The 144179-nt window shown below is 48.3% G+C and overlaps 1 protein-coding gene across 1 annotated transcript; it reads right to left on the bottom strand.

The window, feature by feature from the left end:
• Nucleotides 1-26455: 26455 nt before the first annotated feature.
• LOC138521852 (sialidase-1-like) lies at nt 26456-121957 on the bottom strand. The gene is made up of 6 exons (XM_069634997.1): nt 121627-121957; nt 38057-38255; nt 36573-36838; nt 30706-30888; nt 29815-30034; nt 26456-27018 (listed from the first exon to the last, which is right to left on the bottom strand). The coding sequence occupies exons 1-6, from the start codon at nt 121822-121824 to the stop codon at nt 26801-26803; spliced, it is 1284 nt and encodes a 427-aa protein (XP_069491098.1). The 5' UTR covers nt 121825-121957; the 3' UTR covers nt 26456-26800.
• Between the last annotated feature and the right edge of the window lie 22222 nt (nt 121958-144179).

Here is a 144179-nt window from a genome sequence, read left to right as displayed (position 1 = left end):
CAGGGCAATTAAGCATGCCGATCCAACTTACCCTATGGCTCTACATTTTAAGCATCAACATGGGGGCCAATTGGAGGGCTTTACTTTTTTCGGCATACATACAATTACCAAATCACTTAGAGGAGGCAATCGCGAGTTAGCATTACGACAGCTGGAAACCAGGTGTATTTTGGACTTAGAGACTAAGAAACCCAGGGGTCACAATTTAGATGAGGAACTATATACCTTCCTGGGAACATGAAGTTCAAGTTTATAATGTCTCTAATTTGCTCTTACCATCCAGTACATGTCCCATAGGCTAGTTCATTTCCTCTTTTCCCTCCTCTGTTTCCTTTTTCCCTCCCTTTCCCCTCTCTCCCCCCTTCTCCCCCCCCTTTCCCCCCCCTTTTTTCTGTTTCTTTGTTCCCTTCCCTTTTTTTGGACTCCTGATGTTATTAGTAAAAATGGAGTTATCACATGTTTATTTATGAAATATTGGGTTGGTACTTTGCTTTCATAGCTGTGATGCAGTTTTTAAACATTGGTTTTTAATAAGTAACCATATAGGTTTTTACTTTTAGAGGTTGCTATAATACAGAGATTTTTTAACTTGACTTTACCTGTTTTGTGGCGTCATACCGATGATAATCCTATACGGACTCTATAATAGAAAGGTTTTATCTATATTGTATTGCTGATACACTCTTTCCCCTATAAAAACTTTGATGCATATATATAGGTTTATATGAAAGAGACACATTTTTTACCTTTTATACGATCATATGGTTCTCTTTTTAGTATTATGAATTTGGATGTTTTATGCACTATGCACTTTATGATCTAGCAATAGTTTGCACGCACTTTGCACTTTATAAAGAGGAAACTTTTGCGGAATAATGAACAGAGCAGACGTCCATGCACATACCTCAGAACGTGGATAAAATCTAAATTTACAGAGATTCACTTTATTTGACATATATCAGATACTGTACCCATTTATTAAAGCATAAAGTTGAGAGGCTTATATGAATAAGAGAGGTATGTGCATGGACGGAGAGCACTATGCACTTTATTTTATTGCTGCTATGCATGTAATTTTGCTGCTAGAATGCTATTTTGCACAGACATCCAAATGTTTTATACTTGGCAATTTTGCACATATCATATACCGTCTATATGCACCTAGTCCGAGGTTTATTTGAGTACGCTAGACGCTACTTTGCATAGGTCACCATTGTTAATTTATGATCATGCAGCTAGGAGTTACATCAGACTACTTCCTCCTTTTCTGATGCATTGGTAAACGCATTCTTAGACATATAAATTATGTCTAAAACCATGGTATATTGCTGAAATTTAAAAACACATGATTGCTTTGTGAAAATAATGCATTTTTTGTTACATCACACATTTTGTGTTTTTTATGCATTTACAAATTATGAAAGTAATTCATGTGGCACATATTAGAGGATAAAGTTAGAACTCCTCCATGAGTAATCATATACTGTTGAACCGTTTCAATATGGCTGCCTTACAAAACATGATGAACGAATGGTCCATAGCAGGTGGACACTCTCTATGTGAAATCAGAGAGTCAGTCTGGGGATAAATTGCAGTCTATTCTCTGTGTTGTTGGCAAACCCACGTGATCAAGCGGTCTGTGCACCGCGAAACGCGTTGTTTTTGTTTTCCTTCCTGATGTACTCACACCAATAAAGAAAACGTGTTGCCAGGAGTGCTGAGGAGTTTCTTTCCACTTTCTTTTGCTGCAAGGATATTGGTTCTTGATTGCAGCTGCTCTCTGGAGTGCATTCCACTTGCTGTCTTTTTCCAAAAGGCATTTTTTTCATATATATATATATATATATATATATATATATATATATAGAAAAAAAGGACTGGGAACCAATCCGGATTACATCGGCACTCCGGCTGTGATCGAAGTGAAAGGCTGGATGTCTTCAATAAATCCACACGCAGACTTGTATTCCGTGCAGTCAAAGTGTCCTTTATTGTTTAAGATACATGGACAAAGGAGGCAGCAACGGTCCTAGGTGCATATATATATATATGAGAACGTTTTCCACAAATGTAATGCATAGTTTGAAACCAAGCATCTCTCCTGCACATCCCCGTTTCCTTTCTTCTGTGTTCTATTCATCTTCAAGTTTAGCCATGTTCTGGTTGCCTGTCGTATACTTTTTTTGTATGCTCTTGTGGAGGCAAATGATTTTTACTCTTACAATTTAATGTACTCTCTAATTATAAAAACAGTGTGTAAAATACTCCGACCTCAACACCTTATCTGTGGCACAGATGAGTATGCCACGTCTAGTTTAAACACTTAGTCAACTAGAACTTGGAATCAATGTGGTAAACGGTACTAGAACAGTACCTATTCTTTGCACGCAGGGGAAGCTCAGTGTGCTAGTGCTCATCGGTTCTATTGGTGAAAGGGCGCTTGTGCTACCGCGCCCTGTGCTTGACCTGTTAATTGTGAGGGGAAACCTGCTTTTCTGTCAGAATGTGGACCTCTGCCACATGAGAATGATTTCCATACAGTTTTAACTTTTTGCACGCATCATCTGGCGGTCACATGCTTTTTGCTCTCTGGCAAAGGAGAACACTCCCTTGAAATCAAATTTACTCTCAAAGTTTAAAGATAGGTCGTAAAATACTCCAACCTCAAAATCTTATCTGGAGCACTGACTGTACATAAACTAAACTGACAACTTGCAAAGAAGCCGCAGAACTTGATTTTATTTTTTAACAGTGGATAAGTGTATAAACAGAGGTTTTCTTGAGAGATCTGGAAAAATGGGTTGAAGGGGTGCAGGTCTTGTCGAAATTCCAAACAGGGTTCAGGAGTTGTCTGTCAACGCCCCTTAATGGGCTGGCCCTCAACCTGATTAGTGAGAAAACCAGGGTTACGGTTGAACTTCAGCTGTATGCGGCCTGGGTGGGTTTCTCAAGGGTACTTGATCAGGTCATCATGGAACCTCTTTGGGCCAAACTCAGGAAACTGGGGGCCCCAGAAGGTTTGCTATCAATGCTAAGGGAGCTGCATAGGGACACCACACAGAGTTCGCTTGGACGAGGAAGGACATCTATTGGACTCTAAGAGTGGAGAAGGGAGTCAGACAGCGGTGTTCGGAGCACCATTCTTTTTCAACCTGTATGTGGCAGACTTGGATCCCTATTTGCAGCTGTCGGCAATGGCCAGCCCAACGATCAATGCGACCAAGGTCCACTGGCTGGCCTATGCCGAAGATTGTCCTGGTGGACAACACAGCTGTGGGGTTACAACGGCTCTTAAAGAAGCTGAGTGACTATGCCAAAGAGAATGGGCTCACCATAAATTAAAGGATATCTAAAGTAGTGGTATTTAGGCACTCGCGCAAACAGGTCCACCTTTCCCAATGGGTACTGGATGGCCAGGTTATCCCTAGAGAGGAGGAAGTGATGTATTTAGGATACAAAATCTACACTTCTCCCTCGATAATCAAGGTGGAACAGGATATACAGAATAAAATCGATCAGCTGGTACCACAAATGAAAAAGATTCAATTTAAATTCTGCAAATTTTCAATTCTACCACTAACAAAATTTTACACAGCAAATGTTACTCGAGTGATCCTGTATGGGCTTGAAGCAAAACCCCATGTGAGACACAACTTGCAAAAACTAGAGGGCTCAGTTTGGAAGAGAGTCCTTGGGCTTCCAATGAGCCTTTCGATGCCTAGCCTTAGATTCGAATTGGGTTTGAAATCGCTGACAACTTTGGCAGAATGGAGAATGTCTCCCTTTATAGACTTATTATTACAGCCCAGAAAGACACGTTATATGAAGACATCAAGGCCCACTTGGAGTACCGTAAATCCAAAATATTGTCCTTTTTAGCACAATAAATAAATGAAACGTTTGTAAAAGCGGATACGGACATTGAAACCCTAATTTCCAATCCAATGAAAGTAAAAAAAAAAAAGCCCTTGAAATGAGGGATTGGATAGTGATGATTGAGAACATGTGGATAGTAGCCCGTCCGAACAGGTTTCTGGTAGTCGAAATAAAACCGGCCAACCTGCCAAGATACCTGATGAAGTTCCTAGATTCTAAAATTAGGGTGAATTTTTTGAGAAATCGCCTTAATCTTGTCCATACTCGGGACATTCTTGTTAAAAGGGGGAAGGGGGGCGCAGCTATCAAATTATGAAGTACATGTACTATCCCGGGAAACCAAAGATTGAAACATTTTTGGAATGCGAGGGTACCTGGCAATTGAGAGTGACTCACTTTGCTAGATTCACGGCTACAGAAGATGGCATAGTGTCAGAAATGTTCTGGGACAGAATGATATCGGGCTATGACAGGGCATTAACTACAGCCGTGGTTCAGGTTTTGGAAAGAAGCAACCTAATGAGCTGAAAACATCTTCAGTATACACTAACTGCTGCCTTGGGACGTATGCACCCATCCTACTTATTTTTCCTTTTTTTTTCTCTCCCTCACCTCCTCCTCTTTCAGAAGGATCTGAAATTCTAGTAGCTCCTCTGTATTCTACGACTCTTGTTTACATCATTACTCGTGAAAAGACAAGAATGGTTGAAAGAAAAAGAGTGAAATGTTTTTTCTGGATTGCAAGACTATGGTTTTTAATTTTAATATTTAACTTTTCTTTTTCTCTTTCTTTGAAAGGCCCGGTGCAGTTATTCCTGTTAATCCCAGATGCTCAAAACCAGGGTGTCATGGGGAGCGAGACTGGGGAAAAGCAAAGGGTACAACACCAGACTACACTCTGCATAGATACAGGTTTTACAAGTCTAAAGCACACAGGGTTAACATTTATGGTTTGGTGAGAAAGGGTAAAGTGCCTGAGCCAGGATTAAAACCCATCGGTTCAGGCTCTAAAATCCGGTCACATTAACTTCTTACATGAAATAGGCAAAGAAAGCAAAATGCATGGATTGGATTGCCGGGCAGCACATTTCAAGACGCTGATCCATAAACCTAGAACAGTTAAAAATGTGTGGGCATTGACTGCATCAAAATGGCATCAGTGGGGTTGAAATGGTTGAAAGAAAAAGAGTGGAATGTTTTTTCTGGATTGCAAGACTATGGTTTTTAATTTGAATATTTAACTTTTCTTTTTCTCTTTCTTTTTTAATCTCGATTGTTCAGTAACTTGAGTCATCAGCAGTGGTTGTTCTTTTCTAAAAGGTTTAGTACATGTTCACGTAATACTGCAACATAGAAGATCCTTCAGTCTCTCAAGAACTTTTTTTTGTAGCATATGAAATAAAACAGATCTAACTGGAAGGGGGCAGCAACGCACTCTATAGAGAACGCTTCCCATCACAGCAGCACGTGGGACATACAGTGCTGTGGATTGAAAGGCCCGGTGCAGTGATTCCTGTTAATCCCAGATGCTCAAAACCAGGGTGTCATGGGGAGCGAGACTGGGGAAAAGCAAAGGGTACAACACCAGACTACACCCTGCACAGAAACAGGTTTTACAAGTCTAAAGTACACAGGGTTAACATTTATGGTTTGGTGAGAAAGTGTAAAGTGCCTGAGCCAGGATTAAAACCCATCGGTTCAGGCTCTAAAATCCGGTCACATTAACTTCTCACATGAAATAGGCAAAGAAAGCAAAATACATGGATTGGATTGCCGGGCAGCACATTTCAAGACACTGATCCATAAACCTAGAACAGTTAGAAATGTGTGGGCATTGACTACATCAAAATGGCATCAGTGGGGGCAACAATAATAGTATGAAATGTGTATGATTAAGCGTATGGGTGCGAAATTATGATAGTGCACTTAGGCCACCAATAATATGTCTCTTAGTAGGCTGCGTCACCTGTTCAACAAGGTCCACTCATAAGGCCCTTGGAAAATTGAAAGGTGAATTATTGGATTCAGGTGAATCGTGCTCTGCTTTTTTTGGAGATAGATGGGCAGTAAAATGCGTTAACTCTCTAAAATTGATCTCTGGGAATGTACCCATTATTATAGCAGCATCAGCAATTGACAGCAATTAATAAAGTCTTATCAACATGAAGACTCAACATATTGATTTCAAATATAGAAAACATACAAGCACAAGGAACAGATACTTCCCCCCATGTGCAATTCACGAATTGCTCAAAGACATATGATCAACAAGGCCTTGAGGACGACCAAGGTCGAAACACGTGTCGGCTGACAACAATAAGATTAAATCATTCTTTTGGTTGACCTATTTGGAGGATTTTGGACTCTTTTTCATATCATTTCACTGCTCATCTATCTCCAAAAAAAGCAGAGCACGATTCACTCAAATTCAATTAATTCACTGTAGTATGAAACGTTAGTCACGTCTTTTGTGTTAGTGTACTGAATAAACAAAATTGAAATGGTCAGGTCTTGCTGATTAACCAAATTAGTTTTAGTGCTAAAAGTTCTTGTGACGCACCCACCACAAAATGGTCAATCTTGCTTATTTACATAATTGATTTTTATTAATAAAAATGGAGCGTTGTAATTCAGTTGTCTAAATCCCAAATACGTGTTGAGCTGTGGTTCATGTCTGCCAGCTGCATGCAGCAATCTTCATCTGCTGACTTCCTTCTATTGACCCAACTCTACTTTTCCGACTACAGGTATCAATTGTTATCCTTCTGCATACACGTATTAGAGAGAAATTCCTCTGTGATTTTGTTTCCGTGCAAGTGTGTAATCCCTCCACAATCCATGCTAGCTATTAGTCACAGCAGTTACACGGTGTACCTTTGACCAACGTTGCCCAAATCTCTGGTTTCCCCATTTATTTCACAGATATGTTGGATTATAAATGTGGAGAACCACAACTCAGCAACAATAAATATTTAGGGTTTAGACCATCTCTGGCAACCGAACCACAACACTAATTTTTATTACCAACAATCAATTCTGTAAATCAGCAAGATGGACCATTTTGATGCAAGCGAATAACACAAACAGTTTAATTTGTATCACTAAATAAAAAATTTGACCCAACCATTTCAATTTTGTTTTCAGTTCACTAACACAAACACCCCTTTTTCTTTTTTTACAGCATCATGGATACCAAGTACCACTGTGTACGCTTAATCTTGATTTATCAGTCGGGTTGCCCAGGAATGCCACACAGTTTCCCGCTTAGATATTCTAACATCACCTAAAAATTGTAACATCACCTATCACTACGATTCCACCAAAACGATTGTGGCCACTGCAGACTAACATGGAGAAAACGATTACACAATTCCCCAAAAAGACTCCAATTACATATTGGAAGAGTTGGATCACGTGCCCTGTGAAAGAATTTGAGACCAGCAGATACAAAGCAGGTTTGCTTGTGCAGGAGGAGGAGGTACATATTGCATACTCCAAAGGACAAGAAAAGTCTATGGATAGGAGTAGTAAGATACCTTTCATCAGCAATTAAGCTTTAGAGGTGGGGAATGCCCCATTAACATGGAAGTCCCACCCTTGTAGAAGGCCTATCCAGGAAGTGAGGTAGTGGTGGTTAACCGGAACTTAGGCCCTAGCAGTTGTTTTACCCCTGGATGTGACATCATAGGTGCTACCTGTGAGGCCCCCACAAACCCCATAGTCCCGAGGGGGGCCCCCCTGTGGTCCCTCAGAAGTCCAAACACGATAGGTGACCTATTACAAAGTGCCCTAGTGTGCTTTACCTGACACACTCACCTCTTTTAGGTTATGGGTATATGGCTTGACCATTCTGACTCGGATGTCCCCCCAAAGATCCAGAAGTGTGTTGCAGTTTTTGATAGTGTGCTGTGGTGCCCTGGAAATGACTGTGCGGGGCCCGCTTTAGGGGTGTGGTGTAAAGGGTATATATATATATATATATATATATATATATATATATATATATATATATATATATATATAATGAAAAAACGTTGTTAAAGCGACGTTATGTTTACAAGCAAAACCGAAAAACCTCAGAGATTTGCGAGTTACGGTAAGCTAAGCAACCATAACTCACGCCACCACCGTGCACTGCTAAGACTAACACCCAGGACATCAAAGATGACATCACATGTGAAATTAATTTGGATGAAAAGTCCCTACAAGGGGTTGTGTTTATAATGTTGGTAACAAGATGTCATGGGTGATCGGGAGACCAATCGTGAACTACTTAATTGATTAAAGAATGTACTCATCTAAACAACATTGTATTTGAGTGTTGTTAATACAGGAACCTATTCATATATAAAAATAGGCAATGGCTGCAGCATGCATCATAGAAGTACAATATTTATAATCTTGTAATTTTAGAAAGTACAATAATGAATGCTACCTTATGCGAGTTTTGAGTAATGTTAAACATGTAATAACTAGCTAACAAATCAAGACTCACTACACTTTTGCTAGTACAAACAAACAATACATATGACGAACCACAATGCATACAAATCAAAGGCACATACAGGGAAACTAAAGTAAGGAAGAAAGAAACAGCATCATCAGAAAATGTTAACAACATTAAAATTTATCTTCATGTTTACAAATGAAATGTGTGTTTGAGGCCTGCTTATTTCCCCATGCATGTGCACCATCAGCCGAGACTAAACCATATTTTATTTTTAAATTTATTTATTGGCATTTATCATTTTCACATTTGTAATGACATAAAATATGTCCATAGTTAAAGGATAATAAGCGTTTCGTAATAAGACATTAACAATTCAACTTTAACTGTCTCCAAGTGCTCCTTCCATCATGACAGAGCAGTCTGTCGGTTCAGGGGGGGTTAGGCAAGCCGGGGAGAGGGGGGAGAGGTGACTTGAGCTTGTAAGGACCCAGTGAAGTTTTGGCTAGTTGCTCTCAGGGTTCTGTGATATTGGTCGTGAATCCGTTTTCCATAGGTTTGTTTTTGTTCATGGGGGCTTGTCATCCGAGGGGTGAAACAGGGATCCTGTGAGTTCTTTCCAGGCCGCTAGGGTCATGCTCGAGGCGTCCGTGGATCTGGCAACACTGTCTTCCCATCCCTTTGTTTCAGCTTGTACCCAACGTTCCAATTCTCTGTACCATACTTTTTGTTGGGGTCCTGCAGGTTTTTTCCAGGACATTGCGATTGTCCTTTTTGCCAGTATGCACATAATATCCATTAATTTGGCCAGGTGTTTGGCCAGCCTGGGGTACATTCTCAGAAGGCATTTGTACCTAGTCAACCCTGCTTTTTCGCTTGTCAGCTGTACGGTGGTCCACAGGGACTGTGTTTTGGTGCACGACCAGAACATGTGAATCAGGTCCACATTATTCTCTCCGCACCAGGTGCAGTTAGAGTGTGGTGATTTTATTGAATTTCGCCAGCCTGGATGGGGTTAAGTATGTTCGGTATAACAGGTTCAATTGTATTTGTCTAAATCTATGGTTTCTGGAGACTGTTTAAGGGTACGCTAGAGCCCTCTCCCATTCTCCATCAGCTATTTCCCGGCCCATGTCCATTTCCCATCTTCTTTTCAGATCAGCACTTCGTGGGTTAGGGGTGTCACTCAGGTGGTCGTAGATCTGGGACACTGGTTTCCATCCCTCTCCCAAGCTGTACAATAATGTAATCAGGGGGTTTGATTCTGGTTCCTCCGGCCATGTTGTCCACTTGTTTCGTGCTGTAGTTCGTATCCTTTGATACCACAGGAACTGGCCCGTGTGGATTCCAGCTTCCTCCTGTAGCATTTCAAATTCCTTAAAAGTGCCATCGGCATACAGGTCTCCCCATGTATATATCCCTTTCTTTTCCCAGTGTCTGAGGTGTTGTCGGTCCATGTCGGATCTGCATAGGTCCGAGATCATTGGTATGTCTGGGGAGTACTGATGCTTTGCGTGGGCGAGTGCCTCTGCTCTGTGCCATACTTTTCGTCCTAGGGCAGCCAAGAAGGGGGCATTTCGCATCAGGTGGCTGGGGGCCCAGATAAGTTCCTTCAAATGGATCGGGGAGGCCAAGGATTGTAGCAAGGGCGTCTCAGATGTGGTGTCGTCTGCCAACCACTTGATCACAAAACTGAGTTGTGCTGCCAAATAATATTTCTCAAAGTTTGGAAGTTGGATTCCCCCCTGGCTGTACGGTAGGACCAAGGTGGTGAGTGCTATCTTACGTCTTCCTTTCCCCCATAGGAAATCACGGAGTATCACTTCTAACAGGCGAAAAAAGGAAGCATTGATGTAGTAATGTACATTTTGGAACCTGTACAGGAATCTGGGGAGGACAATCATTTTAATTATTGAGGCTCTGCCCATCATAGACAGGGGAAGTTTTGCCCAGAAGTTCATGGATTTTCTTAAAACGGGGATTGCTGACTTCGTGTTGTGTTCGTGCATCAGTGCAGGGGTGTGCATTATGTGTATTCTCAGGTATTTAAACAAGGTGACCTCCTGTATCCCCACAGAAGGGAGTTCTACAATATCCTTGCTCTTGAGGCCAGCCAGAGGGAAGAGGCAGGACTTTGTTCTGCTAAATTGTATGCCTGAGACCTTCACAAAGTTGTCTAAGACATCTACCATTGTGGGCACGTTATTGTATGGGTCCCTAACATATAGCAGTACGTCGTCTGCATGAAGTGAGATGATGTGGTCCACTCACCCAGACGTATCCCAGCATCGAAGAATTGTTTCCGAAAATAGATGGCAATAAGTTCCAGTCCTAGTACATAAAGCATGGGGGATAGTGGGCATCCCTGCCTAGTGCCCCTGCATATGTCCCAGACCTCATATGTATTTCCAGTTTTTACCCTAGCCCTGGGTTTTGTATAAAGTATCTTGATCCACCTAATGAACCCCTGGCCAAAGCTGAAAACTTCTAGAACCGGTACAAGCCATTCCCAATATATAGAATCAAATGCCTTAATGCCTTGGCATCAAGGGATAGCAGCACACATGCCTCCATGCTAACCTCAGTTTGGTTTATAACCTGTTGTAATCTGCCTAAATTCATGGTCGTGTTCCGGCTCGGTATGAAGCCACACTGATCCATGTCTCCCCTATTATTCTAGCCAACCTCTTTGCTAGTCAATATTTTCACATCGTAGTTAAGCATGGCTATTGGGCGGTAAGAGCCACATTTGTTGACGGGTTTTTTTAGGTTTAATGATCGGGATCAAAAGGGTCTCTCTCATTCTGTCGGGCAATATCCCTCTCCCATATGCTTCTTGAAAAACCTCATGTAATAAGGGTTCTAGGGCGGTCTCGTATGCTTTATGAAACTCAGTGGGTAGCCCATCATTCCCAGGGGTCTTGCAGGTGGCCAGCTATTCAATCGCCTCTGTCATTTCTTCGGTTGTGATGTCTGCATTTAGGGCCTCGGTCTGTTCAGGGGTTAGTCTGGGGAGTCCTATTTCCTCAAAGGTATCTGTGATTTGTTCTCGGGGAACTTGGTCCTTGTGGGAGTATAGGTGTGCATAAAAGCACTTGAAGGCGTCATTTATGCCTTGTTGTGTTTGGAGTTTATTGCCCTCTGCATCCTGTATCATGGTGATTGTGTGCCTGGGGTGTTCTTTCTTGCACAGCCAGGCCAGCATTCTACTCGGCCTGTTGGCCTCCGTGTGCGCCCTGTTAGTCTTGGTGGTGTAGTCGAATTTAGCTAGTCTATCCCATGCCGATGTGCATTTAACTCTGTGCTTTGAGGGTGTCCTCTCTCTGGTGAGTGTTCACCGGGGTGGCCTCAAGTTGCTCAATCTCTTGCTCCCACTGGTCTAATTCACCCTGCAGCTGTTTTCTAATGCCCCTGCTTTTGTTATGATTTCCCCCCCTTGTCACTACTTTCAGGGCGTCCCACATCGTGCTCAGGTGGTCGACACTTCCGGTATTTAGCTCTATAAAGTTATCTATAAAATCATGTAGCTCCACCCTGAATGCCAGGTCTCCCAGGGCGTCTATCGGCATTCTCCACATAGGAATAGGGGGTCTAGGGCCAGCATGGTTCCATTCTACTAGAAGTGGCGAGTGGTCTGAGATGGTTCTTCCCTAGGTGTTGTGCACTGTCTATTTGTGACAGGTGTTCTTTGCTTATGAAAACATAATCTAATCTCGTATGAAGGTCATGTAGGGAGGAGAAGTACGAGTATCCCCGGGCGTCGGGGTGCTGCTCCCTCCATGTGTCGGCAAGATCTAGTCCGTCTATTAATAGGGACAGGGCTACCGTTCCTGCTGAGGGACCTTTCGGGTGGGGCTGGGACCTATCAAGTTTGGGATCTCGTACACAATTGAAGTCCCCTGCCCAAAAAAAGATGCCGTGCCTGTATGGGGCGATTTTGGGATACATTGAGTTCAGATGTGCCGGAATATTGGTGTTGGGAAAGTAGGAGTTCACTATACATACCTCTTCCTGTTCTAATCAGCCCCACATTATTGCAAACCTGCCCTCCCGGTCTATCTCGGACTTAATTAAATGAAATGGGAGTTGGGGTGAATCCAGGTGTATACTCCTCTGGAATATTTGGAGTAAGTGGTTCCAATTCCTTGTCCTCCCCAATGCTCACCTAATTTGGCCAGAGAGTCCGCCGTGCAATGCGTCTCCTGCAACAGTGCTATTTGCACTCCCTTTCTGTTCAAGTAGGACTTGATTCTGTTCCGGCGTAGGTAAGTTCCCAAGGCCCTCACATTCCAGTCATTATTTTTATTCTAGTGGCCATGGTGGATTAATAGGAATTCCGCTGCTTCAGTCCGGCAACCGGCAACTTCCGCTCGCTCACCCAGTTGTGGCTTCCTCCGTCCCTGCCCATCTTCCCCGGCACCATCTGTTACACCTGTTGGAGACTTTTTAACTTGAATAACTCCCATTGTATGAATGGGGAAAACAACAAAACAACAACAAAACAACTCGAAGTGCCCCTAGCAGTTGCTTTCAACTTGCAGTGCTCAGGGGGTCCCGAGCCTTCCAGGCCACTCCTGGCCTTCCGGATCAGGTAGTGTGTAGGCGGACTGCCTGCAGTTTCCGTTGGGGTGGGTCGCCTTTCTTTCTCTCGTGTGGTCCTCCGAGCTCCTCTCCGATCTGGCTTACATCACAGTAGGACTCAATTGTAGTAGAATTGTCTGCTGTTTATATTTGTGTGGGGAAATCCCTTTACTCTTCTTGCCATGGCGGGTGCGTAGTCAGCCCAAGTCTGACCGTGGTGGTTCCTCCTTGCCATCAGCCAGGTTATTATGTTCAAGCCACATGTTTGCTGCAGCTGGGGGTCTCCAGAAATATCGCTGTTCCTTTATACAGAATCTTGAGGAGCGACGGGTAGAGCAACATGTATTTTAGGTTGAGCTTTCGTAAGTGTGCTTTTATTGGGATAAAGGATTTCCTTGCTCGTTGCACTATCGGGGTATAATCTGGGCACATGACTACTGTCCAGTCTTTTCTCTTGATCTCTCCACCTTCTCTAGAGTACCGCAATATAGTTTCCCGGTCGCGGAAGTTTAGAATTTTGGCAATGATTGGGCGTGGGTGTGAGCCGGTTGGGGGGCGTTTCTGGAGAGATCTGTGGGCTCTTTCAACGGAGAACCCCTGGATGAGGTTTCCTGGTCCAATTTCCTGTTGTAGCAGTGTTTCGATAAATTCTGTCGGGTCTGGGCCTTCCAAGTCCTCAGGAACCCCCAGTATACGAATGTTATTTCGGCAGGCTCGACCCTCGGCATCCTCGGAGCACGCCTCCAGCCTTGCCACTTTTTGTTCCAGGTCTTGGACTTTTATCTTTAGATCTTGGGTGCTCTCAACGTTGTCTTGCAGGGTCGTTTCTATCGCAGTGACCCTTTCAGTTAGGTTTCGGGCATCCTGACGCATGAGCTGTATGTCCGATTTCACCTCCTCTATCTTTCCTTCGATTGATGTGCGGAGGGCCGCTATTACTTGCAGGACTTGCGTGTGCTTGAGGTCCTCTTCTTGTTGGGGCGGCTCTTCCGAGGTCTCCCGGTCTTGTTGTGATTGTCTTTGGGGTCTGACTGTTGTGAAGGAATCCATCGTAACCAATTTCGGTTTGCTTTTGGGGGGGGGGGGGGGGGAGAGACATCCCCTGTTTCAGGTCCCACATTCTCTTATGCCGGGTCCAGTTCCGCAAATTATGCAGGCCTTTCCTGCGGCCCCTGGTTTGTGTTATAGTTTTTGTGTCTTTGGGCGGAGGGTAGTGGGTCCGTGGGTCGAGTTGGCAGCCCCCACTTATTGGTTGGCCGTGTGGGGTGGGGTCCGCTGCATGCCCGTGCCCCAAATCTGGGTGGAGAGGGGGGTCCCCGGCTCTTTTCCGCCTCACTTACTGTGTTATATGCTGGCCCACTGCGCCCACAGTTTCTACCATCTTCCCATCAGCTCCGCTCGACTGGCTAACCACTACTGCACCACGGGTGCGTCTCCTCGGCCCTCGTTCCTCCCGTGGCAGCGGCTAGTTTCCTGGTGTCCAGTGACCATAAGGCAGCCCCGCCCCGGAGTGCTTTTAGTGCCGGTATCGCTGGGCTAGAATTTCAATCCCTGCGGTTTCTCCGCTCGTCCGTGAGAGCCAGGGTGCAGCTGGGGAACGAGTGGCCCGCTCCGTCGGCTTCAGTGTGGTAGAGAGTCCTTTGTTGCCACGCTCCGCAGGGTGACTTGGGCCTCCGTAGCTCCGTTCTTATTCCGTGGTGGGTGCCGCCATCTTGTGGGTCCCAGGGGCTCAGCATCAAGCTTTGCGTTTTCAGCCTTCCTTGCCCCAATTCGCCCCAGGAACAGGGTAGAGTGTCGGTAATCGGTTCCCCTTCTATGTTGTTCGTTTTTTTTATGGTTGCAGACCAGTTATAGCGATATTAGCTCACTTTGCAAGGATCTCGAAACGGAGCTCCGTGGGAGACTGTCCTTACAGCATGCGTGCTGCAGACTAAACCATATGGACCGTACTTAAGAACATATGACAAGGTTAACGTCTAGATACAAAACCACCTGGCCTAGATATGTCCGTGGACAAAAAAAAAAGAAGAAAAAGAGTGGCCCATATATGTGAGGTCGGTTTATAGTCAAAAAGTCAAATCCAATAATGTCGAAAGTCAAAAAGTCGAAAACCAAAAGTCGAAAACCAAAATGTTGAATTTTTTTTTGGGTTGCTTTTTTTTCATAATGGGGGGTTCCCCCATCTCCCCCCCCCCACCCCCCTTTAATTTTTTTTGTTTTACCCCTTTTTTTTACCCTCGGAGGCCAAAAAAATATATATAAATAATTCAACATTTTTGTTTTCGACTTTTTGGATTTCACATTTTTGTAATTCGACATTATTGGTTCGACATTATGACTGGACACCTGTGAGGTCATCGGTGACATTTGCGATGTCATCTTTGATGTCCTGAGTGTTAGTCTTAGCAGTGCACGGTGGTGGAGCGAGTTATGCTTGCTTAGCTTACCACAACTCGCGAATTTCTGAGGTTTTTCAGTTTTACTTGTAACCATAACGTCGCTTTAACAAAAATTTTTCACTGAATTTCATGGGTTTTTACCTGTGCATGCTATTTTCCTACAATTTACTAATATCATACTTAGCCCAATATAACAACACTTCTGTCCAATTTACAATGTTTCACCTTAAAGCAAAAATTATCATCAGTCAGAGTACAGGGAGAGATTTAGCATCAGAGCCCCAAAGCACACCCCCGCCATTCGGAATAGACAAGTATTTGTTTTTTTTACAGAATATGGGGACATACCAGAGAGATCTACCAACATTTTAAAAGTGTTGAATACTATGAAATTTTCTGCTTTGTAAATTTAGATCAATTAAGATCTACCGGACAAGGTTTATTAATGATCAGAGGCAGTTGAAAGGCTAGTCGATGTCTACGTGATTTCAACAACTTTTTTCATGCGTGTTAGCGGGCCCGCTAGCTGTGGTAAAAGATATTTTACCCCTTAACAATGCTGAAGGAACAAAATAGGAGCATATGTAAATAACAAAAAGCCTATTGATTGTATTGTCTGTTGTAGTACCACTGCTGATTCTTTAATATCAAATCAAAAGTGAAAGGAGACATCTATTTATGCATGAATGCGACCTATCAGTATATAATATGTTATGTAAATATGTTTTGTTTTGTAAATAATGTATGATAGCAGAAATGTTTATTTCTTATTTTATTATATAAATATTTGTAAAGTTGTAATTTTCAACTAAATCAAATAAAAAAAAAAAAGATATTTTATTAAACAACTTCTAGAAAATGCCCACACAGTTATGACCGCCATACCAAATAACCTCATGGTTTTACTCTTGCTGGCAACCCTTGTATAATGAGCTGACCGCTAAAGTGCCTCACCTAAAATTTGTGGAGGGCTTCCCAGATTCTCCGAATGACGACCGCTTGCTATCGACAACCCTTGTCAACATGATCATCGTAGATCTGATGGATGGTGGGCATAGCGCTGAACTGGAAAAAGCATTCACTCCGTATTTGCATCGTCATAACCTTAGTATCTGCTACATTGTTCAGAATTACAAGGGCAATCATTCAATAACATTAAACACCATCTATATAGTTCTGTTTAAGAACCCAAGAGATAAACAACAGCTCACAGTCCTAGCGAGACAGTTGTATCTGGGTAACAGTTTTTTTTTTTCATTGAGGCCTTTGAAGACGCTAGCCGGAAACCTTATGGTTACTTCTTGGTGGATTTAAAAACAAATACCTTAGAGGACTACAGACTGTGCACACATCTTTTCTATCCTGATCTACCTGGGGTTTACATACAAAAGGCCTCTAGAAAACCCTAATGAAGGGAAAAACTTTCCTCATTAGTACAGTCACCATGACGACGTGTATACGTAGGAACTTTGCTCTCCTTAGAATGTTAGTAACAGCACCACCACAACAACAACGCATGGCCATTCTATGCTCAGCTTCTGATGATTTAGTATTGGCTATAGCAGAGCTTCCCTTCAACACCATAAAGGGAAACGTTACACTATCCAGCCGCCAGATAGGAGTCTAAAAAAAGAAAAAGCACATCCCCAAGAAGCTGGGTAACAAGAGGACCTCCATAAAAGCTAAAAGAAAACTTTTAAAACAATCTGATGGTTTCATAGGATCACTACTAGGTTTTGCATTGCCTCCGACCACCCGGCTTCTAGGGGGCGGTTAATGGAGTACAGTTAGAAGATGTATCTGGTTGACAAACACCAGATGGACGGCCTGAGTACCCAGAACTGTGAAGTATCCGATATTCAAAAATCAGCCACCCTAAGGTTTGATTTGGAAATGCAAGAGATCCTAAGGCATCATGATTTATCAGACTACGACAAGGTTTCCCTCTATTCAACTATTCTCCAAAAAGAAATAAGAACTAACATTGTAAATGCCCCCTGAAGATCCCACAAGTCTCGACAGCACAGCCCCTGTTCCCCACATAACTATTTCAGATCCTCTGGTGGCGTAAGTTCTTGACACCATTAACCGCCGCTATCGTAAAAATGCTGAACTATTGATGAACAAGATGACGAATGACAAGGGGGTGGCACCTTGGAACGAGAAGGGAAAATTTGTATATAAAGGGGTGGTTGTCAAAGGTTCAAACATCCACGATTTAGTTCACAGCATTACCAATCCTCAGACCTTTGGAAGACACAAAAAAAAAACGAAAAGTTGGGATCTGTTCATGTAATCTGCTGCTGATGTAAACATCCCTGCAGAAATATGGGTTATTGTGAACTGCTCAAAACCTTAAAAGACTCTGATGTTAAAACACTGTCAGACGATGTTGATTCTCTAGATAATGCATTTAAGAAAAGAGATCCAAACGATCGGACTGGTTTAGTGTGTAACGGTGTGTTTTTAGTTTTAAGAACAATGTTTAATAATTGTAATATATGTATGTGTATATATGTGTTTCTGTAAATGTTGTTTATAAGGATAACCTTCCAGGCTGTATAAGAAAGTGCTCTGTTTGTAATACACTACACTGATTAAGTATACCTACCAAACGTTTTCCGTCTAATCCTTTCAAACATGTCAAGCATTGCATTTTCTTTTTAAATAGTACTATAAATTACATAAGTAAGAAAGAGAGGCTTTTGTTTAAAATCACAAGATGTTTTTATTTGGACATGTGCATATCTCTAGGGTTTAGTAACAAGAGTGCATTTCTGACAGAAGCTAGATACATGTAAACGGGGTCTGCGATATTTGCTCTTGTTCACAAAGGCCACCAACATCCGATCATTTTGTATGCATTCAAGAGAATAAGTTTGCATAATGGCCAGCAAAGAATGTTTCTCAGACGTTTTAGATATGGTTGTATACGAATGACAATTGTTCGAATAACAATTGACCTTCTGCACAATTGACCAAATTTAAACAGTCAATTAGGATATATATGCGGGGGAACCCCACCCCCCCCCACGCAGCCTCCCCACCCAATCCACCCCACCCATTCCCCTTATATTATTATTACCCCCAACCCAAAATATATATATATATATATATATATATATATATATATATCCATACGGTCAATTGTGCAGAAGGTCGATTCGGACCACTGTTATTCGAACAATTGTATCATTCCAACAATTGTAAGCGAACAATTTGGGTAATACTTTAGATATAGGTATAAGGATTGTTGCCCACACGGCTTCAGAATGCTGCACCTGTGCTCCATTATAATGTAATACAGGTGATATATGTTTAATATAGTCCAATAGAGTGCCGCCGTATATAGCATGGCTTGGGAAGTACCCCAGGCTATCAAAGGCAATTATTGCACCATTGTCTATAAACATCGCTATCCAGTGTGTGCCTTCTTGATCCTGGGGGTTGGTGTTCACAACTAGGCTGACGGGCCACTCACCAGGTATACCCCTCGTAATGTTATCACACGAATACACGCTCCGAAATGTTTTCATAGCACTTTTGTCTTTACGTAGGAAACGCATTATGAACTGGTAGGTATCCATTACATATCGTACAACACCGGACGCCAATTGTTGAGTTCTATGACAGAGTCAAATAGAGCCATAATAATATTAACGGTGTTTGGTAAATTTGCAGCAAACTGTACCTCGATGCGTAAATTACCATTCCCAATCAGATTATAATGGGCGGATGATGCATTATCGGGTGTCAAATCAAAAGCCAACAGAGTGTAACCCCCGTCGTAGTCGTCACGAGGTATCACAAAGCCTTTATCATGCCTGTGCTTGCCACTGATGGAGAATAGACTCAGATACTCCCTAATCATACTTTTGTGTTGAAAACTGGGACTGTAGGCTTTGGCCGGTCTGACGACCCCGTCTGTAAAAAGAGCAGCGTAGTTAATGTTGTAATGTTTAAAATTACAAGGATTGCTGGCATACAATCCTCCCATGAAAAAGCAGTGTTAGCCACAAAACTAATGATCATTTTAGGTAGCTGTCCCAAGAATAAGTTATCCTGACTGGCGACACAACTGCACGCTGGTACACTTAAGATTTTCAAGGATGTCTTCTCCACAGGGTATTTTAAGTTAGATACTTGTAGAGAGTCGGCATGAGCGAGTCTGACCGTAGGTGCCACATTGACCCTTAAATAAATAAACTTGCTGATACCATTACCAGCTTACAAGATTCTGCATCATCGCTGTTACGGCAGAAGGAATCTTTATTTCAAGAGACTTTCATTTTCAGATCAACACCATACATTTCTCCTGTAAAAAATAGAGCTGTCTGTAAACCGTCCCCTGGTAAATTAACATTTCTGCTACCCGTCGCATACGTTTCTCTCTTAATAAAGCCTGTGTTGGCTCCATCTAGAGTATAATCCTCCATATGCACTGCTGTGTCCTTATAAGAAATTCCTGCAGTGAGTTGAGTGTCCAAAGCATCAATGCTGTAGTGCAGAATGCTTTCTATGTACGCTCTATAGGTGTACATGTTGTCACTCTGCTTAATCAGACGCTCGCCTAGTGTATGTCCACCTCATTGAAATGGGTGGCAACGGGATAGGCAACAATGGCGACCTTCGCTGCGGCTGTAATATTGGTCCCGTCGGCTTTTGATATTTTACAGGATAGGTAAAGTGTCATTCAAATCCAGGTATGTTTCTGTTGAGCCTGATATGTAAAGCTCCATGAGCGCTAAAGGAGATAATGCAGCTATGGGGTGCAACTTCCATGAAAAAACTGTTTTCAATGCTCGTCTGCGTTGGGAGTACGACAAACTGGTCTACTTCCGATTTCACACATTTCCCCTACCCCTACCCACCCCCACCCCCGAGGCACAGTGAATAAATGCCATCTGTTAGAAAATATTGAAGGTGGGTCTGTTTTTTTTTATTTCTCTTGTTCCGTCTGTTCTTCGGTGTGCGTTTTCTCTTCTGTGCGCCTATCGTTGAACTTTGTTTTTTATGCGGCTTCAGGAGGCCACTGTCTGTTCGAAGCACTTTTTTGCTAGGGTTTTACTCATGTAAACCAAGCCAGAACCCTCTTGTGTTGGTTGGTTGAAATGATATGCGATGGACGCTGTTGCAGTAGACACCACATCCTTAACAATATTTGTAGCAGAGGTTTTCATATGCGGCTTGGCCAATTCAAACCCTTTGCGCAGGAAGGGCATGGCCCTACGAAAAAGGCTTCTTAAAATACTTCCTAGACCCTCACCATACATAACAGGTGCTCCTTGGAAGTAGGGTTTATCACCATCGCTGGCTGGCCTGCAATATTAATCCCTATAAACGTGCGGCTCGCCGTAATTCTTCATGATTACCATGTTCTAGCGGTCTTTCTCCCGTCTAGGGCGCACATGTAGTTTCACTAGGACCTTCCCGTATTTAAATGAGACCAGTTTCCCCTGACCGTCCCTTAGCTGTAAATCGATAGTGTCAAAATTACACTTCAAAATGGGGATATAATCCGGTTTAATGTACTGTATATTAACAAAACCGTTATTTTCATCTCTGACTTGGGCGGTTCTCATCAGGGGGCATATGAGTCACCAACCCTTTGATATTTATTTTATTGATTTATTTGCATTTTTAAAGCACTCATACAGCCTGCGGGCATCGATGCGCTGTTACAGGAATTGTTTTTTTGCTTTTTAGTTCCGTAATTTTTTTGTCTCAGTTGCGTATTTATAACGCGCTTAAATACCCAGAGGTTTCCAAGCACAGACCCGGGGGATCAAACCTGTGTTGCTTCGTGTCATCTTGCTTCCAAGGCGAACACGTTGCTGCAGAGCTATCCTATTCTACTAGATCACTGTAAATCAGGAGGCTGTAAAGTCCACCATTAATATCAACGCATGTTCTGTCCAAAGCTTTATTACTTTTCTCATGTTGTACGGTTCCCAACAAACTAGAGAGTTTCACAGTACATATAAACTGTGTTGTAAGATCAGGCAATTTTAGAAATACTTTCCTCAGAGTAGTATCCAGAAACAGCTGTATATCAGAATAGCTCTCGATCTTTGCGAGCAACCGGTTGATAGCATCTACCAACGCTTATATGCTGGGGTAAAAGCTGTGCGGAAAACCCGCATTTAACAATTCAATAGGTCCTTCACGCTTGATGGTAAACTTCGCCTCACTTTTATTTACGGTGTCCCAGGTATGGGGATATTGACTCTCCATCAGCCCTGCATCTCAAACGCCTGGTAAATCAATGGGTTGAGCCATCTTCACAGAATAATTGGATATTTCTTTGTTGGGGAATGTATCTAAAGAGGCGTTACTGGGCAAGGTGATATAAAATCCGATGTTTTCCATCTTCTCAGGGAGCTCCTCTGCTTTTTCGATACTCTAGGGATGCAGCGTTGACCCAACTGTTACATTTCTCAGGCCATCCATTTTACTAGGTGGTGTTTCTTATCCCCGTTACCCTTACTCTGAATAACTTTCTCAACCCTATGAAGACATTGGGGATCGTCAGCCACCTTTTGTAACTCTCGGTATAGAAATTACTGCTTACAACTTCCCCAGCATAATCAGTGAACTGGTATATGTATACCCCGCTTTCACAGAGGCTTTTGCCACTATACAAATTTCATCAGTAAAGGGTTGATGGTACCCTTTTGTAAAGACACTTTGAAACTTTGATACTCTGACGTGGCCTCCTTCAAGTAAGGTTGTTTTCTTGATCTTCTCCAATAACCTTTCAGCATACAGGTTTCTCCTCACTGCTAATGAGTTTTCAGATGTTACAGACTTTGGAGTCATTTTAATAGACCGGTGATAGCTGGCATTATACACATCTATAAAAGACTGTAAAATGTCCACATAGTGTTGTGTATTATAAGCTGTGAATTATCTCCAAAGTTTAGATTTCAAGGTTCTATTAAAAATGTTCAACGGCGGCTTTAACCTCATTGTGTGTAACAAAATGGTGCATGCGTGCTGCTTCAGAAGGTTTTGGAGGGGTCTATTTAAATACTCCTTACCGGCATCAGTTTGCAATTTTACAGGTTCTCACCCCTTGCTTAAAATAAGCTTGAAAGCAGCTGTTACTCTTGAACCAGTCTTGTACCCCCAAGACCTCAGCAAAAGCATATTTTGATAAAACATCTATCACCATCAAAATGTATCATGCACCATTGTTGTGCTTTTCAAAAGGACTTATATCCACTAAATCAGCCTACCACTGTTGGTCTCGGTTAGATACCATGGTCATTCTTCTTTTAAAGCGTTTTCTAGCATTTTTATGAAGGGTATATGTCCCCGGACCAGATAGCCTTGCCATAACACCTCCTTGTGTAACAGGGTGTTTATCACGTTGTAATTTTAGATAAAGAGCATCAACACCCCCATAACTCCCAATCCTGCTTTTATCATAATAGATTTTATGCATTCTTGAACACTTGTTATCCATTGAAGCACTACAAAAAAAATAACCAGAGACCAGGCTGGTGGAAGACATTTAATTTTTAAAACGGATATTATACAGCTAGGGTTTGACGCAGGGTTACCAGCTGTGATATTTTTTTGCAGCATTATAAATCACACTAAACACGCCCTCCTGGACACGTCTATAACTGTATGGACCAGACACTCATAGCATTTAAAAGTTCAGATAGTTCCGGGGCCTGTAAACATAACCTTTAATGCGACAGTAGCCTACATACCATTTATCCACGATCTGCTGCAATACAGCTCTAGGGTGCGGGTATAAAAGATCTTACATCATATTGGAATACATGCCCATATTCATCCACAATAGACAACCTGATGCTGGTAAAGGTGTCACCTATACATGTGTGTATTTCTAGGAATGTTTTTGATAGAAGCCCCTCCACACTAGCATGTACACGCATCCTCATGGCTTTATGAACACCTTTAAGCATCTGAAAAACTTTATATGAATTCAACATAAAACATATGACATATTGCGCTAGCAGGATAATGCAGGATTAAACAATCATGAGCATCCTGCTGCGGGTCTTCACATTTATGCCCATAGCACCAACAGTAATAGTCACGCTTCAAGCATAGTTTCACTACAAAAGTTGCAAAAGCCTGAACAGTTAAAGACTCCAAAAGGGTCATAGTTTCATCTTCTACTTCATCAGAACTTTCAAAGCATTTTAAACAGTCACATTTCTTACACTTATAACGACCTTCAGTGTACTTTCGATAATATTTTTAGCAGCACACACAGTAAAGGTTGACGGTATTGAATGAAGAGCTCTGACTCCAAGCGCTGTCAGATTTATCTGGCGTTTTCTGTTTATCTGGCGTTTTCTGCAATAAAAAAAAAAAGTTTTTACTCTTGAATATGTGTTAACAGGTTACACACACACACACTTTATTACATACCATATTGCACATTTCAGAATCAGCAGCTTCCATCTCACAGGCGCAAGTGACGTCCATAAACAGCTTGTCTTCATTGGAAGATGGTTCTAGCTCACGAGTCATGGCTCTCTGGAAACAGCTCATCTAAAACGATGTCCTGTCATTTTATCGAATGTAAAAGTTTTGAAAAGGCAAACTTTAGCATTTTTTTGTCGAAATGCCATTCTTTTGAAAAAAAAAATTGAAAGTGCCGTCGACATGGGTTAGGGTTGGGGCTTGGGTTAGGTTTGGGGGTGGGAGGGTGGAAACCCCCCCCCCCCCCCCCCCCCACTAAAACCTTGAAACGTTACATGGAGCTGCCCAGGCTGAAATTACAGCACCGGACAGCTGCATCTAACGTTTCAACACTAAAAAAAAAAAAAAAAAAGCATTGAAATGCTACTTTTAACATGTAAAAGTGCATTTCAATTGAAACCAGCCCATGACTATTGTCGACGGATTGGTTTCGAAAGAAATGCACTTTGCATGTTAAATATAGCATGTCACAGATTTTGTTTTTGAAACTTTTGTTTCGAAATGATCACTATGAACCATCTAAAACACCCAGGTCCTCATACAGGGGCTCTTTAAGAGTCTTCATAGACTCATTCCCATCTATGTGGTCTGCATCTGTGTAGTCGGCATCCGTTATAACTGCATCTACACCATCCACGCATTCATCAGAAGCCTTGATAGGGGAAATAGCCTTTGACATACCATCAAAGCGTTCAAAGCTTTTCCATAGCAGCAGTGTAATCGGGCTCCCCATCAGCGGCTGAAGTTGTTGCTGGCGGACTTTCAGGGCTGTAGTACTTTTGAATGGTGTTCAAATCATCAATCCTTGGGTTATTCGTAGAGTAGTAACTGTAGCGCTTCATGATTCCGGGTATTGCGCAAGCAGGTTTTCCCAGGGCTTCAGGAGCAGCGTGTACCTCCCCCCGAAACACACATATATATATATATATATATACATACATACACACACACACACACTTCACGCCACACCCCTAAAGCTGGCCCTGCACAGTCATCTCCAGAGCGACTGACACACTTCCAGGCCTTTGGCGGGGTGGGGGGACCATCCGGGTCAGAATGGTCAAGCCACATACCCATAAACTAAAAGAGGTGAGTCTTTCTGGTGACGGTGAAGCACACTAGGGCACTTCAAGAATGTTTGCACTACCGGGGGGACCAAAGGGGGACCCCCTCAGGACTACAGGCTTTGTGGGGGGCTCACAGGTAGAACCTATGATGTCACATCTGGGGTAACAACTGCTGGGGCCCAAGTTCTGTTTAACCACCACTACCTCACTTCCGGAATAGGCCTTCCACTAGGAGGGGACCTCCGAGTTAACGGGGCATTCCCCCGTCAAGCTTAATTGCTGATGAAAGGTATTATCTTATACTACTGTTGGACTCATTTTAAACTCATGTTCCTGTACCCCATTTAATAGATCTCAACTTTTTTTCTCATTGGTTTAAAAATGTATCTTGGGGAAACGTTTTATACTGTCTCATCACACCCTAGGCGATTATTTCTTTTAATTAATCTACTTTAAGTGGACTAACCAGGTGTATACCTATACATTGCCTTCATGACCGCTGAATTATTAAGGCATTACACACTTGTTGGCTCAGGAACACTAGCAAGTAAACATCCACTTACTACACTGACCAGCTGTTGGATCCTTTTATTTAATTGAACAAACTTGCTGCAAGTGCCCATTTCTTTTTCGCTGACACAAATAAACACATGCCTGATTGGTCTAGTGCCAAGCTTTGCATTACGTACCTATGTACATTAATGCAATGGCATCTATTAGGAGATCACAATTCCAGGCCAGGTTATTTATTGCAGACAGATCAGACAGACTCATCTACTCTATAGGTTCCCAAGGCAATGTACGGCGTGAAGGATACCATCTAAACAGGATTCCTTTCTTCCAGAGTGCACTTTGAACCTCTTGCTAGAGACATACCTGTTCATATTCTTGGACAACAGACTTTGGGATGAAAAGCGATATGCCACATTTATATGCCGTTCCATTGGACAGTGTCAAAAGTTGATGGCGAAATATAAATCAATCTCAAAGATTAGGAAATACACCTCCAGAAACCTCACGTTTCCTTTACTAAGGGCGCTCGCATCTACAGGTAGAACACTTGATCATTTATAGACAAGGAGTAGGTCTCCTTTTTCTCAGCATAGTGGTCTAGGAACCATCGCAATGAACCTCAGACTAGTGCAGCTACTTGGCACGGAAACCTCTGCGACGTGAAGGCTGGCAAAAGCTGTGGCTCTCCGTAGGTGCCTTCCCAGGAGCCTGGGTGATTAGGGGTCTCTCCTTCCCTCATATCCCTGCAGCAGCGGGGGGCTTTCACTAGGTCCCATAATTAGATTGGCAATCCCTGGGGCCAGTGGCTTCATGCCTACTTCATCTATGGGTGCTGGGCATACAAAGATTAGATAGACCTGGCACTCATCTCAATAGCCTTACATTTACGGGAGGTAAAAGGACGAATGTCGTTTCTGGACACTGAGATTCAAACGTGTGCATGCTGGGTGTACATAGGTTTCTGCATGCATCACGCTAATCATCCTTTCACCTTGTCAACTGTCCAATCCGATTACAAACGGATAGCTGCTCTCGACTAAAAATCCAAACCAAATTCGATTTGGTCGGCATCAAGCAGCCCTCAACTCACAAAAACAATATATAGGTTTTGTCCATTTTGTTAATTTATTAAAAAATGTGTATCATTGATTGTGTGTGGTTTTTTAATCTTATTTGTGTGACAAAGAGGCAATGAGGAGTCCAGTCTCTGGAGTGTACAGTGCATTGGCTGGGAATCCTGAGAGGCTGCTTCCCTCCGCTCACCGCCTTGGAAGGTCACCAGCAGCCCACATATTTTGACTGGGGCCATGCACGTAGACTCTCTGCTATTGACCAACGCCATAGACAGTGTTGCTTTATTGCTCTTTATTGATGGCAACAGCCCATCCTCTTCAGGGAACTCACACCCTGGTAGCTGATGTCCAAGAGGCCGCTGAAGCTCCTTTGGAAGGTCAAAGCAGCCCATATATGTTGACCTTCGCCAAGGATATGGATTCGGTAATGTCGACACGGCCCTTCTCATAGATAATGTAGATATACTGCTCGTCGTCAATGGCACGGTCCAGTGAAGTCATCGAGGAGTAGCCACTGGCACTAGCCCATATCTGGGCAGTCTGCTTCACCCATGAGGTGCCATTGCAGAAGCTCCAGCGTAACGTCAGATTCACGCCTGAGGAGGAAAAGACATTGAGTGATCAGAACAGCACATTCTTCCACCTGCACTTCCAACACTAATTCCACCCCACAGTCATGCATCAGTGTACCCAGAGTTTTGGAAGTGCTGATTCCCTCTTTTTGAAAAGTCTCCAATCCTAAAGAAGTAGTATCAATGTTCTAGAGAAATGTGTTAGTTAATTCTGGGCTTTAAAATGGCTCCTAGTCTCAATAGTTAAGTGCTGGTCCATGCCCTTTAAAGTGCCACTAATCATACAGTAAATGCTTGCATTGTCCCTGTATAGAGTGACAGCCCTAAAAGTAAACACTAGTAGCATCCTTTTAAAAGGCCAACCAGTTCTAGAAGTGCAGGAACGTAACTTTTAAACACTCTTGTATCCGGAGAAGAGTTAGAAATGCCACTTTTAAAAGGTTAAGAATTCTACAGACATGCTTGTGCTAACAATTTACAAAAAAAAGACCCAGTTCTTCAGAAATGTGTTGGTAATGGCCTTTAAAAGCCTTAAAGTTCCTCAATATTGGAACATTTCAGTATGAGTGTTAACCTGCAGGTTGGGCCCTCAAGAAACTCCTGCTGGCTTTTTCTTCCCCACAGAAGATCGGATGACACAGCAACATCAGTTCCACCTGAGCTCAAGCTATGTATAAACGCACCACTCCGGTGGACATCTGCCGCAGGCACGGCTATCCATCCACGCACTTAAGAATGCAGCTACGACTACAACAAATTTGGTCTAACTGGTCACATAACTGCTTCGCACTGAAACACCAGTCTTATTGCACCAACTCTGCTATTAGAATACAGCGTCAACCTACGACAAATTTCAGGCTAGCTGGGTACATAGCGAGTCTCCTGCACTAGCGCGCTGTCGTGACCTCCCCCTCAGCACCCATCCACATGCCTGGCCTCTTGAGTTGCTTATTGGAGCCTAGCCGGCCCTCCCTAGGTCCCAATCTTGGCCAAATGCACACACGCATCTTTTCTTAGAACTTTCCCATACCTGCACTTCAGTCCCAGAGGGCTTTCCAACCACAAAGCGCCCTGAGCCCATACGAAATGGGAAAAGGCACTATATAAAGACGACAACAATGATGACTACAATCCAGGTTGGTTGTGGCTTTTGGGGTGTAGGTCCTTCCGCACCATTTAATATGGCTATGGATAGGGGGATACACAGGAACCTCCAGGGCCAATGAACGGGCATTCAGACAATTGGTCTTGAGTCTCAGAGGTCCAGCTAGGAGAAGGACCTCTTCAGCACTCAACTTGCGTTGCCTGGATCAGCCGCGGTGGTGTGAAAAGGGCAGAACTTCTCTTTCTACTTCAGCTACATTTGCCACTTCCCCCATTTTTCTCTATTTCCTTTAGTTCAAGGCAGTTGGTGGTGAGTGAATTTATCTGTGAAAAGTCCACTCAAATTCAGTAACTCACTGGATATTGGGGAAAACTGAGACAATAGGCCTCAAAGCCTTGGCGATATCCCGGTAGTAACTGCGCCGGGATACCGTCAATGCAAATAGCGTTACCGCAACTCGGTCCAGCACTATTAGCGCTGGATCCCGAGTTGCGGTACGGCTGTAAGTGCCCATTTTTTACGAGTTTAGAGATTCAGGCTGCAATCAGGAATTCATGCATTTTAGCAATGGGAGTTCAGAGGGGTGAAGGAAAAATTAGACTTCTGAACTTTCACTTCCCTGGCGATTTGTTGGGTCCTTCTTCTCCTGACAGAAGGGGGCGCACCCGAGCCTGAAGGACGATTAGGTTCAGAAATGGGAACATAATTGGCATTTATAGTCACTGTTTGGCATGAGCAGCGAGAACAACAGAGTTGCAAACATTTTCTGATTTAAATACATTTTTTTAAAAGACCGACTGCAACTTATTTTTCTTCTTATACAGTTGAGAATTTTCAAGGAACCTACCAAATGAAAAAACAACACCTGGAAACTCAATTTATCGATTTGGAATCTCATCGGAAAAATGAAAGTTAGTGACACATTGGCTGGAAAGACCCTGAAACATGGGGTTGGGATGAGTTTTAAACCATTAGGTAGAGCTCCTTTCACTGAACAAGTCTGATGGAGAAGTGCCTATTGACAAGTGTCCCTCAGCGTGGGGTGCCGACATGAAAATGCTCAGATAGTTGAACCTTGACGACAATTCACCCACATACCTCTACTCGACAAAGACAGGCCCAGAAAGGTAAAAAAAAAAATAAATAAAAATAAAAACATTAGATTTAGATTTCCGCAGTGCTGCTGCATGGGTAGGGAGATCTCTTCTCCTGTATCCAATGAAGCAATAAAACCTGAGGCGGGGGGGGGGGCATTACAGGTAGGGTAATGCCTCCATCTAGTCCATTCTCCCTTTCCCTGGCAGCCATTATGAAATATAGAAAATGGCCATCATGGATCAGGACGAAGGGACTATGTGTAGTCCATGCTCCCTTTCCATGACGGCCAGACAGAGAAAGGAAAGAAACAGCGAGGTACATGCGCCGCGTCCCTCGCAGAGGTAAGTCTTAACCAGACAGGTAATACGTAGCGAGGGCCAACCAACCAATCAGGTTGTCCCTCGCTGGGTGCTAATATTTGATGGGATTTCCATCTTTGTTGAAAGGGGCTTTTCTATGTTTTTAACCAAATGATTGATAGTGTCCCTGGTGTAGCCAGATAGTTAAAAAGTAGCTTCTAAAATGCCCTCATGCTCCAGGGTGTCCTACCACTTCGCCTGATGGCTGAAGGTGCCCTCCCCTGCCACATCCCCGATAGTGAAGGCTGGCCTCCTTACGGCTGTTAGCGTGGGCTGGGTTGGTGAAGAAGACTATGTCATTTTTGTACAGGGCACCAGCTGCCACAGCAGGGTCCACCAGTGTCTCGTCAAAGGTGACGTGCTCCAGCAGGAGGCTCTCGCAGCCATCAAAGCTTTGCACCACAATTCGGCAGTGGCAGTGATAGAAGTTCTGGTTTCGGGCGTTGATCACCACAGACCCATCTGGCAACTCGTAGGGCTGTGGGAAAAGGAAAGAGATGAAAGATAAGAAGGGACCTGAAATAGCACACTGCATGAAACAGGAATAACCAATCAGCTTCCTCAGGTTCTTACGTAATGGCCCACACATGCCTTGAATTGTAAATGGAGAGAACGGGTGCGTGAGTGGTAAAGGTACGAGCGTCGACTGGATGGAGGCCTTTAGTGACTTATGTGTGGGAGCCAGTGAGTGCAGAAAGAGTAAACACGGAGAATGGGGGAGCTGTGAGAGTCCGTGTTTATGAATGACAGCACTTTTGAATGAGAGATCGAATGAGTACATGAGTCAGTAGTTGGATAGTGGAACGATGGGTGGGTTGCTAAGTGCAGGACTGAATATGTGGGAAAAGATTAACGAAACTGGACAAGCAAGCGGGTGGGTCAGTAGGTAAGTGAGCAAAGTGTGCAGTTTTTCATAGTGCCACAAGCCGGCACATTAATTCTACACGGTATGGACTACTTGCGCAGCCTTCAATTGATTTCATCCATCCATCCATCCATCCATCCATCCATCCATCCATCCATCCATCCATCCGCGGAAGAGACTGCCCAGTGTACATGTTCATGCAATTGCAGACCTTTTCCATATCACAGAGTTTGAGGGGGTACTTTATGGTGGAGTCCTACGACCAGGGAAACCCCATCACTAACCTGGCACTCATCGGGGTTAAAGTCTTGAGCCTTCTTGGGTTGGTTGTATGGGATGCTCTTCAAACTGCCCCCGTAGCGCCAGTTTGCACCATGGTCATCACTCAGCAAGCAGAAGACGCCGTCCCCACTGATGGTCCCGTGGCCGCACACGATCAACCGCCCTTTACTGGGTGCTACCTTCTTCTGTGGAGGGGCAACAATCGGGTTTCCAATTACACAAAATCCTGCGTTAGTCAGATTATCAAATTCATGTACTATTGGGACTCGGTACCAAAATCAGTAGGCTAGTTTGGGTTATTTTTTTCTGTTCTTGGTTGTAAATACTCCATCAGATATGTGGTCATGAAATCCTGCAGTTTCAGTAAAGTGCTTAATATAAATATGATCAATGTCCCTTATAAATCATGCCGTTATGTGGCACTCCAGACACGTTTGCGTTTGGCCATTTCCCAGCCAGCAGGCTCCACCCAGACATTGTTGGTAAAACCAGTAAGGCCAACGTGGCGCCAACTAGGGCCGGTGGTAACCACAAAGCTTTCAATATCAAGGGTGTCAACCACAAAATCACTTAACAATCCGGGTCAACCAGTGCCAGTCACTAAACCTCATGTACACTTCCTGTTTAGCATTCTTACTGGACGTCTACAGTTTTAAACCTCCCCCGGCCCCTCAAACAAGGAAAGAAAAAGAGGATCCGGTTAACGTTTATGTCCTCAAAGGGAAGGTGGTGGGTGTGGGGAGTAAGCCAACAGCAGATGAGGACCACGGGGGGGGGGGGATCTATCTTGTCCAGCCAAAAGGCATAAAACGTGATAATACAGGACTTGAGCATTTTGGAAACCCCAAGAACTTTCAGCAGTCAACATCTGAAAGCCAAATTACTTAGGATTCAGAAGCAAAATATTGAAGCCCATTTGTGCGCTGAACACCAACAGATTTTGTTAGTCTGAATTTTCATAAACATATTCAATTTAATAAATATGAACACGTATTAAGAATCTCGAACAAACCATCCTGACTGCCAAATCCCTGTTACTTTGGTCGGCCTTTGATCCTGCAACTGACTTATCCGAATAGGTTGTTGAGTGTCTGTCGAACAATAAACTCAAATATTCATATTTCAGACACTAGAGGTAGTGTCAATATCTGCATGGGTTTGGGGGTGGAGCAAGCCAAGCCCAAGATGGTAGCGTTTTCTTTGTGCTTTTGGCACAGCGTCGGTCTTTGGCCTCCTCGTCCACCTCAAAGCGGCTGAATAATAGGGGGTGGGGGGCAGAGTGGGAACCACTCCCCCACATTTGTGCTGTGCAGGGACATGTGTGCATTGGATAGTGTGCAGTGCTCAGGAGCAGCTTTGAATTGAGGAGACCTTCGGGGGAAGAGGGGGATAAGAGCGCCTCTTGTCAATCCAGTTGGAGTAGTTGGACATACACCAGTCTGGCATCAGCGGCGAGTGGTATAGGTGGTCTTGTCCTGAGTAGAATGGCTTGCTGGAAGGGGTGGGGGGTTAGAAGAGGCAGAGAAACCCAACAGACAATGGGAGGGGTGAATCTGCATGGAGCACGTGACATCTACTAGGTCAGCCGATCCATAAAGGATTGGACAGAGTGGACTTTTTTCCAACTGGAATAACCTAGAACCATATGTTTAGAGGCGTCCTGGCAAAGATGGAGGATACAAATAAGTGAGAGCATGATTACTCTCCGACTCGGAAAAGGGATCATTGGCGACAGAATGCAGCCCTCCGGATCACTTGGAACAGGATAGCAAGATCTTGGTGGTATGCTAAGGGTTCCCACAGAAAGTCAGGAACGTGTGGATTGCGGCTAGTGTGCATGGTTTGAGACCTTCTGCACTCAACTGGCTGGCACAGCGCATAGAGCATCAACACTCAAAAATAAAACGACGTCCCTGGAAATGAATAGGAGCGATACCTCCAATGCCAAGGCACTTTCCAATTGAAGCGTGCAACTGCATGTGTGCAAAAGCGGGAAAATAAAGGAGTAGCTGCCGGCGGATAATGCAGGAGCTGGAGACTTGAGGATTCTGGAAATTCCATCCAAAGTTAAAGAGGATCACTCAATTCACTACGTGTAGAAAAAAATCGAGCCTGTTGAGTTGGGACTGGAGACTCATTTGGCATGAGTGGACTGCGTCGCGAGAGCTCAGAGCTTGGGGTTAGCCGATAAAGTGACAAAGAGGATCATTTGCGGTAGCAGACTTTATTCGTTTCCAGATTAGAGCGATGACACACAAGAGGGGGTACCGCTTTGGACAGTACTTTCTCCACTTGTAAATTGAGGATTGTATCTTAAGAGCTTTCGCCGACTAAACTGTTAGTCACTCAAAACCTTCACATTTATGCAAGTGGGGGTGGCACAGACCTTCATGGATGGCACTTCTGGAGAGGGCTGAATGAGTCTAGTATGTCCAGTGGTTGGAATGGGTGGGCCCAGTTGGGAGTGGTGCTCCTCTACTTACTTAAATCAAGTTTCACTGTTCCTATACCTTTATTTAAAAAATAAACCGTTCAGGAACGGTCTAGTTTTAAAATAAAAGTGTAGGAAGCAGTTCAAACTTGCACTCTTAAACAGCAGGCACGTGTTTGGGGGGCAGGGGGTTTGTATTGTACTTGGAAGGGGACGTGGTGATGGGGTTTATGGTAAGCGGGGGCTGGCCAGTAGGGAACATAGTTCCACTACTTATTTTTGTACACTTCAACAAGGCCCTTGGCCTTGGGCTAAGGGCCCAAGGCCAAGGGCGGCTCCGACAGAGGCGGTTCCAAGATGTGTCTGCAGGTGTCCGCAGGGGAAGCCAATGAAGCCAGCAACTAACAGACACCACCAAAACCGTGAGTGTGGTATGGGTAGGGTAGTAGAGCAATCACTCCACTCCAGAAAGCCCATGCCACTCTATCTTACCTCCAAATAACAGACTGCCATAATGTTAGCATGTCCACTCCTAGACGGAATTGTGAAAGTTAGCATGTCCACTCCTAGACGGAATTGTGAAAGTTAGCATGAACACTCCTAGATAGAACTGTGAAAGTTAGCATGTCCACCACTAGACGGAATTGTGAAAGTTAGCATGTCCACTCTTAGATGGAATTGTGAAAGTTAGCATGTCCACTCTTAGATGGAATTGTGAAAGTTAGCATGTCCACTCCTAGACGGAATTGTGAAAGTTAGCATGTCCACTCCTAGACAGAACTGTGAAAGTTAGCATGTCCACCCCTAGAGGGAATTGTGAAAGTTAGCATGTCCACTCTTAGATGGAATTGTGAAAGTTAGCATGTCCACTCTTAGATGGAATTGTGAAAGTTAGCATGTCCACTCTTAGATGGAATTGTGAAAGTTAGCATGTCCACTTCTAGACAGAATTGTGAAAGTTAGCATGCCCACACTTAAATGGAATTGTGAAAGTTAGCATGTCCACACTTAAATGGAATTGTGAAAGTTAGCATGTCCACTCCTAGATAGAACTGTGAAAGTTAGCATGTGAAAGTTGCATTTAGAAAGTGTGCCCTACAGCCGCTCCGTGAATTTTAGAAATGTGCCCAATAACCTCTCTGGTAAATTGAATTTAGAAGTGTGCCCAATAGCCACTCTGTGAAAATTGCATTTAGAAGTGTGCCCAATAGACACTCTGGAAAGCTGCATTTAGAAGTGTGCCCAATAACCTCGCTGTGAATTTAGTATTGTTCCCAATAAACACTGTGAAATTTAGAGGTGTACCCATTAGCCTCTATGAGAGTTACATCTAGAAGTGTGCCCAATAACCTCTCTGGTAAATTGAATTTAGAAATGTTCCTAATAGCCTCACTGGAAAACTGAATTTAGAAGTATTCCCAATAGCCTCGCTGGAAAATGCATTTTAATAGTGCGCCCAGATGCCTCTCGGTGGAACATTGAATTTAGATATGGGCCCAATATCCTCTGTGAAAGCTGCATTTAGAAGTGTGCCCATTAGCCACGCTGTGAAAGCTGCATTTAGAAGTGCTACCAATAGCATCTGTGAAAGTTGATTATAGAAGTGTATCCAATAGACACTCTGGAAAGTTGCATTTAGAAGTTTGCCCAATAGCCTCTCTGGAAAATTGAATTTAGAAATGTTCCCAATAGCCTCTGTATGGAAAATTGTACTTAGAAGTTCGCCCGATAGCCTCTCTGTGGTAAATAGAACTTAGAAGTTCGCCCAGTACCCTTTCTGGCAAAGTTGCTTTTAGAAGTTTGCACACTGAAAGAGCATATAACCATTCTTACCACACCCCACGCTTACTCGCTCCTTTACATCACCACTCAACTAGAACACAGAGATACTATGACACCATTCGGTATAACTGTTCTCATACGAACATCTGCCGCTTACTCCACATCATTCTATGTAAACACTGCTGGTCTCACACCCCCAGCCAGGCGTTTTCCTCAGGCCTAACGCAGCCACATCTGTTCCGGATAAATCCTGCCAGAACGAACACATTCTCCTGATCTCTCAACCACCACACCTACCAATAAGAATCAGCTATTACACGTATTACCGCACGAGCTGCACACATATCCGGTGCACACACGCACCTTTTGACTCTCCCTACTCTCTCCACTGATCTGAACTTCGGTTCCCAAGGGCGTTCAACCTACCAGCGCCTTCAGACCATACCAATGGTATATAAGGCGCTATATAAGTGCAAAATAAGAATAACAATAACTTCAACCACTGAGTAGGCAATCATCTTTTGTAGCCTTTGCAGTGGTCGAAGTGAGCAGGAACGGTCGGTTCCACTACTTACTGGTAACAGTCCCACTACTTTTTGCAACCATTTTCACTATTCTGGAACTGTTCTTTATGAAGTTAAAGCACACTGCTCCACTTAACTAGCTAATGGCAGTTACAGCTACGCTGAAAGCTGTTTCAACTCAATTGGCTGTCAGTTAGCATGGCGGCAACCCTTGAAAAATATGTTGCACAGTGCTCCCTTCCTGCCTACTATGTCCCCCGGCGGGGTCACAGTTCCACTACTTTTTTGGTATACTTCCAACACTGAGCCTTTGCCTTGTGTTAGCTGGATTTGGAGTTTCTTTTGCAGATAATACCGCAAGGCCAACTCTCACGGAGGTGAGCTGATGGGTCGAACGGGAAGTGGATATACTTCACCAGATCCATTGCATGGGGTCCCCTAGGAGGGGTGAAGATAGGGTCGCCAGACATCACGGTTTTCCCGGGACAGTCACAGGAAATCGCCCTCCGTCCTGGGAGATTTTTTATTTTATAAACCCTGCCCTGGGATTGGAAGGGAGGGTGGCTATGCTCCCGTTTTTTTTCCACAACCCAATTTCGAAATCGGGCCCGGCGCGTCTCTTCCTGATTGTGAAAGCTCCCACCCCGTCCCCCTATTTCCTACCCTTTCCCTGCTGCTCTCCTCCAATGAGGGGAGTGTGCCTGTGAGCGCGCGCGCACACACACACCGATCCCACCCACCACAGGCCAGTGACATAGAAGTAAGACTACAGTGTTGTGTTTACTTTCGCTCTAGGTCTATGGCCTCTCCTTTTTTTTCCCCCCCTCTGGTCTCCTTAGGTGAAGATTATATTACTGGTGCACACCACAGGTACTGGATGTCTTTCTTCATCTCCCATCCCCCAAATGATCCCCGTTTCCAGATCATTGCAAGGGAGCAAGAGCTTAAGAAGTGCTAACTGCTCATGAAGGATAGAAACATTCGCCCTAAGCATTCCCAGTAATCGAGGGCTTGTCTGTATTATGTGTGGTATTCTGTTGCTGGATAATGTTTGTGCGGTTTGAACTTTACTTCCACTGTGAGAGGTCACCTGCCCTGCATGGAGCGGAGCCTCCAGTGCGCCAGCACTCACCTGGATTCCATAGCCTGGCCCGGGGCTGAACATCTTGGTGCAGTTGAGCTCTCGGGAGAGGTTGCGGGGCGGGCTCCAGGTGGCTCCGTCATCCACACTACCAATGATCATGGTGCTGGCCACGCTGCAGTGGATGTAGTGGGCGCAGAGCGTGTACACCACAAACATGTAACCGGTCTCATCGTCGACCACCACAGCGCCGAGGCTCAGCCCGTCCAGGGGTGTGCCGTCATCCTGGATGAAGGTGGTGGGTTCCCAAGTGGCCCCTGTGCGTGGAGATGAAGAATGGTTATGAGCGAGAACAGGGTTTAATAAGGGGAAGGCGTAAGTGGGGTGGTGGGGAGAAGCTTTCGGACAAAGGGGAAAAAAAAAAGACAGAATGACAGATAACAAATGAGTGGACAGGAATTCTGAGCAAAAAAGGCACGAACGAAAGGTGGATTAGGGAAGGATGAAGCGAAAGGGACAGTAGGAGACTACAATTAAAGGGTTTGCAGCAGACATTTGTACAGGGTGAATCACCTTGGGGACAAGCCAAGAGGTGCGGGGGAGAAGCAAAAGAGACAAAGAGAGGGCGCGCCGTTGACGAACAGAGTACAACCAAGAACATTGGTTTCTGCCAAAGCTATTAATTCATTATTTTGAAAAATACTAACAGATACAGCACAACCCTGTTTCCAACGTGTTGGGGCACTTTCCATATGTATCGGCGCTGTGCATAGAACAGCCTGATGTGCGAGAATCAGTCGACACCATATATGACAGAGCAGGTGGTTTTACGGGAAGTGGGTGGGGCATTAATGTATTTAGGACAGCACTGTATGATTCATAGTAAAGTTATTTAAAATACATTTACATTACACTATTACATTTTTGACGCACAGGGAGATAAAAATTACCAGAAACATGTCATTGGTTTTGGTCAAGCGACCACATCCCCATCATTATGGTTATTACTGGTGCAGAAACAGGAGAGCTAGGCAAGGGAAAAAACAGGAGATGGAGAGCAGACCCAGATAAAGAACGGCGCAAAAGGGGAGAGCGCTCGCAGGAGGTAGAGCAAGGGATCTGGGGAGAAAGGATAAGTAGGAGTGATAAGTGTAGGGGTGAGAGGAAAGAACAGAAGGAAATGGAGAAAGGTGTCAAGGGACATCTGGCCAAGCAGGCAACAGTCAAGGAAGCGCTGGCGCCAGGGTCAGTGCCAGTTCTTGAGCTTGCCAAAGATTGCATGACGGCACATGAACATGTAGTCTTGGTGGGGACTCACAAGTGCCCCTGGTGACAAATTTGGAGGAACTGTGCACCAGTGCCTGTGTTCAGTCCGCAAGCTCTTGAGCCCTTTTACCATGGCTAAAGCCACCAACCTTCAGTTCAGGAAAGGGTAGCCATGGACAAAACGTCTCCCGCTACTACTCACAGACCCTCACATCCAACTAACGTGCACCAGCACGGACTGAACGTTCATGCCTCACTCAACTGCTCACCTTTATCCATAGAGCGCCTCATGGCCAGGAACTTGGGGCCTTGGTCGTAGGCGCCATCTTTCCGGGCCTCTGAGAAGGCCAACAGGTGGCCACGTGGGGTGTAGGTAATAAGAGGGATCCGGTAAGTGTCAACATCAGCGATCTTCTTGCCAGAAATCCACAACAGCTGCTCACTAACAATCAGTGGGCTGACCTGGTCCTGTAGAGGGCATTAAGAAAAACCAGTTTCCAAAACTGCTGCATTCATGGGCAGGAAAAGTAAGCCTCTTAAGCATGGTTTATGGTAGCAACAAGCATGAAGATCAGGGTTTGAGTTCACAGTACGAGGGGCAGCAGGAAATGTAGCCAGGTGGCTACATCAACATGTGGTCTAGTAGCTCGTTGAGATGGTGTGGTGGGTATGTTAAAATGCAGTTCATTGTCATGGTCGACTGGGTACACTCTGCCGTAATCTAGAAGCAAATTGGGGAGGTGGACTGTTGGCCATGTCAATAAGTGATCCGGTAGTTCCATGAAGACAGTCCAACGGCTACCCTGAGACGCGATCTAGTTATGTGGAAACTAGATCAAAAGCCTACCTTGAGGTGTAAACTAGTGGCTACAGTGCAATCTGTGGACCCAGACTACAGCGCCGATTCCCCTTCCCCACATAAATAAAATCCAGAGATTCTGGGAAAATCCAGTCAACTCCTGCCCCTGGTAATCCCTAGATTTCAGGTTTTATATTCAAAATTGCAATTTCAATTGCTGCAATCACGACCTTATTAAGTCACGTGACGCTCAGTGGAGGAAGTGATCACATGACAAGTAGCATGTTCTTCAGCAATCTCAAAGCAGGAAGGTGGACTGAAAACCTAAAAGAGCAATACTAGCGCCCTACCCATGTTTAGAGCCTTGAAAAGGTTCTGAATGCCCAGTTGACGTGTATTCTACTTTAATCATTTCTGATTGGTCAAGGGGGACAGCCAAGGACCTGCGCTGCCATCTAAAGGGAAAATCAACCCTGAGTCCCCAATCAAACTTCTGAATAGAATAGGTACGCCACATTGCTTCTAAATCACATAATCAATTCCGTTAATGTAGGCGAGCCTCTGAAGGATTCATTTTCCCCACCACACTTTATAGCTCTAACCCCCCCCCCACCTCCATGTATTGTATAGGAGTCGGCTATTAGGCTGTATAGGGGGCATCATATCGTACATTAATGCGTGCCCATCAACATTCAACACCTCTCTAAACAGAAAACCCTGCTCCACAGCAAGATGCTCATCTGAGCAAGCTATATCATCATTTATATGTATGCGTGTGAGCGCTTTCCAGTGTATTAAAGCAGCTCATGCTTGAAGTCTTTAAGGACCAGCCGGCTAGCAAATGTCTCCGTGATGTGCAAAGAAATAAATGAAGCGCCCCCCCCATTACTAAATTCCTGGTACGTTTCATGCTGCACACATCACCTTACAGTGAAGTGCGGTCTCCCTCTTGTTTTTATTAACGTGGTGGTTACTTGCATGATGTGTCCAGGACGGGCTGGTGGCTGCAGATTTTCTACTGCATTTAAACTTTCTCAAGTGCACTTTTGCTTTTTACCACAGAACACCTCTTAAGTGTGCCATATACTCTCGATTTTGCCTTGTTCTTCGGCCATTTGTATTTTGGACTTCTTCCTGCCCTCTCAGGGCTGGATTTGCCAGACATGGTAGCTCCTTTCCTGGGCAAAGCTGCGGTGTGCGTTTGCGGCCAGATGTGGGGGCTGGGACCCTCTGGTCCTAATCCACATCCTACCCAGGGGGCATCTGTTGCTGGGCAGAGGTGGTAGCCGGAGCCAGCCCCTGCCAGTTTGACTGGTGCAGATCCTTACAGTGTGTGGGCTTCGAGGGTGTGGGGGGACTCCAGCTAGAATTTAGGATAAAAGAAGGACAACTGGAGGCATTCTCCAGATTGTCGGAGGCAAGACCAGTGTGAAGAAGCGCATACCGCTGAAGACTGGATCACTGCAGCCAGCCAGCAGTGTCTTCACCCATCCCAGCGAAGCACTGATCCTTTTTGGATCTCCAGAAGGTCTTCATGAATGCTTCAACCCCTGAACCCTATGGAACAACCAGTCTCAAACCCTGCTTGAAGATCCTGCCCTTGGAACCTTTCAGAAGGGTCTCAGGACCACCCTGTGGACTCACCAGCTCTCGCCTTGGCTACCTAACTGCATCAGATGCTGCCCAGAGTTCAGACTTGGGACGCCGCAGTCCCTAGACTAGTGAAACCACAGGCTTCTCCCTGGCAGAGAGCAGAAGAACTTTGCTTCCTTTGTTCTTTATTACTTTGAGACACTTACCGCTGCCTGTGTATCAAAGCACTAAAACTAAAATAGATCTTGGACAAGTTTATCCGACAGCTTAATGCAACAGTGATACAATGAAAACCACAACAGGGTCAGTGTCCCCTTATGGCCATACCCTTACCCTTACCCTTGTTCCATAGTTCATGTCATTATAACACTAAAGCCATGGACCCGTATTACACCAGGCTAAAGGCAACACCATGGCCATACGATTCTATTATACCACAGTCAATGCAACAGTGGGGTCAGGGAGAGGGAAGGGGGAAGTGCAGCCAAGGCAGCATGGCTCTGGGTAGGTGGAAGGAGGCAGGGGACTGTGGGGTTACAGAAACAGCCCTCAAGTGCACAGTAGGCTGGGAGGCACTGCAGGGGAAGACTGACCATGGAGGAGTATGGTACCCAGTAAGACACTGAGGGTAGTCAAGCAACCAGTTGGCGCAGCAGACAGGTAGGTCAGTAGGTGCGAGAGAAAGCAGAGGAGAAAACCACGGTCTTGAGCTGCTTCCAGAACTTCAGGTGATCCGGCTCAGGTTTCAGAGGGGCACCTGCAGAGGAGAAAGATCTACCCCCCCCCCACTCTCAGCCTAGAGAAGCATCTGACCCTCAGAGAGTTGGAGGTAGGTGAGCTAAGGTCTCGAGAAGGAAGGTATTTTGGAAGAGAGTTGGCTGTAGTGCGAGCTCCGGCCCCATGAAGCCTTGTGGATGATGCAGAGGGTCTTGAACTTGATCCTTGCAGCTGCCGGAAGGTAGTGGAGAGATTTCAGAGCTGGAGATACGGTCCCTGGGCTTGAAGCCGACAGGTCTTGCAGTCCTGTTCTGGATCAGTGGCGGAGGGTAGAGGTAGGCAGATTGAGAAAGAGGCTGTTGCAGTAGTCCAGCCTAGAGAGAACCCGGGCTCTGGAGACAGTGAGCCTCTGGGGAGAAAGTGAGGAAGGCAAGAATACCTCTGTGGAGGCGAAGCTGGTAGTGCGCCTGCTGGGCCTTTTTGGCAAGGTCTGTGATGTAAGGGGAGAAGGAGTGCATGGAGTCTAAGACGACAAGGTTTTTAGCCTCACAAGAAGGCGAAGCAAGAGGGCCCAAGGAGGGCAGATGGAGAGGGAAAGCAGGGGTCCCAATGAGAAGGATCTCAGTTTTACGGTTACTAAGCCAGAGATCTTTGGAGGCTCACCAATCCTGAATCGCAGATAGACCATCAGGAATGAGAGAGGAGAGGAGGCTGCAGGGTGCCTGAAAGAGAGCAGAGTGTCATCCGCATAATACTGAAAGTTAGAGGAAAAGGTAGAAATCAGGTGGGTCAAAGGGACCAAGTAGACCTTGAAGAGCCAGGGGGAGAGGATAGAACCCTGCAGAACACCACATGTGGAGAGAGAAGTAGTGGAGAGAAAGGACCCAAGCTGGACCTGGGAGAGTCGGTCCAGGAGGAAGGATGTCAACCACTCCAAGGTCTGATACGTGATGCCCAGGTTCACAGTAGTTTGATCAGGATGGCGTGATGGACTGTCAAAAGCAGAGGAAAGGTCAAGGAGGAGGAGGAGAAGGACAGAAGGAAGGCTAGAATCCAGATTATAGAGCAGATCTTTACAGGTATTCAAGAGAGCAGTTTCCTCTGAAGCCAGACCGATAGTCATGGAGACAACCAACAGATTCAGCGTGGAGAGTAAGCTGGGAAATGGCCAGGTTTTCCAGTAGTTTGCCCATTAAAGGAGTGACCGAGATCGGGCGATAGTTTGCCGGACAGGTAGGATCGGCAGAAGACTTTTTATGGAGGGAGTGCTTGAGGACAGAGGGGAAAAGCTATAGGCTATAGGACAGCATTAGGCCATAACAACCAAGGGCAGTTCTCAAACTGAAAGTCCTAAATTGACAGAAAGACCTGAAACGTCAGTGTAAGGCAACCTTCTTGTACTTTACAAACTCACCAAAGAGGGAAACTGTGCACATGGTAGCTACTGAAACTCAGATTTTGCACGGTTATACTCTAAATTCCTTCAGGTGCTAAGGATTAAAACCACAGGCTCAACAATATTATTACATGTATGCAATTCAAACACAACCACCAAAATGCAATATGCTAATTAGAGAACAAAACCAGGCCTTGTGCACTTTTAAAACCGAGGTGGTTGGAAATAAACTAAAATGTATGGATACGTCAGGAAAGCAGGCTCCTCCTGGGGTGCGTGTATTAATCCATTCTGCCATATTAGTGTTAGCAAAGAGAAAGAAGGCGATCAGCCAGAACTGCAAGCTACTAGCCAGGCATGAAAAGCCACTCGCTCCAACACAGCGCCATTTATTTCATGACAAGATTGAACAGTCACTTGCGAATAGCAACTGCAAATGATCAGGCATGTATAAAACATAGTAAAATGGGTGAACAGCCACTCACATTTGGGCAGTAGATGGAGAACTTTGTTTTACATGTTAAACCCGGGTCAGCTTTCCAGACTTCGATGTCCTAAAATTGCTAAAACGTAGACTGAGCTTATTGCATCAGGGTACAACTTGCACCAAGTTGGGGTGCAGCACTGTACTGGAGCCTTCATAACAGTTTGATTAACCCTAAAGCTTCCACCCCTGTACGCTATTCATCACACGGCACAGGCACCCCCCTCCACCCCCTTCCGCGTTGATCAATCCAGCAAAGTCTTGAAGCACCCCAGGGCGGTGGTCCTTCCAGAGAAGGAGCAGCAGAATGCCATCTGCAAGCTTGTGCTGTCCCAAGCTTTTCAGATTCTGAACTGGAACCCGAAGATGGTTTATGCGCAGGAAAGTGGGATCCCCTAAACACAGTTTCCACATATGCTCTGTTGCTAAACCATAATGTGCGTGCTTTCCCCTGAGCACACCTTGGGCTCTAGGAGTACATAATCACAGCCAATCAAAGTGGAAGCAGGAATCCTTCTGCTGTGCACACTCCAAATACACACCACCAGCTGCAAGGCACATGACCACTTTCCAGATACTAAAACACCACACAACTTCTGCATTGGAAATATTTTGAAGCGGTTTCTCATGGTAACTCCATTTAAAAACCCAACGACACTGGGGCTAGAGGCAGGTTCTCATACAAGGGTATATTGACAGCTATACCTCTTAATGCTAAACTATAGTGTGGGAGGAAGTATGCCAATACTAAACTTCAGTGTGGGAGAAAGTGTGCCAATGCTAAACTAGAGTGTGGGAGAAAGCAAGCCAATTTTCTTTTTTTTTTTTTTTTTTTTTATTTGTTATAGTTGTCTAACAACTTTTCAAATGTAAAAAAAAATATATATATATATATACACACACATATACACACACACACACACACACACACACACACACACACACACACACACACACACACACACATATATATATATATATATATACAAAGGGTAAAAGATAACACATTCTTACAATTTCCATACTTATCGCATAACCAATAATTCATAACGGACAAATAAATCACATCAATTCATTCTATTTACAATAGTATCACCTGGTTGGTCCAGCTTGACCAGGCCTTGCCTCTTACGGCTAGTCATTTACCGAATAACCTTTATGGAGTAATACATTACTCGTTGAGCGACTCTAGACCAGGGAGCACAATTTGAAAGAACTGCACTATGGGCATCTGAATTCTTGGGCGAGAACTGGAAAACAGTGAGTGCCACCTTTCGTCACTCTCCATTGCTTGGTGTGTTACCGAGATGTTTGTGAAACATCTAGTTCGTACATTACAGAGTGCTTCGCATTCCACTAGCAGATGTTGTAAGGTCTCCCTTTGTTCTGGCACAGTACAATATCTGCAATAGTTGTTCTTTTGACAGCTTTTTCCTTTTGTAAAGGACATCTCTTGTGTACCATAAATTTAATCTGAATCTTAGATACCCCATTCTCACTTTAGGAGATGGACTTTTCAACAGATATTCTGACATCAGGCCATACTTTTTGACACCACATAAAAAGATAGAGATCTTTATATTAGGAACATCTTGACATGTTCTCTGCCCAATCCGCCAAATATATTTTTACTTTCGCTCTAGCTGGATTTGATAGCAGTATCTGAACTGTAATGTCGGCATGGGCTAATTTGTTAAATACATGCTTTCTCCATTTAGTAGCGAAAGGATTTGAGGATTTGAGGGGATGAGCTATCACTTTCAATATGTTACTTTGCCGTTCCAAGAGGCACTAACGGAGGAATGCACACCGTTTCCAAGTTACCTGAGCATACATGGAGGTCAATCCGAATTCATATCGCAAAATTGCGATATGAACAGTATTGGGTAAATTTAGGATCTATTTTCAGTAACTTGATTCCATACGATCCCAATAACACTTTTCTTTTGGCAAAAAAAACCTTCAATGCCATATAGCACAATCGGGAGTACCTTCATTTTGTAAAATAAGACAATATGTTTCATAGAGAACTTCCCGTATTTCCTAATCAACAATCGAGATTGTGAAATAAGCTGTTTTAGTTTGTTCTTCCTTACTACTTCTTAAGATAATCTATTTTTTATATTGCTGATTAGCAACCCCAAGTATTTGTATTGGGATACATTCTGTACATTGTCTTTCTGAATTTTCCAGGAGAACATACTACTCTGTGTAGATTGCTGTTTTTAGCATCTTAGTATTTGGGTCTTTACTTGTACATAGAGGGCCAAATTTGTTAGCATGTTTTGAAGGCCTTGTGGCGTTTGAGACAATAGCACAGGATCATCCGCGTAGAGCAGATGGAGATTTTTTTGAACTCCCAACTTAGGCGGGTCCCCAATGCAGTTGTTAAATTCGAGCCCTAGATCCAAAATAAAGAAGTTGAATAAAAAGGCTGCCAGAGGGCACCCTTGTTTTATACCTCTCGGTTTTAATTAGAGGGGATAGCTTGCCATCAAGGGAAATCCTAACTCTCCCTGACGTATTTGAGTGAAGCAAAATTATCAATGAGAGAAGGGCGTTCGGGAAACCATGCTTCTTCAATTTCATGTATAGCAAATTTCTATCTATTGAATCGAATGCAGCTCGAAAGTCGATAAACCCTAGGTATAGAGGCTGATTCCACTCGGCTTGTTGGGCTTGAATCATATTTACCGAAATAATATTCGGGATAGTGCCCATACCGGACATAAATCCAGCTTGAAAAGGATCGATCAGCCCTTTAGTTTTCACCCAAGCCTGCAATTGTTTGAGAATAATTTTGGAAAATAGTTTCCCAGGAAGGTCTAAAAGGGAGATGGGTCTATAGCTGGAAGGTGACGCTCTATCTCCCTTTTTATACATTGGAAATATAATTGCTTGAGTCCAGGACTCATGTAAGGGACTGCGTGGTATTCACCATGGAAAAAATCTTGAACAGAATCGAGGCCCAAATTGCCGGATATTTTTTTTAGTTGGAAATTAGACAGCCCATCAGACTCGCTGGCTTTAGAATTACTTGCGGATCTAATAAGCTCTAAAATCTCTGACCAATCAAATTCCTTGAGGAAAGTGGGGAGGGACTTCAAATGATCTGATAGTATATCTCCCTTCACAGGTGCATAAAGCATGCTAGAATGTTCAACCCACAGATGTAACGGGGCAGTCGTTGATTGCATGACTAGCTGGGGGGGGGGGTGTGACAGATTGTTTTATCATAGCCCACATTCTAGCGATGTTCTTGCTAGCTAGCGTTTTTAGCAGGTAAGAACCGTCCTTCTGAACCATTATAACTTGGTGAGACTCCAACCAATTTCTGTAACGCGTTCTAAGGGTATTTGTTATTTGTTGACGTAGAGGGAAAGGTTCATTTCTTATTCTCCGAGGTCAGCTCTAAGTTGCGCTTTACAGACCTTTATTGCTGGGTCAAAATGATGTAAATGTACACGCTTGGGATTTGCTTTATACCTTTGTTGTTGAATAGCTTGGATAAAGTCAGTATACACATATTTCGATTTACCAGGCCAAGTATCACGCAACTCAGACATGCCGCTCAGCTTGCTATCTAATTTAACTCAGACTCTGACCACCAGAGACAGTCCCTCCCCACCCCCGTGTTCACCACACAAGTACTTTGCATGAGTTCTATTTTTTTGGGTTCTGAGGCGCTCATCCTCCATTCAGTTGTCAACATGTTATGGTCGCTTGCATTTGTTGTTAGTACAGAGAACTTTATCATTAAAGGCCAAAGTTCTCTGCTCACATATATATAGTCGATAATCTACTTACTATCGCCCTTATGCCATGTCTCAACTGGTGGTATGTCCGGGGATAGAGCCCTATTAAGCATAAACAGCCCTCTCGCTTTAATTAGCGAATCCCAGTACCTTGCACGGTTTTTAGTTTCAGGGGGCTCTAAACATCTCTAATTTAAATCACCCACTAGAATCAATGCATTAACCCTGGTATCAATCCAGACCAAATCTAGTAGGGAATTCAGATCAAGGAAGAATTTGTCTTCAGACATGTCAATCGTGTTCCAGTACATATTTAGAACAGCCACTTCATCATTCTCAAACATTACTTTTATCAAAAGCATCTATTTATTCGGGGCAGCCCAGAATTGCGAGGTTATCCCTCTACCCATTTTTACTGCTGTAACAGTCCAGAGTTTGGACGTCCGCTAGTTGGATTAATTGCAGCATTTGTGTGGATTTCATGATTCTCCCAAAGTGGGGATTCTGAGAGCCACGTCTCTTGTAAGAGTACTATGTCCCATTTATTCAGCTGACTTTGATCATTATTAATCAGATGCTTAAACCCTCGCGTGTTCCAACTCACAAGAGATATTCTCTCTTCTATTCTTTGTTAATTCTGCATACGGTGATTGCAGCGCACACACACAACATTGTTTGGATTACTTTTCATACCAATATTAGCGTAAGCAGAAGGCTGACCCTCAAATCTTACACCCCCATATTTCAAGGGGAGCACAGGTTTTCCCGTTGTTTCTAGACTTGGAGCAAACCCCAATCTGGAAAGTTCTTCTTTATTTTGCCAAATTAGGTTTTGGACAACTCTAGATTTAATCCAAAGCCTTACACTGAGTTTAGGGATCCCTTCATTGAGAAATCAACCAAAGCAAAATCGGAGGACACAATATCCTCCAGTTGCAGAATTTCAGAGAATATAGCCATCACAGCTCTCCTATTCAGATCATATTGTGTAGTCGGAGGAGGCTTACAAGCTAGCACCAAAGAATATGGTGCAGGGGGTTTTCTATTAACATTCCTTCAGCCCCATTAGGCAAACTAATATTGGGGGCTGGTTGGTTTGGTGGCAAGTTCTTTGCCATCACTTTACAACAGCATTTTCTGTGAGGGTGATAATGGAGCTTGTTATATTCTCCTGCGGCCCCTCACAGTCACCATGGCAATTATTGTCTCGTACTTTCAAGGCTTCCTGTACAGGATCTGAGGGAGGCCCTAACCACTGCTTTTCTCCTTCAGTGCAGGCAGGTTTGCTCAACACACCCCCCGCTTTCACAGCTTCTTTCGGGCACAGATTTTTCAACAAGCACTTTATTAGCCATGGAGTGTTTTAACTGTAAAGCGCCCGCCACCTTCTCAACTAAGTCAGGGTTATGGGCAGCAACAACAGTCGGATTGCGAGTCTCTAACATGTATGCATCAACTGAATTCCCAATTTCAGCCCTTTGGGCCATTAGTTGAGCATCACTTTAATCCTTTTTCTGTAAGGGGGGAGGGTCTGGGGCATTCTTGAGGACCCTGTGGCTCCTGGCCAAGCCCAATCACTTTCTCAGCGTTCTCAACATTCAATACTTCCATTAGCTCTTCCAATGGAAGGTATTCCGTTGCCTGTACTGGGACAGACTTAAGGGTAACCATCCTTTTAGACTGTGCCAGTTGATGACATTTTCCTTTAATTGCTTGCAAAGTTATTAAAGTATTTCGTTTGGGCAAGATAATGGTTTTAAAAAAATGTTTCACCGATGCCTTGCCAGTGCTCTTTAGAGCCGGTTGGTTTTTAGGAAGTTTTTTCAGTGTTTCTTTTAATTTCTTCTTATTCTTTGCCTCGGGGAGGTCTAACACCTGAGGTTTCATTTGTGCTTTTTTACTATTCAGTATAATTTTGTTTTGCCCAGCTAATTCAGAATTCCCTTCTAATGCTTCTGTTGGTTCCATAGACATATCATAAATGATCTTTGGAATCCAGGGTGGTAGGGGTAAGGTGACTTCTTTTGGTTTTTCAAAGTTACAATTATTACACAGTTGAGAGGACCCCCTAGTTGTTCCTGTTTGGGTAGCTGCCATAGATACACCAATCTGACTCTTACTGACCTTGGCTTTGTTGTTGTTAACAAACCCATCCCTCTCAATTAACCATTGCAGTGTTTTCTCCAATTCTTCATCCAATGTAGTTAGTTTACGCTCACATATTTTCAACATTTTAAATCGGGCATGCATGGTTACATTCATTGATTGCAAAGTTATGTTCAACATATTGTTATTCTCTTGATGGTAAGTGAAAGATATATTTGTTCTATGATTAAGCATTAGAACATTAATAGGGGATGAAGATATATTAATTGGAGAGTGAGGCACATTTCTAGAGAAAGATTCCTCACAGCTTTGTTCACTGTCTGAAAACATTACAGGGGAGCTTGAAAGATTTGACATCAGACTATTAGAGAACACCAAATCATGTGGGTCTAGGTCAATAATCACCATGTCCGTTTTCGCTTGTTGATTTATTTCAGATGACTTAGAAGTCGGGCAAGTGCTAGGTAAAGATTTCAGGATGGCAGTATCTGTTGAGGACTGATCTCTAGGAAGGGGCTTATCACCAGCAACACTAGTAGGATCAGTTCTCTCATCTTCAGCAGGCACTGAGGTACTACTTATGCGTGGATCCATAGAGGGCATATCAGGCTCTACGGTTTCTGGGGGTTCGACCTCCAGTGTAGCTGCCTTGGCTCTGAAGGCAGATAAAGAGCCATTGCAAAATTGCTGAATATCGGCGTTCCCAAATGTACCATTACTGGTTAGACCCCCGTCTAGGAGTGGAACAGGCAAGAGAGGACAACCTATTTTTCATTGCCATCAGGTCTTTCTTCCTGCGTACAGGGCTTTACAGGTAAGCCAACTATCTGGGCACGGAGAATCATGGGCCCTTCTTTTCTCGTGACAATAGTGGGGTTTAGAATGTACAGTTTGTCAACAATCGCTCCTTACTATAGCTAAACCAGAACTTACCGCTTACAACCACTCAAAGAACAAATCCCAACAGTGTTCCGCCAACATACAATATAGATCGTATATAGCCCTACACCCGCGCCCGCGCCGTGAACAGTAAACAGTACTTGATTGTACTTGTCGGTGCGCTGGGTTATGGGTATTTGAGGAGGCCTGGGAAGTGACATGGGTCCAGGGGGCGGAGCTACAATCCAAAGAACACCTATTTCTTAAAGGGACCCTGGCGAAACGGTGCTGCAGCATAAACCGTCCAAGCGAATTCGCGGGCACACAACACCAAGCGATCCAAGCGTAGAAACTGCTCCACAAGTACAACAGAGCAGCGCAACAGCACGGCAGTAAACAGTACTTGATTGTACTTGCCGGTGCGCGACAAGTATGTCAAAACTAAACTAGAAAGTGGGAGAAAGTGTGCCAATACTAAACTAGAGTGTAGGAAAAAGTATGCCAATACTAGTGTGGGAGAAAGTATGCTGATACTAGTGTGGGAGAAAGTATGCCAATACTAGTGTGGGAGAAAGTATGCTGATACTAGTGTGGGAGAAAGTATGCTGATACTAGTGTGGGAGAAAGTATGCCGATACTAGTATGGGAGAAAGTTTGGCAATGCTATAGTGTGGCAGAAAGTGTGTCAGTGCCAATACTATAGTGTGGCAGAAATTGTGCCAAAACTAGTGTGGGAGAAAGTGTGACAATACTAAACTATGGCAATACTAAACTATAGCGTGGGAGAAAATATGGCAATACTAGAGTGTGGGAGAAAGCAAGCCAATACTATACTACAGTGTGGGAGAAAATATGCCAATACTAAACTATAGTGTGGGAGAAAGTAAGGCCTAAACTCAGCTGGCAACCATGTACATGAATCCAGACCCATGTGAACCCCCATTGCCCTTCCCAATGAATTCTCACATCTAGTGGCAGAGGGATGGCACCCTAAACAATGAATGCTGGGCAGCAGAAAGACATTCTACAAAGGAATATAATAATATGGTGTGTAGAGAACTGGGGTTCACACTTCAAGCAACTAGCCAGAAGCAAACCGTGGCTCGCCCCTCATTTATCGACATACACAAATCACATAATTTCTTACTCACCAAGAGTCAATCATCACCAGCCGGCGGCTAGTGGTGGGTGCAAAGTGAGGACTGGGAGAGAAATAAGTTAGAGCCCATCCCAACGTTACTATTTAAGTTTCCCAAGCCTGGTTGTTTTTCACCAAGATGAACTACGCCGGGGAGCATTACCCTCTGCCAAGCCGACACACACATGGGTCAGTGCCACTCGGGGTACCTTTGATTTGCCGCAAGTGAGCTTGCAACACCGCCTCTACATGCGGATGGCTAGTTTGTAAAGGCGCAGCCGAACCACAAGCAGAACTAGGTTTCTTGAAACGGGCGTTCTTGTATTTCTCCCCTTTAGATGGTTCACCAGGTGCAATCACCCCCGTCATTTGCCATAATGGGGGCAGGTTCCCCCATGCCCACCATGATACTAACTCCCCCCCCCCCCCCGACCCCCACACCTAAACGTTTCCACTCATTCCTTCCGAACTGGATATGGCAATCCAATGTTGCTCTAAGAAATATGCCCCCTCCCCCAGCCCTTCCCCTGAAGCAGTTCATCCAAGCCTCCACCCCCACTCCCCACCAAAAAAAGCTCAGATTCAGTACTGGTTCACCCCAGTGCAGGTCGATGCCAAAGAAAACCAGCAGCCGGCAGGAGTTCAGCTGAAGGGGTGCAGATGCCAGCAGGAGTTCAGCTGAAGGGGTGCAGATGCCAGCAGCCGGTAAGAGTTCAGCCACAGGGGTGCAGGATGCCAGCAGCCGGTAAGAGTTCAGCTGCAGTGGTGCAGATGCCAGCAGCCGGTAAGAGTTCAGCTGCAGTGGTGCAGATGCCAGCAGCCGGTAACAGTTCAGCTGCAGTGGTGCAGATGCCAGCAGCCGGTAAGAGTTCAGCCGCGGGGGTGCAGATGTCAGCAGCCGGTAAGAGTTCAGCCGCAGTGGTACAGATGCCAGCAGCCGGTAAGAGTTCAGCCGCGGGGGTGCAGATGCCAGCAGCCGGTAAGAGTTCAGCCGCGGGGATGCATGCCAGCAGCCGGTAAGAGTTCAGCTGCAGTGGGGCAGATGCCAGCCCCCTTTCTCTGTATGTCAAGAAAGCAGCAGGAGGCCTCGACGAGTCACCAAAATGGTGGCTTTATCCAGAGCAACTGGCCAATAGGATGGAGAGAGTGCATGCAGGGTCATTTCTATATGCGATTAGTCTCAAAGAAGCACATTTGGGCATTTTTAATGCCATGCCTGTGGCCAGTCATTTAACTGCAATGTCATTAAAAAAAAAAAAAAAAACAAGACAGGGGGCGGCCCAAAACCTATCTTGGGTGGTATTTGTGGAAGAAGGGGGAGGTGGGAGAGGGAGAGGTAGAGAAGATTCGACATGGGGGAGGGGTCTTCTTGAAAATTGAAGAGATTTTAAACAAACAAAAAACCAATTAAGGGACAACCACACTATTTAACTTTCATGAGCAAGAATTGCAAACGGCCACTCGATGGCAGTATTGCTCAATGCAAATGCTTTGGTAGAAGCCAGAGCAGCGTACCCCATTTTGCGGCGAAAACAGTGGTGCGCGGAGATCTTTTGGCGCCAGCATGTTTGTGTGGGACAAACAATACCCATATTAAATAAGGAGTCGGTCTCGGAGTCGGTCTCGGACGAGACCACAGAGATGTTATCGTTTCATGTGCACAAATTACATATATGAACCAGAGCTCATGTGGATGCTTTGCTTGCCTTATTCTGAAACATGACGCTAGGTGAGATATAGTGCTTTTGACCACGATAACATATCTACGGCCTTGTGGTTATGTCATTGGTCTTGCAGTCCAGCTGGCCTGGGTTCAAGACGGCAGCAATGCTTTATTTTCATTTCTTTCGAGTAATTGCTCATTAAGCATAGATGCCTAGCGACCTTATATGCCACGGTTTTCCAATCAATATATTTTTATTAGATTTGTAAAGCGCGCTACACAGCCCACGGACATCGAGGCGCTATAGATGGTGGTATGTATGCATTTCTAACGTTGAATGTTTTTCGATTGCATCGTGTATTATTAACGTCGACAGGAAGATGTGTATCACCATAGTATATCAATGTGTGATATTATTAAGAGTGTATACCGTTTAATTTAACAAAATGACACTTAAAAAAATAAAGCCTTAATATAGAGACTGTCCCATTGAAAAGGCATTTAAAATAATTCACCCGTGCTTTTAATTCCTTTAATGCAACCAGGCCAATAGAAAGACATGGCCTGCAAATTCCGCCGGCACTATTGAATGCGATCTCAGAACCCCCCATCCCGCTCCCCGTGCCGGGTGCTCGACCTCAGACCCCGCCCCCCAATCCCACTTCCCGTGCTGGGTGCTCGACCTCAGAACCCCCATCCCGCTCCCTGTGGTGGGCGCACGACCTCAGACACCCCCCCAAATCCCACTTCCCGTGGCGAGCGCCCGACCTCAGACCCCCATCCCACTCCGCGTGCTCGACCCGAGACCTCCATCCTGCTCTCCGTGGTGGGTGCTCGACCTCAGACCCCCGCCAATCCCACTTCCCGTGCTGGGCGCTCGACCTCAGACCCCCCCCCATCCTGCTCCCCGTGGCGGGCGCTCGACCTCATACCCCCATCCCGCTCCCCGTGGCGGGTGCTCGACCTCAGACCCCGCCCCCATCCCACTCCCCGTGGCAGGCGCTCGACCTCAGACCCCCTCTCCATCCCACTCCCCGTGGCGGGCACTCGACCCCAGACCCCCCCATACCACTCCCCGTGGCGAGCGCTCGACCTCAGACCCCCATCCCGCTCCCAGTGGCGGGCGCTCAACCTCAGACCCCCATCCCGCTCCCCGCGGCGAGCGCTCGACCTCAGACCCCCCCATCCTGCTCCCCGTGGCGAGCGCTCGACCTCAGACCCCCCCATCCTGCTCCCCATGGCGGGCGCTCGACCTCAGACCCCCATCCCGCTCCCCGTGGCGGGCGCTCGACCTCAGACCCCCATCCCGCTCCCCGAGGCGGGCGTTCGACCTCAGACCCCCATCCCGCTCCCCGTGGTGGGCGCTCGACCTCAGACCCCCCCATCCTGCTCCCCGTGGCGGGCGCTCGACCTCAGACCCCCCCTCCATCCCACTCCCCGTGGCGAGCGCTCGACCTCAGACCCCCATCTCACTCCCCGTGGCGAGCGCTCAACCTCAGACCCCCATTCCGCTCCTCGTGCCGGGTGCTCGACCTCAGACCCCCCCACCCCACTCCCCGTGGAAGGCGCTCGACCTCAGACCCCCCCTCCATCCCAATCCCCGTGGCGAGCGCTCGACCTCAGACCCCCCATCCCGCTCCCCGTGGCGAGCGCTCGACCTCAGACCCCCCATCCTGCTCCCCGTGGCGGGCGCTCGACCTCAGACCCCCATCCCGCTCCCCGTGGCGGGCACTCGACCTCAGACCCCCATCCCGCTCCCCGTGGCGGGCGCTCGACCTCAAACCCCCCCCCAATCCTGCTCCCCATGGCAGGCGCTCGACCTCATACCCCCATCATGCTCCCCGTGGTGGGCGCTCGACCTCAGAACACCCCCCCATCCTGCTCCCCGTGGCGGGCACTCGACCCCATACCCCCCATCCCGCTCCCCGTGGCGGGCGCTCAACCTCAGACCCCCATTCCGCTCCTCGTGCCGGGTGCTCGACCTTAGACCCCCCCATCCCACTCCCCGTGGCAGGCGCTCGACCTCAGACCCCCTCTCAATCCCACTCCCCGTGGCGGGCACTCGACCCCAGAACCCCCCATACCACTCCCCGTGGCGAGCGCTCGACCTCAGACCCCCATCCCGCTCCCCGTGGCGAGCGCTCAACCTCAGACCCCCATCCCGCTCCCCGCGGCGAGCGCTCGACCTCAGACCCCCCATCCTGCTCCCCGTGGCGGGCGCTCGACCTCAGACCCCCATCCCGCTCCCCGTGCCGGGTGCTCGACCTCAGACCCCCCCATCCCACTCCCCGTGGCGGGCGCTCAACCTCAGACCCCCCCCATCCCACTCCCCGTGGCGAGCGCTCGACCTCAGACCCCCCCATCCCGCTCCCCGAGGCGGGCGTTCGACCTCAGACCCCCATCCCGCTCCCCGAGGCGGGCGTTCGACCTCAGACCCCCATCCCGCTCCCCGAGGCGGGCATTCGACCTCAGACCCCCCCCATCCTGCTCCCCGTGGCGGGCGCTCGACCTCATACCCCCATCCTGCTCCCCGTGGCGGGCGCTCGACCTCAGACCCCCCCATCCCACTCCCCGTGGCAAGCGCTCAACCTCAGAACCCCCCCCCCATCCTGCTCCCCGTGGCAGGCGCTCGACCTCAGAACCCCCCCATCCTGCTCCCCGTGGCGGGCGCTTGACCTCAGACCCCCATCCCGCTCCCCGTGGCGGGCGCTCCACCTCAGACCCCCCCCATCCCGCTCCCCGTGGCGAGCGCTCAACCTCAGACCCCCATCCCGCTCCCGGCGGCGAGCGCTCGAACTCAGACCCCCCCCATCCTGCTCCCCGTGGCGGGCGCTCGACCTCAGACCCCCATCCAGCTCCCCGTGGCGGGCGCTCGACCTCAGACCCCCATCCCGCTCCCCGTGCCGGGTGCTCGACCTCAGACCCCCCCATCCCACTCCCCGTGGCGGGCGCTCAACCTCAGACCCCCCCATCCCACTCCCCGTGGCGAGCGCTCGACCTCAGACCCCCCCATCCCACTCCCCGTGGTGGGCACTCGACCTCAGACCCCCATCCCGCTCCCCGAGGCGGGCGTTCGACCTCAGACCCCCCCCCCATCCTGCTCCCCGTGGCGGGCGCTCGACCTCATACCCCCATCCTGCTCCCCGTGGCGGGCGCTCGACCTCAGACCCCCCCCATCCCACTCCCCGTGGCAAGCGCTCAACCTCAGAACACCCCCCCATCCTGCTCCCCGTGGCAGGCGCTCGACCTCAGAACCCCCCCATCCTGCTCCCCGTGGCGGGCGCTTGACCTCAGACCCCCATCCCGCTCCCCGTGGCGGGCGCTCCACCTCAGACCCCCCCCATCCCGCTCCCCGTGGCGAGCGCTCAACCTCAGACCCCCATCCCGCTCCCGGCGGCGAGCGCTCGAACTCAGACCCCCCCATCCTGCTCCCCGTGGCGGGCACTCGACCTCAGACCCCCATCCCGCTCCCCGTGGCGGGCGCTCGACCTCAGACCCCCATCCCGCTCCCCGTGCCGGGTGCTCGCCCTCAGACCCCCCCATCCCACTCCCCGTGGCGGGAGCTCGACCTCAGACCCCCCATCCCACTCCCCGTGGCGAGCGCTCGACCTCAGACCCCCATCCCGCTCCCCGAGGCGGGCGTTCGACCTCAGACTCTCCCCCATCCTGCTCCCCGTGGCGGACGCTCGACCTCATACCCCCATCCTGCTCCCCGTGGCGGGCGCTCGACCTCAGACCCCCCCATCCCACTCCCCGTGGCAATCGCTCAACCTCAGACCCCCCTCCCGCTCCCCGTGGCAGGCCCTCAACCTCAGAACCCCCCCATCCTGCTCCCCGTGGCAGGCGCTCGACCTCAGAACCCCCCCCCATCCTGCTCCCCGTGGCGGGCGCTCGACCTCATACCCCCATCCCACTCCCCGTGGCGAGCGCTCAACCTCAGACCCCCATCCCGCTCCCCGCGGCGAGCGCTCGACCTCAGTCCCTCATCCCGCTCCCCGTGGCGCTCTCCGTGGCGGGCGCTCCACCTCAGACCCCCATTCCGCTCCCCGTGCTCGACCTCAGACCCCCATCCCGCTCCCCGTGCCCGGTGCTCGACCTCAGTCCCCCATCCCACTCCTTGTGTCAGGTGCATGACCTCAGACCCCCCCCCCTCCATCCCACTCCCCGTGGCGGGCGCTCGACCTCAGTCCCCCATCCCACTCCCCGTGGCGAGCACTCGACCTCAGTCCCTCATCCCGCTCCCCGTAGCGGGCGCTCGACCTCAGACCCCCATCCCCGCTCCCCGTGGCGGGCGCTCGACCTCAGACCCCCCCATCCCACTCCCCGTGGCGAGCGCTCGACCTCAGACCCCCCCCCATCCCACTCCCCGTGGTGGGCGCTCGACCTCAGACCCCCCCATCCCACTCCCCGTGGCGAGCGTTCAACCTCAGACCCCCATCCCGCTCCCCGCGGCGAGCGCTCAACCTCAGACCCCCCCATCCTGCTCCCCGTGGCAAGCGCTCTACCTCAGACCCCCCTCCCGCTCCCTGTGGCAGGCGCTCAACCTCAGAACCCCCCCATCCTGCTCCACGTGGCAGGCGCTCGACCTCAGAACCCCCCCATCCTGCTCCCCGTGGCGGGCGCTCGACCTCATACCCCCATCCTGCTCCCCGTGGCGGGCGCTCGACCTCAGACCCCCCATCCCACTCCCCGTGGCAAGCGCTCTACCTCAGACCCCCCTCCCGCTCCCCGTGGCAGGCGCTCAACCTCAGAACCCCCCCATCCTGCTCCACGTGGCAGGCGCTCGACCTCAGAACCCCCCCCATCCTGCTCCCCGTGGCGGGCGCTCGACCTCATACCCCATCCCGCTCCTTGTGGCGGGCGCTCGAGCTCAGACCCCCCCCTCCATCCCACTCCCCGTGGCGGGCGCTCGACCTCAGACCCCCCCCCTCCATCCCACTCCCCGTGGCGAGCGCTCAACCTCAGACCCCCATCCCGCTCCCCGTGGCGAGCGCTCAACCTCAGACCCCCATCCCGCTCCCCGCGGCGAGCGCTCAACCTCAGACCCCCCCCCATCCTGCTGCCCGTGGCGGGCGCTCGACCTCAGACCCCCCCCCATCCTGCTCCCCGTGGCGGGCGCTCGACCTCATACCCCCATCCTGCTCCCCGTGGCGGGCGCTCGACCTCAGACCCCCATCCCGTTCCCTGTGCCGGGTGCTCGACCTCGGACCCCCATCCCGCTCCCCGTGGCGGGCGCTCGACCTCAGACCCCCCCATCCTGCTCCCCATGGCAGGCGCTCGACCTCATACCCCCATCCTGCTCCCCGTGGTGGGCGCTCAACCTCAGACCCCCCCATCCCGCTCCCCGTGGCAAGCGCTCGACCTCAGAACCCCCCCCATCCTGCTCTCCGTGGCGGGCGCTCGACCTCAGAACCCCCCATCCTGCTCCCCGTGGCGGGCGCTCGACCTCATACCCCCATCCCGCTCCCCGTGGCGGGCGCTCGACCTCAGACCCCCCCTCCATCCCACTCCCCGTGGCGGGCGCTCGACCTCAGACCCCCCCTCCATCCCACTCCCCGTGGCGGGCGCTCGACCTCAGACCCCCATCCCACTCCCCGTGGCGAGCGCTCAACCTCAGTCCCCCATCCCGCTCCCCGTGGCGAGCGCTCGACCTCAGTCCCTCATCCCGCTCCCCGTGGCGGGCGCTCGACCTCAGTCCCCCATTCCGCTCCCCGTGGCGGGCGCTCGACCTCAGACCCCCATTCCGCTCCCCGTGCTCGACCTCAGACCCCCATCCCGCTCCCCATGCTGGGTGCTCGACCTCAGTCCCTCATCCCGCTCCCCGTGGCGAGCACTCGACCTCAGTTCCCCATCCCACTACCCTTGGCGAGCGCTTGACCTCAGACCCCTCCCCCAATTCCACTCCCCGTGGCGAGCGCTTGACCTCAGACCCCTCCCCCAATCCCACTCCCCGTGGCGGGCGCTCGACCTCAGACCCCCCCATCCCACTCCCCGTGGCGGGCGCTCGACCTCAGACCCCCATCCCACTCCCCGTGGCGAGCGCTCAACCTCAGTCCCCCATCCCGCTCCCCATGGCGAGCGCTCAACCTCAGTCCCCCATCCCGCTCCCCATGGCGAGCGCTCGACCTCAGTCCCTCATCCCGCTCCCCGTGGCGAGCGCTCGACCTCAGCCCCCCATCCCGCTCCCCGTGGCGAGCGCTCGACCTCAGTCCCCCATTCCGCTCTCCGTGGCGGGCGCTCGACCTCAGACCCCCATTCCGCTCCCCGTGCTCGACCTCAGACCCCCATCCCGCTCCCCGTGCTCGGTGCTCGACCTCAGTCCCCCATCCCACTCCGTGTGTCAGGTGCACGACCTCAGACCCCCCCCCCTCCATCCCACTCCCCGTGGCGGGCGCTCGACCTAAGACCCCCCACTCCATCCCACTCCCCGTGGCGAGCGCTCAACCTCAGTCCCCCATCCCACTCCCCGTGGCGAGCGCAACCTCAGTCCCCCATCCCACTCCCCGTGGCGAGCGCTCGACCTCAGTCCCTCATCCCGCTCCCCGTGGCGAGCACTCGACCTCAGTCCCTCATCCCGCTCCCCGTGGCGGGCGCTCGACCTCAGACCCCCATTCCGCTCCCCGTGGCGGGCGCTCGACCTCAGACCCCCATTCCGCTCCCTGTGCTCGACCTCAGACCCCCATCCCGCTCCCCATGCCGGGTGCTCGACCTCAGACCCCCCCATCCCACTCCCCGTGGCGAGCGCTTGACCTCAGACACCCCCCCAATCCCACTCCCCGTGGCGGGCGCTCGACCTCAGACCCCCCCTCCATCCCACTCCACGTGGCGAGCGCTCGACCTCAGACCCCCCATCCCACTCCCCGTGGCCAGCGCTCAACCTCAGACCCCCCCCCCCCATACCACTCCCCGTGGCGGGCGCTCGACCTCTGACCCCCATCCTGCTCCCCATGGCGGGCACTCGACCTCAGACCCCCATTCCGCTCCCCGTGGCGGGCACTCGACCTCAGACCCCCATCCCGCTCCCCGTGCCCGGTGCTCGACCTCAGTCCCCCATCCCGCTCCCTGTGTCAGGTGCACGACCTCAGACACCCCCCATACCGCCCCCCGTGCCGGGAGCCCAACCTCCGAGCCCCCCATCCCACTCCCCGTGGCGGTTGCTCAACCCCAGACCCACCCCCCCAACGCGCTCCGCGTGGCGGGCGCTCGACCTCAGACCCCCCCCCCCCCATCCTGCTCCCTGTGGCGGGAATCCGACCTCAGATACCCCCCCCCCCCCACCCCTCCACCCCCATCCTGCTCGTTTCAGAAACGCCGCCTGAAAGTCGCATTTCTGCCGGGACAGCAGCCAGGAGAACGAGGGCTGCAGGCAAACTGAGAAAATGCGGAGCCCGCACCTCAGACAGGCCCGGGAGGGGACCAGAGGTCGCAGACAGACCGGGGCCAAAAGGGGGACGCTGAAGCAAGACCGCAACCCCATGAGCAGCAAAGCAGGCGCCCAGCGCCTCCATGCCTCCCCGAACCCCAAGCTAGCGCCTTCTCGGACCTGCGATAGACGAGAGGCACTTGCGGAACTCCTGAGGATTCAAAGGTGTTCACATGGATGCACGCGGCGCAGGAAAATACAAAGGCACCAGGATTTTTAAAACGAGCAAAACTGCAGAGTAAACGTCACAGGAGGCAAGTGAGGAAATAAAACAGAACATCTATACAATTACAAACACTAAGAGGCTTGTGTCTAAACGTTGAAAGGGGGACAGTTCCCTGGAAAGAAGGTCACACCCTTCGAGTCCAACTGGGAAAAGTATCATCAGGGGCTTTAGGGTGAGCCGGGACTGCAACCGAGCAGTCCCCATAAAATACCAATAAGCTGAGGTCCCGCAGGACTCTGAATGGCTTCCTCGACCTGGATCTTCCTAAAGTAGAGCAGCGACAATGCTGCTCTCCGCCACTTGGGATCACTTCGAGCCATGTGTAGATTCACATTCTAGTCATGGACATTTGGAATTAGGTAATTTTCATAACATTAAAATAAGTTACATAAAGAGAATACATATTCCGATTTTTGAAACCCAATATATTAAAGTGAATGTATGCGTTAGAATCACGCATTTCCTTCAAAAGAGCCGAGGGAGTGGACACGATTTTGTTTTTTTTTTTTACCCTTTATCCTAGACATCGTTTTAAATGCATATTAACGATATTAAATAAACCTCGTAAAAACGACTGTAACCCCTTTCACTCCAGTGATGAAAAGTGGACCTGCTCTGTTAGGCCACCAATTACCGGGCCCCCACGTCTTTTAAAGGGTCCTTATAGAGTGGGGATTTTGAGGCTTCGAGGAGGGGCTCCCGTTGGTTTCACGCAGTAAATTACTTTGTGGTAATTTTCTGCGTGTAAATTACTTGAACATTTTTTATATATATAAGAGCTGTGATAAGACATACACATTTCCTTAGTAGTATTTGTCTTACTTCTCAGGGTATCATTGTGTTCTGAGTGAATCCATTCAGCATACAGCTGGGGCAGCAAACAGCTTTTTGCTGCCTCAGACATGGCAGACCAGGCGGAAGCAAAACGAATGGCAGCGGCACTGATTCTCTTTGACCAAGACAAAGCGGCTACTGACCTCACTGGTGATAGTAGCCTACCCGCAAGCCTTACAGTGCAGCAAAAACTTGATAAGTTGGAGAGAGTTAAGAAAAAGGAGATTTCCAAGTGGTGGGAAGCCATGACCCTACAAATGTACTTGGAAGCACAACGCATTCCAAGGGGACTAAGAATACTAACAATACCCACATTTGAAGATATGGACCCCCAGCTCATAGAAGAGTGGACTACACACACAAATACCTGTTCATCTCGAATGATGGAGAGCCTTATCAAATATGCCAAATTGGATAGGCTCAAATTGATCAAGGAGATAGAAAACATGGAAGAAACCTTATTTTCCTCAGAAGATGGGGATGAGTGTAAGAAATGGATGATAAGAGTTGAAGAGAACCTTGAGAGATTTGAAGGAGAATTACGGCTGAGGAAACAGCTAAAATTCAAAAGAGACAGGTTGGACTATGAGCAGGGAAGAATATACACCTTTGCGAGAAGGTTTGATGGCCCTATCAAAGCAAGATTGGAGCAAATAATTCCCCAACATACCACAAACTGAAATGCAAGCGGAAGATCCGAGTAGTTCTGAAGTGGAGCTATCAGACACTGAAGGAGCATATTCAAAAAATGGAATTTTTTTAGACGAGTTCAAACTACTCCACATGGACAGCAGAATGGACAAAAGAGGACGGGGCCAACAAGCCAGTCGAGGAAGAGGACAAAGAGGAAGAGCAGGAAAAGTACAACCAGGCGAGGTAGTCGTGCCAAATGGGGACGATCAAACTGGAAGGGCAACAAGATCTGGGACCAAACCACGGGGGAGACCAAGGGGCAAGAAAATGAACAGTTGAAAATTTATAACATTTCGACAAGGACCCTTACTCAAATTAAAGAGTCAGTCCTGCTACTAGGTCTGTCATACAGCCCCCACCCACGCTTATGACTATACATCTGCCAGGATAGATCTTTTCAAATTTACACGCAAACTGAAATTGAGCAAATTTTATGCCACACAAGTTGGGGATACCAGACATAAAAGGATCAAGAGAAAGAAACTGCATCAATTTTGTCAGAGAGAGATTTGGGTACCCTGCTATGTTTAGATGAACTACAAGGGAATACTGATATATGCACTGGATATACAGATACTGTAGACAATGATACATTGGCCGAACAGTTTGGAATCAACGCTAATGTGAGCGGTTTCAGCAACTTTAGACCCAAATCGGTCTTTTGTCCAATTGATATCTTTGAAAAACTGGTAATTAAGGATTTGAAAGAATTGACAACCCTCAATTCTGATGCTATGAAATTTAAGAATCTGAAAACATCACAAATCAGCGCCTTGGAAACTCTGCGTAAAGACCATAATATTGTTATTCGACCATCGGATAAAGGGGGTAGCATAGTTATCATGGACAGTATCAACTATAACAAGGAAGCCATCAGACAACTGAGCAATACATCATGCTATGAAAAAGTTGACAGATCTATCCTTAATACCACTAATCAGGAATTCCACACTCTGTTACTTATTTGGAAAGAGCAGGATTTAATAAATGAGGATGAGTATTTCTATTTGAAGAACGTCCATCCCACTACTCCTCATTTATTTTAATCCCAAAATTCACAAGAGTCTTATAGATCCTCCTGGACGTCCTATTGTATCCTCGATAGGCAGCCTTTTGGAGAACACCTCGAGATTTTTAGACCATTTTCTCCAACCTTTTGTATTAAGTTTGAACTCATATATTCGAGACACTTCTGACTTGCTAACAAAGCTTAATGATGTTAATTGGGAATCTAATTTTCTTTTGGTTTCCCTAGATGTAGTCTCTCTTTACACTTCGATACATCATCAGTATGGGTTAAATGCATGTAAGCACTTGTTAGCGAGTAGATCTGTGAGCTATCGCCAACACAACCTCATGCTATTATACATGTTGAGATTCTGCTTGGAACACAATTACTTCCTGTATGATAATGCTATCTATAGACAAATACAAGGCACGGCCATGGGGTCATGCATGGCACCAACCTATGCAAATCTGTATATGGGATGGTGGGAAACGACAGTGGCATGGAGTGAGGAGATGGAAGAATTCACCAAACACATAGTGATGTGGTATCGTTTCATTGATGATTTGTTTCTAATATGGGACGGTACTGAAAATGAATTAGAAAAATACATCTCTATTTTGAATTGCAACCCATATAATCTGGAATTGACTAGTACTGTCAGCAGAAAAGAATTGGTCTTCTTAGATGTGTTGTTTAAAATAGAAGAAAACATGATAAAATCTACACTCTATAAAAAGGAAACTAGTTCCACTCTACCCTCCATGCCAACAGTCATCATCCCACATCACTCAAAAAATCCATACCATATGGAGAATTCTTGAGAGCCAAACGTGTCTGTAGTCGGGAGAAAGATTTCCAGGAAGAAGCCAAAAATATCGGCAGAAGGTTCATAAGCAGAGGATACTCTAAAAATACAGTGACAGAATGCTTTGAAAAAGCAGACAAACTTTCTAGAAGTATTCTGTTCAAACCTAAAATTAAACCTAAAGATGAAAAAATCAGGTTCATAACAGGCTTCAACCAACAAGCCCAACAGATAAGAGTCATAATGCAAAAACATTGGAACATTCTGACCACCAATAGAGATCTGTGTAGAGTCTTAGAGATAAGACTGAGTGTTACTTTCCGCAGAGCCCCCACACTAAAAAACATTTTGGCGCCAAGTATGGTAGTGACTAAGAATGAATCGTCAAGTTGGCTCTTAGGAGAGAACAAAATGGGTTTCAGAAAATGTTGTAAATGTAAAATGTGTAATTTTGTATCTAATAGACCATTTATTGGTGTTGATGGCAAACAATGGAAACACAAACATAGAATAACATGTCAAACGAAGTTCGTTGTGTATGCCATTACCTGTAGTTGTGGCCTGAATTATATAGGATCCACAATAGGCCCGCTCAAACTGCGCATCTTGCAACATTATAGGGCTATAAAAAAATGGAAATCAAACCTATCCACTGGCAACACATTTTGCTGAACAACACAGCAATAATGTAAAAGAAATGAGTTTCCAGGGACTAGCCCATATACCACAACATAAAAGACTTGGCAATAGAGAACTTAAGTTACGTCAACTAGAAGCCAAGCTCATATGCAAATATGATATTCTGAAACCCAATGGTCTAAATATAGACTCAGAGATGTATGTGTTCCTATATGAATGAGGAATTAAACATTGATATCCAGGTGCTAATCTATATTAACCAACACACCTTGATATGTCCAATCATTCTGCATATATGATTATCACAAGTTTACAAACTATTGTCTATAGTTATGATACCGATCTAGGTAGACCCTCCCTCTTATTGGCTGTGTGTATTATATGAATCAACACACTTCGATATTCATTTAAATTTATGGATATCTGGATGTTTTACAGCCATACTTTTGCACTGAATAGGAACTCAGGTCTCAGCTTTTGTCTTATATTGTATTTTAATGCATTAGTCACTTTGTTCGATATGGTGACTTTTCACCAATCGTGATATTGTTTTAATTTGTCATTGAGAATCAGACTGTCTATACCACAGATGCTCGCCCCGTGTAGTGAACACCATTGTTGTTTCTATATGGCCATACACTGGTATTGCCATGTTGCATTTATAGTGTGCATATATAGGGGCCTTTACTTGAAGGCTTATTTTACTATACGGAAGCGGGCATTGTGGTTTCAGGGCAGTAGCAGCACACATTCGTTTTAGGGCATTTTATGCCACTAGCGGGAAGAGAGCAGCACCGTGAAGACATTTTTTCTATCACGGTGCAGCATTAAATTAAATAGGCGCACTAGCGCTTTTACTTGTGGTCACTTCTTTTAACATTGTAAAGCAAGTGAAGGTGAAGGGCTGTTATGGCGTATCGTCATCTGGAATACACCCAGTATAGTAATGGGGAATTAGGCAACTCACAAATGTGGGCAACTCTGTATTTACACACTGAACAATGGCGGATTTGTTGCAATCAGAACCATAGAGTTCTAAACAATTAACTGTTAAGGTTATTTTTTTTCTCCATGTTATGTAACTGTCAACTTTTTTTTACGTTATGTAAGCTGCACAGCTGTGCAGACCCAATCACCTTCAGTGCAAGGGTATAAAAACACAAGGAAACAAACGTTTGGAATCATACTAGCCTGAGGAAGCTCGCGAGTCGAGCGGAACGCGCAGCGTTTTCCACCCGCTGTGGGTGAGTGCTGCATGACACCTGGTCAGCTTAGGTATTGTTATGTATGCTTTTTATACTACTATGTTCACTCTTTTTTGATAAATAAAAAACAATTTTGAACACAATTTGAAGTCTTGTGTGCTTGGGCATTTTTTGGTAGGTGTTTGTGGGAGAGCTTTCTCCTCCCCAGCACCTTTACCCTTCTGTTTGACATATATATATATATATGATACATTACTCACCGTAACCGTATTTCTGATGCTTGTATCTGCTTAGATTCACATACTGTGCATAGGCCAACATCTAGTGGAAGCTGCGGAGTATTACAGTTTGTTTTTCGAAACTCGAAAATGGGCGTCGACACAGGGCATGCCAGTAATACTATCCCTAGTGTGACGTCCACTGTACCCAAGATCCCTCACGCGTCTAGGATCCTCAGATTGTATTTTTTCTGACATGAGGTAGCATGAGGAGTAGCGCGAGTACAGATAATCCAAGCAGATAGACAGAAAGGTAAGACTACAAGCAATCATGCACCTTCTCTTGGAGGGGAGGAAGGGTGGGTCGCATGTGAATCTAAGCAGATACAAGCATCAGAAATACGATTACGATGAGTAATGTATCCCTTCTGAGGCTTGTGGAATCTGCTTAGATCACATGCTGTGCATAGATTAGCGAGCAGTACCAGAAGAAGGAGGTGGGATGTGAGAAGGGTCATGAGCAAATAAGTGTCTTAGAACCGCTTGTCCCACTTGTGTATCTGCCTTGGAATGGGTGTCAATGCAGTAATGCTGAGTAAAAGTGTGAATAGAGCTCCAAGTAGCTGCTTTGCAAATGGTGTCAAGGGGTACATTTGCAATGAAAGCCAGAGTGCCCCCAATGCCTCTAGTAGAGTGGGCCCTTGGCGTAAAAGGCAGAGTCTTTTCAGAGAGTGAGTAACACAGCTGGATACAGTTAATAATCCACTTCGAGATGACACCTTTAGAGACGCGATCCCCCTCTCTGCCTGTACCTACGGAGACAGATAGTTGATCTGTTTTCCTTAGCGGTCTTGTTTTATTTACATAGTAGAGGACCGCCCTACGCACATCTAGGGTGTGTAGTTTCACCTCAGCCGAGCTTTGCGGGTTGTGGAAGAAAGCCGGAAGCTCGATGGACTGGTTTACATGGAATTTTGATATAAATTTAGGTGAGAACCTAGGGTGTGTGCATAAAACCAGTTTGTCTTTATGGATAGTAAAGAAGGGATCCTGCACTGACAGAGCCTGAATTTCACTGACCCTTCTTGTAGAAGTAATAGCTACTAAGAAGGCCGTTTTATAAGTCAGGTGTTTGAGACTGCTTTTATGCATGGGTTCGAAAGGGAGGCCCATGAGCTTGGTTAGTACCAGAGTAAGGTCCCACCCTGGTGGTGGGTTTGAAATAGGAGGGTGAAGTCTCTTTACTCCTTCCATGAAGGCTTTAACTACTGGTACTTTCCACCACGAAACCTTGCTATGGGAAGTGGTGTAAGCCGAGAGGGCTGCCAGGTGTACTTTCAGTGAGTTAAAAACCAATCCTGCATCTAGCAGGTGGAGCATGTATGTAACAATAGTGGAAGGAGTGCAATCAACTGGGTTGATTTGTCTACTCTGGCACCAGATAACAAACCTCTTCCACTTGTCAAAGTAACAGTGCCTTGTGTTTGGTTTCCTTTAGGATGTCCATACACCTCTGTGGCAAATTGAGGTGTCCAAACTCTATGACCTCAGGAGCCATGCTGCCAGGTTCATTGTGTTGGGTTGCTGGTGCACTGTTTGACCTTGGTGCTGGGACAGTAGGTTGTACCAGGCTGGAAGTTTGATGGGCTCGCACACCACCATCCTGCGTAGGTGTGGGAACCACGGTTGTCTTGCCCACATGGGAGCAACTAGGACGAAAGTCATCGATTCCTTGTTCATCCTGTTCACCACTTTCCTGATGAGGAGTTGGTGGAAAAGCGTACGCAAACATCTCTGACCAGTTCATCCACAGGGCGTTCCCCTGGGAGTCTGGTTGGGGGAATCTGGAGGCAAATCCTGGGAATTGTCTGTTTTCGCTTGTGGCGAATAAGTCTATAGTGGGCAAACCCCACTGAGAGAAGAGATCTTCTACGACCTCTCTGTGAAGAACCCATTCGTGTTCCTCTGGGAGGGAGTCTCTGCTCAGAGCATCCGCTAGGGAATTGAGCTCCCCTGGAACATGTTGTGATGACAGGAAGATGTTCCGTCTGAGTGCCCATATCCAGATTTTCTGGGCAAGCTTGGACAGATTTGGCAAGCGAGTCCCTCCTTGCTTGTTCAGGTAGAACATGGCTGTAGTGCTGTCCGTCAGGATTAGCACTGACAGGTTTAGTAGATGGGGCTCGAACGCCTGAAGCGCTCTGAATACTGCCAGAAGCTCTAGCAGGTTGATGTGGTTCTTGGCCACTGAGTGAGACCAGAGACCCTGAGCTGTGTGGTGGAGATGGTGAGCTCCCCACCCCGTCAGACATGCATCTGTAGTGACTACTGCCTGTACTTCGGGATCGTAAAAGGGTTTCCCCTGTGCGAGATTCTCTCTTGTCCACCAGTGAAGGCTTTGTACCAGTGTTGGCGAAATGACCACTAGATCGTCCCACTGACCACTTGCCTGAGACCACTGTTTCGCCAACCATTCCTGCATGGGACGCATGCGCATGCACGCGTGGGGGACCAGGCAAATGCATGACGCCATCATGCCCAGTAAACGCATTGCTTTGCGTTCCCGTATTTGTTGACCGGACTGATAATGCGGAATTTGCAGTAGTATATTCCGAATTCTTTCTTCTGAAGGAAAGGTCAACCCCTCCTGGGTATCCAGGATTGCTCCTAGGAATTGTTTTGAGGTGCTTGGCACCAGGCTTGACTTCTTCTCGTTGATTTAGAAGCCTAACTCGTGTAGGAGGTCGATAGTCCTTTGAAAGTTTGTCCTGCAAATTCCTGGGGTTTCCCCCATTATGAGCCAGTCGTCCAGATAAGGGTACACTGGGATTGCCTCCCTGCGTAGGTGTGCAGCCGCCACCGCCAGTACCTTGGTGAATACCCTTGGTGCTGAAGCTATCCCGAAGGGCAGTACCTTGAATTGGTAGTGGCGACTGTCCACCTTGAAGCGCAAGTACTTTCTGTGCACTGGGAACATGGAAATACGAAAATAAGCATCTTTCATATCCAAGGTTGCCATGTAATCCCTTTTTTAGGAGGGGGATTACCTCTTGTAGCGTGGTCATACGAAATTTTTGGGGCTTGACATACTTGTTGGCAGGCCGTAAGTCCAATACTGGGCGCATTGTCAAGTCTTTCTTTGGCACAAGGAAGTAAGTTCAATAAATACCCTTGTTTACCTGGTGTCCCGGGACGAGTTCTAGCGCGTCCATTTGTAGAAGAATGGCGATCTCCTCGAGGAGAATCTTCTGATGTTCTAAGGAGTGTACTCTTTGTCGTGGAGGATGGTTCCGGGGACGCTGCAGTAGCTCTATACAATATCCTGTGGATACTGTTGACAGCACCCATCAGTCTGATGTGATCCCTTCGCAAGCCTGGGTGAAGTTTGAAATGCGTCCCCCTACTGGGGTTGCGTGAGAAGGGACCCTGAACTGAGCGTCACTGCTTTGGTGGAGGCGTGCTGCCTCCCTTGCTGGGGCTGCCTCTGCCTTTACCACGACCTCTCCTATTACCTCTGCCGTAACCCTGGGTAGACTGTAGGTTGTTGTTCCACTGTGTACCCTGCCCCTGGGAATAGTTAGATCCTCTCTGGGAATTTTGGCCGCGTGGGCGACGAAAATTACTATTCCCTCTCTGGTTAGGGGGTTTATTGGTTAACTGGCCAAGGGACTTGAGTGTCTCGTATTCGTCCTTGGCATTTTTCAGTGCGTCTTCGACCGCCTTACCAAACAACAGATCGGCTTCCACCGGTTTGTCCAACAATGATGCCTGTGTTTCTGCCTTAAAACCAGACTGCCGTAACCACGCATGTCTCTTGATAACAGTACCTTCTGCTATCAATCTGCCTGCGTTGTCCGCGGCGTCGAAGGTTGCTTTCAAAATGCAACCAGACACGGCTCTACCCTCTGTGGAAATCCGAGCTGATTGGCCCTTTAACGGTTCAGGAGCAGAGGCTATGAGAGCCGCGACTTCTTCCCACTGATGGCAGTTGTAGCTGGCCAACAGGGTGGTGGAGTTAGCAATCCTTGCTTGATAGGCGGACGTTGAGGCTACCATCCTGCCGAAACCGTATAGTTTTTTGCTCTCCTTGTCGGGAGGAGCTTCTGACGAAGACAAGGGTGTCCCAGCCCTCTTATGAGTGTTGGTGACAACTAGGGAGTCTGGCTTCAGATGTCCTCTTATATAGAGAGGGTCAGACTGTGCCGCCCTGAAAAGTTTTTCAACCCTGGGATTGACTGCTCTGGTGAGGTTTGGGTTCACCAGGGACGGATCTATTCTCCGCTGAATGGATTTAAGGATAGGGATGGTCTGAGCAACAGGCCTCCTTTCTCCCACTAACTCTTCTGCAAAGTCCCTTTCCTCCTGTACACCGTGGATGTCAATGTGGAAATGTTCTGCTGCGCGAGCGAGAACCTCATTTAGGAGGGGTTGGTTATCGACCGGGGAGTCGGTAACCGGGGCTTCGTTCTCTACCGGGGAATCTACTCTGTATGTTTCCGGATCATCCTCTTCTTCCTGGTCCTCATCATCCCCATAGTAGCCCGTCCCGGTTTGCTCTTCTATCATACCAAATTCTTGGTCTTCACAAAAGGAAGCCTCTCCTTGATACCGTGAGTATGGTGTTGCGTAAGGTTGTACCTCGAAGGGTTCAGACCTCATCGGGGTTTCAAACCGGGCCTTCTTACTCGGGGGGGATAGGATCAGTAGAGCCTGAGGGTGTGGCCCCTTGTGGATCATACGAGAGGAAATGTTCTGGATTTTTATCATAAAAATCAGCCAAAGAAGACATTCTTGACATGACCCTATCTATGTCTTCACTGGACCATTTTTTGGAACTGGGAATGACTCTCTCAGCAAGTCTATGGGATTTATCTTGAGTAGCTTTGCTGGTTGTGGACCTATCAGCAGACCTGGGCTTGTCTGTCTGTTTAGGGGGTGTGGAGTGTTTCACAGGTGTGGAAGAATGTACAGGTAGTTTCTTCTGCTGTTTTCCCCCCTCCCCGTGCGTAGAAAAATGTTTTCCCTGTCCCTTAGTGGATCCGGAGTTTTTCGACGCCTGGCGTCGAGAATCGGGAGAGGTGTCCCTGTCCTTCGAGCGTAGGGCCTCGCTGGCTTTAATTGCGGGCTCCGACTCCTGGAGCGCGGCCTGGGGGTGGAAGTTGTCTTCGTCTTCCGACGATCGAACTTCTGTTAGCCTAGGGAGCGAGGCACTCTTGGCAAGAGTGGATGATTGCCTGGAGTCATGCGGCGATCTTGATCGAGAGCGCCCAGAGGGCACCGAATCGGACCGTTCTGTCTGTGCCTCTTTCCGAGAACTCGACATAGTCGAGTCTCGGTTGGACTTAGTGTGTTTAGTGTGTGTAGTATGTGAAGCATTTGTGTCGCCGGGGGTCTTACCCATAGCCGCCCTGCCGGACGACCTTCCGAGGTCGGGGACCTGCGCTCGGCTGTCTTTCGACGCCGTAATGCCCTCGCCGCCCGAAAGTACGGCGTCGCTGCCATTGCTGAAGGCGCCCTCCGCTGCCATGGCCGCCTGCCTGGCGTGGTGGGCCAAACGCTTCGTCGAACAGTCCTTAAGTGTCTTAGGCTTAAACCTACTACACGCTCTGCAGTTCGCTTCGGGGTGGTACCTCGGCAAGCAGAGATTGCACGTGGCGTGCCTGTCGACCCAAGGGTATTTGCGATTGCACTTGGGGCAGAATTGAAAAGGGGTACCCTCCATACGCACCTTGAGGCAGCGGGTTGTTAAGTGTAGGAAATGTATAAGGTGTACCTATATACCAAGAGTGTAGAGTATGTACCACCCCCCACTCTCCCTACTTGCAGGGCCGAGGCCAGCGGCCTACCAGGCCCAAATCCGTTGTGCAGCAGCCGACGGTCGATTTCTTCTCCAGCTGGCGTCGAGTGTCGAAGTTCGACGTTGGAGTGGGGAAGGATGTCAATAGATTATTTTAAATTTTAGCAAAAGTATGGCTAAGGCCAGGGGACTCCGCAAAATGCTTCCGACCAGTATGGCGGAAAAAAACAATCTGAGGATCCTAGACGTGCGAGGGATCTTGGGTACAGTGGACGTCACACTAGGGATAGTATTACTGGTACGCCCTGTTGACGCCCATTTTCGAGTTTCGAAAAACAAACTGTAATACTCCGCAGCTTCCACTAGATGTCGGCCTATGCACAGCATGTGAACCTAAGCAGATACAAGCATCAGAAATACGATTACGGTGAGTAATGTAATATATATGTCAAACAGAAGGGTAAAGGTGCTGGGGAGGAGAAAGCTCTCCCACAAACACCTACCAAAAAATGCCCAAGCACACAAGACTTCAAATTGTGTTCAAAATTTCATTTTATTTATCAAAAAAGAGTGAACATAGTATAAAAAGCATACATAACAATACCTAAGCAGACCAGGTGTCATGCAGCACTCACCCACAGCGGGTGGAAAACGCCACGCGTTCCGCTCGACTCGCGAGCTTCCTCAGGCTAGTATGATTCCAAACGTTTGTTTCCTTGTGTTTTTATACCCTTGCACTGAAGGTGATTGGGTCTGCACAGCTGTGCAGCTTACATAACGTAAAAAAAGTTGACAGTTACATAACATGAAAGAAAAAAAACCTTAACAGTTAATTGTTTAGAACTCTATGGTTCTGATTGCAACAAATCCGCCATTGTTCAGTGTGTAAATACATAGTTGCCCACATTTGTGAGTTGCCTAATTCCTCATTACTATACTGGGTGTATGCCAGCTGACGATAAGCCATAACAGCCCTTCACCTTCACTTGCTTTACAATGTTAAAAGAAGTGACCACAAGTAAAAGCGCTAGTGCGCCCATTTAATTTAATGCTGCACCGTGATAGAAAAAATGTCTTCACAGTGCTGCTCTCTTCCCGCTGGTGGCATAAAATGCCCTAAAACGAATGTGTGCTGCTACTGCCCTGAAACCACAATGCCCGCTTCCGTATAGTAAAATAAGCCTTCAAGTGAAGGCCCCCCTATATATGCCCACTATAAATGCAACATGGCAATACCAGTGTATGGCCATATAGAAACAACAATGGTGTTCACTACACGGGGCGAGCATCTGTGGTATAGACAGTCTGATTCTCAATGACAAATTAAAACAATATCACGATTGGTGAAAAGTCACCATATCGAACAAAGTGACTAATGCATTAAAATACAATATAAGACAAAAGCTGAGACCTGAGTTCCTATTCAGTGCAAAAGTATGGCTGTAAAACATCCAGATATCCATAAATTTAAATGAATATCGAAGTGTGTTTATTCATATAATACACACAGCCAATAGGAGGGGGGGATGGGGGGAAGAGAGAGAGAGAGAGAGAGAGAGAGAGAGAGAGAGAGAGAGAGAGAGAGAGAGAGAGAGAGAGAGAGAGAGAGAGAGAGAGAGAGAGAGAGAGAGAGAGAGAGAGAGAGAGAGAGAGAGAGAGAGAGAGAGAGAGAGAGAGAGAGATTTGTGGGTCAAGGGATAAAGGGGTGTGGAAGTGAAGGGGGACAGGAGTCCCCCCCAATTAAAAAAACAATTTGGAATTAAACATTAGAAGTAACTTCGGCTACCCCAGGGTTTGGAGCGCATTATCAAACAATAAACTAAACTAAACTTCCAGGAAGGGAATTGCCAGGAAGTCCTTTATTTCGTTGAAATGACATGGAACCACGAGGAGATGCAGGAAGCGCACTACAGAGCCGGACGCTTTTCCTTCCAGCATTGAACTCAAAATCAGCCCTTGGGCAGTCAAAGAGAAGTCCTCCCCAAGACAATCTGAAGGCCTAGCACTCGGCCCACAGCGCCCCTCCTGGGGGCAGATGCAAACAGCAACCTCCCATTAACTCGCTTTGCCAGCCAGGGGAAAGCTTCATCTCCCCCTGTCCCCCTCCCAATCACTCAGAGGGAGGGCACCGCAAGGATGGGAGTGCTGCACAAAAAACACATTAACATTGAGCACATTGGAGGCCACCATTACACATTGCTCTGCTAAAGTAAAAGAGGAAGCAACCAGGAGGCAAAGGGGAGCAGTGGTACCCAGCGGCAGATCGAGGCGCCAGGCGGCAGAACAGATGACCTTTTGTGTAACAGCGCTGCCAGCAGCCTGGGGCCAACTTTACAGAATGCCCCAGTCGTTATTAGTGAGGCTCAGATGACATGGTCAATTCTGATCATCACGCCATGGTTGCGAGACTGGCTGAACGTGCAGGGCCCTTCCAGCGCTTGCTTATAGTGTAAGAATGCCCCCAAGGAGCCAGCCGCGTGGCTCTCGTGGCCAGCCCCACGCGTCCCAGCACATTTATTAATGGTGGGGCTTGTGTCCGTAGCACCTGTGCCTGCCGCCTGAGCAAGCAAGGGAATTTCCATGGATTCAGGCCTTTGGGGCGCGAACACTAGATGGACACCACATCTCCCTTTCCCCAAGTCGGGGATGTGGACCATGCATGGAATTGCACTGCTGAATGGCAGGCGGCTCCCCTGTATCTGCGCGCAGAGTTCCCGCGAAAAGCAGCAGGGGGCGACACAGTATTCTCAAGTGTACAGCGGCCAAAGCTCAGAGTCCTTCCAATATAAGACGAAGAAAGAATCCATTGGACGTGCTCTCGCCCAACAAAAAGATCCATTGACGCACTCTCGCCCAACACAAGATGAAGAAAGCATCCACTGGGTGCAGTCTCACCCAACACAAAGGGTCTATTGGACGCACTCTCACCCAACAAAAAGATCCATTCGACACACTCTCGCCCAGCTCAAGATGAAGAAAGAATCCATTGGACGCACTCTCGTCCAACAAAAAGATATATTAACCGCACTCTCCGCCAACATAAGATGAAGTATACACTGGGTGCACTCTCACCCAGCACAAGATCCATTGGTTGCAGTCTCATCCAATGGTTCACATGGAGACATGGCGCGCGGCCAGCTCAGTCACAAGTTTTGACAATCTCCTCCCTGAGGGCTACAAGATCTTCTCCGAGCCCAAAACCAACTGGCCCAGAGGTGGTGTGGCCCTGATCTTTCCAGAGTGGGTCCCTGCTTCTGTCATTCCTACGCAGGCCTACTCCTCCTTTGAATGCCTAGTCTACAGGCTCTCCATCTCTCCTGCCTCCCTCCGACTGTGGCCACTCTCTTCCTCTTAGAAAGGGCTGACTCTCTCCTCACCTTGCCTTGTCCTCTCAACTTCTCCTTGGAGACCTCAACATCCACCTAGATACTCAATCCCTCCTTTCGGCTCTTCCGCAACCTTTGCGACTCTCTCCCCTCTGGTCCAACTAACTCTGCCGGACACACCTTGGATGTTTGCATCTCCTCAGACATCCCCCTCTCTAATCCTCTCACCACCCCTCTCCCTAGGACTGACCACTTTCTGCTCTCTTCTCACTTGAAACTTCTTATCCCTCAAGCAAAGCCCACCCCATCACTGCCACCTTCCTTCTCGGTCATTCGGCCCATGAAGCGAGTATAGTGGATGACGGCCTCTACTTCCTCAGCTCCTCCCAATCCAGCGGCTGACTCGCACCCAGACACATCCCTCTCTAACCTGCATCTTTCTATCTCCAACACTCTGGATGTCTTTGCCCCGGTCATGAGAATCCGGCTGAAGCCTACCTCCAAGTGCAACTCTTGGTACGACTCCAACCTCGCCGCCAGGAAACGAAAGTGCAGGATGGCTGAGAGGAAGTGGCGGGCTTTGGGCGCATCCTTCGACAAACTGGCCTGTCACCTGCTCCAAAGGCCGTACAGACTGTCCTCTCCAAGAAGAGAGGCCATATCCAAGCCTGCATCTCTGTGGCCTCTAAAAACATAGCCAAGCTTTAAAATCTGCAAGGAGCAGGCCAATCCTACTGCAGCCTCCCCCTCTCCATCTCCCTCCCAGGCCCTCTGTACGGCTCTCATTTCACCACCAAAACTCAGGACATCCTGTCCTCTCTTTCCTCTTACTCTCCTCCTACCTCTCTCAGGCCCCCTTTGGCCGCATCTCCCTCTCCTCAAGTCCGATCTATGACAGTGTCATCCAAACAGGTGCTCCCCTGCTCCTCCAGAACCATAAAGTACTATATTGCCACCCTCCCCACAGCCAATTTCTTAGATCATTCTTTCGCCACTGGATCTTTCCTCTCAAGCACTCCCTTGTGCACCCCTCCCAAAAAAAAGGCCTTCTGTCAAGCCTACAAGTCCGGCAAACCATTACTCGATTTCCATCTCTCCTTTCCTGGGCAAACTCCTGGAAAAGCTGGCTATCTCCCACCTTAACCCTCCACACTGAATCTGTTGGCTGCCTCCAAGACCATCATCAGTCTGGCTTCAGAACAGCCAGAGGCATGGAAACTGCTCTCCTGAACACCTGCAAAGATCTGTTCTCTAACCTCGACTCCCGCTCTCCCTCTGTCCTCATCTTCCTTGACCTTTCCTCTGCTTTCGGCAGTCAATCATGTCACCCTGATCAACCGACTACAGGCGAACCTGGGCATCTCGCATCAGGTCCTGGCGTGGCTGACCCTTTTCATCATGGAACATCCCTCCCAGGTCCAACTTGGGTCTTTTCTCTCCTCTACCTCTCTCTCCACTTGTGGTGTCCACCAGGGCCCTATCCTCTCACCCGGCTTCAATGTCCATCTCCACCTTCTCTTTGAACTTTGAATGTTATGCGGATGACACTCCGCTCACTTTCAGGCTTCCCTCAAACACCTCTTCTCCCTCACTCATTCCTGAATTTCTAGCCACGATTGGTCTGCCTCAAAACGATCTTTGCCTTAATGTCAGTAAGACAGAGGTCCTTCTCATTGGGTCCCCTGCTCCCCCCCCCACAAGACAAAAAACCTTGGCGTCATCTTCGACTCCACTCCCTCCTCACCTCACAGACCTTACCAAAAAGGCCCACTTCCAGCTGCACCTCCTCAGAGGTATTCTACCTTTTCTCACTTTCCACCAGAAGCTGTCTCTAGAGCCCTGGTTCCCCACAGGATGGACTACTGCAACAGCCTTTTCTCAATCTGCCTACCTCTCCTATGCGCCCCTGCAACTAATCCAGAACAGACTGCAAGACTTCTCCTTGGCCTCAAGCCCAGGGACGAAATCTCCCCAGCCTTGAAATCTCCCCAGCCCTGAAATCTCCCCAGCCCTGAAATCTCCCCAGCCCTGAAATCTCCCCAGCCCTGAAATCTCCCCAGCCCTGAAATCTCCCCAGCCCTGAAATCTCCCCAGTGGCTGCAAGAATCAAGTTTAAGACCCTCTGCATCGTCCACAAGGCTTTCTGGGGTCAGGGTCTGCTCTACAGCCAACTCTCTCTTCTGAAATACCTTAGTTCTAGAACCTTTCACTCAGTTACCTCCAACCCTCTGAGGGTCAGACGCCTCTCCAGGCAGAGAGTGGGGGGTGTGAGGGGGTAGATCTCTCTCCTCTGCAGGTGCCCCCTTCTGGAACAGACTCCCTGCCCCTCTCAGATTTGAGCCAGACCACCTGAAGTTCCAATAGCAGCTCAAGACCCTCCTTTTCTCCTCCGCCTTCTCTCTCGCTCGCTTGCTAACTTACCCGTCTGTGCCTCCGATTGGCTTGCTTGGTTCCCTCAGTGCCTCACTGGGTACGAGGCTCCTCCAAACCAGAGACCAGTCTTCCTTGCACTGGCTCCTGGCCTACCGTGCAGTAACTAATCCGACCTCTACAGCCACCCTGCCCCCTTGCACTTACCCAGAGCCGCGCTGCACTTATTCAGAGCCATGTTGCTCTGACCGCACTTCCTCTCCCCTTTCCTCCACCTCGCACTTCCCTCTCCTCCCCCCTTGCACTTCTAGTGTTGCACTTGCACGATACGAATGACACAAGGCCTAGTAAGATAGTTTGTCTTGTTCTCCCCATGTCTCCCTACCTTTGTCTTGTGGCACCTAGAAACACTTGTGTACAGGCGCATTATAAATGTCTTATCCTATATCTGATCATAACAAAAGATCCACTGAGTGCACTCTCATCTAACAAAGGAACCATTGGGCGTGCTCTCACCCAACACACATAAAAGGAGTGATGGGAATCGGGCAGTGAATGTTAGGGGCCATCTTAAACCATGGGTTTAGAAATAGAACCTCCGACACTCCCACGGCCGCCATTAAAGAACCCAAGGGTAGGAGGCCAGAGCATCAGTGACACCAGAAGCACGGCGCAGGTAGATCCCTCCTGCCACCGCAAGGAGACCGTCCTGCTCATTTGCGGCCTTGCCTCGTCAGCCTGAAGGCCAGTCTCTGGAAAGTGTTGTCCCTTGGTCGCTTTGACAGATCATCAACAGGAAACCCAATCCTTCAGGCCTGGGAATAGAGGCATGTAGCTGGGGGGGGAATCGTTGCGTTCCCCGGGCAACTGTGATCCAGTAATTCCATCATCACCTTCCTGCAAATAATGCACACAAGGCAACGTAGAAAAAGACTACTCGAGATGAAAAGAATGTGATCTTTCATTTTAGCTGCATCTCCAGGGCCCGCTTCCTCCGTCCATCAGTACATGTTCACCAGATCTCTGGACCGGCCCGGCCTGCACACATCTCTTAAGATCCCCTTCTAGATCCCCCACCTTTCCAAACCTCCACCTGACTCGCTCTCCAAAATACAGGCGGCCACAGAGGCTCAGAAGTTATGCTTATGGTGTGCCCCAGAGAAGGGCAATGCATCTGGTCCTCTTGTAACCCTTCCCCCCGCCCCTCCCAGTAGGATATAAAGTAGTATTGAGGAACGTCCCCTCAGCGCTTTAGAAAGCATAACGGCACTCTATCGAAACAGGAGAGGGATACGCCCAAGTGCCAGCGCTTTCAATATGGCCGGGACACGCAAGATAACATGCTAAAACATTGAGCAGTTATATTTGCCATATTTATATAACAGGGAGTGCCCCCACCTGCCACAAGATATATTGAGGCCAGTAAATTCCACGGTTAACACCAAAGCATGCAAGAAACTGCAAAAATGTCGGTGCGGGGAGGAAGGTGGGGGAACAGTAACACAGACGGACCAAAGACCCAAACCCTTTGCGAGAAAAGGAAAAAGAAGAGGAAAAAAAAGGGAGAAGAAAGGTAAAAAGAAAAAGAGCGCAAAAGAGTGATAGTTGATTAAGAAGATAACTATATAGAATGGAGCATGAATCAAAATTCATGCTGACCTGCGCATTTCATGTAGTGGGAGACATGGGTCTATTGCACCAACTATCCCAGCTGTGCCGATTCTCCCAAACCTTTAGCTGGACCTCCAGGTAAAGAGGGGGCACTGCCACCGAGTCGGTGTATCATGCTGCAGGTAGCCCCACCGCTCACCTCTGAAACCCGATCACTCATTCTCTGCATAAAGGCAAGACCACCCAAAGAGGGACAGAGAACAGAGCAGGAAAAAAGTGGCACACTGCGGTGCAAGAAGCGCCAAGTAAGCGCCGGGGAGCCGGATAGGGAGCAGAATATCAGGATCACCTCTACCCCTGAGCACCTGGTGGGCACAAGAGCTTCACCACTACCATGAACACCCGTCAAATGCCACCCTCATTACGATTGCCTTCCCCAAAGTAAATAGCATAAGGGGCACTAAGGAGGGCAGTGAGTCATTTAAGGGGGTTGGGATTGGGGGGGGCTAGCAGTGCTAGCTGCAAGCATCTGTGGGACGCTAGTGATGGGTGGGGAAATCACATAAGGATTAAACAGTGGGCCAGTCGCTGGACACCCCAACACCCATGACTTCTAAGAAATCCAAATCGTTACAAGCGCTGGGTTTTGGTAGGACTTCCATTCCAGTGGTCACGGACCATACTCTAAACTCCCAAGAAATGGCACAGTACACATAAGAGGGTCTACCCACGCCCCACCCCCCCCCCCTTCAGCACACTCATAGGCTTAAAGAAGGGAACCCCACAGATGTTACAACATCTGCCTTTGCAGGTAGTGGGGCTCCCTCCAAAAGGCTAGGAGGAGAGTGCTACGGGAGTTTAGGAAAACCCTAGTTTTGATACATTGTAATGAGGCCCCGTGCTAAAACCCAGTGCTTCCGCCTTCTCTTAATAGAAACTCTCACAATTATCCAGTCAGCTCCAACAGTCAACATTCTCAACTCTCATTGGTTAGAATTCCCTCCCAGATGGCAGAATACTACAGTAAGCAACACTGTCACCTGCACACAAAAATGTGCCACAGCAACCAGTGCACAGGTGGACTGGCGTACAGGAAAACGGGTAGGCCCATTACCAGCTGCACCTCCTCAGAGGAATTCTTCCTTTTCTCACTTTTCCCCAGAAGCTCACTGTTTCTAGAGCTGTGTGTCATGGCCACAGAACACAAAAACCACACCATCTAGTGATGGGGGCAATGGGTCACTTGACTCACTTATGTCCCTTTGGGACCCATATACACAAGGCCCCTGGCTGGACTCAGTCCTGGCGCCAGGCTCATATAGAGATGTGAGCAGGAAAACTTTATTTCAGTGCAGGAGTGCTTTAATTTTACAAGACCTTTCCAGCAGCTGAATGCTTTATTCCAGAGAACATCCTCATGTGCTGACTCATCAGGTGCGTCAGGCAAGCTGAACCTGGTGGGCGTGGCTTCAGAAGCTCAGCTATATAAAGCTGCTCCATCCTTAAGGCCAGTGCTTTGCATTACTGTGCACTCACGTGCAACGTGAAGCTCATCGCCGCTTGGACCAGTTTACTTACCTTTGAAACCAGGCGTTCTCCTGCATACTCACCTCCAGGAAAGGAAACTGGTGCTTCATCTGCAGACTCATCTCCCGACATCCAGTGATCTTGATCACAACACTGCAGCACCGCACTCTGCATCCACAAACTCGGACCCTGTGAAGAAGAAGACAAGGTTAGAACATCCGTCCTAGGGCTGCGCTGCATTTGAACCTAGCGCGCCCCGTAGTTAACAACTCACCAGCTACTGTACCGCTGCAGCTTCGTTCCTCATTCCCTCCGGCTGCCGCCTCGAGCTCTCCAGCTTCTGCCGGGCCGGCAACATCACCTGCAAGGGAAGAAAGCAAAAGAGCAAACATCAAAAGTGGAACGGACAGGGTGCATGGTCAGCATGCGAGCAGAGTAGATGTGCACCCGTCGGAGCTCTGACAAATGCCATGGATATCCTGCTCAAAATCTTAACTCTGTGTACTTTTCTAAACGTAAAAATAACTGCCGTATAGGGGAAGACTAAGCGGCTGCCACGAGCAAAAGAAAACGACCCAGTGCGGCTATAAATCGGGAACGGAAAGTGTGATACGGTGGCACAAACCACGTCTCCAAGATGGCGGACATTGCCTGATCGTCCGTTGATCTGCGCCCGTGCCACTGCACTGACCCCGCGGTGAGAGCCTGTGCTTGTGGTGTTCCGAGGATCGGGGCTGCCCCGACACCAACCCACATGCGGGACATGTGAGGTGGATGTGAAGGAGAGCCCTGGGCTGAGGCAAACCCTGTGGCGTTGGTGCGGAGCGCTGTGCCCGTGAGATTGCGGCTCTGTTCCCCTGCGCCGGAGGAGAGAGACGGACATGCGGCCCCCTGGAAGGGGGCACAGCGACAACTGATGTGCAGCAGAGTCCCTGTGCCCCTTCGTGCCACATGAACGGTGGGCGTGGCTTGCCTTGCTCTCGGCAGCTGGGGCGCCTGTCCCGACGACGGGCCGACATAGCACCGCTGACATTAGGAGCGGCTTGAGGCTGAGCCCCGCAACATATGCCGCACTCACATTGGAGACCCCAACAGACCCTAAGGAGCAAGACACATGCGAGAAGGAAGCCACAACACACCTAATGACAAAAGGTGGGTGCTGGTGTGATCCGAATGTGCCCTGTATACGCTAATGATACGGATGTACGCAGAGTTGGTGTGACCACTGGGCTACTGTATGCCGCTTCGCGGGAACTGTATGATGCCGCCCCTGTAGCGCCATGCCCGTCAGGATGAAGGGAAAAATATGACAACATAGAGAGAAGGCCCTGGTACTCTACGTGTCACAAACTGCACATCACCGGCCCGGGAGCCCGAGACTGGCCTAGAGGTGCAAACACTGCTGGTAGGAAGGTTATGCTTGATGACTGACATTTCTGACGAACTGCCGCGCCTCGTTGGAAAGTCGATTGAACTGGAGACACCAAAACACCACTAGGAGCATCGTAACACCACTCCAACACTGGGCACACCAGGCCCACTGCCTGAGAGTAAAGTGACACGAACCTCGAGATAAGATACGCAAAAATCAACCCCTGCGGATAACGTGCCAGCGCGACGCAATCGCACCGGAGCACACAGACATCAACAATCTCCAGAAAGCACAAAAGAACCTGCGAACACCTAAAAGTTCTGAATTTATTTACCAGGGTGGGCTTCAGCAGACGCGCTAGAGACATTTCAGGCTAAAGGAAAGCACTGGGGCTACGCAACGACACACACATGTCGCAATTGCGGATATCCCCGAATTAGCACACTGAACAGTCTGACTCCCCACTGTGCAAAATGGGCAAGGACAAACAGCAGAGGACGACGACACAAAGCAGTATGGATCAATATGCGGTCACCAGCACCCCAGCACTGCTGAGCCACAACCCAAGACCGACTTCCCCCAATAACGAGGAAGCCCTCGCGCTACGAGACATAATGGCGGCAATAGCCAACTCCCGCTCATCCATGGAGATGAAAATGGACAGCATTGCGGCGGACGCGTCCTTCCTTCGCCACGATCTGCAGAAACTCACCTCCTGCACGGGAGAGGCGGAGCAACATATCTCAGGAGCAGAAGATAAAATTAGGGGCATCAACCAACAGCTGTCACAAGCCATAAATCGTCACAAAACCCCAGAAACCCAAGTGGACGAGGGAGAGGGAAAATCGCACCGCAACAATGTGCGCATCCTCGGCCTGCCGGAGGGGGAAGAAGGGCCCAGCATGGAACTGTTCCTGGAACAAAGGCTTATGGATATTTTCCCACCCCATGCCTTCTAGAAATTTTTCTCAGTACAACGAGCGCACAGGATGCTGTCCGGAAGACCGACACCAGGGGCACCACCCAGAACGGTCATAGCGAAACTGCTTAACTATCGGGACAGGGATGCGCTGCTACAATTGGCTTGCACAAAAAGGTACGATCTCCCATAATGGGTCCCGAATAGCGTTTCTCCCCCCCCCCCCCGACTACACCCGGGAGGTAAAGCGAGCAAGACAATCCTTCGAACCACTCAAAAGACAGTTATCCCTCATGAAAGTGAAATTTGGACTGTTGTTTCCAGCAAAACTTAAGATCTATCATAAAGGGGCCACGGTGCACTTCAGCGATCCACAAGAGGCCTGGAAATGGGCAGTGACGCATATCGAGGGCGACTGGATGGCACGACCACCACGCCAAGGCAGAAGACCCCGGCCTGGGCCAGACTGTGTCCCCCTTGGTAGACATCCAGAGGCTCGGGACCCGGCAGTTCCAGAACTAGCGATGCACCATGAGGAGCACTGAACCCAAAATGATCTGAGGTGGACAATCGCAGTAAAGGGCATGAGAACCCACCGCGCAGCCCCTTGACACATGACCCTGAAACGTCACGGAAGTCTTAAGAAAGCGGCACGAGATGTGGAGCCTGGGGGAAAAGAAAACTGCCCCCCCACCTTTTGTATGACAGTGCCGTCTTATAGGCAGCATTGGTGGGGAATTGTTCAAAGTCGGGAGTGAGTTGCAGTTATCTCCCTGACTAATGTTCGGGCGACAGATACTTCAAGTTGGGATGGAGTATGGGGTGGAGGGAGGTGGGGAAAGGAAGGTTTGGTTTACTCTACGGTTGCTGAGGTTATGTAAGGGTTGGGACAGGATGGAAGACGAGTTTGGTTGGTCATGGATCCATGGATTGCTGCACAAGCACTTCTTTAATTTAACACCACAACAGCGAATTGTAATTAAACAGACACACACACAATATATTAGAATAGGCAGTTTGTTTGTGGGAGGATCCACAAAAGCCCAGCAGACTTCCGCGGAGCGGAACGCGGAGCACGCGAAGTTCGCAAAGTTTGGCAGTCCTGCAGTCCTTGCAGGCAATGCAGGGAGCAAGGCCGCCTCTCCCGGAAGGCGGACATGGTGAACCAAACCCGGATCCAGAACGGGTGGATATACTGGAACCGTCACCCACGCCAAGAGTTCTGCGGAGCAACTCTAAATCAGCTCTTCCACGTGAACGGGAACAAAGATCCCCGGTGAAAAGAGGTAAGAACCTCGAGACTCCCATCTTATAGACGCTAAGCCCATGGCAGCCACAGCACCCGACACACCCCCCAGTCACAGTACGGGGAGGAAGTAATGCAAAGCAACGCCTGAGCAGAGACACGCCGAGAATTCGGTGGAGATCAATATGGCCCCCTTTCAGGAGACTGCCGACACCCCCCCTGCGCTACCGCTCAGATGAGGCGGACCTAACACAGGACCAGAGCGCCGCTTGGGCGAGAGGTCTTCCAGCTCAGCCTGCCGGAGGGTGGACTGACCTGGACCTTGCCCATGTCCTGTGTACCAACAAGAGCGGGGGGGGGGTGTTACGGAGCCTTATAAAGATCTGAAGTACAGAGAAAATACTCATATGGAAAATCCAGGAGTGAACACGACAGAGGAGCCGTTTCTACTGATTTCGGCATCAGCCAAGAATGGGCAAACAAAAACGACCACAACCTTGGAGAAAAGGGGAACTTGTCCCAATTCAGCCCGACCCCAAGCATAGACACCAATACTACAACAGTAGGCTCCGGACCAAATCCACACAAATACGTCCTCATCAGAGATTGAGAAGTGGAAGCCAGATCGAAATGCCCCACCAGGAGCAGCATTCCCAGACAATCTAAAATGGAGTTGTCGAAACCAGGCCGAACGAGATCCTTAAAAAAAAAAAGTCTGAGTACGCACTCCAGTGATGTGTTTATAGAGAGCACTAATATGGAAACGAACCCAGAGCCGGGGGAATGGGTGGATTTAAGCCACCCGGCAGGCGAACCTACCAAAAAAAGATTAATAAGACAAGTGCAATAAAACGACAATATACCATGAAACAAAGGGGAAAAGGTGGCCACCAGGGGGCGCAGGCAGGATGGTCGCCTGAGCTTCGAGCTCCGTACCCAGCCCCGGGTGAACGACGGTACTAGCATGGAACGAGGGTCCCACGAGCTGCGAGACCCCCACCATACACTGCGGGAACCTGTGGCCCCCCCGCTGCATCCAACTCTGGTGCCGATCCGACACCCCTGGGCCGAGTTCTACGGGCCTGGAGGTTCCCGCGGCCCCACCCCCACAGCTCGGTGCGCCGCACTGAAGGAGGCCGCAGCTCCCGCGCACACGCGGCCACTGTGGGAGTAAGGAAGCCGAGGGTGAGAAGGAGGCGGCGCTGCACGGAGGAAGACCCCGAGGCCGCACACCCGCAGCGCATCGGGGCTTCCCGCCCCGTCCCTCGATACTGGGCACGGATCGGGCAGAGTGCGAATGATGCGGCCCAACGCAGAAGAGGCCTGAATCAGAGAGGGCCAACAACCCATGGAACGGCAAAGCCGCCGGGGGGCCGATGGGGGACGGACATGGGTGCCAAATTGGCAGACCTCACAACTAAAGTCACCACCTTGGAAGATCGAATGGAGAGAGTCGAAAACAATCAGCTCTCCACAACCCTCCTTGAGACCCAAATGGAGATCAGATTCCGGGACATGGAAAGACACGAAAAAGAACTCCGACTCAAGGTGGACGATATGGAAAACAGGGAGAGAAGAAATAACCTGCGTATTTTTGGTTTAGTGGAGGCCGAGGGAGAAACCATACAAGGCCTTGACGGCAAAGTACATGACATTGTAAGGATTGTCTTGGGAGCAGACGCCGAAGGTGCGATTAAGTTTGACAGGGTCCATCGGGCAGGAGGAGGGGGCAGAGGCCCGCGCTCGGTCTTGGCCCGGCTGCACTATTATAAGGACAAAGCTAAAATTCTGGAGAAAGCGAGGAACCTTGGCAATATTCAATACGGTGACTCCAGGGTGTCCATCTTTCAGAACCTATCAGCTCTCACCCTGTCTATGAGAAGGAAATGTGGAAATCTCACAAGATGGCTTCAGGGAAAGGGGGTCCGATACCGCTGGGGCCACCCCTTCTATTTGGAATTTGAGTGGCTGGGGGAGAAACATTGCTTGGGGTCTGAGGAAGACATTTAAAGGGCCACGGACGACCTGGTTGGCGACCAGGCGGGCCACTCAAATGGCCAAGAAGGAAGAGCCCGGGACCCCCCCCCCCCCCTCCGAGGGGCCCCGACAGACTCAGACAGCTTAGCGCCAAATCTAAAGTCAAGGGGCCCAGAAATTTCGGAAAACCAGGCACCCGTCAATGACCTCCGAGGACCACCCGAAGCCATAACAGCATCGCCCTTCCGGAGGTCGAGGAAATCCTACAATGAGCATCAGTTCCAGGATCTGGCAGTAAGGGGTCCTGGGACCCAGAAGGGCCACGCCTGGGCACCGCGGCAGCGCGGCATGGGGCCTGCTGCTCTGGAGGGCGGGCAGAACTTTGTTAAATGTTAGTTGTTTTGTTGTGGTGACCCACGCAGAAAGTCTGAGTTTGGTGTTTACAAGCTGAAGCGGAGGTTCACGGTTCCAGAATTCCACCTCGGTCATTTGCACCGAGGATTTGGGGGGGTTGACCTACATTGATTTTAAGATTTGAGACTCCCTAATACAAAAATCCCGGGGCTGGGGTTAGAGTCCTTGGTGGTTCGTTGACCAACCCCGACACTTGTTGGGGCATGTGGAGGAACGCCTTACATTACAAGGGAAGGTGGGGGGAGGGGACAAAGGGGGAGGCCTGGGCTTGGGGGGGCAGGGGTGGAATGACCAGCGAAAGAGATAGGGAGGAAGGGAGGGAGGGGAACCAGTTCAAATCACAGATACTTGCTTGGCTGTGGGCTCTGAAACGCAGATGCTATGAGGGGTTCAAGGTGCACAACCTAAAAGACGATAATGATTGAAGGAAGGATAGACACGCTGAACGTCAAGGGTCTGAACTCCCAAAATAAGAGGTCCCTTACGAGCAATATGTTCCGAAAACAACATCTAACAGTCCTCTTCCTACAAGAAACGCATTACAAACGGGGAAGGGAATCCAGAATTAAGGGGAAGGATATTGGTTCCAACTACTGGGCCTCACATGCAAACTCCAAGAAAGAGGGGGTAGGTATTCTCCTGGGAAGAGCGTTCCACCTCATGGGGGTAGAAACCAAGAGAGGTTTTGGGGGCCGATTCTTAGGCGTCACGGGGTTCTGCGAGGGACAACGCATCACCCTGGCCACCTTATACGCGCCCAATTTGGGTCAAGTGCAATTCCTCACTCGGATCTTTAGTGTCATGGATGAATGGGCAGAAGGGGCCATGATACTAGATGGGGATTTCAACCCGATAGCTGACCCCCGTCTGGACTGATGGTCTGCCAAGGGAGGGGTGCCCAAGGGGATCTCCAAGGATAATCTGGCCCTGTAGGCCCTCCCGAGGGACCATTACTGGGTGGAATTCTGGCGCAAGGCATACCCGGGTCAGGGAGGTTACACCTTTTTCTCTCCCCCACATTGTACCTACACTAGAATTGATCTCATGCTAATCTCCGAAGAGGGGGACGGGGTGGTTCAACTGCCGAACGTGGTCGGCCCACAAATTGCTTGTGGCTGACTTGTCACTGCCTGTCGCCCCGAGATCCACCCGTTGGCAGTGCAATGACACGCTTCTTAGGGATCCCGCGTTTCGGGACTTTATGAAACAAGAAACATCGGCTTACTTTGAGACGAATGACAATGGTGAGACCGACATGTCCAAAGTATGGGAAGCTGGAAAAGCCACTTTTAGGGGTCTCCTCATAGCAGAGGGCTAGAGGCGTAAATAGGAAAGGGCCCTATTGAGGGCAAGCTCCGGGCGGAGTTGGGGGTCTTGCGGGCCAGACTGGGCGCTCCCGGGATAGACAGACGCACTTCTGGAGGAGATGCAGGGCAAAAGACAAGAGCTACACACGGTTCTTATAGGGGAGGTTATTAAGAAAATGCGGTACACCAAGCAAAGATACTATGAACGGGTAGACAGGGTGGGAACTCTTTTGGCACAAAGGTCCCGGGGCTGCAGGGTGGAAAGGGGGGTTGCCCAGTTTAGCGATGGGGAAGGTAGGACTCACAGGGGCCGGGAGGGAATAGCGGACTGCTTTGCTGACTATTACAGCAAACTTTATTCCAGGCAAGCAGACGAATCACTGGAGGATATCTCAGCCTACTTGGCGGAGCACCCGCTCCCCATGCTATCCGATGAAGACCTAGGGGCCCTTGAGGGGGAGATTTCAGAGGAAGAGGTGGAGAGCGCCATTAAGAGACTGAAGGCAGGAAAGGCACCGGGGGAACGGCTACACGGCCGATTTCTATAACCAGACCCAATCGATCTTGGTGAAGCCCTTGGCCAAACTGTTCAATCAGATTAGGAGCCGAAACTCAATTCCACCGGCGTTTCTGCAAGCCCTCATCACCGTCATACCCAAGTCCGGTAAAGACCAGACAGACTGTGGGTCCTATAGACCCATCTCACTCCTTAACTTAGATGCCAAGATTTGTACCAGAATCTTGGCCTCCAGGCTTGAGAACTGCCTTCCACGCTTGATACACCCTGACCAAGCGGGATTCGTCCTCAACAGGCAGGGCTCTGACAACATACGGAAGACACTCCATATACTTGCCACAGTGAGGGTCCGGGACGAGGGGGCTCTTTTACTGGCTCTCGATGCGGAGAAAGCCTTCGACAGGGTCAGCTGGGCTTTCATGGGGGAGGTTTTCGCATCTCTGGGGATGGGTCCTAGGTGGCTGGGGTGGATGGCCGCGCTTTACTCTTCCCCCTCGGCTAGAATGGTGGCAAACGGGACAGAATCGAGAGAGTTCCCCCTCCAATGTGGTACAAGGCAGGGATGTCCCCTGTCCCCGCTAATTTATGCACTAGTAATGGAACCATGGGCAATCTCAGTCCGCAATGACGAGGCTATTAGGGGAGTACAGATGGGAGACATGCAATGCAAAATCTGCCTCTTCGCGGACAACGCCCTACTCTACGTCACCAGACCGTCCCAAACAGTCCCCCGGTTATTACAGGGCCTCTCGCGCTGTGGGGAACTATCGGGTTATAAAGTCAATCTGGATAAGTCAGTGGCATTTATGAGTGGGAACCCGTCAGATCCGGAGATGGCCTTTGTGAAAGGGCTCCCCTTTAGACGGACTGAAGAGGGATTCCGGTACTTGGGAGTGCAGATTACCCGTGACCTTGAGGAACTGTACACAGCTAACTTCCCCCCCCCCACCCTCTGGTCCGCAATCAGAAGAGATGTGAAGAGGTGGGCGGGATCGGGACTCTCCTGGATGGCGCGCCTTAACCTCATAAAAATGGTTCTCCTCCCAAAGTTTTTATTTCTCTTCCAAATGCTCCCGGTGATAATCCCCAAGACTTTCTTTATAGAAACGAAGCAAGTCCTGCTCAACTTCCTCTGGTCAGGCAAAAAGCATAGGATTTCCTACGAAGTGTTGACTAGGGCTAAGGAAGATGGGGGAGTGGGGTATCCTGACCAGGAAACGTATCACAGAGCTTCTCAGCTGAAGGTTTTGGTTGATCACTTCTCCCCAGATACGAAAAAACAATGGGTTGCCATGGATAACAGGCCCCTTGCCCCGGTCACAATAGAGGAATGGCTTTGGGTCCCAAGGAAAAAGATCCCGAGAAGCGTCCTGAATCATCCAATCTTGAAGGTGCTGTGGTCCCTGCGGGGAGAAGGAGGTTACTATCGGTGGCTCACGACGTGGCCGTCCCTGTTGAGCTGCATCTGGGCCCCTCCCTTCCTGGCCAAAATAGCAGAAACAGCGGTGTATCAGTCGTGGTTTGAGGCAGGCTTTAGTAGGACCGGCCATCTGTGGGTGAAGGGTTCTTTCCTGCCCTTAAGTGATCTCGAGGAGGCTCTGGGAATTGGCACCCTGTCCCCCTTTCGCTACCTCCAGCTTAAGGGTGTCCTCACTGAGCCATCCTGGGGCGACACCCTCAGGAGGGATCTCACGGAGTTCGAAAAGCTTCTCCTGTCTGCGAGGCGTTCCTAGGGGATAATATCTCGCATTTACAAACTCTTCCTGTTCTCTGTCCCCAGGGATCCTCCACCGGCACGCACACAGTGGGGTAGGGACCTAGGAGAGGAGATTGATGATGAAAGATGGGCGGAGATGTGCAGGCGGGCCAACCGATCCACGGCCTTCCTCCAATATTGCCATCAAGCCCTCAAGATACTACACCGATGGCACTACCCCCCACAGAGGATTGCTAAGATAAAACCAGGATATGACCCACACTGCTGGAAATGTAGGACTGAGAGGGGGGACTATATCCACATGTGGTGGGGATGCCCAGTGGTCCAAAACTATTGGGAAAAGGTACTCGCCTGGATCAAAGGGGTGGACGGGGTTGAGCGGTCTCCCTGCCCTTGGCTCCTCCTCCTTCGAATCGACATTGGGGAGTGTCAGGAGGGCACTCAAGACCATATGCTCCAAATCATGTTGGTGGCAGCCAGATGCTGCCTTGCACAAAAATGGAAACACCCGGAAATGCCGGGGGAAAAAACGTGGGTGACGAAGGTGCGGGCCATATATGACATGGAGTTTCTCACACACCTACTCGATGAGTCCAAGTCCAACATCAAGGAAATCTGGCTCCCCTTTTTTGACAAATATGGCCGACCAACTTAACGCCCCGCGCCTGGGCCCGGGGTCTTCCCCCAGGGGCGCTGGACCATTACACTCTGACCTGATTGTGAACTTCTCCCAGTTGGACCCATGATCTCGGCACGCCAAGTGCACTGTGTAACGATACTACTGTCTCAGGAAAGTCCGTCAAACAAGCAACAAGCAACTAAAGAGAACTTGAACTGTAGAGGGGTGGGGTGTTACGATTGGTTGTTTGTTAACTCATGCTTACACATGCTATGTAATGTCGTACTACATTTACAAAACTTAAAAATTGATTTTAAAAAAAAACAAAAAAAGGGGAAAACAAACAACTCAAAGGTGCCCTGCAAAGCCTAATCGCCAAGATGAAGGAAAATTGAAGCAAAATCAGAACATCACAAGCAGCAAAGAAATAAAAAAACCAACGCGTGTGGTAGTCAAAAAACATGACGCAGGCCCGGGCACAAGTCAGAAATCCATATTATCAAATGCTGTATTTAACTTCTTTAAGACCCACCAGAAAAAACAAAAATTAGAGCCAGAGGACGAAATATCTGACGCCGATATTTTGGAGGTCATTGAGGGATCGCTCCTGGCAATCAAAGCAAGAAAAACAGAAACAGACATCGAAGAAACAACAAGACACGAGGAGAGGGTGCCATCGACTAGGGACACGCGAGGGATAAGCCCAAGGAAAAACGAACCGCATGAGGCAAACCAAGCTGAAGTAGCCACGCGAAATCACCTAACCCTTAAAGAAAGTGACACTCAGAGTCAAAAACAGACCGAACAAAAAGCAGTTTCTATCGATCAATCTATAGATGTCAGAGAAAGTCACATCAATATGGGAGCTTCAAAGGAAATGGATGAGGATACAAAGATCCCCCCCAAAAATAAATGAAGCCGATGGCCAACCCCAGCAGAGATTAGCGGAGGCCGCCCCGTGCCCGAAATCCACCAACATTGAAAATACCAATCCTTCAAGTCTGGAGGCCTCCTTAAGGAATGAGGCAACAGTCGAAATCGGCTTGCAGCCAGTCACAGCAAGAGGTGATCTCCCAACCTAAATCGGCGAAGACATACGAAAAACAGCTCCACTCCCCACGCAAGATGCCCGGAATGGAACAGATGGAGCTATAAGCGCCCAACGTCGGTGCGGGGCCAAATTTGAGACCTGAGATTCGTTGGGGAAGTGGAATAAACATGGAATCAATGAGATCACACGACCGTGACATAGGTGCAAAGATGCAAATGAGTGACCAATCGTGGACAAAAGCCCACCTGCAGCCTTTGGAAAAGGGTGAAAAGCAGAAAAAAACAGCCAAAGAAGGAATAACATCAAACTCGAACCCTTTCAGAACCTCGCTCAATGGCTCTAAACCATAAGAAGTCATAAATGGGAGAGTGTTTGGTGTAACCTCTACACAACAATTTAACACCTGCCCCAGTAGGGAACTTCAGAATACGCCGGGTAAGCACAGAAGATACAGTGAAATTGCATCTGACTATCCAAGACCATCATCAAACAATAAACAAGATATGACCACAATTATGGTGGCGCTTACAATTGCCCTTGCACCATTTTGTAAATTATATGAAACTATCGGAGATACAACAAAAGATAACACAACGATTCTAAGTAAGATCCTATCCAAGATGATTTTCTTAGAGGGATACATCACGGCAATAGAGGCAAAAACGAATAAACAGGAAACAAAATGGGCGGCAAAATGGGCCAACTTAGAGGCAGAAAGGAAAGAAGTTATAAGAGAAAAACAGGATGGTAAAAAAAGACTATGGACAGAGCATCCCAGACAATTCCACAAAAGGAGAGGGGAGAGATGGAACCAATCTTTATTAAACAGAAAACAACAAACCCAAGTGACCTGCCTGGGCAACAAAAGCAGAGTATCAATCTGGGAATAACAACCTCACCGGCAGTGACAAATCAAAAGAAAAAAAAACTGGGGTTACGACTGGTAAGCGACACCAACAAAGGTGAAACATATAGAAAGAAAAAACAGATCCCCCAATTCAAAAAAAGAAATCAAAATAATCAAACACAAAGTCCTACAATGCACAAGTGAAGTTACAGCGAAAAGTCAGCAACAGAAAAAAAAAAAAAATCGCCCAAAACAGCGGAGGAATTTATGAGAACAAGCTCACTGATGGACCTTTCAGTACACCTTGATACAGAAGCAAAAGAAGAGAACCTTAGGGTTCTAGAGGGACTGGCAGAGGAACAGCATGGCGATCTTGACGACAGAAGAAGGGAAATAAGAGGTAAAAAGGTGACAGCACCTTTAGAAGAGAAAGACTCGCGATCAACCTCACTGAAACAACAACTGCAGAGTCAGCAGGAAGATAATTTAAGGAGAAGGGATGAGCAGGAGACCAGGGCAAAGTCAGACAAACCACAGGCAGAGAAATCAAAGCCCTCACATAGCCCTCACAAGGAGCTAAGAATGTTTAAATTAGAGCAAACGTCATGTAAAACCAAATATATCGTGCTGAATAGGAAAACAGTACTTTACATACTAAGCAAAATCCACTGTCTGCAGCATCTAAAGTCGGAAGACTTCAAACTAATAGGACCCTATCACAGGGACCAAAAGGCCAAAACGTACCTTCACATTAAAATCAGGCAATAAAAGATATCACGGAGGAAGCATACAAAGACTTACAACAAGCAGGATACACCCTGACAGAATTACATATACCCAAGACAGACCGAAAAGTGCAGTCCACAAAGAACACTGGCGACCACAAAGTGCATTACATATCCCAAACTAGAGATCTATACAACAATAAAAGACAGGTACCGTTGTATCATACGAGATATGAAAGCAATCGCCACTATGAGTGGGAAAAACGAGAACCAAGGAATGAGATATACAGGAGGAGAGATCTTAAAGCCAGTGAAGATCTAAATGAAAAGCACTTGGAAAAGGGGGGTCAGTCACGGGATAGAAGAGATCGAGACAGAGCTGAATCTCCCACCAAGCGCCAGGCGAGCCGGACAAAGAGAGAAGTTTCAGAAAAAGATGGCAGAAAAGAAAAAGATAGAGAAGTAAAGAGTGAAAACACGCGAGAAAATAGAACACCAAAAGGACCATGGAACTGGCTGAAAGTGACGTTTAAGCCACACACTGAGAAATAGCAATCATCAGGAGGTGGGTCCAGAGATCTACCCCCTCCGACGACTGAACAAGATCATGAGCAAGAAACCACAACGCAAGATTCTGTAGCCATGGCCTCATGGAACACGAGAGGCCACCGGCACCTGACAAACCCGGAGAATCAGGATCTTGGGGCATATGATATTCTATGCCTTCAGGAGCACTGGCTAACTGAAAAGCCAGCTTTAGATGGCTTTGAAATTGCATTTTCACCAGCGTCGAAAGGCCTGTTTGGGCGACCGTCTTCAGGGCTCCTGATAGCCATAAAGTCGGGGATCGGAATAATAAGTGTAAAAACCATAGTGGAATCATATGGAATACTGAAAGTTCTAACGACATGGGCCCAGGAAGAAACTCGAGGAAAGGGATCTGAAAAAGCAAAAATCGCCCTTATAACAACGTACTGGAACCCGGAAAGAACCACGACAGCAGATTTTTGTAAACAAGTAGCCAAAATAATTGATGACATCGTGGAAGACCTGCTGGCACACAATAATCTGTGGAGATCTAAATGCTAACTGTACCATGGATAAGGGGACAACTCTGCTGAAGAAAACGAAATCTCCGGCAGAAGAAAGAGGAACATTGTGGATGAGGCTCATGAAATCGAGAAATCTCCACAATGTAGCAGCATTGAAATCTTGGATGGTAAAGATTCCCACATGGGAAAGGGGCATATCCAGAGCCGATATTGACTATTTCTTCATCTCGCATAGTCTACTGGCAAGTATAGAAGACTACTCGGTGACCAAAACACAAGAAAGTGACCACAATCTTGTGGCTATAAAATGGAATTCACGACGATCTGTACCCCAGAAGTACAACAAATCAATTGAACTGAACAACCAACAAACCTGCATTCGGCTCACTGCAGCAAATATTGAATGCATCACTGAAAAGTACAAAATTGGTATCCAGGCACGAGGAGATAAGAAACAAAGCCCGGACTATCTACCTCTCTTACTCCAGTACAGGATGAAGCCGCAGGGTAAAAACCAAAAGCTATGACAAAATATACATACTTACGACAAGGAGGTCGTAGAAAGAAAGAACCCTGAGAAAACTGAAGAGACAAACTATCAAGAAGAATTCGATAACAGCATGGAATACACTGAAACAGGAAAGCTCAAAATACAAAACTTGGATACAAGGTCATAGACACATAATGTATCAAAAAGACACAGAGGAAATGCTGTACGAAAAAAAAACAGTGATTTCTGGGCACTCATTAATAAACCCGAGAAGAAGACTGAAAATCAAATAGTAAACGCAGTGAGTGAAAGAGCTTGGGTGAAATTCTTTGAAAATTTGTTTAAGGCACAACCATATCAAATACCGAGGGCCGAAAATCCAGTTAAAACGCTTTGGATCGATATTTCGGCAACTGATGACATAAAGAACGTCATAATGAAACTAAAGAAATCCAGAGCACTGGGTCCAGACGGACTATCCAATATTGACTTAAAACACAATCCGGAGACTTGGGCTGCCTTTATCAGTATCATCTTTGAACAATGTAGACAGACAAGAACCCTCCCGGCGTCATGGGTAAGTGCGGTGGTGGTGCCGATTTTCAAACGGGGGAACCGAGAAGAACCGAGTAATTACAGACCCATCGCCTTACTCTACATAATAGGTAAAATCTTTGCAACGCTCCTTCTGACCCACTTTCGAAACTGGGCCAGATCATCACCGGCAAATGACCCCTTTCAAATGGGTTTCTTAAAGAAGGGAAGTACAACAGTCAACATCTTTATTCTCAACTTGATAAAAGCCAAGGTCAAGCAAGGGGCGCCAACTGTATACATGGCATTTGTGGATCTGTCACAGGCCTTTGACAGAGTTGATAGGCGGATACTCTGGAACAAACTGGAAAAATGGAACTGTCCGGGGGAACTGCTAGACCCTGTGATAGCTCTACATACTAACGCCAAGCTAAGAGTTCTTTTAAACAATCAAGGCCTTTTGTCGCAAGAGATACCGGTGGAGCAAGGAGTGTCCTCTGGCCCCGGCTTTGTTCATCGCTTTTTCATCGTCCAAAGTTTTAAATACTTAGGAGTCCACATGGATCACTCGGCAAAGGAAGTAACAATGCAGGAGATTCTATGGGAAAAAACAAAAAACCTTGCGGCCCAAATGAAAACCATAGACCGAAAATAGGGCAAATACTCCTTAGTCCCAATGATAGGAAGGTGGTGTCAACCTTGACATATGGCATGGGAGCTACGCTGAGCATGCCAAAGGACATCTGGCGGAAACTAGAGAGCCACATCTGGAAAACGGTCCTAGGACTGCCCAATGCTACCGAAATGGCACTTATCAGAAGAGACTTGGGTCTACTTTCCCTAGAAGCGACAGTGGGGCTAAACGCTATGCAACTCTGGAGGAACACTCTTATACAAGACAGCTTGCCAATCTATAAGATACTCGCTGACGAAATGACAAACCGTCACTTGGACATCTTAAATAAATGGACAGATAACCTGAGAGAAAAGCTTACTGAGATCGCGTGCACTGAAGAGGATCTAAAAAACAACCCCACGAGAGTGAAATCAAAATTGGAAGCTCAGGATTGCATAGAACCTTGGAAAAAGCCCAGATGAATAAACTGACAAATGATCTCCCACCAAATTTCAACAAATTAAAAGAACCAATGGGATACTGTAACAGATTTCCAAACAAGAAACTCAGAAAACTGTTCATGAGGGCGCGTTTCAATCTCCTTCCGACACGTGAAAGCCAAGCTATCAGGAGACAAACTAATGAAAAGGCTTGTCGTCTCTGCAACCAACCAGACGAGCTAGAATCGATAAAACATCTTCCGATATACTGTCCTTATCTAAGAAAAGCAAGAGCCACATACCTGACTAGTCTGTGCACAGATCGCTCGGGAATCTTAGAAGATGCAGACACAGCATGGTGGAACAGGCTGATGTCAGGGGAGAAAACAAAAAGGACTTTAGCAACTGTAAAAATCTTGGAAAGTGCATTTGAATATTTGAATTAATTTCCTCAAAAAACCCGATGATGACCGACGAGGTCCCTGATGCGGAGCAGGGACTTTAATAGGGGAGATTGGTCGGCCAGGGAGAAACCGTCCCCCGTCAGAGCCTCAATTGTCTGACTGTTGTACTTTCCATTTCATCGTGTGGCTCTTGTAAGATGACCAGCATCACCTTTGTAAAAATTGCTAAGGCAATTACACACGAATAAATAACATTAAAAAATATATATATATATATATAATAGATCACACTCCCACACACACTCCACATAGACTGAATGCACCCGACGGCAAGGAACGTACTCTCATATTACTAACCTGGAACGTCAACGGGCTGGGGAACAACCTTAAGAGGAGATTGGTCACACAATTCCTAAATAAACACACTCCAGACACAGTGTTCCTTACTGAGAGCCACTTGGCAGGTACGACCTGCAATTTATTTAAACGCACCAACTACCGCTCTACACTGCACTCTGGCTTTACCATGGGCTCACGAGGTGTACTCGTACTGTTGCATAGAAGACTCCCCTTTACCCTCTCTAAAGTGATACAAGATACAGGAGGCAGGTTCACATATGTAACAGGGACGTTATGGAACCAATCAATCGCCCTATTGGCAATATAATCGCCCCCTGCACTGCTCACAACATTAGTTAAATACATTACACCAGTGATCGCGAATGACACAGCAGATATCTTGGTACTTGGGGCGACTTTAACGATGTGATGAATGTAAAGCTGGACCGCACACATGTACGGGGGAGGAACCCAGGCGTCCAGACCAAACTAGCGGCAGTTTCTGATGCATTAGGCCTAAGGGATGTATGGAGAGACCTTCACCCGAACAAAAGAGCCTACGCATATCAAATTCCTCCCGAGGGGCATATCAGACCACTCCCGACTAGTATTGGAATAGGTGACGATGAGACCACTTCCTCCGAAATCATGGCGACATGGTTATTACTTGGGATTCCCGAAACTAATAGAGAACATGCAATCAGCTACTAAATCATACATGGGCTCTGTACAAAACCCTGTAACCTTATGGGAGGCGTATAAACCGGTGCTGCGAGGGGAAATTATCTCTTGGGCTGCTGCGGAGAAAAGGAAATACGGTGAGACAGTGGTAGCAGCAGAAAGGGAAGTCACACAGGCAGAAGAATACCACCTAGCCCTAGACCATCCGGAAACACACAGAGCGCTGATGGTTGCTCAAAAACACCTGCAAAACGTGGCATTAGACAACGCCAAACAAGCCCACAAAGTAACAAAGACAAACATTTATGAAACGGGTGATAAAGCGGGGAAGTTGCTGCCATGGTTAGAACGTAGGGAGGAGGGACATAGTCAAGATAGAGTGATCAGGCCGCCTGGTGTAGACCCACTCTGGACGGATAGAGAGACAGCTAAAGGGTGATGTTGTTTAAGATATCCATCTTAAACAACATCACCCTACCAGTACTGAGCGCTGAACAAAAAAAAAAAAATTAAAAAAAATAAAACAAAAAAAAAAAACTCTTCTGGAAACAGAAATCACAGAAGAGGAATTAATTGTAGCAATGACACAGCTCCAATCCGGCAAGACCCCAGGCCCTAACGGTTTTCCAGTCGAGACGTGGAAAAAAATAGGCCCGAGGGAACTGGCTCCACACCTGCTAAACATGTACCGGCACACCAAAGAACAAGGGTGCCTGCCAACAGACCTCAGGATAGCCACTATTATTGCGATTACTAAATCTGATAAACCCCCTGACCAATGCAGTTCGTATAGACCAATTTCCCCTAATAAAAAACGAGACAAAACTCCTACCAAAAATACTGGCTATTAGGCTCCAACGGGTCATAACATCATTAATACACCCCGATCAATGTGGATTCATGACAAATAGATCAACGCGCATGACCATACGAAGACTGCACTTAGCACTGGAGAGAACACAAGAATCCCAGGAACCCTTAGCGCGATTGGGAATTGATTTCGAAAAAGCTTTCGATTCAATATATTGGGAAGCAATATGGGAAATCATGCAACAGATGGGATTCGGCACAGAATTCATGGGCTGTGTACAGCTACTATACAGCTCCCCAGAAGCTGAAACTAAAGTGAACGGCTGGCCATCTGAACCCTTTAAACGAGGCAGAGGAACGAGGCAGGGTTGCCCCCTCTCTGCGTTGCTCTTTGAACTGGCAATAGAACCTCTGGCCAAGTTGTTGAGGGGGATGCAAGCCTGGGAGGGTTTTCCAGGGTCAACAAGCTGGGAAGATAGAATCTTCCTATATGCAGATGATCTACTAATATACCTAAAGAACCCGAGCACAGCTTGCCCCATAATAACTGACCTCCTGTAAAGATACAGTGCCTTTAGCGGCCTCAAGGTAAACTGGTCCAAATCCATACTGTACCCGGTTAGGAGGATAGAGAACGCAGTTCCAGTGAACTGCCCATACAGAATTGAGCACACACAGTTTAGATACCTAGCCATAGTGATCACCACAAAGCTAGATGAATACATAGAAAAGAACATACAACCAGTTATCGAAAGATTTATAGCGGATGCCCGCCACTAGACCTCCTTGCCCTTAACCCTGTTGGGGAAGGCAGCACTGTTTAAAATGATGGCGCTGCCTCGTTTCTTATATGTCCTGGAGAATGCCCCGCTCCATATCCCGGCAGATATATTACGCAGAATTGACGGAATACTGCAGAAATTGCTGTGGGGGTGGAGGGGGGGGGGGCAGACATCTGAGAATAGCACTCTGCACACGCCAAAGATCAATCTATCAATCTGGGAGGGTGGCATTGGGTTACCATGCCTCCAAACGTACTACTGGGCAAGCCAGGTGACAGTAGTAAATGATATTTTACACGGTAAGGCATCACTCCCAAATACCAAAGCCAAGCTATACGCGAGACAACAACCATCTCCACTAGGGAGCCTGTATCAGACAGTGCGCTGAACACCACCCCGCCGAATGACAACCCAATCGACACTAGTCTGGGCAGAAATACACAGGTTTATTGGATGGGACAAAAAGATTACCCCAGTGCAACCACTATGGGACAATGGGAACCTATCCGAGGTAGGAAAATTACCTAGATGGCAATGCTGGACAGCCAACAGAATAACGAAAGCGGGGGATGTGGTGGAGATGGGCAAACTGCGGTCGTTTGAACACTTAACTGAGAATTTCCACCTTGCCGAAACAGAGATCACCACACACAGCTTAAACATGCGCTACAGAGATACCTCCCTGCCCTATCCAACATGCCAGAGTCCCAACCTCCTTCGCTAAGCCTGAACTGTTGGGCGTGTGGGCAAAGTAGGAACGAGATGTAGGGGAGATATTGCCGGAAGACAAGGTCACGTCTCTGATGTACCCCCCGTGAAACAGCCATCTCATCCAGGCTCCGGCTCATTCAGTTAAAGATCCTGCACAGAGTGTATTATCCGAGAGTGGCCCTCTACCGCTGGGGGAAAAGTACAGACCCTAACTGCTTACGGTGCTGTCATGAGGAAGGGACCTTTTTTCCACATATTATGGGAATGCCCTAGGATACGACAGTACTGGAAACAGTGCTTCGATGTACTTTCAAAAGTCCTGGGTTGAACAATCCCTAGGGAGCCCAAATTGCTACTGTTGGGGATTGAGGGAGAGGGGGAAATGTCCCGGTACGAGAAAGCATTCTTTTCAACTGCAACTGCCCTGATCAAGCGGAACATTGCGATACTATGGGGTTCGGATACATTACCGCAAGTTGAACAATGGGCTGCAGACGTTGATGTGTGTGTTGCAATGGAGCAGAGAGTATATAAGGCCGGAGGCTGCATTGGGAAAGCTGGGAAGATGCTCGATGATATGTCTGCTCTGTCCAGTCTGACCAATGTATAAATCATGACAATGCGATGTTGTTGCGATAAGTGAGCTGCTGTGTGTTCGGTGAGCGGCATGTGGAACTAATGACCAACTTCTGTATGTTTTGTTATGCTCCGACTCTGTGAGAGTCTGTTGTTGTAGTGTTTAAAAGAAAATCAAAGTGTTTCATAAAAAATAAAAAATGTTAAAAATGTTTTTAAAAAAGTGGAACGGACAGCAATACAAGACAACGAACTTTACAATACAACAAAAACAGACAAGGAAAGAAACGGGAACACTTACCTGAAGTATAGTGGCTTAGTCGCAGCATGACTGGACTACCACGTGCAAGGGACCAGTGAAGGAACTTGGTCCAGATCATACAAGCGCCCCTGCCAGAAGCGTCAGGACGGAGTGCTTGCCAAAACTAATCAACAGGTGAGCTTTCCAGGGACAGCGCATCCGACGGGTACCACGGTTTGGGAGAAGGGGTCTGGAAGGGGATCAGGCACACAAGCTGGCATACTCACGCCCCCTATTCTCCACGCAGGAGCAGTACCGAGCAGCATCACCTATTAACACCAGTCACCACATAAGCGCAGAAGGCGAAGTCGGACCCGAGCAACCTCACCCGCTGGAGGGATGCAACCGTGCCCCAACAGAGACCAGGTGAACGTAACACCGTAGTTCGCTGTAGGCTGGACTACTTTAACAGCCTCTTTTTCAATCTGCCTTCATCTACCTCTCAGCCCTCTTCAACTAATCCAGAACAGGACTGCAAGACTTATCCTGGGCCTCAAGCCCAGGGACTGTATCTCTCCAGTCCAGTAATCTCTACACTGGCTCCCGGTGGCTGCAAGGATCAAGTTCAGAACCCTCTGCGTCATCCACAAGGCTTTCTGGGGCCGGAGTCTGCATTACACCCAACTCTCTCTTCCAAAATACCTTCCATCCCGAGCTTGTCGCTCAGCTACCTTCAACTCTCGGAGGGTCAGGCGCTTCTCCAAGCAGAGGGTGGGTGGTGATCTCTCTCCTCTGCAGGTGCCTTCTGGAATGGTCTCCCTGCCCCTCTCGAACTTGAGCCGGACCACCTGAAGTTCCAGAAGCAGCCCAAGACCTTCCTTTGCTCCTCTGCTTTCTCACTCTCCCTCCCCTGCTGCACCAACTGGTTGCCTGGCTACCCTCTGAGCCTCACTGGGTACCAGGCTCCCCCATGATCCCCTGCACTGCCTCCAGGCCTACCGCGCACTTAGGGGCTGTAACTGTAACCTCTTTAGTCCCCTGACTCTTTGCACTTAACCAGAGCCGCGCTGCCCTGGCTGCACTTACTCAGATCAATGCTGCCCTGATTGCACTACCCACTTCCCTCTCCCTGGCAATCCTCGCTCCCCCCTGCACCTTGCGTTATCACACTTGCACAATCAGAATGACACAGGGCCTAGTAAGATAGTTTGTCTTGTCCTCCCTCGGTCTTCCTTCCCTGGTCTTGTCGCACCTTAACACTTGTGTACAGGCACGTTATATACCAATAAAATGCACTCCTTGATGAGGTAACTGCTCAGGCAGGAAAGGAAGAGATTAGTCATCTGTCAACACTCCCAGCCCTAGATGCATTTAAACTGGCATCTGGTCCCACTGGCTACCTTCCGATGGTGGTCTGGTGGAAACTGAATGCAGGGGACCTCCCACAGGATGCAGCCTGCATGCAACAGAGATTCCCTGAAATAAATAACCCAGAAAGTGTCCTACACAAACAATTCGGCTGGTTCCTCACTGGCCCTTCAATGACTCCCTTATTAGAGTGTAAAGGCCCCTCCCATGAGAGCCTCCTTCCCCAAACATGTCCCTCATCTCCCAACGCGTCCCAGGTTCCTCTGTGTGTCCCTTTAGCCCACAATACATTGTGTTGGATTTGTATAGCGCACCGGTGCGATTTACCCAACTGTGGCGAGGAGGCTCTTGCTGACCTCCAGGTGTTGCGTCTCTCAGATATCGGGCGCCAGATGAGACCGTATAGGAACGTCTCCCATGTTGCATGCCACCACTCCTGGGCAACATGGTACCTCTCAAGGATCTGTGTGTGGTAACCATGTGACCAAGTCAATAAAAAGAACGCGCCGTTTCCGGCTCATCAGTCGATCCTATCCTGACTCTGGTGTTGTTCTTGTGTGCACCCGGCTGGTGCAATACCACGTGCAGTAGGCACAGGGATGGGGCACTGCACGAGGTTGGCGCCCCTGCTGGGCAACACTGTCCTCTTCAATGGTGCAGCCATGTGATCATGGCTGAGGGTGCAACCCCGGCCTGGGTGCCCCCAGCCACGTGGGCTCCTCCGGTGATCGGGGCGAGTAGGGTGCCCCCTGCTCCTTGGTTTGCTGCATGAGTGCGGCACTGGCAATCCATGTCGGGTGATCCCAACTCTGGCTGAGGCCCGCCCGATGACTCGAGGCGGGCCCCACAACAATGGCGATGAGGACGTTCCGCCCGCAGGCTGGAACTTGCGGCCTGGGAGCCCGTGTGTGGAGGTGGTGTTGGCCGCTCTGTGGTGGCCCAGGGCTCCGTGCTGTCTTTGGGCACAGGCTGCTTGGTATCTGCAGGTCGGTGTGCGGTGTCGGCCGCTGAGGGAGAGGCACGGTGGGTGTGCCGTGCAATGATGGTGCTGCTGATGTGGCCTTGGCAAGGAGGCGTGGCCGAGAGGATTGGGCATTGGAGGTGTGATGAAGAAGGGGGCCGTCAAAAGAGCTGAGGTGGCCCCCACGGGTGGCGGGCCCGTCACCACCTGGGCCCGTGATCCAGAAAAGAAAACTTTTTTTTGCAATCACCGGCGGGAAGCCCATGCTCCCCAAAGTGAACAATGGAATGGCGGAGGCGGAGCCCCCTCCAAGAACGGAGAAGATGGCCCTGCGGCCTCAGCCGCGTAACATGGAAGAGCGGCATCCGCCGCATGGAGGAGGTGGATCTGGCACCCCATCCCTACAAGAAAAAGACAATGCCTGGCGGCCCCTGCGCCACAACAGATGGGGAGGCGGCGTCGGCCAGCGGGAACAAAGGAATAGGGTGGGGCCAACCCTCCGTTGGACTCCCACGTGCAGGGGAGCAACGGGGGACTGGCCTGGAAGGGACAGATTGCCAGTTTCAAAACCCAGGCCGCACAATCAAATTTAATAGTAATCACAACTGGGTCCAGGACAGTGGTACGCCCAGAAAAGGGGGCGTGGCCCACACTGTAGCTCGCCCGCCACAAGACATAGGAAGCGGGGTAGCCTACAACACACGGCCGGGGTGGTGAAAGGGGAGAGGTGGCTGACCCCGCACAGGGCTGCACGGAAGTGGCCCAGCAACACCGGTCCACAAAAAAGAAAAAAAATTGGGAACATTGAATGGAGGCCGCCTAAGGAGCAAAAAAAGGTGGGGGCATGGCCTATGATAGACGAACCCGCGGCGCGGATACATCAAAGCAGTCGCCCGCAACAGAAAAGGGCTGCGGCGGTGCATGAAGAAAGAAAGAGCGTGTTCCCCCCTGCAACAACGTGGGGGGGCTGTGGGGTGGGGGAGGCTACGGACAACCTGGGCCTGCCAGGGTGAAAAGACCAACAGAAGAATAGCGAATGGAGGGTGCCACAGGTCCCAGACAACACAGCAGAGGCCGCAGGTACCCACCCCATCCCATCAAGAGTAAAGGGGGGGGCATGTGACGGACGCCGTCTACCAGCCCCTGAGGCCATCAGCATGCTGGTGCTGTCCGTCAGCCCATCCAGATCACACCGCGAGGAATCATCATGAGGGTTGCAGCTCTCATGAGTGCTTGTGCGCCCTCCCAGGCCATAGAGACTCCTGGTTCAGAAGCGGAGGAAGCCCACTGGTCCAGACAACCCGTCAACAGGGCCTCCTTGCCAGCAGCCCCGGAAAAGGATGTGAAGTGAGAGGAGTGGCACGTCATCCCGCCCCCAGTACCCTCCAGCGTCGAGCCTACACCATCCAGGAACAAGGCCGAGATGGGCCCAGGTGCGGCGTTGCCGGTCCCTGAATTTTGCAATCATCTGGTTACCGCCAGCATCCTGTCACAAGCGGACTAGGTCGATGTGGCCCCTGTTACCCCCAGGTGCGGCTTTGCCGGCCCTGAACTCTCATCTGGCCGCCAGCATACAGCCGCAATTGTGTTCCACTGTCCAGAGACTGGGCTGAGGTGGTCCCTGGTACCCTCGAGTGCGGCCTTACCCATCCGTGAACCCCGAGCTGTTCCGAAGACGTTCTTGATGGAAGTTGGACTAGTGACCCGCAGGCCTGGACTGGCCCGGCCAAACTATTGGGTGACACTAGCATTGTATTTGGGGGGGGGTAGCGGGGTGCCGGCCATGAGTGATGGTGTTGTGTCAGGGGTGCAAGAGCCCCTCACCCAAGTTAATAAAGGGTGTGCCTGATGTGGAATGTTAATGTGTCACCAGTAACTCACCACCCCAGACCGTCACCCGGTGGACAACTTCCGGCTCATCAGTCGTTCCTATCCTGACCTCGGAGTCGTTCTTGTGTGCACCCTGCTGGTGCAATACCGCGAGCAGTCAGCCCAGGGACGGGGCCCTGCACAAGGTCGGCGCCCCTGCTGGGCATCGCCGTCCTCCTGCAAGGGTGCAGCCATGTGACCATGGCTGAGGGTGCAACCCCGGCCTGGTTGCCCCCAGCCACGTGGGCTGCCGCCCCTGCTCCTTTGTTTGCTGCATGAGTGTGGCACTGTCCCGACACTGGATGAAGCCCGCCCAGGGGCCCGAGGCGGGCCCCCACAACACCCCATGTTACTGTCATCATCCGGCCTACATCCATTTTCCAAAACTAAAATTAACCAAACGTACACGTGCATTCGTTTGCTAAATGAAAGCACAACGGGGTCGCAGTGACCCCATCTGGTTTGCCAACTGGAATCGGATGTGGAGGAAAAGGGAAGGGGTGAGGAAGTCCCCCATTCGCACGCCCCACCCCTCCAAGCCACACCTCGTGGGGTGGAAAACATGTTTCCGAAACGTGTGTTGCTTTCGTGCAGATTGTTTCTTTGCATTAGAATGAAGTAAGTGCCACGTGACTGTGTTGACTAGACGAACCCGTGACTGCATCCCCGTGAGCAACCCACCACTGCGACACGTACTTCCTTCCTGGCGGTGATCAACACACACCCAGGCTCACCCACCGCACGGCAGCCACACGGGACTGAGACGAGGCGGAGCGTGAAGAAGCAGAGGCCAAGGAACCAGTTTACAGGTGGACTGGCCTACAGGGAAGGAAACGGGGAGGGCTTCCTGATAAGCGACGCATCCGATAAGCTGGGACAGTCGGCCACACGACAATCAAGCGATATATGTAAAGCTCCGCGTTTTTCCGTACCCATGCGTGAAAATGCCACACAATCATATTTTTGCTTGGAATTCTGGGACTTGTAGTTTTAAATGGTAAAGCAAAAACAAGTCCCAGAATCCAAAGGGAGGGAAAAACAGGACTAGATGGCCTTCTCACCTGGGGTGGACTGGGAACCAAAATAAGCCATGGAAATCATTTTCAAAGTGGCCCCATATTACACATTTTCAGCAAGCCCAGCCCTATTCCTATGAGAACATTTGGAAATAAAATAAGTTACCACACGACAGAGGCCCAGTGTGCAGAGCCCTGCTGGGCAATCTCCAGAGTTCCGTATAGGCCAGTCCACCTCTAGTTCTTGTGCATGGCCACGGGGAACGTGAGAGCTCTGTAAAACGATATGTGCATGCCAACAAAAAGGGCCGCAGAAGAGATGATTTCATGCCAATCTGCTCTAGGCAAATCAGAAACTGCCTAGCAAGCAGAAATCGCTGAAAGGCCAGTAGCGATCAGGATGGGACTTATCACATCAGGACTGTCCTAAAGGGAAAACGGGGCAAGCTAATACCTATGAAAGGCCAGTAGGCCTGGGAATGGTCAATAACTTGAGGACTGGCCCCTGAGATGCCCTTACATCTGAAAGGCTGCTAGAACTGGGGCACTGTCGTTTAGAGATCAGGACTGGCCTAAGATACATCATGAGATTTCCCAGCAGATGCTACCGAAAGACTGGGAGGTCCATAACATGGCAGGCGAACGCGCCAGCGAAGGTGACATGGCGGGCGCCGCCCCTTAGTGGGGGTTGCCCAGCCGACCTCCTCCCCCACTACTCAACCAGGTCAGGGGGCGGGGACGGGGGAGGAACACGTTAGCCCGCCCCCGGAAGCGGACGGGAGCGTGCGAAACGTGAGGGGCGGGGCAGGGAACCAAGGGAGAAGCAGGCCCCGTAAAGGCACGGGCTTTTCTAGACACTAACACATTCTCCCTCGGTTTCCTGCCTCACCGGATAGTGGATTTCTCCATCCTGCTCCCCGGGCTTCGTCGGCGTCGCGGTTTGTTCCAAGCGTGGTCCAGGAGTTGGAGACATGTCGATTTCGGGAGTTCCTGCCGCAGCGGGTTTAGGTTCCAGCCGGGAAAACTAAAGGTACGTTGAATAGTTGCGTGGCTCGATATTTGGTGGTCCGTGGTGAGTGTCTTGGCGGTTGCCGAACGGAAGTGTCATTTGGGGTGTAGGATGGTCGTAAGGGGAGTGGGGGTAGTGGCGGGGGAGGGGGGGGGTCGGATGAAAAAGAGGCCGGTTTAGGGAGTAGCAACAAGACGGGCGGCCTCCGTGGGAATGCTCGGGGGGATCTTTGGGGGAGGGGACGAGACCTTGAAAAGTAAGCATGAAGTCAAGTGTGGGTTATGTGATGGAAGAGACGGAATAGGGACATGATAGGGATTCTAAGGCGCGTGGTAAACCGAGGCGCGTTGCGGAAAGGGTGAAAGGGGTATAACCATGGGGGGGGGGGTGGGATGCGTGCACGGAGGGCAAGATGGCGTCGAAAAAATCTTTTTCATGGGAACGGACGAGACCGCGGCGGAGGGAGGGTGAATGTATTAGAATGGGGAAAGCAAGTGCATGGTGATTTGCTTTGAGCGGTTTCTGTCCGCGATGGGGCGCAGAGTTGGAGGGTCAACAATGCAGAAACCAAATAAGTTATTGCAAGTCATATGAAGGGGGTATAACCACAGTGAGGTGGGGGGGGCGCAGGAAGGAGGGAAGGATGGCACCGCAAAATTTCGCGGGAACGGATAGGAACCGAGGTGCGGAGGGAGAATTCGCTTTTGGGGAAACATCAGGTGCTTGCCGGCCAGGGCATAATGGGTTCAGAAACAAGGTGTTGTGGGGGGGGAGGGGACGGTTAAGGGTCGCCACATGTTTGTGACGGGCGAAGGGGGTTTTCTGGGTTGAGGGAAGGGTCGGAGTTAGTGATATTGCGCCTCCCTGCATGTTTGACATAGGGGTGGGCGGTTCTTGGTGCATTGGGGTTGTTGATGTTGGTTTCCCAGGCCGCCATCGTGGGGGCGGCGGGCTTTTGATGGGAGGTCACTAGTGTTGAGAGAATCGGTGACCATGGATCGTGGTTCACTGCTGGTTAGAGTGTAGTGTGGGAGTTTGTGTGGAGGAGGAGAGGCGATGCCGTGCCCACTTTCGGTGTTGTATGGGGCGGGTACAGGAGAGTATAGCCAATGTTGAGGGGTGTGCGGTGTGTACCCTGTATGTTCTTTTGGACTGTTGAAGTCAGGGGTGCCGTGCGTGGCGGGGCGCACGGGAGCGATGGTCTGCTGGTGGTTTTAGGGGCTCGTGCCGGGTGGTAGCTTGCGCTTGAGCATTGGGGTGTTGGCACGGGCTGCGGCCTGCCCGGAGCGCATTGCTGCCTTGGTGGAGGGGCGCCATTTCTTTTGTGGACGACCCAATTTGCGGGTCACACGCCATTGCCTTTCTGGGCAGGGAAGCCTGCAGGGCAGGGGGGGTTTTGATGGCTGGGGTTACGTTGTTCGGATGTCTGGTGCGTACCTGTGTCAATCGTCTGCCTGTTTTCTCTGTCGCGATTTCGTGCCCTGTCTTGAGATTGTCGTTGGAATTGTGGTTGCGTTTTGGTGTTTGGCGTTGCCGGTGCGGCGATCTGCTGCCTCCTTGGGGAAGAGTGAAATGCTTTGAGATTCCAGCTAGCTGTATGGCGAGTAAAGCACAGCAGCAGTAAGTGCTTAAACTGTTATAGGAACGCTGCGGGTGATGTATGTGTGTGTAGGCGGTACTGCGGGTTATAAACTTCAGTGGCTTTGCTCCATGGGATTTGGCGGGAGGTCGCTCTTGGGTGGTATACGTGCCGCATATTTTGTATACAGCATTTTCGTTTTGTGCACGCTGCAAGCAACCGCCGTGCAGCATAGGGTGGTCAACGTTTTTCTTATACAATACTAAAGGCCGCGGTTATGGGTAGACACATGGTTAATGGCGGCTTAGGGCGGCATGTAATGCGAAAATAAGTAGTTATGGGCATAGATTTTATTGGTAATAATAATAGACAGTGATAGTGAGGGGCGAGACCGCTTGTGTACGGGTGATCCATGCTCTGGTTCACGGTTTTGGGGGGGGTTTTACGTTTATATAAAGCCATCCACGTGTTTTATGGCCACTATGTGTTTGCCGGGTGACTTGCACAGTGAGCTATGAGGAAATTTTTGGTTTAAGAAACGCAATGTATAGGCCCTGTTCGATCGGCTTTATATAATAATTTGTAGCAACACGTTGCTGGGCATTACAGGAACAATGCACACTGGGTTCACCACTTCTCTGGCTTGGGGGGCTGTTTCTGCCACACGTACTGGGACCACGAAAGGGTTTGCTCGCATGAATGTAGTGCCAGGTGCAATACGGTATTCACAGTATGGATCACAGGGTCAGGGCGGGAGTGTGCGTTAGATCCTCATGTTGGGTCAAGGGGGCCGGCAAAACATTGCGAGTATTAAAGTCATTTTCAAGTCACAGGGGCAGTGGGGGCAAGAAGAAATTGTGCAGTGCATTATGGGCAATGCAGCTCAAATAAAGTAATATGGCGGGAAAACGTAGAGGCAGTGAGTTGGCGCGAGGCTCATGACCATGAAGGGACGTTTACGTCTGGCATGAATTATTTTAGGTCGATGGTAGATTGTGGGGTCCACTTCAGATATCAGGTCTGAGAGAGTCCCCTTTTGGCTCGGCAGATTAAGGGCAGAGACATTGTACGAGAGAGATGTCTTCTGGGGAGTGTGTCCTACGAGTTTGCAGGCGCTATGCAAAGCTAGTCTCGCATCGCAAATGACTACATTGTGCGCGAAGATTGGCTTTGTATTTTACAAATGCTTTGCATGTGTCATTAAGGGGATATTTATGTTTACAGCCGGGTTTCAATTTGAAGAACGTGTCCTTAGGTATTACATAGCCCCTGGGCACAAGGTTTTGTTAAAAACGGGTTCATTTTTGGGGGAGTAAAACGAGTTCAGTACGGCAAGGAGGCTTGTTTTCTCACAGCCTTCACGTCGCGGTAGCCTTCCAAGTCATTTCGGGGAATTAAATACAGGATATTTGTTTCCAGGGGCGCCCCCACGAGGCAGGTCTCTTGGTTGGGTGTAGCCGTGATATTGCGACTTTTTGGCGCGCTTGACCACGTTGCTGGCTTCAATGCCTTTGTTCAGGGGGATAGCTACAGGTGCAGCGGGGCAGGTGCAGGCACATGCTTGCTTTTATTTCACGTGGTATTCTTACAACAGGGCGGAAAGTGCATAATATTGGGGAATAAGGCTGTACCCAAACACGCTTCAAGTAAACTGTTATTTACGGCAGGGCTAGGGTCAAGGGGTTAAACAGGTAGGGGGGGAAGGGAGTTCATACATGCTTTCTTGGCATTATTTAAATTACTGTTTATGCTGCTGCTTGTTCCTAGATTCTTCGTTTGCTTTGAAATGCGGAGTACGGCAGCGGTAGAACAGCAATGGGGGGTGTAAGGAAGAGTGGGGGAATGGAGAGGTTTGGCACTTAGGGAACTAAGGGCTTTCTGGTAAGAGCCGCACTGAAAGGTTGGAACAGGGGCAGGGGGGGCGTGGTACCAACTTCAGTGAGGAGGCCCATTGATTTTGAGCTATTACAGAAGGTCATGACAGCAACTATGGGGGTGTGCTACTCTAAATACGTAAGCACCATGTTTAAAGCATGCTTCGCATTGGCCTTTTTTGGGGCCCTACGGATTAGTGAGCTAGTGGCTAAAGCAAAAAATGACCAGAGCTTCAGAGCCCTATTATGGGGAGATGTATTGCATAAGGGAGGGGGGATATTGGTCACCATCAGGATATCTAAAACAGACCAGCAGGCCAAGGGATGCGAGCTAGTGTAGGCCAGACTGGGACAGGAAGCGTTCTGCCCAGTAGAAAATATGACAGCATATTTTGAGATTAAGGGGGGGGGGAGCTGGGTTATTTGTTCTAACACGAGGACGGAACCCCACTTACCCAGTTCCAATTCAGGCGAGTCTTGGAGGGAGCCCTGGCGAGTTCCGGCGTGAATCCGGTTCAATATTCAATCCACTCGTTCCGCATAGGCGCAGCAACGACAGCAAGCAGGGAAGGCCTGGGGGAGGACAGGGTCAAAAAGATAGGGAGATGGGTATCCGACAAATACAAATTATATGTACGGTAACCAGGCCAATGCGGCCTGGGGGTGGGGGCTGGGCGGGGGGAGGGTGTGCGGGGGCTGAGGGCCCCGTGTGGTGCCGTGGGCACCACCTCTGCCACATATCTAATATGACCTCTCATGTCTCCACAGAAACCACCAGGGTATGGGGCGTGGGCCACTCCTTCGTGGCCAGGGCAGCTGCCAGAGCACGGACGGCGTTTTGGACCGGTAACCTCGGCCTCCGGAATACACAGATCAGTTGGATCGCCAAGGGGGGCTTAAAAAGCACGTTCTTATGGGATACATTGGAACAAGCAGCTCAGCAACACCCTTCTCCCGACATTCTGTTAATACATATTGGGGGCAATGATCTTGTGACGAAAGGGAGGAAGGATTTGACAGAGCTACTAAGAATAGGAAGGGCATTCAGGGAGTGCGAGGTGATGTGGTCTGAGATCCATGCGCTACGTCACTGGGCCATAGAGGAGGGGAGGAGGAAGACTAACAGTCGTATGGGGGGTTTCCTAAAAAGTAAGGGGATGGTATGGGTTCGGCACCCCCTTATTACCTTAAAGGTACCTGGTTATTTCGATAAGGACAAAACGCACCTGTCCGAGGTGGGCACAGCAATAATGTCATTAGAATGGAGGACGGCACTAAACAACGCGGGATGCACGTGATGGGGTACAGATCGAAAGGGCGTGGGTGGGGGGCAATTCCTCCTCTTACCACCCCCCTCCCCCCAACCCCGCTTTCCCCCCAACCCCCCATCCCCCAAACATCCACACGAATGAGCAGAAGGTGAGGTGCGGGGGCATGCTAAAGCAAAACTAAAACTAAGAGGGGAGTGCCCTGTGCAGGCTGGGGGGGGAACTCTCCGCCGCCGGCAGCCAGCAGAGAGTCTTGGAGGCGTCACAGGTCAATCCCTTTAACGAAGCACTGGCAGACCCATAGGGGAATGATCAGCCAACAGATTAGATTTACGGTGCCCCAAGAGTAATATGCTCGGGGGAGGCCCTGGGAAAAAGGGGAGGGATTTAGGGGACTTGGGAGCCAATTCCAAGCCCAAAATTGCAGGGGGGGGGGTTAGAACGAATAAACTCACAAACAAGGCCATCAAGGGACGTCGGTCGGGGGGGAGCAAGAGGAGACTACGGGGGGCTCAGATAACGGTGACAAAATAACAGCAAGGGGAAGTCTTCACAGAAGGAGGGGGGCATGAGGGGGGAGGGAGGTGGGGGATCCAAGACAGGGCGGCAAGGCGAATAGAGGGAACAGGGGGGAGGAAGCCAGTCCCAAGGAATAAGGGGGGGGGGGCGCAAGGACCAAAAGCTGGGGGACAGGAGACGGGGTACAGAAGAACAGGGCTGGGAAGTCTGCCTCTGGGGGGAAATGGAGCTAGGATATGGAGGGGCAGAAACGACAGGGAGGGGGGGTTTGGCGGGACCCAAAAAACTGGGGACCTAGCGAGTGGAGGAGCAAGCTTGGGAAAGGAAGGAAGGAGAAGGGATAGGATACCCGGAAGAAAGATTACGCTGGCAGGGAGGCACTGGGCCAGACTTCACAGGGAGGCCTTGGGGGGAGAGGGAACTGGGAAGTTCTTAGGGGCTCGGCAAGACGGAAGGGAGACATGGGGGTGCAGAATAGATAGGATTGGGCTTCCAGTACAAGCGGCAATTGGGGGACGAAGGGGGGACAGAGTAGAAAGGACTCAAAATAGACGGGCATCGCAAAGCGATGACCATATAGGCAGGCAGAAAGGTGTGGGCCGGCACCGGAGGGCGGTGTCGGCCTTAACGACGGATGTGGGATATGTGTAGCGTTGGGGCACTTGTGGTGGTGCCGGTATAGGAACCTGAACACTACCGAGGCACCGTGTGGCTGCCTGTTTTATGTAGACCTAGACCCAGGACACGGGGCAAGTGTCAGGGTAGGAGGGGGGAGGGCAGGGCATTCCCAACAAAGACCTAGAGCAAAAGGGGGGGCATATGGCAAAAGTCGGTCATGGGAAATCTACAAACGGCCCGGGGTAGAGAGGTTATTAGCAAGGGCCGGGCTGAACCTGAGGCGTCCACCGGACGAGGACGGTGAGGGAGGGGGGGCAAGGGATACCTAGGTAGCCGCACACAGAGTAGTATACCTGTGGTGGTGAATTGGTGAATTACGGATCGCCTGTAAGATAACTCCAAGACTTTATGCAAAATAAAGCTGCTGAGGCATTTTAATCTTCCAACTTTACAAGGTGTCAGAGTTGTTTTTTCCAACATGTGATGTATGACATATGCCGGGTTGCATGAGGGGAGGAGAGGGGGGAGGGGAGTGAGGGGCCAGGGCATGGGGGAGGACAAGGCACTGGGGTGCCCACGCTATGGCACACACACCCAGCGCTGGTCATTGGGCCGGAGTTTCTCGGATCCGACGCGTCTCGAATCAGAGAAAACTATTTGTGCCGATTACTGTAAACGATCTATGTATGTTCCCGAGACAGAGGGAATCGCACTCGGATCATCAGGACCGGACCAAAGGCGTGCCACTTAACCTCTAGACTACAGGAACCTCTGGAGAGAGCACATGTGAATATTCCTGTCATGATTGTGCTCTGCAGAACATAATGAAGCACAGCTGTGTTCATTTAAAAGACGTGCCCCTTTCCTAGTTTACTTGCAGCATTACAGAAAACGCCTCTTTGCTTTAACAATGTATTAATGAATCCCCTGCAATGTAAAAGTTTATTTATTGGGGAGGGGTTGTAGTTAAGACAATGTGTCACCTCCCACGTGTATTGCCCTTTTAAGGTGGGCCATGACTAAAAAGGAGCCCCGTCAGGCACGTGCACCAGAAAGGCTGCAGACTCCTGAAGAGGAACGACTGAGTCGGTCTCATTCATTTCATGATGCCATGGGACCCTCGTGCCGGTGGCAGAGGTCTGCATGGTCATGGCTCGCCCTGCCCCTACCCCAGATGGTGCCGATGCCCCATAGCACCCTGGGGCCTGCTGGAGGTCCATAGCACGCCCCAACCCCCAGAGGCACTGGGCCTCGATGAGGCCGATGCCCCATAGCACCCCGGGGCCTGCTGGAGGGCCATAGCACGCCCCAACCCCCAGAGGCACTGGGCCTCGCTGAGGCCGATGCCCCATAGCACCCCGGGGCCTGCTGGACGTCCATAGCACGCCCCAACCCCCCGAGGCACTGGGCCTCGATGGGGCCGATGCCCCATAGCACCCCGGGGCCTGCTGGAGGACCATAGCACGCCCCAACCCCTAGAGGCACTGGGCCTCGATGGGGCCGATGCCCCATAGCAACCCGGGGCCTGCTGGAGGTCCATAGCACGCCCCAACCCCCAGAGGCACTGGGCCTCGATGGGGCCGATGCCCCCATAGCACCCCGGGGCCTGCTGGTGGTCCATAGCACGCCCCAACCACCAGAGGCACTGGGCCTCGATGGGGTCGATGCCCCCATAGCACCCCGGGGCCTGCTGGAGGTCCATAGCACGCCCCAACCACCAGAGGCACTGGGCCTCGATGGGGCCCGATGCCCCATAGCACCCCGGGACCTGCTGGAGGTCCATAGCACGCCCCAACCCCGAGAGGCACTTGGCCTCGATGGGGCCGATGCCCCATAGCACCCCGGGGCCTGCTGGAGGTCCATAGCACGCCCCCAACCCCCCCCCCCCCCCGAGAGGCACTGGGCCTCGATGGGGCCGATGCCCCATAGCACCCTGGGTCCTGCTGGAGGTCCATAGCACGCCCCAACCACGAGGCGCACTGGGCCTCGATGGGGCCGATGCCCCATAGCACCCCGGGGCCTGCTGGAGGTCCATAGCACGCCCCAACCCCCCCTCCGCCCCCGAGAGGCACTGGGCCTCGATGGGGCCGATGCCCCATAGCATCCCGGGTCCTGCTGGAGGTCTATAGCACGCCCCAACCTAGCACCCTGGGGCCTGCTGGAGGTCCATAGCACGCCCCAACCCCCAGAGGCACTGGGCCTCGATGGGGCCGATGCCCCATAGCACCCTGGGGCCTGCTGGAGGTCCATAGCACGCCCCAACCCCCAGAGGCACTGGGCCTCGATGGGGCCGATGCCCCATAGCACCCTGGGGCCTGCTGGAGGTCCATAGCACGCCCCAACCCCCAGAGGCACTGAGCCTCGATGGGGCCAATGCCCCACAGCACCCTGGGGCCTGCTGGATGCCCATAGCAGGCCCCCCACTATGCAAAAGGGGTTCTAAGAAAAGTCTTGCAAGTTCTCCTGCACATTAACGTGCAACCCCCCTCTGCCCCCCCACGCGCACATAATCAAGCCCCCAGTTTCCATTCCAGCATTGGGCACACCCACATGCATACCACCCTAACCCCCCCTATCCCCCCAGGAAGTGGGATGCGCTGCATCTCAGGCAAACAGATGTCGAGTGCCTCAGGTCTGAGGGACCTAAAAAAGGCACGTCATCCAGGTGTGAAATCCAGCTGACCAGCTACAAATGGTTTCCATTTCATCCAGACATTCACCTATACAAGGTGAAATACCAACTGGCGCCAATAGACACCTGCCACCAGTTCCAAGCTGTAGCTGGAATTCAAAGGACATTATCCAGAAACCAGTGCACTTCGCAGAGATCCACTAGAAATTATGTGTAACTGGTCGCGTGTGCCGTCACAAGAATCAACCACCCGGTATTTCTTCAGGGTCCATCACAAGGTGACAGCAAGGTCCTGCAAAGCATTCTGGGGCTGTAACCCCCCCCTACCCTCACCCTACTTCTGCCAGTGGAAACTCAGGTAGAGTGCCAGAGCTTGCAGGGGTCAACAGCAATGGTGACCTCTCAGGCAATGACCCCAGCCCCTCAAAAAAGCCCACAACTATTGCATCAGTGCCATGAATGTATATGTTAACTCTCTGGCCTGAAGTGCCCGACCCCACCATCCATAGCGCTTTGGCACTATATAAAAAAAATTCACCGAAACAAGAGGACATGTTTTGGCCTCACTGGGCATCGCCAGTGAGGTGAAGCCTGGGTCTCTAGGTCCAGGCAACCAAGTAGTTACGATTCATTCAAAAAACATACCCGTGGTTGCAGTTTGACAAGCTTGATTTATTTTATTAATTTATAAAGTGCACAAACAGCCTGAGGGCATCGATTTGCCTAGGGTTTCCTCCTTCCCATGCCAGCAAAGTAGGCTGGAAATGAAAGGTTTGGAGGGGAGACTTGAGCAATGCCTGTGGTTAATTCAAAACCTTCATCCTTCAGTTAATAATTCTCAGGTCACATAAAATCCTTGCAGTAGGCACATTCACCTGCTGAGCCTTCACACCCGGGAAGAACATGCTCCCAATAGATAGTCATTTGGATCCCAACACCTGCAATGCTAGCTCAACCTCAAAAGGGATAGTTCACTCTAAAATTGTATTGGCTAAAATGATGGCCCATAATCAAAAATATTTTTCAACAAAGTTCCTATGTAAAGTTTTGAGCAAATGAGGCTCAAACTCAATATTTTCAATCACTAGGAGGCATTCATTTTGTGAAATGGATGAGCCTCCTGTGCTTGTCGCAATTCTGCCCATGCGGCACTAATGAAACAAAAGCCAGCCAGCTGTAATACACAAAAGCTAGCACTGGGTGGCTTTTGCTTCATTATTGCCAGAGAGCAGAGATTAACACAAGCTGCTGCTGGTAAGTGCTTTAAAATGTAATTCTTTTTTGAAAGCACTGCAAAATAAATGCTGCGGTTTTCTTTCCAACTTAGAAATAAAACTGCAGCATGTATAATGTATTTATGTTTGCTGTGGTTTCAGCTTCGCGTCTCCTGGGCTTCCCCAACCCGGGTTGGGGGAGCCCAGGAGACTCGAAGATGAAGCCACAGCAAACAAATACAACGTTGTTGCATTTATATATGCTGCGGTTTTCCTTCTACATTTCCTGGAGCCCGAGAAACGTAGAAAGAAAACTGCAGCATTTACAAATACAACATTGTATTTCTGACCGCGGCGGCTTTCGCTTTGAGACTCCTGGACTTCCCCGGGTACGTTGTTGTATTTCTAAATGCTGCAGTATTTAGAAATACAACAATATTGTATTTCTGACTGCAGCGGCTTTTGCTTCGAGTCTGCTGGACTCCCCCAACCCGACATTCATTTTACATTTTCGGTGCTACCCAAGCCCAGGGAAGCACAGAAAATGTAAAATGAAAAAGGCAAAAAGCAAAGCCGCCGCAGTCAGAAATACAACGTTGTTGTACTTGCGATTGCCGTGGTTTTCCAACCACAGCAATCACAAATACAACAAAATTGTATTTATAATTGCTGCGCCTTCGCTTTTTGCCTTTTCGTTTTATGTTTTCTGTGCTTCCCTGGGCTTGGGGAGCACCAAAAACGTAAAATGAAAGTGAAGGCAGCCTTCCAAGCTCATGTACAGCTCTGCTCTGGCTGCAGTAAGCAAAAGCTCCCAGTAGGGGGCTTTTGCTGCTTGTTTAGTGCCACCATGGCAGAGCTTAACATGAGCTGATGAGGCTGACAAAATGGATGCTCGCGTGTAAACGCTTTGAGCCTCGTTTGCTCAAAAGTTTACATAGGAACTTTCATTAAAATTATGTTTAATGCACGTTTTTCATTATTGCCCATCTGTTGGACAATAATAATTTTGAGCGCACTATTCCTTTGAAGACAGGCTGAAAGTGTGTCAACACATAAAAAGGCAACGATGTGAATAGTTTGCACACTTGACCTGAATCTTATGACAGTGCTGAGCAACTACACTTCTCATATAACGCAGATTTCCGGCATTGTATTGTACTTGTCATTTATATAGCACCTTTTACCATTATTATAGTCTCAATGCGCTGGTAGTGGGAACGCCCTCGGCGGCTTGAAGTTCAGAGTGTTGGAGGTAATGGAGTAAGATTAGGATGTGTGTGTGCACATTTGGCCCAAACTATTTGCAACAACAGGAGCACAGGATGTACTTCCTGGTTCTTCAAGGTGGACAGCGTGGCAAGTATACCCAGATATGGAGCGCTTACTGAGTCTTTTCAATTGTTACCTTTGCCATAGGTGGCCCCTCCTATAGTTCACCCCAAGCCAATCCGCCTCGCTTGCTCTCTGGCTTCATTGTGACACTCTCCCGTTACAGCCCGATCCCAAACAATGCCACCTCAGAATGATGTTTGGGTATGCCTAGTGACGGCCCGGGACTTGGAGAGGCTGCGATGCCCGGGAGTGAACCCCAGGTTATAATTATTTTTTTTAATAAAACGCACCCAAAACCAACGAGTAGTTTCGAAGCGCGGGATGGGGATTCAAACCCGGGTTGTGCTGCGTTGTCTTTCTTCCAAGACAAACGCGTTGCCCCCGAGCCATCCTTCCTCCCCAGGGAAGTGTACGTCTAGCAATCTTCACGGTGCAGGATTTGAAGGGGTATACCCAACAGCATGTAAGCCAAGCCCCCCCCATCCCCATTTACAGGAAATGTATCTGGCTGTGACATCCAGTGCTTTCTATGGTGCCTAATAGTAAACTGTATCTAAGCACCCCTAATATTGGCTGACAAGAAACAGAGGCTGAAAGAGTTAAAGGGTTTTCTCTGTATGACAACCATGTCATCGTTTAGTCAAAGATGCTCCGATTACTCACCAGTAATCATTAATACTAGTCCTACTTTTCCTCTTCACGGTACAGACTAAGACAGCCGCACTGCCTTCCAACAGAAAGCAACACAGGGACAGTGTTTTGGTTGTGTGATTGCTAGTAGTTAACATCCAGCGGTCCATCTCGACTGCGGCAAGAGCTTATTGAAGAGAGGTCCGATCTGTGCAGGGCCCTTAGACTGTAGGGGGATGAAGTTATACTGGATGGTTGTGACCCATGTTGTTTTGGTGTATTTGGAGTGACGGTTTTGAATAAGCCTATGCCTCCTTTCCCCCAAACCTCTGAGGTACTCGGTAGCAAGAAGAACCCGATTGGGCAACAAAGATGTTGTGGATATTGGTCCTATTCTGGGCACTTTGGCATCAGGCTCTGGTCATCTGGTTATTCAGCCCACCTGAGAAACGGCTCTTGGTGCTGCAGGCAGAATTGCTTGTCGATTATTGTTGAGGCAGCAACCCCTCGTCCAGAGGGCTTCCTCACGCCAATGACCATGGGCCCCTCAAAGAAAGGGAGGGTTGAGCAGCAGAGGTTAGGGTCTTGTGAGCCCCAGCCTCTCTTTCAGACTCTTGAGGAGTTCCTGCACTGGTGGTCAGTCATTAGCCCAGTCCCTGGCAGCTGTTTTGAAGTCCTTTTCTCAAGGTTGGACAGACGGCGCACTTGGACTACTGCGGGCCAATAGTTGGTAGGGGTACTCTTGGATAAGGTGTCTTTCTGAAGCTGACCAGCTACAAATGGTTTCCATTTCATCCAGACATTCACCTATACAAGGTGAAATACCAACTGGCGCCAATAGACACCTGCCACCAGTTCCAAGCTGTAGCTGGAATTCAAAGGACATTATCCAGAAACCAGTGCACTTCGCAGAGATCCACATCACCAGGGTTTTTGTCACATCCAGGTTGGTCTCTGTAAGGGATTTCCTTCACGCTTTGTTACCTCCTGGGGCGGGTTTGTGACTCTCCATGGAATGGCTACTCCTACCTACTGTGATGGGTCGGGAGGGCTAGGCCATTCCTTTTCGGTCCAAGTATGTGCCTGTCCTATGTTAATGTTAAAGGTATTTGTACTGCGCACCGTCACCAACGGAATTGGTCCCCTGGCGGATCTGCAAACGAGAAGGCGGGGTGGGCGAGAAGGGAGTAGGATAGTGAGATAAGTGGTGTCCTGTTGGCAGCTTCAGTTTGGTTAACACTGTGCGCTGAGCTTTGGTGCGAGTATCGGATCGATGTCAGTCCTCGTGTGCTGTTGGTGCGGCTTATGTGTTGTTTGTTGTTGCAGTGTAGTCAAGTACATGCGGTTTGCAACTGCGAGAGGTGGTTGTTTTGCGCGAGTTCAGTATGCAGAAATAAGAGCTTTTTGGTTAGTGGGGTATATATCTCGCAGCTAACATATGCAATTTGGGTAAATGCCTAGATTTGAGAGCATCGGCTAGTGGGAGAGAGGTCTGGTTTCTACAGTACAGAAGGTTTCAAATATAATATACACAGATGGAGGCTATGCCTCGATTTGAGAGTCCTGTATAGTGGGAGAAAGGCCTAGGTTTCAAATATAATATACAAAGGTGGAGGCTACACCTAGATTTGAGAGTCCAGCTACATCTAGCGCGAGAGTCCTGTATAGTGGGAGAAAGGCCTAGGTTTCATGTTTTAGGTTTCAGCATATACTAAAGTGGGTTTAGTATTATAGCAGACACATATGGTTTGTTATACCTATATTTGAGAGTATATGAACAATTTGGTGGGGTGCAATGCAGACTGGTAATCACAAGAGGGGTTTGTTTGCACCAACCTGCTAGCACTGAGCGACCCTGGATGCCATTTATCCTCAGTGACCGTGTCGCACTTGCAGGAGAGATAGAGGTACAAGACCCCACCTCTAAAGCTAGATCGTCATCGAACACACCCTCCTGCACACAAATGCGCCACACTTAAATTTCTGTGATTCAGAACCTGTTTCACATCCAGTTCTGGAGATACATCTTAATTTGCCCTATATTGGTGACACGTGTTTCAGCAAAATGTCATTGCCTTTCTCAAACCAGGGCTCATTTCTGTCAAGCAACAATAATGCTATTGCGGTCTGCGCACATCGTAATAGCTGGGTTCAAGCCCCGACAAATAAGCAGCTTGTCTAGTGTGTCTGTTAGGGCCTAACGAGCTGCTTATTTGCCAGGGATTGAACCCAGTTATTACTATTATTGTTGCTTGACAGAAATAAGCCCTGGTTTAAGAAATGTTTCGGCAATGACATTTTGCCGAAACACGTGTCACCAATATAGGGCAAATTAAGATGTATCTCCAGAACTGGATGTGATAATAAACAACAGTTTCTGAATCACAGAACTTTCAGTGTGGCGCATTTGTATGTAGGAGGGTGTGTTAGACGATGATAATCATAATACTATCACAGTGTGGAGCAGTCTAACATTGACAGTACTATCAGTGTGGGTTCATTTGCTAAGTGGTAGGGGCTCCAGAGTAGAGTGACTGCTCTATTCTTCAGCCAGAACATTCCTACCTTGAGTGTAGCTGCTGGTTAACGGCTGGCTACTGGCTACCCCGGCTGGCCACTGGCTAACCCTGCTGACACTATACTTCATAGGCTAAGTACTGTGACAAGGAAGACGGACATGGAGGTAACGGACGGAGTACTAGAAGTCTTGGATCGGATGATAGCTCCCACATTCAGGTTAAAAAAAAAACAGACACTTGTAACTTTACTTGTCCCATGAGAATGCAAAATCGCAGCTAAAAGAATGGAGAGAAAAACAATAGGTCTGGCTTTGGACAACTAGACCTCCAAGACTACAGGGGCCACAATGCAGAACAAGTTTGTAATTAAAGATAACTTTCCAGAAAAGTCAATTATTACCTAGTACATAGAGTGACCCCCGCCCCTCTCCAGCCCCCTCTCACTATCAGAATACAGGCCACAAATAAAAAAAGTGCTCCTGCCTCATAATGTTACAATACTCAAAGAGAAATTAAAATCCAAAAACATCTCCCAGTACAGATACTCAATACAACAAAAAACCCACGGTGCTATTACTCGTCTAAGAATGCTCTGTGCCAAAGACAAGGCAAACCATGTCACTGAACTATAAGCCCCAGGAGGCACTCTGCGGATGTGAGGCACAGTTAGTACAAAATATCCCAACAGGACATGCAGAGTAAGTTGTCACATATATCCACAAAGGACTACAAATACCAGAATGCAAATAAAGCATAGGAGGAGGGCGTGAACTACAACTGGAAGGGCAGAACTTTGAGGGCTATCTCTTTGTTATGGAAAACCCATCTCACCTGAGTGAAGGCTGCCGATCCCCGGGAAACACCGATGGCGAGGAGCAGTGCAAAGAAAATGGGTGCGAGAAGCAACGGGCACAGGTTAGAGGCAGGCACCGGGGAGTTCCCGGTGTCACCCTCACTCATCAGATTCCGGGTGCACCCCTGGCCCCCAGACACTGGCGGGTCCCTTGGATACACCACATCTGTCTCCATGATAAACTATGACGAAAGCGAACTGCAGAACAAGCGGCACAACACATGCACCGCTTCATCGCCCTCCGTTTCCCAACCTGTAGCCTTGGGCTTGATCAGCTGACCTGCACCAGGAAGTGCAGAAGGATGGGGAAGCTCGAGGCTCCGCCCCCGCGCTGCACGAACTTGGCGGCCATATTGGAAGGGGAATCCTGCACATGGAACTGGCGAATTGTGGAAAAGTGAAACTCCACAGGCAGCGCTGCGCGAACATAGCGTCCATCTTGGAAAGGAGTCACGTTCAAGACCCCTGCAACATATCTGTAACAATGGTAGCAGGGTCGTCAGGGCATCTTCAAGGGGCCCTCAGCAACTACCCCTTAGGCAGTTACTTTCTGTATTACTTTCTTTCTGGGGCTTTAAACGTGTGCTTTTCACGAGCTGCATTTGCTGGAATCCTTTGGCCTTCCCTACATCTCTTGAGTATACAGAAGTGTTCTTATCACTTCATTGCCTTTTAACACAGGTTCCTCCACATCAGCCCATTGCTGACAAAGAAGGATTTATATCTTTTCAGTTGCCATTTAGTGTTTCAGCTATCTGCTGGCTTGCCGACTTGCCATAATCAGCAGCTATTAAGTCATACCCATACATGCCAACATTCAGATGCACCTGGGAGGGAGATTTCCACAGGCAAATCGGGAGACGCATATTTCCCCATAGGAATGCATTGGGGCTACAGTTATTTTAGGCGGAAGACTGAAAAATAGCAATATTTTTCGCCTAAATCGGGAGGGTTGGCATGCATGCATACCTGTATTTTTCTGTCTCCAAATAATGTACCCCATGTGTGCCACAGACTGCTGTTTCCTCCCCAAGCAAGGGGGAATCCAAAACATCATGTTGCAATGGACCACCACGAGCTGTGACACATCATCAGCCGGTGTAACGTCACTTTTTGCTATCTGTCAGAAAATCCTATCGGTAGGAAAAGTGAGGTTACAACGGCAGCATGGTTGTCAGCCCACCCGCATCGTTGTGTGGGGGCCGCCATTGCGGCCGTAACGTAATGACGTACCGGATGTGACGTCAGGGGAAGGGGAGGGGCGGGAGGGGATTTCGGCAGTTGCCGCCATAGTTGAATAAAGGAAGGTTGTACGCACCGCTGGCTCCCGCGTATTATTGCCGCGAGGCCCGCGCACGCTGCGCCTTACTCAGGCTACGGCCTGACAATGGCGACGAGGAAGTACGGCCCACTAGTGGCGTGTTGAGATCCGCTATTGTGCGGCTCGGCACGTCGGCGCACCTCCACAACGCGTGACAGCTGGGAGCCGCCAGCGTCTGACTGCGGCGTCGGACCACGCCGTGACCCCGTACTGAGGATCTGCGCACCACACGGGCAGGCACAGCCCCACAGCAGGGGAGTGGGCACAATCCCACCGCCAGAGGCACGCCGGTCGGCGGAAAGTGGATCAAGATGTCGGACACCGCAAGCACGCCTGCCTCATCCACAGGAGGGGCAAGCACCGCAGCAGCCTCGCCAGGAGGTGGCGATGGTACTCAAGGCAACAATCTGCCCCCTCACACGGAAGGAGGAGCAGCGCAGTTGATGCATATGCCAAACCCCTTCTAAATTAGAGACACATCAAATCTGGGGCCCCGTTGGACGATATGGCTCAGGGACTTCAAATTCTACACGGGAGCGATAGGGCTAACCAATGATGCAAGGTTGAAGAACACGCTGTTCATGGCAGTCGGGCCAGCAGTGAGGGACATAGCCGGAGAGCTACACAACGTCGACACAGTAACATACGGTGAACTCCACGCCAAACTATCTGAATACTTCGCTCCACACACGAACGTCGACTATGAACGTCACGTATTCCACACGACCAGGCAAGAAAAGGGCGAATCCATCGACAATTTCGTGATGCGCCTGCGCATAAAACTAAAACACTGCGAATTCCACAGATATTCAAACAAAGAAGCTCTCAGATCGCAGGTGATCGCAGGCTGCCTCTCGCAACCTTTTCGTAAACAACTCCTGCAAAAACAAAGGTCACTTGAAGAGATCCTAGCACTGGCTCGCATGGAGGCCGCTGTTGATTCACAACTGGACAACCTGGGGAAAGTCTCCATACAACAGCCAGGAGAACCCGCAGAATCTGTCAACAAGCTCTACACAAGCCCCAGCCAGGGAGGGAGGCGCACAGAGACCACCTGCTACAAGTGCGGTTACGAATATCTGCATGCCGGGGAATGCCCGGCCCTGGGACAACAATGCGCCGCATGCGGAGGCATGGACCACTTCAGGGCCACGTGCAAGAACGCCCCAGTGACTGCACAGGGCAGACCCTGAACACAAGACAGACGCCGATATAGTCGGCAGAGCCCGCCCAAACCCAGAGGAGAGAGCGACAGGAAGCCGACAAAAAGAGAGGACAGCAGCAGATCCAGCCACTACTCCCGGGACGACAGGCGCTCGTCGGAGGACACGCGACGCTCCCACAGAAGACGCTATGTCCGCTACATAGAAACGCGATCCCCCACCAGCAGCGACACCCCATCCTCAGGGGATGACCAGAGGAAAAAGGGCTACGTGTGGGCCGTCAAGACTAACACGACAGCCACACAGCACAGTCCCACACTCACATTAAATGTAAACAACAAGCAGGTGAAATTTCTCATAGACACCGGGGCCACGGTGAACATCATAAATGAACAAACCTATGAAGCACTGACTCCACCTCCCAAAATCAAGAAGGCCGAGATAGACATTTACCCGTATGGGTCCACGACGCCTTTACCATGCAAAGGCACCATAACAGAGTGGTGCACCCACAAAGACCACTCCGCGAGAATCCCACTACACATCCTCAAAACGGAAGCCGATAGCGGCTGCATCCTAAGCTTCAGGACAGCCGTGGAGATGGGCCTGGTACACATTCTTTATCAGCTGATGGCCCACAAGTACTTTGCCAAACCGGAGATAATTGAACAGACCTTCCCTAAATTATTCCACGGCCTAGGAAAACTAAAACACCGGAAAGTACACCTGCACATAGACCCACTCATTAAACCAGTAGCCCAACACTACCGCGGTATTCCATTCAACATTCAAAGACAAGTGGAAGAAGAACTTGATAAACTGATCAAGATGGACGTTATTGAACCAGTTTCAGGGCCCACCCCCTGGGTCTCACCCATCGTCCCAGTCCCCAAAAAGACACCGGACGGGTCCATCCGCCTGTGCATCGACATGCGCAGAGCAAACACCGCCATCGAGAGAGAGAGACACCAGGCGCCCAGGATCACAGATATGATCCACCTCCTACACGGATCAAGGGTCTTCTCAAAATTGAACCTGACGAAAGGATATCACCAGATCGAAATTGCAGCCGAATCCAGATATATCACCACGTTTGTCACCCACATAGGGTTATTTCAATACAAAAGACTCAGTTTCGGCATCTCTTCGGCAGCTGAAATCTTCCAAGAAGAGATTCACAAAGTGATTCGGCACATACCAAACTGTCTGAACTATTCAGATGACGTCCTGGTGTACGGCAAAACGCAGGAAGAACACGACAGGGCGCTCCACAAAGTATGTCAGGCGATGGAAGAGGCCGGCCTCACACTAAACAAGGCGAAGTGTGAATTCTCCAAGGGATCGTTGAGATTCTTTGGTCACATCTTCTCAGGGAAAGGCATGAGGCCGGACCCGGAAAAAGTAGAAGCGCTGAACTCTGCCACCCCCCCCCCCCCCCCCGTGAACACAACGGATTTGCGCTCGTTCCTGGGCCTAGCCAGCTATTGCTCTAGATACTTAAAGGACTATGCCACGGTCAGCAACCCCCTTCGACTGCTCACGCTAAGGGACACACCATTCGTATGGTCAAAGGAGTGTCAAGAGGCGTTCGAAGCCATCAGAAGCGCAATTTCACAGGCAGAGGACATGGCGTACTTTGATGCCCGACGAGACACTGAGGTGATTGTAGATGCCAGCCCGGTAGGCCTTGGTGCCATCCTGACACAAAAAGGTCTAGAAGAACCGCGAAATGTCCACATAGTCGCATACGCCAGCAGGAGTCTGACAACCACAGAACAGGCATACTCCCAGGCGGAAAAGGAGAGCTTGGCGGTAGTATGGGCCTGCGAGTACTTTCACCTGTTCCTCTTCGGCAAGAGATTCACAATAGTCACGGATCACCAGGCCCTCCTGACCATCTACGGTAACCCCAAAGCTGTTATGCCACCGAGGATAGCCAGATGGGGCCTGAGGCTACAAGACTAGCAGTTCACGGTAAAGCACCAGCCCGGAAAGGAGGACAATCCAGCCGACTATCTCTCCCGTCACCCCACGGCATCCACGGTGTCTCAACCCTCCATCGCGGATGCGTACATTAACTATGTCATTCATCACCTACAGCCGCTGCCCATAGGATGGGCAGAGATAGCAGCTCAGTCGGAATCAGATCCCGCACTAAGCATCGTCAGACATTGCCTTCTAACAGACAAAAGGGCCCTCATGAGGCAGCAGGCGAAGGCGGAAGCGGACGAAGTCAAGGAAGAAGTTAAGGGGCTACATCTAGTCCGTGACGAATTGACAGTGGTGGAGGGCATGGTACTGCTAAAAGGGTGCAAGGTCGTCATTCCGAGGACACTCCGGGAGAGGACGATACACTTGGCCCATGAAGGACATCGCGGGATAGTGGCCACGAAACGGCTTCTCCGGCAGAAGGTGTGGTTCCCACAGCTTGACAGCCTAGTAGAAACCATCATAGGAGGATGCCACATCTGCGCACAGGTAGCTCCGCCGCCACACCCAAATCCGTTACAAATGTCACCCCTTCCCACTAAAGTGTGGGAGGAGCTAGCAGTGGACTTGTTCGGACCATTGAATGATGGCACGCACGTCGTGGTACTCATGGATGAACATTCAAGATACCCCGACGCCCAGATCGTAGAAAGCAGTGCAACATCGAGCATTATCCCCGCCCTCGACCGGATGCTGTCAGCATACGGGATCCCCAAAGTCATAAAGTCAGACAACGGTCCCACCTTCATAAGTCACGAGTTTCAAAAATTCGCACGATACATGAGATTCCAACATCAAAGGATAACACCCCGATGGCCTCAGGCAAATGGCATGGTCGAAAGATTCATGACCAACATCAAGAGAACACTACAGATTGCCCACATCCAAAACAAATCCTTCGAGCAGGCCCTCAATCAACTGCTCAGGGAGTACCGTCACACGCCACATAGCACAACAGGCATATGCCCGGCAGACCTGCTATTCCGGAGGCCGATCACCACAAGGCTACCAGAGGACCCAAGACCCAAGGGCGCGACAAGCCTTGTACGAGAAGCAAGAGGCAATGACGAGGGGAACAAAGCACAAATGAAGGAAGCAACGGACAGAAAGAGAAGGGTGCGAGAAAACCTCATGCAGCCAGGCGATGAGGTAGGGGTCAGACAACCCAAGCACAGAAAGGAAGAAGCGACATTCGCACCCAACCCCCTCGTCATCACTCATAAGAAAGGAACGATGGTCACAGCACAAAGAAGTGACTGCACGTCCATAACCCGAAATAGTTCACAGTTCAAGCGGGTAAGGCCCCATCATGGAGAGCGGTGGGAATGGGACAGAGACAATGACGGGAATGGCCCGTCAGAGGAACCATACCAAGGAGACGCCGAGGAGTCGGAGACGGAAAAGGACAGTGCAACCCCTGCCAGAGACTGTTCGACACCGTGCGGGGCGAGACGTCCTCAGAGGAGTCTGGGGTAAGGAGACAGGAGCACCCCGCATGTTAAAAAGGGGGGAGATGTCAGCCCACCCGCATCGTTGTGTGGGGGCCAGCCGCCATTGTGACGTCAGGGGAAGGGGAGGGGCGGGAGGGGAGTTCAGCAGTTGCCGCCATAGTTGAATAAAGGAAGGTTGTACGCACCGCTGGCTCCCACGTATTATTGCCGCGAGGCCCGCGCGCACTGCGCATTACTCAGGCTACGGCCTGACAATGGTAGTTTACATTTTTTTTTCCAGAGGTGTTTATTGAAGCAGTTGCAAGTATTCAAAAGCCCATATCCCAAATGTTGGTGTGAGAAGAATTGTTCTCTTGGTGTTTTGGTTCCAGTTTTTCCTTGACATTCTGGTTGCAGGCCTGAATTTCAAATAAATAGTATTCTCAGTAGTCATTGCTATCGTAGTTTTTTTTCTATTTTGTATCACTAAAATCAACAGATGTTCATATTATTAAAGTAATGAAAGGCAATGTCTCCTCTGCCGTTTTTGATGCAGCAGTTCGAACATCTGACACATATTCCCGTCAACTCACCTGCTATAGAGTAATTTCACTAATCCGCCAATCCAATTACCCCTCCATAGGAGTCAATGGAGCTCTCACCCACAAAAACAAAATCCTCCACTTTCACCCGCATTGGCAACTCAGATGGTTCACAGGTATAGAGACAACACCAGGGACAACCTGAGATGTGAGCTACTGGATCTTTTTTCCCCATCAAAAATTCCATACCTCTCAACTCACACACTTTTGGTGGAATCATTTCACTCACCTGCCAAGCCCTTACCTAGTCATACATTTCAATGGATTTTCACCCAAAACAAAATCTTCTATTCTATGTTAAGACCTGAGGCTCGGGTTATGCTTCTCTTTCATATTTACTACTCAAGCAGCAAAGACAAACCAATAATATAATATGGTAACAAAGTTAAAAAAAACCACAACTTCCATTGGAGATAGGGCCTTTGGTAGTCCGGATATTGGTCTCTTAACTGACCAGGTGAACAATATAACCAATCAGTCCAGTCCATAATCATGACCACACTGAAGATCCTCCTCCACTGTCTCTTTCTTTGCTGCTCGGCAGTGAGTTGAGTACACTTTCATTACTTCTCATATGTTAATGATTTAAACAGTATTTTGTTTACAGAGTTTAGCACACACGCGCGCAGCGTAGGTGTTTGACAGAGCATATCCGCGTTAGTGGGATTAGGAACAATGTTGCGACGGAGCTAGTGCTCCGGCAACCGCAACAAAATGTTGAGCCCCACAGAGGGCAGTACAGTTACGGAGGAAGGAGCGCGACAGGACTGTGTAGTTCCGGCACTTCCTTCGTTCCGGCGACCGGAGTGAAGGCAGTTAGTAGGAACAATCACTCCTGCTGTGGATTATATATTCTGAGAGCGAAGGAACATTCACTTATCTAAAGAGCACAGTGATCTCAGAGACACGATCGCGACCCACGATCACTGAAAAACAGCACCCCTGCAGGCCGCAGAGAGCCATCGCAGCTCTCATCTCTTGACGGGCACAGTCCCAGGTAAAACCTGATATTATATATATATATATATATATATATATATATATATATATATATATATATATATATATATATAAATATATGACAAAAGGAAGCCTTTCCAGAGAAAGGCTGCTAGTGGAGTGCACTCCCAAGAGCAATTGCAGTGGAGTAAAATATCCGTGCAAAAAATAAGAGCAAAAACAGACACCACAAGAATTCCTGGCAACAAATATTTCTTCTTTAATGTTATTTATGCGCAGGAAAGGGAAACATCCTGATAAAAAAGGAACAACGCGTTTCGAGGTATGCAAACCGCTTGATCACGTAGGTAACAATCAAGACAGATGATGGACTGCAATTTTAAGCTTTGACCACTCTATGATCGTAGGTATAGAGTGTCTACCTGTTGTTTGCCGCTTTGTCACGTTTAAGCAAGCGGACATCTTTAAACATACAAAAGGTACACGGTCAATGAGGGTGAGTACACATAGACTACATCTTTACATATAAAGAAAGACATAAAATGAAAATTAACTGATGCAATTGCTGTTTTTGTATATATATAAGAAGTTGACAGAAAAAATGTTGTATATAACATTTGTGAATGAGCGGACATTCATCGAAAACATTTGATTTTAACATACTGTGTCATGGTATGGCTAATGTTTAGCAGCATTGCTTCAAAATACTAATACTATGTGCCGTTTTGTAAAAATACAGCAAAGCAACTTAAGTAAGGTGCTCCTTAGCACTTATATCTGCCATCTGTTTAAGCAGCAAAGTGCAGCATTCTGTATATGGCTATTGGAAGTAAAAATGCTGTAATTATATATATACTCCAGCGGAATGGCAGTGGTATAATGGGAAAAGATACCTAGTGGTAGTATTGCCTATTTAATTAGGCTGTGCAAATATGCAAAGAAGCGAAATACATAAAAGAGTTTTTATATTATTATTATAGGTGCCAAGAATAAAATAGCACCTAAAGATTTTTTTGCGTATTATAAAGCAGCAAAGAATAGAATGCAAAGTGCTCTCCGTCCATGCATGTAATCCTACCATTAATATGGTGCTCTGTGAATAGATAATTTGTTATGTATACATGAATATAAATATCCTAATTATAATAAACTACAGAAAAATCTCTGCTAATTCGTTTATTTGACAGAGCCATCAATACATGCATGGGCTGCTTATTTGGTTTATTAAAAAAAGAGAGAAAAAGGAAAAAAACCTGTTTCCTCTTTTAATAAGGTGCCAAGTGCGTGCAAATATTGCATTGATCTAAAGTGCAAAGTGCATTGAGTATCCGTATTCTTAAAAAGATTTTTCCCATAAATCATGTTAAGTTAGTATTAGCCCAAATTCATGCATCATATTATAAAAACAATCAATTTTAAATGCAATTTTAAAATGACTATGTGTAACACCCATTAATGATGATTTCAGATTATAGCAGTTTAGGCAAATCAAAAGCAAGTCCAATAATCTCTGAGTTGAGAGGGCACTTAGAATAAGAGCCAGTACCTATATAGCTGACAATCTAAACAATTTTAAAAAAGGTGTAAAACACACTCTAGTCTGCAAGAAAAACAACTCTAAACAAGAAAGTTCACTTCAATCAATTCGACAAATAGTAAAAACAGAAAAAGCATACATGAGATACTCCTAATGAAGAAATTCATTTCATGTCTAAAGGAGCAACAGAAGTAAAGTTATTTACCCAATATCCACGTGGTGTTAAACTTAATTCAGATAATCAGAATGGAATACACATGAGTCCAATATAAAAAAAAGTACTAGAAAGGAGTTTTAGGAAAGAGGGGGAGAGGTATATAACTCATCATCGAGGTTGTGACCTCTGGGCTTTTTTGTCTTGAGGTCCAAAATACATTTAGTTTCCAATTGTCTGAGTGTAAGTTCACGGTTACCTCCTCTTGGTGGTTTAATAACTGCATGAATTACAAAAAATGAAAAACCTTCTAGTTTACCATCATGTTTGTTCTTAAAATGGAGGGCCACGGGGTAGGTCGGATCGGCATTCTTGATAGCCCTAGTATGTTGTAGCACCCTCAATTTCAGTTTTCCTTTGGTGCTTCCGACATACCACTTATTACATGGACAATTTAAGACATATACCACAAATTCAGTTTCACAAGTGATCCTAGAAAAGATCTTAATGTTCTTTCCTACAATAGGATGTTGGTAGCAGTTAGTGTTAACTGCATAAGTACACGCTTTACATTTTGAACATTTTTGGAAGCCAGTCCTTTTGGTATTCATCCAACTGGCTCCCAATTGATCATAGAGAGGACTCATGAAACTTGGTGCAAGGGTGTCTTTAAGTGAGGATGATCTACGGAAGGTGATGTTCACTTTAGGTGCCAATAGTTTACCGAGATGTTCATCTAACCGAAGAACATGCCAGTGTTTCTTTATCACCTGGCGAACATTCTGGGCACCCTCCCATAGGTTAAGATTAAACGTGTGTCCTCATTATCCGTGGTTTTAATTTGAACAGAGTTGGAAACCAAAAGTAGGGAACGATTCATGTACCTTGCTTTCAAAAATGCTCTTTCCAATACTTTAATTGGATACCCATGATCTTTAAACCTGTGAGCCATCAAAGCACATTCACTGTCAAAGGTGTTAATATTGGAACAATTTCTTCGTATACGAACAAATTCCCCATAGGGGATACTCCATTTTAGGGCTGTAGGGTGACTGCTCTTCGCGTGTAGTGGAATGTTGGAACTAGTGGGCTTCCTGTGTAGGCTGGTGGTGAGTTCGCCATCTGTTACAGAAACTTTAATGTCCAGAAAGACAATATCTGTCTTACTGTGACTTTCCGTAAATTGCAGGTTAAGCTCGTTAGAATTTAATACTCTTACAAAGTCCAACCGTTCCTGATCAGTGCCGTCCCAGATCACAAACAAGTCATCAATGTAGCGTAACCACAATGCTATTTTATCTGTATATTTGATATTTTTGGGATGCCAAACAACAAACTTCTCCCACCAGCCCATAGTCAAGTTCGCATAGGATGGGGCAAACGTGGTGCCCATAGCAGTGCCTTGGAGCTGGATAAAAACTCTTTATCAAAGAGAAAGCAGTTATTAGTTAAGTAAAGTGTGATCATCTCTAGTATCATTAGGCTGTGTTGTAGGTAGTTCATGGACCTGGTATATAAGAAATGCTAACATGCTTTAAGTCCATCAGAGTGTCTAATCGATGTATAAAGTGAGACTACATCTAATGTTGTTAATAGATAAGACGTTTCCCATGGTATACTTTCTATCCTGCTTAAGAAGTCTTTGGTATCTCTCAAGTAGGAGGGTAAAGTATTGACAAAAGTAACCAGTGTTTCATCTACAAAGCGTGAGAGATTTTCCAGCAATGCCCCACATAGTGTAACAATGGGTCTGCCTGGGGGTTTGGTTAAGTTTTTATGAACTTTAGGCAGAAAATAAATGGTTGGAATAGTAGGAAACTTGGGATGTAGAAATGTACAAATGTATTCATCTAATAGGTCTCTTTCTTTCCAGGTTTGTAAAAGGTTAGATAATAGAACACTCATGGCTTGTGAAGGATCGGTATGTAGTTTAGCATAGCAGTTCTTATCCATTAGCTGTCTGTGTGCCTCCTTGATGTAGTCACTACGATTCATAATGACTATATTAGTTCCCTTATCTGCCGGTTTGATTATATAATCCGACATCGCACTAAGTTGTTGTACTGTGCGTTGTTGTATTGGTGTTAAGTTTGTTCTCAAGGGGGCCCATTTCTTCCGGATCTTCTTAAGATCATTAATGACCAGGTCCTGAAAAGCCTCTATATGGCCTCCCGGATTAAACATAGGATTGAAACGAGATTTAACCTTGAGTGCTGTTTTCCCTGGCCAGTTGACATTAACGTTCATTGACTCGAAGTTTGGATCCGTGGTGTCAATGTGCTCAATGTTTTCACATTCCAGGTCTTCAAGAATGTGTAGGAGGTGCATATCCTGAATCGAAATGTCTGTGTATCCTGGATGGCAGACCTTAGGTCTTGGTTTAGGTGGATACATTGCAAAGAATTTTTTTAGCCTGATTTTGCGCATGTATTTATCGAAGTCTATGCGGGTTTCGGCATAATTGTAATTAGACGTGGGACAGAAGTTTAATCTAACCTTTAGGACTTGTATTTCAACTGGTGTTAACACATGTGTAGAGAGGTTAATTATAGACATGTCTGATGTTGTAGGAGAGGTTAGTCTTCTTTCTTTGTTCCAGAGCGTGTTAAGCGCTCCGGTTTCTCCACATTCATTGCGGATGCTACGCCTGCCTCTCCTTGCTTTTTTCTTCCTCTTTGGCCTGCTGTTTTGCCACGTCCTCTGCCTTTTGTTTTTTTGCCGTTGTTTAGTCTGCCTTCCATGCCCAGCAATCTCATCTCTTCTAAATAATTAAGTTTTCTGGAGGGTTGTTCGCTCTCACTCTCAGTTGTATCAATATCTGAGGATGATAGTTCAAGAGAGCTATGTCAAAACGTTTTGCAAATGTTAGTACTCTCCCTTGCTCGTAATCATTCTTATCTCTAATAATTTTCCTCTGCTTGCGTAGTTTGATGTCTTCTTCGAACACTTTGTATCCCTTTTCCATGCTAATACGCATGTTTTTACCCTCTTCACTTGCCTCTATATTTCTCAACTGCTCCTCAACTTCCTGTATTTTATCCAGTATTTTGTATCTGTCCATTCTGGCATATTTGATCAAGATATTAAGGAAATTTACTGAGCAAGTATTACTAGATTCTCCCCATTCTTGTGGCATGGCAGGGTCTTGTTCTTCGAATGAGGGTGTGGTGAGGATACGTAAACCTCTAGGGATGTGTCCCACATCAATATAATTTTGAAGAGAGAATTCCTCCCACCATTTGCTAATTTCTCTTTTTTGGAGTTTTTCCAATTCTCGTAAAAGTTTATATATGAACAAGCCAGGTTGACTTTAAAACAAGTCATATATATATATATATATATATATATATATATATATATATATATATATATATATACAATCCCAAGGAGATTAACCCATTAAACCTCCTGGCAATATTACAATCCCCAGTGTCTGTACTGACAGGAGTTCCTCCAGTGATGAGGGTATGGCTGGTATTAGCCAGAAGAGGAGTCACACAGAAATGACTGAGGTCCTCCAGAAAGCCCTGGGAGCATTGTTAGGGCAGGAACCTAAACAAATTGCTTTGAGGGAGGATTGGCTCAAGTTTTCACAGGGGCTAGACTAAAGGAAATCAAAGGAATGAAAGCACAGGAGAGAGTGAAAGGGGGCAGAAAAACAGCCAGCACGGCAGATGAGGCCCATAACCCCCTGGCACATCACCCAAAAAGAAGGGTGGTAAAAGAAGGAAACTGAGAGCCAAAGCAGGGCCTAGCAGGTGGCAGGATAGATCATCTGATACCTCAGAGGAGGAGGATAACGGTTGGGAGGATGACTACTCGGAAGAGGAGGTTAACTCAATATCATTCTCAGGTGAAGAAGGTCGTAAAGCGTCAAAGAAAAAGAAAGTGGATACTGATGACGATGGGGCAGGCGATGACTTCGACCCTGAAGCATTGATACACCCCTGATCTTCCGAATGGGAACCACCGAAAAAGACAGCAGCCTATCTTAAAAAACGCCTCAGGGCACCGCTGGCGAAAGAAGCTAGAAGCAAAATGAGGGCAGAATGTCCAAGACCACACCTCCCTGAAGGTGCCGTTGAGAAATGCGAGATAGATGAAAAAATGGTCACATTTATGAGTAAATACATAAAAGATGTGAGGGAAGGTCTAGATGGGTCCTGGTGCTCATGCCAGGACAAGATTCTTAGACATGGTGGGACCACTCACTAAAATATTACAGATGGGCGAGGAGGCCAGAGAGAAGAGCAAACCGGTGGACCCGATGATTCTAATCGGGTGGCCCCATAGAGCCATGTGTATGCTGTGTAATGCAAACTATGCTATTACCACAGAGAGGAGATCACTACTGGTGAAAATAGACCCAAAACTGAGCAAGTTAGCCTCCTCAAAGACAGCAACTGCAGCAAAGCGGATTTGTTCATCAAAAAACTAACAAAATTTGCAAATTCCTACACAGCGCTGGACAAGGCACATGTGTCTCTCAAAAGAGTGTTCAGAAGACACTTTTTCTGGGAGGGCCAGCAGAGGAATCGGTCTCTCTGCCGGCCGTTTCCCATTCAACAGATCCTACAATAGGACACAGTGGAGCGATCAAGAAGATCGGAGACAGAACCCTTTCTTCCCCTCCAGGGGTAAAGGAAGGGGCAGAGGCTGGCGAGATGGAGATCGTCAACAGAATTCCACTAGTGAGAACAAACAACTTGCGCTTAGTTACCCCAGCAGTAGGGGGGAGACTAGCAGAGCATATAATAAACGGGCACGTTATAGCCAGAGATACCTGGGTACTAGAGACTGTGCAGGGTTTCCACATAGATTTCCACATGATACCACACCAGAGGAATCCCCACAAGGAGTTTATGTCTAAACAAAGATGACATACAGTTATTAGAGGAAGAACCGAGAGGGCTGGAAAGCAAAAACGCTATAAGACAGGTAACAGACTCCACACTAGGGTTCATAAGCAATATGTTCCCGCAGTGGGGGAAACACAAGGTGAGACCAATCATAAATCTGAGGGGTTTGAACGAATTTGTAGCATACAGACACTTCAAAATGGAAGGGATACACCTTCTAAGGGACACTTTAATTCAGGTTAACTGGCTCGCCAGGATAAATCTGAAAGACGCATATCTGACAGTACCCATAACGACAGAACACTGCAAATTCCTAAGATTTATCTGGGGAGAGTCAGCATGGGAGTTTCAGTGCCTATCCTTCGGACTGGCATCCGCACCATGGTGTTTCACCAAAGTAATGAAACCAGTGGTGACTCACTAGGGGCAGGGAATAAGACTCATATTATATCTGGACAATATATGCATAATGTGCCAGGACAGGGAGACACTCCGAATACAGATGCAGACGACAGTGAATCTACTGCAGAATCTGGGTTTCCTGATAAATTGGGAGAAATACAAAGTACAGCCAGAACAGACAATGGAATTTCTGGATTTCATAGCAAATTCGATACAGGGATCCCTCAGTTTACCGATTGCCAAAGTGAGCGACATCAAGAAACAGATAAGACAAACCTTACCAAGGAGAGAGATGACCCTGAGAGACATTGCAAGGTTAGTGGGACGATTAACGTCATAGATCCAGGCTATATCCCCAGGGCCTCTACATTACAGAGCCCTACAGAGTTTAAAGATCAGACACTTCAGAAGGGGCGCATCTTATGACTCAAACGTTACAATCTCCCAAAAAGTAAGGGAGGCATTAGAATAGTGGCTACATCACATGGATGCATGGAAAGGGAGAGCCATATTTGGCTCATCCCGGACTTGGTCATCGAATCAGATGCCAGCAGATAGGTCTGGGGAGCCCGATGCAGGAATCTGTTGACAGGGGACAGGTGGTCGGAACAAGAGACAGCTCTACACATCAACTGTCTAGAGATACTAGCAGGGTCCTTCGCAGTGAAATGCTGGACTCAGGAGAAGGCACAATGTTGTGTCCTTCTCAAGATGGATGTCTCAGCAGTCAGATATATAAACAGACTGGGAGGGACGAGGACCAGACTATTGGCAGAAATGGCAAAGGAATTCTGGGAACTCTGCCTTCAGAGACAGGTGCCAGTGACAGGGGAGTACCTACCAGGCCATTAGAACAAAGTGGCCGACTGGAACTACAGCTAGCTCAGGGACCCCAGTGATTGGAATTTGGACAAAGAGGTATTCCGAGAACTGATGATTCGGTGGGGACCATGCCAAGTCAATCTCTTTGCATCGAGATTGAACAGCCAACTACCTTGTTTTTTCAGCTGGAGGCCAGATCCAGAAGCAGAAGCAACAGACGTTTTTTTCCAAGCATGAGGTCAACAAACAAATTATGAGTTTCCCTCCTTCTCCATGATTGCAAGGACGCTAGCCCAGGTGAGGAGGCAGAAAGCATCACTAGGTCTGATTACTCCAGACTGGAGGGGACAGGTGTGGTTCCCCAGCCTACTGGAACCATCATATCATGACCCGATAGCTCTACCCAGGTACGAGTTCATTGTACAGAACCCCAGAGGCCTCAGCCATCCACTAGTGCGAACAGGCAAACTCAATCTACTCGCATGGGTGATTTCAGGGGAACCTGGGCTACGCCAGGATTATCGAATGAGGCTGAACTCATCATTATTGAATCTTGGGCACCAGGAATGCATAGGGGTTACAAATCTGCATGGGCTAACTGGAATAGCTGGTGTATGGAGAGGGACACACAAAACAATAAGGGAATATGATTAGGAGTAACAAATGGCCTTAAGTGTTAGTTAAGTAGCTGTTTTAACACATAAAAACACTATCAGGAAAAGACATTTCTTGAAATCTTGTTTCTTTGAACAATAAATGTGTGAACTACCAGAATCCCTAAGTGGAAAAACACCCTTTCCCCGTGTAGGGTGCCTGTCCCTAGGTAAGAGGTGGCGGACAGCCTATCTAATAGGGATAGAAAAAAGAGAGCTATCCCTAAATCTACAAGGTGTGCTCATCAAGTGTGTTTCTTGGTGAGTGAACAGATATTAATCATATGGCTGGACCACCTCAACTTTCATTTCATCAACATTTCAAGGAGGAACTGTTTCCTAAGGGCTCCAGGGCCCTATATTCCTTTTATTGACCTTACAGGAAGTGCGTCAACTGTATTTTGTAGATCTGGTGGTGAATTGTGGGTAAGCCCAAACAATATAGAAAATCTTTTAAAATCTTTACAAAAAGATCATGAAAATATCCTGTGTGGACTGCAAACGTTGTCCTTTTGAGTATGGAAAATGTGCTGATTGACCACAATATGATGTTATTTCTCTTTTTCTATAAGGGGCCGATAGGCTCCCGGTTGAAAACAACTGTTTAGATTTTTTGCCAATTAATCACAGTTTTTCTGATGACCTAAGTGTAAATACTGTTAAAATTAATTAGAGAGAGGGATAAAATATGTTCTCCACTACAATGAGGTTAGTTGTATCCCGTATCCCATATCCCTTCAGGGGTATCGTCCACCTATGTGGTCGACCGGTTTCAATGACATTCTGACGTTTGTCATCTTCATCAGGACCTGTAATTTGCTGAGTCTGATTAGATCGTCTTCTCCATATGATATGGTGGTGATTACCACATCCACCTTAAACCCAGATGTCGATGGCTTGTGTCTGGGTGGTGTTGGAAGGACCCCGGTCTCTTTTTTTGTGAGAGATCCCAGGTATGTTGCTCAGCGGCCGGATCCCCATAGTTGTGGAAGATCCCAGCCCACACATTCGAAAGTCGCATTCTCAATTGCGCTCCCATGCCGGCAAACAAAACACAAGAGGGACATACATCCCGATGGAACAGATGTAGTCTACATTGACAATTTCCTAGCCCAGATGGCAGCTCAATGGAAAGCATATAGGACCATCAATACGGCCAGGTCCACAATATCAGCAGGACACCCCAGGATTGAAGGAATTGCCATAGGCAACCACCCCCTGATTTGCAGACTTTTAAGAGGAGTGAAAATGTCTAGGCCACCTAGAGAGAAATACACTCTATTGGATGTTGACAAAGTTTTGAAACCTTTTCTATTATGGCCAGACAAGCAGGAACTATCCAGGAAGCCCATTTCAGCCAAACTATCTGTGCTTCTATATATGTTGTCTTGTAAGAGATCTTCGGACATTAGAGCATTAGAGATCAACAAGAAAAGTATATCACCGAATGGGGTAACCTTCTTCACAACGAGAAGGACCAAGACAGGATTGAAATCTATATCTTACGACTCGATTCCAGGCAAGCCTTTGAAGAACACCATCCTCCTGTTCCAGACAGTAATGTGCCAGACTTGCTTGTTATTCCTATCAGACACTACAACTCCCACAATCCCTATTTCTCACTTGCTTGTCTAAGTACCGAGATGAAAGAGAACAAAGAAAGAAGAATGAAGATTTCCCATAGGAATAACAAGATCATGGTTTCCTATGGGAATCCACCATATTTTCACACTAATTAGGACAGGCAGAGTCAGGCAGGGCTGGGAAATTAAACACACCTGACTTCAATTAACACTCCCTGTCAACACAAAAGGTGGAACACACAGAGACACACTGAGCAAGGCTGGGTACCAGAGAGAACGTTTCTTCCACGGCCAAGGTAAACCCGGCAACACGAAGGGAGAGGCCAAGGGGCTGTTTGAGAAAGCAGAAACTCGAGAGAAGGCCAGACAGGAGTTCTCTGTGATTGCAAGGCTGTAAGAGTTCGAAGTAGAAAGCTGTGTGTAAGAGAAACAAGCTTCTGTTGGAAACCCAAGGTTGCCCTGTTCCCCTCCCAGATAATGGCTGAGTTGGGAAGGAAAAGAATGCTATGCAAGGAGCCTTGAACGCTATATGCAAGGAACAAACCAGAAGCGAGAAAGATATCATCCGGTGAGTTCATGAACTGAGGAAAAGTCTGGTTGTCAAAACAAGTGAAATTGGGACCGCAAGTGAAACTGTAATATTGGGGAAAACTGCACGTACGCCAACAAGTGGAATGCGTGTTTGAAGCTTACCACACGCATTAGAACGTAACAGAATGGTCCTGCAATGGGTCAAGCTAAAACCTGTGCCCAATCGAAAGACTCTGTAAAATCCCTTTCAAGTGTGTATTGTAGGAAAACAAAGTAAGAAAGCAACGTGGTCTTGAATAAAAACTCATTCAGAATGATATGAGTGCAAAGGAGTGAACAAAATGTGAAACTAAAAAAAGGCTAGGAGTAAGAAAACTACAAATATCAAGAGACATTGTTGAGAGGCTGTGAAAGCTGTGACAAAAGGCTTGATAAGATATTTCAGGCGATAGGCTCGAGCCCGGCTTTAGGAAGCCTATGTAAGAAAATGTGATTGTCGAAGTGGTCAGGCGGAGGTTTGAGTGAAACCCTTTGGCCCAGTCAAAAGTCTTCGATGTAAAAGGGTAATGTACAAAAACTGAACTGTGAACTCCCAAATAACCAGATCCGAACCCGACTGAGGGAGATTTGGTAGAACCGTCGATTAGCGACATCCAAGCCAGACTGAGGGAGATCTACTTTGACATTGTGTTTGAAATTTCACGATCCGAGCCTGACTGAGGGAGATCTAATTGTAACTTATGAAATACAAAGATCCGAGCCCGACTGAGGCAGTGTCATGATTGCCAGACTGGCTCAATCCACATCTGTGAATTCTCCTGCCAGGAGAATTAATGCTTTCCAGTCCAAACAGCACTTTGCAAGTAGAATGGTTGCCAGACTGTTCTATTCTCGTTATAGACTCTCTGGGAGGTTCCCATGGAGACTGCGCTAGTGCTGGTAGGCAGCTCCCTATGTCATGTCTTGATCGCAGAACTTGCACGTTACGTGAGTTCGTATCACATGGTTTGGGGGGCGTGGCTGTCTCCGCTTAAGCACCGTGGTGAATGAGCCCGGTGCTTCTGATTAGTGTTTCACCATTTTGAAGCTCTGGTTTTCCTCTCCAGACTAGCAACAGTTTCTCGATTGCTTCAGCCATTCTATCCGGCATTTGGACTTGTTTACTTGTCTAATAACGTTCCTGTCCAGCAGCGCGTTCCAGTTCTATGAACTCCAGCATCAGCTGCTCTATCAGCCGCTGCACGGAGCACACAGTCCCTTTCAGGGTCCCGCTAACGGCCGGCTGCCTTCTGCAGTAGAGCTCCCATTTACAGTAGACTTCATGTCAGTCCCATCAACCAGTCTTCAGTGACCTGGTCTCTGCGGTGGACTGTAGTCTTCCGCTGTCGCACGACCATTAAGGTCAATTTCACTCGCATTGTTCCGGCGATTGTTCAACACCAGCTACAGGTCACGCTACGGCTACCGCACCTTCTGTTAATGAAACCATCAAGTGAACATTCACAGTATGGACTTAAGTGCTGGGAAATGCCTTTGCAGCATTACTTACCATTTACTCTGTATCACTTGCTGTTTCCCCTTCTTACTGGATACTCCCTCCATTTGAACACTTGGGAATTTCGGGATTCTTAATACCTGGAATCTACTTTGGCTTCCTAATATCAACCGTGCACTGGACTCAGAGACGCTTTGCTGCCTTTAGTGCACGAGCCCGACACTAGTCCCTCGTGCCATCCGGGTTCTAGTCCCTAACTAGCCTTCCTTCCTACCTTGTTTTATTGGAGCCATCCAGCTCATCAAGATCCAGCTCTTTAACCCTAAGGGTGGAGAACCCTATGATTAGCTACCTATAGAGAAGTTGGGGGTTTATTGGTTAGAGTTCAATACTCAATTCAGCCATCTTCTTTTAGGGGAGAAGATTCCATCCAGCAGAACAAGCAGCACTACAACACTGGTTTTCCTCGTAATAGGGAAGGCCACGCCCTTCTCACTGATTCACCGCACTAGCTTTAGGTTCCTCTCAGCTAGTGGGGTTTATCATTATGAAGGTCTACTACATCAAAGGTTGTCATCACCCCAGGGCACCGCAACTCCACCCAGGATCATTGCCAGCCCGGTAAGCATTGTTACTTCCTCATTGAAGTTGAATTCTGTGGGTCCAGTATAACACGGAGATCTATTGTGTGTTGTGAATTAGACAGGTTTGAACCCAGACTGAGGGAAGCCTGTGTTCTGAACTGTGTTTAAGAAAAGATCCGGACTCGGGTGAAAAAAAGCTGAGGGGTCGAGTGAACGAAGACCTGAAGGATGTGTACCCAAAAGCCACAGTGTGTCTCTTAAGGAACAATGTGTCATTCACCTACCTTTATTTTATCAAATCTGATACCCGTGCTTCAAACGTGGGGAAGGGAGTGTTACACCATTTTCTGAAAGCCATTTCTGACATTTCCTTTTTGAAACACTCTTTTCATTTTTGATTATCCCTGTGCATATTAATTGCAATAGAGTGAGGGCAGGCATTAGGTTTTCTAGTCTAAATCTTATGATTTTGACTGACACTACTAGGACCGTTTTCTCTATTATTTGATGGTCGAGATTACGCCTATCTTAGATATAGGGCTAGATAGGCATTTATCATACCCTTGTTGAAGTTCAATAAACACCCTTGAACTGTGGTCACTTGTGTCTGTTTTACCACCGATATCATGCCTTCCTTACAGAACCACGAGATGTCTTAGACATGCTCCGGGAGACCTGGTAAGAAAGGGAAGAGGCACCTATTCCCCTTTTATAAACAGCTACCCGATTACAGGAGAATATGAACCTTGCTCGAAATCTAGTCTACACTCACATAGAAAAAGCTTGAGCCCAAAAGAAGCTCACCTATGGCAAGAAAGTAAATTTAAGAACTTTTTCAGCAGGACAAAAGATATTAGTCCTCTTACCTACCTCTGAAAATAAACATGTCTCAAAGTGGCATGGGTCATATGAGGTACTGGAGCAAACAGGGACCTCTACCCATAAAATAGCCCAACCTGATAAGAAGCAAAAGACCCACCCTTCCGAAGTAAATCTCTTAAAGGAGTGGAAAGAAAATCCTTCCACTGCCTCCACCTCGGTATTGTCTTGTTTGATAACAGAGGAGGTAGGGGAGATAGACAACTCAGAGCTTATTCCCCAAGAATAATCTAGACAGAAGCAAGAAGACTTAAACAACCTGGTCATGGCATTCCCCATTGTATTCTGTGAAAAACCAGGGAGAGTACATGGTACTTATCACTATATCAGAACTCGAAAGGGAAAAGTGGTCAATTTAAAACCCTACAGACTCCCAGAAGCCCGAAAACAAATAGTGGTAGAGGAAGTAAAATAAATGCTGACGCAAACATTATCGGGCCTTCTTCCAGCTCATGGTCCTCCACTATTGTATTGGTAACAAAACCAGATCATTCCTGGTGGTTTTGCATAGACATGTGGCAGGTTAACACCATCTCTGCCTTCGATGCCTAGCCCATGCAGCGCATCATGTTAATAGATAAACTCGGAAGTACCCTCTTTCTATCGACCCTAGACTTGACCAAGGGATATTGGCAGGTCCCCTTACATGAACCTGATCAGGAAAAGACAGCTTTCTCAACGTCCCTAGGACTATTCCAGTTTAAAGTCCTCCCTTTTGGCCTGCATGGGGCCCTAGCACACTTTCCAATGGCTTATGGACAGGATATTACAGCCCTACTACGATTTCTGTGGGTCTTATAGTGACGATATAGTAATTTACAATAAGACTTAGGAAGACCATCTTTTCCATCATTATACCATCACGAGAACCCTCAGAGAAGCCGGCTTAACTGCTAATCCATCCAAATGTAAGCTGGCCCAATCATCCATGAAATGCCTCTGATTTTTTGGAGGGACTGGCAGTGTCCTGCCGCAACAAGAAAAAGTGAAAGCCGTCCTAGATACCCCCACACCTAAGACTAAGAGAGACCTCAGGGCGTTCCCAGAATTGATTGGTTATTACCGTAGGGTCATCCCTAATTTCACAGATAAAACAGCTAGGTTAACCGACAAATTAAAGAAGGCTGAACCCCAGAAGCTTAATTGGACTGATGAGGATGATATATGCTACAACAATTTAAAACAAACCTTGTGCCAGAACACAATCCTAAGGGTGGTAGACTTTTCAAAGGAGTTCGTGTTACAAACTGATGCCTGTCTCACAGGGTTAGGAGTGGTCTTATCGCAAATGTGTGATGGATTAGAACACCCTATCCTATTCACTAGTCAAAAACTCTTCCCTCATGAAAAGAACTACTCTGTATTGGAGTTAGAGGCCCTTGCCATCAAATGGGCAATCACCCATCTACTATAATAGCTTTTGGGGAGGAAGTTCACCCTTGCACAGGCCACTCACCTTTCGTATGGATAAGCCAACAAAAGGACTCTAACTCTTGAGTCCAGGGGCGCCTCCAAGGGGTGGCCAAGGGGGGCCACAGCCACCCTTATAAAAGCACGCGCCCCCCCC

The sequence above is a fragment of the Ambystoma mexicanum genome, chromosome 13, assembly GCF_040938575.1.
Source record: "Ambystoma mexicanum isolate Mex_15411 chromosome 13, UKY_AmexF1_1, whole genome shotgun sequence".
NCBI classification, from domain to species: Eukaryota; Metazoa; Chordata; class Amphibia; order Caudata; family Ambystomatidae; genus Ambystoma; species Ambystoma mexicanum.
This window is presented reverse-complemented; position numbering and strand designations above follow the sequence as displayed.

What these genes read in the sequence shown, in the direction of transcription:
- LOC138521852 (XM_069634997.1), bottom strand. Translation starts at nt 121,824, where the DNA reads ATGGAGACAGATGTGGTGTATCCAAGGGACCCGCCAGTGTCTGGGGGC. An exon ending in GATCGGCAGCCTTCACTCAG is followed by an intron (nt 38,256 to 121,626) that starts GTGAGATGGGTT and finishes TGCCCTCTACAG; the next exon opens with GACCAGGTCAGCCCACTGAT. An exon ending in GAGGCGCTCTATGGATAAAG is followed by an intron (nt 36,839 to 38,056) that starts GTGAGCAGTTGA and finishes CTCCACGCACAG; the next exon opens with GGGCCACTTGGGAACCCACC.